Genomic DNA, 110,152 nt, shown 5'->3' with positions numbered 1-110,152 from the left:
CAGTAAGTACCGTGAATGGCAGATTACTTTAAAAATTATAAAATGGCAAATTTGTTTTTATAGTTAGAAACCTGCTGTTTAAAAACAAAAACTAGCCAAGCAGGTATGTGCCTATAATCCCAGCTACTCTGGGGGCTGAGGCAGGAGGGCTGCTTGAGCCCACAAGTTTGGGTCAGTTTGGGCAACTTGGTGAAACCTCATCTCTAAACAAACTAAAAACCAAAAATTAAAGCTACTTAAAGGAAACCACACGATTCTGTAACATACACTGATAAATCTAACACTAATCAATCTTTTTTTAGTTGATAATAGGTTAATAGGAAAACTTTTAGGAAGACCTACTTCAAAATAACCTAGATGCTCGACTATACCAGGAGACTAGCAGACTCAATCAGACATAGTGGCTAAAAAATGCCAGAGCACCCTCTTAATTAAAAGTGATCCCATCATCTAGCAGGGCCTTTGTTGCATTAATCTATATTCCTTTTTTTGCTTTTAAGGGGGACATAGTTTTTATACTTTATATCTTGGCCACTGGGAAAGAAGAATACTTTCTCAGCTTTCTAACTTGCTTCAGGCTCTCTTCTTGGTTGTTTGCCAAATGTCCATGCTCATTCCCTCTTCCTCTTTGCTTTTTCTTTTGATTCCTTGTTTCTTGCCTTGCCTATTTCCTACCATTCCTTTGCCTTTTTTCATTTAAAGCATTCAGTAATTACCAGCCAGAAACAATGTTTTCATTCTCAACAAAGTAACTAAATCAGTAACAGGTATACTCTTCATCTCTCCATAATTCAAGTTTCTATTGTACAGGCTACTTAAAAAAAACACACACACATTTTTAAAAAGATTTTTGGGTTCTGAAATTTCAGGATGCCTAATGGCTATTCTTGAATAACACAAGTATTACCACTCTTGGAAAGGAAAGCCAGGAGAGCTCATTAGCTGCAAAGAGGGGCAACAGGAACACCCTTAGCAAGTTCAGTCAGGTTAGCTGCTGTAAAATACTGCCAGACAAGTTTCACTATCATGTTTTTATGAAAGATATCAAATCAGAGTTAAGATACGCAGCCGGGCGCGGTGGCTCAAGCCTGTAATCCCAGCACTTTGGGAGGCCGAGACGGGCAGATCACAAGGTCAGGAGATCGAGACCATCCTGGCTAACACGGTGAAACCCCGTCTCTACTAAAAAATACAAGAAACTAGCCGGGCAAGGTGGCGGGTGCCTGTAGTCCCAGCTGCTCGGGAGGCTGAGGCAGGAGAATGGCGTAAACCCGGGAAGTGGAGCTTGCAGTGAGCTGAGATCCGGCCACTGCACTCCAGCCTGGGCGACACAGTGAGACTCCCGTCTCAAAAAAAAAAAACAAAAAAAAAACAAAAACATATTTGAAGCTGAGAACCTTTTTAACCACAGACCAAATATAAAACTGTCACTCGTCTTAGGCTAAGCCATCAAAGCCAATTTACATCACAGAGTGGGTCATTTTGCTAAGAGTATTGCCTGCTACAGAGGACAAAAAGGAAGGCCCAAAAGGCCTAGACAGCTGCCATCGCAAACATCAGAGCGGAGACAGGACAAGTGGGAAAGGAAGGGGAGGGCCTCTGGCAGCAGGCACTTGGAAGCACAGGGGGATGTAGTCAGATTTTCAAAGCCAGAGGATACTTAACAGGCACTCATTTGAAAATGTTTCATGGGTTAAACTGAATATGAAGTAAACAAAAAGGAGTACACCACATTTAAACCTAGACCTAAATTTTAATCTATATACATTTCTATCTGCCTCCTTTTTGAATAATGTCACCAGCAAACATAATGTATAATCTTTTAAAAGTGCCAAAAGTAACAGGTAAAGGATTTTTTTTTTACACATCTGTATTCTTAGATATATAATTTGTGATGTCATGACACACAAAAATCACAATTTTCATGTAATTTAGTTTCTATCTTAGAAGTCCTCCTAAAAATCTCTTCTAAATGTATTTTACCAAAATCTCATACAAGTGTTTAATTAACCCCTTGATTTGAAACTTCTTTTGGATAACGTTTTGGAACTACTCAAATGTTAAAGAGCATACACCTTCTTCGGTTCTTAACATGGACAGAGAGCTACTGTTTCTCATCTCCAGCAGTGCATTTTTTTTTTTTTTGGTCAAGAAATTTATTAACCTTTACAAACACTATTTTCACTCAATCATTCATAAAAAATGATTTGTGATTAAATCTGTAATAAAACCATATAATGTTCATCAATGCATTCAGTAAGACCAGTTTCTTCCATGGAACATAATAAACCACTTTAAAACAGCAGTTTTCATTCACGTCATATAAGGCTGTCAAACTAAAAGTATTCCTTATAATGAGTTATCCAAGAAATCCATCTCACTTCCCGTGATGTGGAGCCTGGTGATGTGCCCTCGAAGAGTGGGGTCTGAAAGAAGACTCTGCCCCTTTGTGGCCACCTTCCCAGTCTCTCTCAAACAAGTTTCACAACAGGAAAATATTTATGAGCAGAGAAATCAAATTCAGGAGGAACCTGTTAAAGAAAACCCAGAAAGTCAATTAATGTATCTACAAATATTCAGATGGTACACAAAACAAAGACTATTTTTTAGAGTTTCTTGTGTTCTTAGAAACAAGGCAGCACAAAATAGATTTTAAAAACTAGGTTAATGACAAAAAAGATAGGATATGGAAGAAAAACCAATTAATTTGTTTTTGAGTTTTATGAAGATCGTAAGAAAACAGGCTGACCAGCTGTTTTCTATCTTTGGAAAACAGTTAAAAAAGATAAACAGTCAAAAATTATAGAAAAGGCATTCAGTTAGATCAGGGGTCAGCATACTTTTTAGTTCCAGGGTAACTGACAGAACTAAGCAATGAGATGAGAGAGTCAGTCAGTAGGAAACCAGGGCAGGAGCGGAGGAAGGCAGATCACAAGAAACACTGGAAGAAAACAAGGTGCACAACACACACAGGCAAATGCCTCCACGGCTGGCCTCTCCACAGCGCAGAATCTGTGCTCTGAAATACTGACGTGGCATGGATGATACAACATTACCAAAAAAAAGCTTATAGACTCCTCTTCTGAGCCATTACAAAGAAGTCTTTCATTATTAAAGCACTCACTTTCCCAAAGGCAGATGACATTTAAATACCTCGTACTTCTCCCATAAAATTTTCTTTACATAAATTTTCTTTTTTTACCCCAAGTTATTCAGTAATTTACACAGCAAGGAGATGGAAAACATATGGGCAGATTTTAGAAATTTTAACGCAACAAAATATACATCTCAAAGCAAAATGGCAAGCTCTAATTTTTTGCTGCTGAACTAAACTTTTTAGAATGATTTTTGTTCAGTGGTTTAATTTTTCCTGTAATATTTACACATCTCATTGGAAAAAATTATGAAACTTCACAATAATTTAAGACCACTTCTTTTTCCCACAAAGTACTCACTTTAGATTCCTTTTTGTGTCCTCCTGCCAATAACTTCATAACCACAAAGTTGGGTTTGGCAACCTTTAAAATTCTATTAACCTGAAACATGAACATAAAACTATTGAAACATTAACTTCATAGTCAAAATTTCTCTTTTTCTTTTTTGAGACAGAGTCCTGCTGTCAACCCAGGCTGGAGTACAGTGGTGAGAACACGGCTCACTGAAGCCTCCACCTCCTGGCTCAGGCAATCCTCCCACTTCAGCCTCCCAAATGGCTGTGCACCATCACACCCAGCTCATTTTTAAATTTTTGCAGAGACAGGAACTCACTATGTTGCCCAGGCTGGTCTTGAACTCCTGGGTTCAAGCAGTTCTCCCACCTTGGCGTCCCAAAGTGTTGGGATTATCAGCGTGAGCCACTGTGGCCAGCCAAAATTTCTTAATTATAGATACTAACAGGAACTTTGTATAATGGAATTGTTGATGTTTTATTAAATAAAGGCAATTTAAAATTCTAAATATATTTCTTTTAATAATACAGAACTTCATTTCGATTAACTCTGAATTGAAATGGCTACCTTATCTCGCTTTCCTGAATAACAAATAAATTAGGCTGCAAAGTCCTGAAAAGGCAGCATAGCATACATAGTATTAGGAGCACAGACTCATCTTTGAATAAATGAATGAAGTTTCACTAAATTAAATATGTCATCTATCATAGGTAGCTCCTCAAATTTTTAGACTCCCCCTATATATTTTCTTAGATGGTACATATAATTTTTAAAACGTGTCTCCCCATCCCTCTTCCAAGCACTCTGCTTCCCTCCAAGGAAGGAAACAAAACTACCAATTCTGACACTATCTTTCTAAAGATATTTTATACTCGCACATATACATATAGGCTTCCCTTGTCCCCTTTGATGGAAACTGCACCATACTATGCATATTAAAGTGCGCCTTTCTTTTTAGATTTCTTAAATCATACGGAGCATTCCATCACAGTATGTAAAGAGCTTCCTCATCCTCCTTAAGGCTGCGTAGTATTCCACTGTATGAATGTATCATCATGTATCAGTCCCCTGTTGATGGATACTACTGTTTCTTCCTGCTTTTTGCTATTAGAAATCCTGCTGCAATGAATACTTTTATGTTCATCACTCTCACTTCCTGTATGTGTTCATGTATCTATATAAATCCCAAAAAGCAGAATTGCTGGATCTAAGCATTAATGATCTTTGACAAATAGATCTACCCCTCTATGGAAGTGGTCCCAAGATATACTTCCCAAAACAGTATGTACACATTACAGGTAACTTTTAGAAAATAAATGTATTTCAATAAAATTAGGGATATGGTAAATTATTAAAATACCAAAAGCCTGAAACAATTTTTTTTCCCCAAGTTTATTTTGATATCTCAGAGTCTTCAAAAGCAATAGCCTTTATTTTAAATGGTCAAGTGGAATAAGGTTGTTTCTGTGACAACTGGCCTGGTCATTTTTCATATTTATGTAAAACTTAGTTACGTTTTAATAATTTTTTTTTTTTTTTTTTTTTGAGATGGAGTTTCGCTTGTCACCCAGGATTGGAGTGCAATGGCGCAATCTTGGCTCACTGCAACCTCCACCTCAGGGTTCAAATGATTCTCTTGCCTCAGCCTCCCAAGTAGCTGGGATTACAGACAGGCATGCACCACCACGCCTGGCTGATTTTTTGTACTGTTAGTAGAAACGAGGTTTCACCATGTTGGCCAGGCTGGTCTCAAACTCCCGACCTCAGGTGATCCACCCACCTGGGCCTCCCAAACTGCTGAGATTACAGGTGTGAGCCACCATGCCCAGCCCCCTTAACAAACTGATTAAACCAGAAATGTTTCAATGCTAACATTTTGAGCTATGAATCAGATCAGTCTGGATCTTATGCTTATCTTTCTTACTTCATGATTGTGAGTCATAATTTGTCTTTGCATTGACTTCTAAATTTACACAAAGCAGGTATTTACATCACCTCATTCTTAAAATTAACTTGAAGTCTGACAAGGTTAGTTTGACAAAACTATCCGAAATCTTTCACAGAAACATGACAAGTTATATTCACTAACACTATTAAAGTTCACTTTCATAATTAACTTTCATCCAGCAGTAAGAGATGTATTTCCTGCCACGCTTTTCCCCTAAAATTACTGTCTCACCTCATGGTCCGGGTTAGGAATATTTTCCAATATCATTTTTGCCTGCTGAAAGTGCTTACTAGCTGCCACATACAATTCAGGAGACTGAGGAGGAGGGCTATATTTATTGAGGTCAGACATTTCCTAAAAAGAAGGGGAAATATAATTCAAAACATGTTTAATATGAACAATTCTAAACTTCCATTTCTAATTATTAAAGAATTCTACATTTTCTATCCACTCATATACAGACACTGGGGCAAACATTTGGCACATCTCCCTCTTTTTTCCTAGGTAATATGTAATTCTCAACCCTCATATGCTACCTCATATTATTCTTATAATTTAAGTAACTGTAAATGTAACAAGATGGCTAGGTACAAACAGCATCTCTCTACGAAGGTCTAAGACTGAAGATTTCCGAACAATTTCCTTGAGCAGGTTCACCTTGAACTGTAAGTAGTGCACGGGCGGCGGGGTCATCACACTGTTGAACGGAGCAAACCTGTGCTCATACCGAACTTGTTCACTATCAAGCTCAAACTTCGGTTTACGTACTTTGCCATCCATGTCAAATGCAACCATGGTCTAAATGAAAAAGGGAACAAGAAAAAAGATGAAATCAATATGAAAAAAGCAAACACTCTCATCAATACGGAATAGAAGACAAGAAACAGCTATTTAAAACCTTCAAGTAAACACTTCTGAAAAAATGAGGACATATAATTGTCATAAGCACACGTCCTATTTTCAAACAAAGTCCATGTTCTGCTTTATGCATTTTCATGTAAGTTGCCTCAAATGATTTCTTGGACTGCCAAGTACAACTTAAGAGTTAGTACCCACTGCCTCTTGAAAAAGCCTGCTTTTGCTTAAGCCATTGGTTGTGGAGCTCACCCTCTTCCAAATACACTCCTAAAAAACCTAAATTCCATCTCTTCCAGGAAGCCTTGCCTGATCATCAATCAGAAGTACTCTCTTCCTTTTCTTACTACCTGTCACAGACACATCAACTGGTCTGTTGCTACAGATTTGAAACAAGGACCATATAGAATTGGTATCTCCTGCAATGTACTCAGTACAAAGTATCTCACACACAGCAAGGATTCAAATGGTTAACAAATTAATGACAATAAAGGTAATCCTCAAGCAGACACAGTAAAACAAAGGTGAAATTATAATCTAGAAAGAACCACAGAAAAGAGTTTAAATAAACTATATAATAGGAATACAGCTAAAAGGTAAAAAGAACTTCACTTTCAACAACTTACTTTAAACATTCCAGCACACATGTTCTGATACGCTTGGCTCATTGTGATCTCTCGGCTCAAAGGGCGAACTGTAATTAGAAAGAAAAACATAATCTTCCACAATCTCTTCCTCCTTCCTCTTGCATTATTGCAAAAGAAAGTCTAATTTAAAAAAATCTTCCAGCTTATATACTAAATTAAAACTTCAGTTTGTTTCTACAGGTTAAATTTTATTTATGGTCAAAATCTACAAATAATAAAATATAATAATCATGTCCCCAAATAGCTAATACTATAAAATTCCAGTATAAAGTAATTATAACTTTTCTGAATTCACCAGAGATTTAACCTTTTAAAGGAAACCCACGAATACAGTGATTTAACGACCCATCCAAACTGCTTTAAGTCCTAAGGAAATATGAAGCAGTATTTTACAATAATTGCAGCAATATCTATAGCCTTCCCTAAGTGATCAATAGGGCAGTCCCTTTGAAACAGTTCTCTGTTCTCATGGTTCTTGGGTGATGCCCAAGGCACCTTTCGGTGCCCACTACCACAGCACAGCTCCAGAACTACTGCCCTCCTGAGCTATCAGGCTCTGTCAAAAGGTCAATGGCCTCCTGCTGTCGTGTCCCCTAACCTGTATCTTGCTTGCACACGCCACGTGGCTACTTCTTGGTCAAAGATTCTCTGATAGACAGAACAGCAAAGAAATGAAAGCAAGGAAAGGAACCAAAAAGCTTATGTCATTAATACTGGGACTCAGTCTCTACCTTATAGTTTCTGAAAAGAGGAGGAACAAGAGCTAAAATATAATGAGTAACTCACAAGTAGTTCCATCTATTTATCTGTAGAAATTAAAGTACACTCTGTTGCTAAGTTTAAAAATAATCCACAGCACCTTTCTTTTTTTTCTTTGTTTTTTTACTACTACGGCCTTTCTGCTGCTCTTCCATTATCCTTTCCTCTGCCATTTGAGAGCCGTCTGCACGACTCAGTGTTGACATCAACCATGCATAAAGGAATTCAGAGAGATACCTTAAAGGATACAAAATGTTAGTTAATGGTAGATGTCTAAATGAGACAGCTTTATCAACACATATATTAACAACAACAGATACTTCAAATAATGCTTCAGGTCTTTAAAAACAGATCATTCGATTATAGATCTTACAGGAAATGAACACAAGGATTAATTTTCCCTTTCAACATTTTACAACTTTCCAGATTTCCTGATAATTATACATGTACATATGCAAATCAAATGAATGCCATTAAGTTTTCATTATATCAGAACACAGTTCAGTTCAGTCTATAAATATTTTAATCACAAATAAAATCAGAAAAAGATAAATTATTGGCATTATAAAAAATCATTCTTAAAAAGAACATTCACATTTACAATTTACTTGAGTTTAATAAACAAAATATAAAACAAAACATTCTACCAGACACTAATTTTTCAGAACTTTAACACTGCTAAGCCACAAAAGTCTTCAAATCTAGGAGACTATATATATATATACATATATATATATATATATATATACACTTCATAACATAATCAATAATAATAAGACCTATAATTGCATATGGAGAGTAAATAATTCCTGGCCCTGAATTCAAGAAAAACATTTACTATAGTACCCTTTTACAGTATATAACTGAATTTTGTTTCCCTGCCACCCTACAAAATGTGAGAGTCCATAACAACTCATATACCTTAATTCAAGTGAAGGATTTCTATAGGGAACTGACGGTGCCGTCTACCTTCTGTTTATCTAACCTAAGGACACATGAGTGAAGGGGACAACTAAGATGCAGCCTTTTCCTCTCAAATATCAGGTACCTCAATGATCTATTAAGTGCTTTATCAAAATTAATATACATTTATGTCTAAGAGAGTGCTGATACTCTATACCAATGGTTCTCAGATTGTCATCTCTGGGCCAGCAGCAGTTAACCTGAGAACCAGTTAGAAATGCAAATTATTCGGTCTCACCCTAGACCTAACAGGTCAGGAATTAGCCCAGAAATTTGTGTATTAACGCACTTTCCAAGTGATTACGATGCATGTTAAAGTTTAAGGATCACTGTTTTTGCTGATGATTTAAAAAGAGTCCACATGCTTCAGGGATCATATGCATGAAAAACAACTAAAGGTTATCTCAGGGAAATGCAGGAGCCCAATCTGTCATTTTGAAATTAAAAAGCAGTTCAAAAACAATTATGAAAAGACCACAAGGGTATTTATGGGCAGAACTAAAGTTCTTTTAATAAGAAAAGAAACAAATCTTATGAATATAGACAAATGTGTAATGGAGTATTTATGAGTATCATTTATTTGCTGAATTAAGATCCCAATTCTCTGTGCAAAAAAGCATATAAAAATTAACAAAACCAGTATTGTCTACTATGAATAACAAAATGTACTATCCAAAGTAGCTATATAAATACCTGTTATTAAGGATTATTTGGTATTATCTATATAAATGTTGAAGAACATATAGCAAGGAAAATTATTCTCATATTGCTATAGTTGATGCTCAAACTCACTTTTCATAAGCAAGAGTTATCTGTCAAGAGCCTTCACTGCTCGTAACAAAATCTACATCAACAGCATGGAAGAGAATTACTTTCCCTCCCACAGCAGTGACTTCAGAGAATATAGAATATCTTAATTACTAAGTTCAGTAAGTTTAAATAAGTTTAAAAGGTGAACTCTATTAAAGTCTAACATACTAAACCTGAGTGTTTGTGATGAGTAACACAGGTCATTAGTTTAAAATTATGTGCCAGATTGAGAAAAAGATTCAAAATAACTGAATTCATTAATGCTCAATTTTATTTTCTTTCTATGACAGCTTTTACATGCCTAAAATATGTTCAAGCATCCTCTTACTAGGTTTCTTTATTTTGTCCTCAAGTGAAAGGGAAGAACTACTCTGTTGAAGATCATCTTTTATCAACTCCAAAGCTCCTGAAGTGCATCCTCAGCACCACGGTTTGAAACAGTTATGCTCCCAGTAATCAGCTTGGTCATGATTTCTTCTAAGCAGACAGTCCTGATTCCAATTTGATGTTTAACTCTGTCAAGTACATCCACAGCTAGTGCCACCAAATTCAGGGCAAAACGTGTTAATTTTTCTCCATACAAACAAATAAATGATCTTCAATCAATCCATTTACTTTGGAGTCATTTTTTTGTTAATTTTTACATATTTGGAAAAATACACTCATGCAATATTATAGTACTTAAAGATATTCAAGATGATCCAGCTCTAATTTTCTAATTTTTCCAAATGTCCCACAACTAAAGGTAAAATATACTAAATGAAAAAGTACCCTGAAATTAACTCTAAATTCTCTCAGATCTTATCCATTCCACCTACCACCAATTTTAACTCAAACTGTGCTCTTACCAATATATGTAATAGTACTCGTGCATACTGTAGAGTTCCAATTCAAAGCCACTTAGAAGATACTGTATCATAATGCGAAGGTTATGGTAAAGGACCCAGGTACCTAAACAGGCCAAATGTTGCCTTTGGGGTTCCTGTTTCAACAGCATGGTGTGAAGCGCTGCATCAACCTTTTCTGCCTATTAAAATAAAATGTCATAAACTGTGTTCGTTTTGTTTTCTTAAGGTAATGAGAGAACTTTAAAAAAAAATACAGCTAAAAAGAATATAAGCAGAAAATTTAAATCTGACCACCCAAAGAAATATTTTTAAATGCATTTTTAGTTAGGTTTACATTCGAAGTTCTCATTTCAAAATGGTTAACATTTACCTAAACATGCCTTAAACTAAAAAGACATCAATTTTAAAGGACAAAAATACAAATAATACACTTCAGGTCTTTACTTATCAATATTGCTGCTGTACATATATTAACTTTAAAATTAATATATTAATATTTTTATATGTAACCTTGTTATAAAACTATCATTTTATACATATTTCATAATTTATTCCTATTATCAAAGAAATATTTAAGATGTCTATCAGTTTGGATTACTGTTCTGCTTCATTTTGTAAACGCTGGTGTAAGAAACTTATATTTTAAGTGAAAAGTGGATCATGTTGAAAAATTAAACAGTCAAAATATTGTTCGGAAGAATTGTTTTTAAAAATCTGGACAAAGTGTGTGAGTCATTTAATTTTAGAAAAGAGGGGAACCTGGCTCTTACCTCATCCTGCAAGGTAGCAAATTCCTCAAGAATATGACCAAGCTTATCTCTCTGTCGAGCCCTGTTATGTCCATGGATCTGAATAAGACTACAGAATGGCTGCAATACACATATAATTTGTCAACCGTAAATATGAAATTTCCTGGTACCAAAGAAACTTAACATTCCAAGTTCACAATCTGGTTTAAGGGAAAAAAAATGCTGTGTATATGAGAACTATGTCTATGTATACTTTTAATTTTACATAGGTGTTTAAGGAACTCAACACCAGAATTTATCAATAACTGGAAAAAACATAGCTTCATGTGAAACTTCCCTTCATATGGTAAAAATATCTTCTTTCGATCTTTAGATATCTTCTTGCAATTTCATGAGGACAATTTCTTTCCTGCTTATTTTGAGTCAAAAGCCAATGTTCAAGGCTGACATTCCTGTGCCGCTATAAATATACCAGAATGCCTAATAATTATATAGCTTAAGAAGAGCTAATAGCCACAAACCTTGACTATTGTTCTTTATTCCTGCTTTCTCCATACAGCGTTCTCATCTAAAATACTATGCAACATTCCACTAACCACGCAAGAGACATGGATTGGTAAGACGCTTTAAGTGTGAATTAGAAGATTCTCGAAGTATAATACTGTTTTATATTTGCATTCTTTGACAGATATTATCTCATTTGATCAATAACTACCCTGTAAGAGGTCAGAGAAGATGTAAGCATTTTACTCTTTAAAGAGTGGAAAGTCGGGTCGGGCATGGTAGCTCACCCCTGTAATCCCAGTGCTCTGGGAGGCCGAGGCGGGTGGATCATGAGGTCAGGAGTTTAAGAACAGCCTGGCCAAGATGGTGAAACCCCATCTCTAACAAAAATACAAAAATTAGCTGGGCGTGGTGGCAGGCACCTGTAATCCCAGCTACACGGGAGGCTGAGGCAGAGAACTGCTTGAACCCAGGAGGCAGGGGTTGCAGTGAGCCAAGACTGTGCCACTGCACTCCGGCCTGGGTGACAGAGTGAGACTTTGTCTCCAAAAAAAAGGAAAGTTTATAAAAAAAGTAATGTGCCTGATAAAATATTAACGATAAAAAAGAAATGAAATCTGGTCTTCTGTTTTTCTTTTCCCCATACCATGCTGCTTTTTTTTTTCTCTCTCTCTCTACATATACATAGATAAACTTTTAGTAACTGGAAGTAGACCCAAAAAAGTCGCCTGTTGGAGTTCTCTAAGAGAAATACTTACATCTAATTAAATAAAAATGAAGCCGGGTGCAGGGGCTCATGCCTGTAATCCCAGCACTTTGGGAGGCCAAGGCAGGTGGATCACTGGACCAGCCTGGCCAACAGGGTGAACCCGTCTCCACAAAAACCACACAAAATAGCCAGGTGGGGTGCCGTGAGTCTGTAGTCTCAGCTATTCCGAATGCTGAGGTGAGAGGATCACTTTAGCCCTGGGGGTAGAGCTTGCAGAGAGCCAAGATCACACCACTGCACTCCAGCCTGGGCAACAGAGGGAGACCGTCTTAATAAATAATTTTTTAAAATTAAATAAAAATGAATAATTCAACTCACTACAAGATTTGCATTTTTTCCTAATTACTTGAGATGAAAAAGTTTGTGATCTCATTTAAATTAATAATTTTTTTTTTTTTTTTTTTTTGACAGAGAGTTTTGCTCTTGTTGCCCAGGCTGGAGTGCAATGGTGTGATCTCTACTCACCACAACCTCTGCCTTCCGGGTTCAAGTGATTCTCCTACCTCAGCCTCCCGAGTAGCTGGGATTACAGGCATGTGCCACCATGCCCAGCTAATTTTGTATTTTTAGTAGAGACAGGATTTTTCCATGTTGGTCAGGCTGCTCGAACTCCCAACCTCAGGTGATCCGCCTGCCTCGGCCTCCTAAAGTGCTAGGATTACAGGCGTGAGCCACCATGCTCAGCCAATAATTTTAATTTTATTATAACTCAGTTCATTAATATAATACAAAGATAAGTGTATAAGGATGTTAAAAATATTCTTTGTTAAGGTTTAAAAAAAAAAAAGTTTTTATGTCCATTCACAAAAAATTTCAAGGAAGCAACTGCTGTTTTCCCAGTTGAGTCATAACATTCCCTATCTGCGGTCCTCGCAGGCTGCAGGGAGAGGTCATCCAAGGCTGCCTCTGTAGCTAATAACCTATCAGAAGACCTTAGGTTATAAAACCATCCACTCAAGTGTTAGGAGTTTTTATCTATTCACTGAAAGTAAGTAAGAAATGTTAGATGAAAAAAAGCATTAATTAAAGACATTGAAGGAATTACAGTCCAGCAATTTATTATTCTTATTTTTTGAGACAAAGTCTCACTCTGTCGCCCAGGCTGCAGTGCAGTGGCATGATCTTGGCTCACTGAAGCCTCCTGGGTTCAAGTGATTCTCCTGCCTCAGGCTCTTGAGTAGCTGGGACTACAGGCGTGTGCCACCACGTCTAGCTGATTTTTGTATTTTTAGTAGTCAGGGTTTCACTATGTTGGCCAGACTGGTCTCAAACTCCTGACCTCAGGGGATCCACTTGCCTCAGCCTCCCAAAGCGCTGGGATTACAGGCGTGAGCCACCGCGCCCGGCCACAGCCCATGATTTTTAAAGTACCCATTACGACAATCCAAATTGTAGCTCTTACCCGAACACAGTGAGTAACAAAGGAGTCAATACAGTCCTTAGCCTGGTGATTATTATATAGGTAGCACCTGCAAGATAATAGTCACATCATTAAAATCTATTCGGCCCAAACGAAAGCAGCAGCAATTACTGCAGATGCTACAAATGACAGAGAAGGTGAATTAAAGAGAAAATGGAACCAATTCCTAAGTTAAAGAATGCTAGTATTAGATTATGAAACATTTTACAATTATTATGTAGTTCACACAATACATCTGTGATATTTCCAATTCCTATAGATCTATATTTGCACAATCAGAGTTGGATCCAGTAAGATCAAATTAGCAAGGAGAAAAGGAAAAGTCCAAAGCCCTACTTTTTCATGACCCTACTTCAGTGTCATATATATTTTCCTACAACTGATTTCCTCATGGACTGTGCTCATAATAGTCATTACAAAGAAAACACTATACAGGATCCTAATTTTTTCTGTATCCCCACTCCTCACCATTGGTTATAAATCACTGAAACATCCCTTTGGCACCTCATCTCTTCTCACAAAGTGGTTTCCTTTACGGTGTTCCTTATCTGATAAACAGAGCCAAGGTCACACAATGGAAAAGACAGTGCAACCAGCACCCAGGAGAAAGAAAAAGGTGAACACAGGCATTTGGTGAAATGGGAAGTGCTGAAGGTTCATTACATCTTTAACCCTAGAGCAAGAAAATTACCTGAGATTAAAATAAAGCACTTTAAAAAGGCTCTCTCAATCTAAAGATGATTATTTTCAAATTTTAAAATTCAGTAGAAAAAATATGTTCATTAGTAGCCTTCAAGATCAAGAGGAAGAACTTTCTCACAACAAAGCAAAAATAACCAGGAGACGAATGTCATGAGGCATAGGTAAGGGAGCTCTAGAAGACTCAGTATGCTAGGAGCTCTAAAAAAGGAAAAAACAAAACAGATGAAAGTGAAGCAATAAATAAGTAATAACAGGGACAAATGATCTGACTGAAAACTTGAGTCTTTAATGACTGAATTCCAGATAGGACTAGCTGAAAATCACACATGAATATTCTGGTAAAACTTCTGAACTCCTAAAATAAAGAGAAACTCATCAACACTCCAGAAGAAGTTTCAAATCACTTACAAAGGAAAAGATAATTCTCATCTACAGTACTGAAATTTTTAAAACAGAGGAACAACTGGAACACCACACAATAAACTTTTCCATATATATAGTTACTTAGCATTATCTGTGGTAGCTACGTTCCATAAAGTTTCTGAAGATACTAAATTAGACTATTAAATCATTGCTAACAGGGGAAATAAAGGGTTAGATTCCTATGAGCCTCTGGTCACATTTCCATGCACTGATCAATGCATAACCTTGTTTTATTTGTATTTCTGTTTAAGACATCTTATTTAATGGATTAATAGACTGTTGATTTATTAACATCAAACTCAGACCCAATAGCATATACCAAATGTGAACAGGCTGAATTCTGCTTTCAAAAGATTTGAGCTAACAAAAATTACACCACCATGTAAAAGAAACATATTAGGCCGGTGCAGTGGCTCAAGCCTATAATCCCAGCACTTTGGGAGGCCAAGGTGGGCAGATCACTTGAGGTCAGGAGTTTGAGACCAGCCTGGCCAAGACAGGGAAAGCCCATCTCTACTAAAAATACAAAAATTAGCTGGGCACGGTGACATGCACCTGTGATCTCAGCTACTCGGGAGGTTGATGTGGGAGAATCGCTTGAACCTGGGAGGCGGAGGTTGTAGTGAGCTGAGATGATGCAACCGCACTCCAGCCTGAGCAATATTATGTACATGCAAATATTTCAAAATCCAAAAACATCAGAAATCTAAAATACTTCTGGTCCAAAGCATTTTGGATAAGAGATACTCAACATTTATTATGAAATATTTGGAGGTCATTACATAGAATTAGTTAGATCTACCATGAAGTAATTGGTGATAGAAAGCCATCGTGTATCTTTCAGTGGAAAAAGATACACTTTGTTAAGCGTATATATTTTTTTAACAAAGTGTAAGTGCTTTGTTAAGAAATAATGACTCCTTTCTTTCCTTCCCCATTGGAAAAGCCTGGTATTTCTCAGAATGCCAAATCAAATGATGATTCTTTCTGCATGCAATCCTTTTCAGCCTCTGATGGCAGCATGTTTTCGGGGCAGTGTCTCTACTAGAGCAAAGCTGAAGGACTTACACTGGAGACAAAAAACTCAGAGGAGTTATCAGAAATTTTGTCAACCTCATAAAAACCTTAGTTTTAACCTAAACAATGTGGCAGAGATCAGTTAATTTTAACACGATTAAGTTACTTTTACATGGAGATTTGATCCCAAACAATTTTGATAAAGGAGTACAGAGAAGTTGGGCTTTTAAAGGAGCACATACAACTCTAAAATGTCTTACAATACTTACTTGGGGGAAAGCACCGGAGGACTGACAAAAGACCGAAGTGCATCTTTCACCATGTCTTGCATGAGATGAGTTCCAAAGACCTTTTTGTTATCCACCAGGAAAGTGGTCTTAAAACAAATGTTACATATTAGTTATGGTGTCACACACAGAGTTGTCATTACTATGAAATGAGTATACTGATAAATACCACAGACTACACAAGTTATTAAAATATAAAAAGTTCGTGAAAATTTTTTATAAATTGCTGTCTCCACAATGAGTGTGACTTATTAATCCTTATTGAAGGTGAATTCTGATGTAGAATAAAAAATGTACAGAAACAAAAATCTCCCAAGAGTAGTAATATTAAAATAGTCAAAATAAACTGACTAATCAGATTATGTCAAATAGCTAATGTATTAAAAAATGCTTCATAAACTATGAAATAGTAAATGGCTATAAATGTTACCTGATAATCCTATGTTTACCTCTAAGGAATGTTTTGTAACATATACAAATATTTAAATATTTCAATAACATATACAAATATTTGAACATGAAAAAATTTAAAATAATTTGCATTTAATGTTTTAATTTCCTTCCCTTAACAATCCACTATAATTTAATATTTAATATACCATACCTTGATTTCTTAACACTGTTTTTAAATTTTATTTTAAATTCACATATAGTAAAATTTATGTTTGTTGTACAGTTACAAGTCTAACAAAAGCATAGTTTTTCAAATCAGTCTCACAATCAAGATACAGAACAACCTGTATCACCCTAAAAACATTCCCTCATGGGATCCCTTTGTGGTCAAACGCTCCTACCGCCCCAAACCCCTGGCAACCACTGATCTGCTCTCCAACTCTATCGTTCTGCCATTTCCAGAATGTCATTAAAATGAAATCATATAGCCTTTTGAGTCCGGCTTCTTTCACCCAGCAGTTGAGATTCGTTGGCATTGGTAAGTGTATCATACTTCATTTTATTTCTGAGTAGTATTCCTCTGTGCAGGTACCACAGTATGTACCACACTGACCAGCTCAAGAACACTGGGTTGTCTGTTTTTGATGATCATGAACAAACAGCTCTACACATTTGCAGAGGTTTCCAGAAGAATGTCAAATTTCACTTCTCTTAGGCAATCAACTAGGAGTGTGAGCTACATGTTTAATTTATAAGAATGTGCCAAGCTATTTTCCCAAGTAGCCAAACCACATTACATTCCTATCACCAAATACATCCTCGCCAGCACTTGGTATTATCAGATTTTTTTTTTTTTTTTGAGATGGGGTCTCACTCTGTTGCCCAGGCTGGAGTGCAGTGGTGTGATCTTGGCTCACTGCAACCTCTGCCTCCTAGGTTCAAGCAATTCTCTGCCTCAGCCTCCCAAGTAGCTGGGATTACAGGCGCCTGACACCATGCTGGACTAAGTTTTGTATTTTTAGTACAGATGGGGTTTCACTATCTTGGCCAGGCTGATGTTGAACTTCTGACCTTGTGATCCACCCACTTCCACCTCCCAAAGTGCTAGGATTACAGGCATGAGCCACTGTGCCTGGCCAGATTTTTTTTTTTTAAGATATTCTAAAAGGTGGATAGTATTTCTGTGGTTTAATTTGCATTTCCCTAATATTTACCATGCTGGATTTGAATATTTAATATACTGAATACTGCTGAATATTAACCATATGAGATTTGCACCTAAGTATTTCATTTTTTGTTATTGTAAATAGTTCAGTTTTTAAATTTTGATCTCCCATTGTTCATTTCAATTATATAGAATTACAACTGCTTTTTGTATAATGACTTCATATCCTATCATCTCATTAAATTCACTAATCAGTTCTAGGAACTTCCTTGTAAATTCCATGGGCATTCTACATGGAAAATCATGTCATCTCCAAGTAGACAGTATTTTTTCTTCCTTTCCAATCTGTATGCCATTTATTTCTTTTTCTTGCTTTATTGTGCTGGCTAAGATTTCCAATGCTGAATAAGAGCGAAGTGGCATCTTTGTCTTCTTCCGATTCTTGGAGAAAACCATTTAGTCTTTCATCATTAAGTATGATGTTAGCTGTAGGGTATTTTTGTGTATGTCCTTTATCAGGTTTAGGAAGTTCTCTTCTGTATCTAGCTTTGCTAAGAGTTTCAAATCACGAATGGATATTGAATTTTGTCAAATGATTTCTGTGAATATACTAAGATTTTAGATAATACGGTATATTATGCTGACCAATTTTCAAATGGTGAACCAGGCGTGATTCTTAGGATAAATCTCACTTGGTCATGGTGTACTATCTCTTTTTATATATTGTTGAATTTGATTCATTAATAATTTATTGAAAATTTTTACATTTGTATTCGTGGAATAAGATTTTCACATCTGTGTTCATGAGGAAACTATGGTCTATAGTTTTCCATGTTTGTAATTTTGGTTTGGTTTTGATAGAGTAAATTCTGGCTCATATGAGTGTTCTTGCCTCTTTTATTTTCTGGAAGACACTGCACAGAGCTGGCCTGGAGTTTGCATTGTTAGGTTTTTAACTATAAGTTCAATTTATTTAACAGATAAGAAATTATTCAAATTATCTGTTTCTTCTTGAGTGAGTTTTGGTAGTTTGTATCTACATTTAAAGGAATAGGTCCATTTTATCTGCTTCTGCATTTATGGACAGAGTTGTATATCCCATTACTATCCTTTTAATGTTTATAGAGTCTGTAATGATACCCTTTCTTTCATTCTTGATATTAGTCATTTCTATTTTTCTCTTCTTATGTCTCATTAGAGGTTCACTGACTTCATGAATATTTTCAAAGAATAAGCTTTGGGTTGCACTGATTTTCTCCACTGTTTTTCTGTTCCATATTTTACTAATTTCTGCTCTTCATTATTTCCTTCCTTCTGTTTACTTTAATTTGCTCTTCTTTTTCTGGTCTCATACAGTGGTAGCTTAAATTACTAACTGTAGACTTTTTTTTTTTTTTTTTGAGACAGGGTCTGACTCTGTTGCCCAAGGTGGAATGCAGTGGTGGGATCACAGATCACTGCAGCCTGGACTTCCCAGTTCAAGCGATCCTCCAACCTCAGACTCCTGAGTAGCTGGAACCACAGGCATGCACCACCACACCCAGCTCATTTTTTGTAGACTGGGTTTTGCCATATTGCCTAGGCTGGTCTTGATCTCCTGGACTCAAGTCATCCACCCACCTTAGCCTCCCAAAGTGCTGGGATTATAGGTGTGAGCTACCGTGCCTGGCCACATTGAATGTTTATATGAAAGGAAAGTATGCCTGGCATGGTGGCTCACACCTGTAATCCCAGCACTTTGGGAGGCCGAGACAGGTGGATCACCTGAGGTCGGGCATTTGAGACCAGCCTGGCCAACATGGTGAAACCCCATCTCTACTAAAAATACAAAAATTAGCTAGGGATGGTGGTGTGCGCCTGTAATCCCAGCTACTCAGGAGGCTGAGGCACAAAAATCACTTGAACCCGGGAAGCGGAGATTGCAGTGAGCCAAGAGCATGCCACTGCACTCCAGCCTGGGCAACAGAGTGAGACTATCTCAAAACAAAAACAAAACAAAAAAAAACATTCAATGCTACAAATTTCCCTCTAAGCACTGCTTTAGTTGTAGCTCACAGATTTTGGTATGTTATATTTTGATTTTCATTCAGTTCAAAATATTTTTGAACTCCCCTCAAGACTTCTGTCTTTGACCCATGTGTTACTTACAAGTTGTTTAATTTCAAAATATTTGGAGATTTTCCTGGATATCTTTCTCTTGTTGGTTACTAGTTTAATTCTAAAATAAGAAAGATACTTTGTGTGATTTTGATTGTTTTTGAATTACTGAGGTTTGTTTTATGACCTAGGATATGACCTTGATGAATGTCTAATGCTTAAAGTTAATACTTCAATTAAAAAATACACAGCACTAACTGGAAAATCCTTTAAAAGCATCTACCTTTTGTTCAATCAACCAATAAAACAATGTCAATACACATATAATGTTTAAAGAAATATTGTGAAACTAAGTGGAACTTACCTGTAACAGAGATCTTGAAAGAACACATGGTGACTGTTCACTAAATTCACAGAAAAAATCCTAATAGATACATAAAGAAAAAGCAGTGTCATTAACAGATTAAACAAAAGCTAAAAATACTTCATCATATAGAGTATAATTTTTACTAGACCTTCTGGAAATGACATAGTACCAGAGTTAAAATATGACAAATAAAGGTTATTTCTATAGAAATTGTTTAATTGTATAAAAGGGACAATGGATAATTCTAGACTCTAAAAACTTTTCTTAAAAAAACTGACCAATCATGGAATTATGTGGATACCAATATTAAATTTGTATACCATAAAAATAATACCAACAATAATTTACTAAGTCATGGCAGAACTTTAGTTCCTATTTCACAGAAATAAATTCCAAGTAACCAAGTTAACTGGATGCACATTACTGACTGTTGCTGACTACAGGAAAAGACCAAAAGATACGGGTTTCTGAGCAAGATTCTACCAAGTGATCAAATAAGCCTAGGCGTCACCTGCTGGATCACACGCCAAAGCTTCAACAACAAAAGTACCTCACTAACACACCCGACTCTGAAACCGGAGACAAGAAGTCAGCTTCAAATAAAGACCCTACAGAAAGCCTCGGCCCAGTGAAAACATCCAGAAAAGAAGTCTATTGACTTTACTCAATCTACAATGCAGTTAAAGGAACACCCACACACAGAGATGAGAAAGAACCAATGCAAGAACTATGGTAACTCAAAAGGCCAGAGTGTCATACGTCCTCCAAATGACTGCACCAGTTCTCCAACATGAGTTCTTAACCAGGCTGAACTGGCTGGAATGACAGAAATAGAATTCAGAATACGGACAGGACCAAAGATCATAGAGATTCAGGAGGATGGCAAAACCCAATCCAAGAAAAATAAGAATCATAATAAAGTGATACAGGAGCCGAAGGATAAAATAGCTGGCATAAAAAAGAACCTAAAAGGTCTGACAGAGCTGAAAAATACAAGATTTTCACTATGCAATCACAAGTATTAACAGCAAAATAAACCGAGGTGAGGAAAGAATCTCAGAACTTGAAGACTGGTTCTCTGAAATAAGACAGTCAGACAAAAATAAAGAAAAAAGAATAAAAAGGAATGAAAAAAACCTCTGAGAAGTATGGGATTATGGAAAGAGGCCAACTCTGAATCACTGGCATCCCTGAAAGGGAGGGGGAGAAAGCAAACATCTTGGAAAATGTATTTCTGAGTACTGTCCGTGAAAACTTCCCCAATCTTGCTAAAGAAGCCAACATTCAAATTCAGGAAATACAGAAAAGTCCTGCAAGATTCTACACAAGCAGATCATCCCCAAAGCATACAATCCTCAGGTTTTCCAAAGCCGAAATGAAACAAATGTTAAAGGCAGCTACAAAGGAAGGGCAGGTAACCTAAAAAGGGATCCCCATCAGGCTAAAAGGAGACCTCTCAGCTGATACCCTACAAGAAGAGATTGGGGGCCTATATATTCAACATTCTTCTAAAAATCTTCAACCAAGAATTTCATATTCCACCAAACTAAGCTTCCTAAGTGAAGGAGAAACAAGATCCTTTTCAGATAAGCAAAGGTTGAGGGACTTCATTACCACCAGTCCTACCTCACAAGAGGATCTTGAAAGGAGCACTAAATACAGAAAGGCAAGACTACTACCAGCAAATACAAAAACACACTTAAACACACAGACTAGAGTCACTATAATGCAATCACAAAAACAAGCCAACATAATAACCAGCTAACACCATAATGACAGGATCAAGTCTACACATATCATACTAACCTGAATGTAAACGGGCTAAATGGCCCACTTGAAAAACAGAGTGACAGCTGGATAAAAAAGCAAGACCTACTGAGGTGCTGTCTTCAAGAGAGTCATCTCACACATAATGACACTCATAGGCTGAAGGGTTCAATTCAACAAGAAAACCTAACTATCCTAAATATATATGCATTCAGATTCCTAAAGCAAGTTCTTAAAGACCTACAGAGAGACACAACTCCCACACAATAACAGTGGGAGACTTCAACACTCCAATGACAGTATTAGATGGATCATCTAGACAAAAAATTAACAAAGATATTGAGGACCTAAACTCAGCACTGGACCAAACGGATTTGACAGACCTTTACAGAAGTCTCCACCCAAAACAACAGAATATACATCCTTCACATCACCACAGGGCACATATTCTAAAATTGACCACACAATTGGACATAAAACAATACTCAACAAATGTAAAAGAACTGAAGTCATACCAAACATACTCTTGGACCACAGCGTAATAAAAATAGAAGTCAACACAATGAAAATCACTCAAAACCATGCAATTACATGTCAATTAAACAACATGCTCCTGAATGCCTTTTGGGTAAATAATGAAATCAAGGCAGAAATCAAGAATCTCTAGGACACAGCTAAGGCAGTGTTAAGAAGGAAATTCATAGCATGTATTGTCCACATCAATAAGTTAGAAAGATCTCAAACAACCTAACTTCACAACTGAAAGAATCAGAGAAACCAAGAACAAAAAATCCCCAAGCTAGTAGAAGACAAGGACTAACAAAAATCAGAGCTGAAATGAGGGAAATCAAGACACAAAAATCCATTCAAAAGATCAACAAATCCTGCAATTAGTTTTTTGAAAAAAATTAATAAAATAGGCTACTAGCTAGACTAATTAAGAAGAAATGGGAGAAGATCCAAATAAACATAATTAGAAATGATGAAAGGAATATTACCACTGACCCTAAAGAAATAAAAACCACCATCAGAAACTACTATGAACATCTCCACACACACAAACTAGAAAACCTAGAAGAGATGGATAAATTCCTGGACACAAACACTCTCCCAAGACTGAGCCAGGAAGAAATTGATTCCCTGAACAGACCAGTAATAAGCTTCAAAACGGAATGAGTAATAAATAACCTACCAACCAAAAAAAAAGGCCAGGACCTGACGGATTCACAGGTGAATTCTACCAGATGTACAAAGAAGAGCTGGTACCGTTCCTACAGAAACTATTGCAAAAAACTGAGGAGGGACTTCTCCCCAACTCCTTCTATGAGGCTAGCATCATCTTGACACCAAAACCTGGCAGAGACCCGACAAAAAAAGAAGACTTTAGGCCAGTATCTTTGATGAACATTGATGCAAAAATCCTCAACAAAGTACTTGCAAATTGAATCCAGCAGCACATCAAAAAACTAATTGACCACGATCAAGTAGGCTTCATCCTTGGGATGCAAGGTTGATTCAACATACAAAAAATCAGTAAATGTGATTCATCACATAAACAGAACTAAAGACAAAAATCACATGATTATCTCAATAGATGCAGAAAAGCCTTTTGATAAAATTTAATACCCCTTCATGTTACACTCTCAATAAACTAGGTATTGAAGAACCACACCTCAAAACAGTAAGAACCATCTATGCCAAACCCACAATCAACATTATATGGAATGGGCAAAAGCTGGAAGCATTCTCCTTGAAAATCGGCACAAGAATGCCTTCTCTCACCAATTCTATTCAACGTATTAATAATATTAGAAGTCCTAGACAGAGCAATCAGGCAAGAGTAAGAAATAAAGGGCATCAAAACAGGAAGAGAGGAAGTCAAACTATCTCTATCTGCAGATAACATGATTCTTTATCTAAATACCCCACAGTCTTGGCCTCAAAGTTCCTTCAGCTGATGAATAACCAGCAAAGTTGAGGGATACAAAATTAATGTACAAAATTCCCTAGCATTCTGATACACAACCAACAACCAAACTGAGAGCCAAATCAGAAAGACAATCCCATTCACAACTGCCACCAAAAAAAAAAAAAAAACCACCTAGGAATACAGCAAACCAGGGAGGTAAAAAATCTCTACAATGAGAATTACAAAACACTGCTCAAAGAAATCAGAGGAGACACAAACAAATGGAAAAACATCCCACACTCATGGATAGGAAGAATCAATATAATTAAAATGGCTATATCGCCCAAAGCAATTTACAGATTCAATGTTATTCCTATCAAACTACCAATGACATTCTTCATAGAACTAGAAAAAATTATTTTAAAATTTATATGGAACCAAAAAAAGAGCCTGAATAGCCAAGGCATTCATAAGCAAAAGGAACAAAGCTGGAAGAATCACATTACCTGACTTCAAACTATACTGTAAGGTTACAATGACCAAAACAGCATGGTACTGCTGGTACAAAAACAGACACATAGACCAATGGAACAGAATAGAAAGCCCAGAAATAAGGCCACTAATCTACAAACATCTGATCTTTGACAAGGTTGACAAAAACAAGCAATAGGGAAAAAACTCCCTACTCAATAAATGGTGCTAGAATAACTGAGCCATAATGCAGAAGACTGAAGCTGGACCCCTTACATCATATACAAAAATCAACTCAAGTTTTTTTTTAATTATTATTTTTTACATTAAATACTTAAATGCAAAACCCAACACTATAAAAATCCTGGAAGAAAACTTAGGCAATATCATCCCGGTCTGAGGAACAGGCAAAGATTTCACCAAAAGCAACCACAACAACAGTAAAAATTGACAAATGGGTTCCAATTAAACTTAAGAGCTTCTGCAAACGAAACTGTAAACAGACAACCTACAGAATGGGAGAAAATATCTGCAAACTATGCATCTGACAAAGGTCTAATATCCAGCATCTATATGGAACTTAAATTTACAAGAGAAAAACAACCTCATTAAAAAGTGGGCAAAGGACATGAATAGATACTTCTCAAAAGAAGACACACGTACAGCCAACATGCATATGAAAAAAGTTCAATATCACTCAACATTAGAGAAATGCAAATCAAAACCACGAGATACCATCTCACAGCAGTCAGAATGGCAATTGAAAAGTCAAAAAGTAACAGATGCTGGTGAGGTTGGAAAGAAAAGGGAACTCTTATACACTGTTGGTAGGAGTATAAATTAGTCCAGCCATTGTGGAAAGCAGTATGGCAATTCCTCAAAGAGCTAAAAGCAGAACCGCCATTTGACCCAGTGGTCCCATTACTAGGTATGTACCCACAGGAATACAAAGCATTCTACCACAAAGACACATGCACACGAATGTTTACTGCAGCACTCTTCACAATAGCAAAGACATGGAATCAACCTAAATGCCCATCAGTGACAGACTGGATAAAAAAATTGTGGTACGGCCAGAAGCAGTGGCTCTCACCTATAATCCCAGCACTTTGGGAGTCCGAAGCAGGCCAATCACCTGAGGTCAGGAGTTCGAGACCAACCTGGCCAACATGATGAAACCCCATCTCTACTAAAAACACAAAAATTAGCCAGGCGTGGTGGCGCACACCTGTAATCCCAGCTAAATCCCAGCTACTTGGGAGGCTGAGGCAGGAGAATCGCTTGAACCCAGGAGGCAGAGGTTACAGTGAGCCGAGATCACGCCATTCCACTCCAGCCTCAGCAACAAGAGCGAAACTCTGTCTCAAAAAAAAAAAAAAAAAAGAAAAGAAAGAAAGAAATTGTGTTACATATACACCATGGAATATTATGCAGCCATAAAAAAGAACGAGATCGTGTCTTCTGTGGGAACATGGATAGAGCTGAAGGCTATCATCCTTAGCAGACTAACGGAGGAAGAGAAAACAAATCCTGCATGTTCTCACTTACAAGTAAGAGCTAAATGGTAAGAACTTATGAACACAAAAAAGGAAACAACAGACACTGGGATCTACTTGAGTGGGGAGGGTAGGAGGAGGGAGAAGAACAGAAAAGATAAGTATTGGGTACTGAGCTTAATACCTGGGTGATGTAATAATATATACAACAAACCCCTGAGATGCGTGTTTATTTATGCAACAAACCTTCACATGTACCCCCAAATGTAAAATTGTTTTTAAAGAAATTCATCTAAAAATGAAAAGATACAGGTTTATATGTAGATGTAAAACCAGATGACAAAATACACTGAAACGCTAACATCTATAAAGGGTGGGACAGCAGTTATTTATCATCTTTGCAGTTCTCTGCATCTTCCAAATTTTATAGTTAAATAATAATGTATGTATTTTAATACTTGGATTTGTTAATGATAACTATTTGGGCTTGGGATAGCAGCTCTTCAGAAACCGAAACCAGAATAAATGCCTATTCAGGCATCTATGTGATCAAGCTCTTTATTAAGAAATCCTGCAGCTTGCTGAGAAAAGTCTAAAGGATCACTGACAATGCCTCAGCTACCTACCCTTGGTTAGAACCAATGTGGGTCCCCCTAAGGTAACTGCAACGGGCCATGGTTTCCTCAGAGGGCTCGGTGAAATTGACCGACAATAATGGCAGACAACTTAGCCTTCAATATCAGAAGCCTGTCACAACGCAAGTCAGCCCTGTTGCTTACTAAAAAAAAATATTTTAAAGTCCGTTTGCCTACCGATACAACTGGTAAAACAACCATATACATTAAAAACATATTACCTTATGGTTGATGTGGGTTTATAGGTTGATTTTACCTAAAGACCTTGCAATTAATCTAGTGAACACAAATGCATATCCACATAACAATTACGATAAAAAAAAAGTCAATCTGGCAGAAAAGAGTAAGAAAATATATATTCTCATTCCACATATGCTATTATAGTCATCTAATTTGGTTACTTTAGAACCTCTGAACCTTAGTTTGTTTAGATGTAAAACTGTCTGTGATCTTTTTCCTAGGAACTTTTAAAATTCTGATTCTTATAACACAGTATAAGAAAGCAAATGCAACATAAGGTATTAAAGGCATAATGAGTGAAAGTTTAGTAAAAGAATGAAGACTTAAGCTGGGTTTTAATGACAAAAAATTAATAGAAGGAAAAATAAAGAACATAAACAAAAGCACAAATCTTTACTATCAACTACTTCCCAGAGACTGCTGCTGGGATCTCAAGGAACACAGGTACAGTGGCAACCAGCAACCAAAGGGGAAGATTTCACAGAGGAAATCACATGGGGCTGGCAATTCCATACCTCAGCGTGTAAGGTGACACTCAAATGCCTAGCTATGCCATAGATGTTACTGTACTTACGTCCTAAGAACAACAGTACTGTCTTGCACATTTTCTACCCTTCCAACTAACCTTACATGTGCTACTATAACCTTACCAATTAAAAAGCTTTTCTGCTGTCAGCGGGTACAGGAGAAAAAAACAAAAAACAAAAAAAAAAGCTCCATCCCTGAATGTTCTTTTTTTTTTTTTTTTTTTGAGACAGAGTCTCACTCTGTCGCCAGGGCTGGAGTGCAGTGGCCGGATCTCAGCTCACTGCAAGCTCCGCCTCCCGGGTTCACACCATTCTCCTGCCTCAGCCTCCCGAGTAGCTGGGACTACAGGTGCCCGCCACCTCGCCCGGCTAGTTTTTTTGTATTTTTTAGTAGAGACGGGGTTTCACAGTGTTAGCCAGGATGGTCTCGATCTCCTGACCTCGTGATCCGCCCGTCTCGGCCTCCCAAAGTGCTGGGATTACAGGCTTGAGCCACCACGCCCGGCCTCTGAATGTTCTTAAAATAAGCCTTGTTTTGCTATATTTTAACCCATAAAAAATATTAATCCAAAATATGATAGTTAAAAATGTACCTAGCAGCTTTGTTTTTTAGGAATTTATCTTAAGGGGGAAGGAAGCATATAATAAAAAGATTTACCTATACATATGTTCATCTTAGTATTGTTTGTAACACTGAAAATTACCTAAATGTAATTTAAATGAATGAAATGAAAAAACCTGTAATATATGCTTTTTAAAATAATGTAGAATTTGTCATGTATTTGTTGACATGAAAAGGAAGATGTCCATGATACAGAGACAAGCACTTTTAAAAAGCAGGTTACCAAACATCATGATCCTATTTTTATATGTAAAAGTATATATATATACACTTAAGGCCTGGCACGGTGGCTCATGCCTGTAATCCCAGCACTTTGGGAGTCCAAGGCGGGCGGATCACGAGGTCAGCAGATCGAGACCATCCTGCCTAACACGGTGAAACCCCGTCTCTACTAAAAATACAAAAAATCAGCTGGGTGTGGTGGCAGGCGCCTGTAGTCCCAGCTACTCAGGATGCTGAGGCAGGAGTATGGCGTGAACCTGGGAGGTGGAGCTTGCAGTGAGCCGAGATCGTGCCACTGCACTCCACCCTGGGTAACAGAGCAAGACTCCGTCTCAAAAAAAAAAAAAAAATATATATATATATATATAAATTATACATATATATACATACATATATTTATAAACACACACACACACTTAAATACGTATGTTTATGTATACCAGCATACATATACACATTTATATGTTTTGAAGACAGAATCCAGAGTTCAATCCCCACTCTTAAAACTAAGGTGAGGCCAAGTGCACTGGCCCATGCCTATAATTCTGGCACTTTGGGAGGCCAAGATGGAAGGACTGCTTGAGTTCAAGAGTTCGAGACCAGCCTGGGCCACATGGTGAGACCTTGTCTCCACAATAAATAAAAATTTAAAAATTGACTGGGTGCAGTGACTCACACCTGTAATCCTAGCACTTTGGGAGGCTGAAGCAGGTGGATCGCTTGAGCTCAGGAGTCAGAGACCAGCCTGGGCAAAATGGTGAAACCCTATCTCTACCAAAAATACAAAAAATCAGCCATGCATGGTGGCAGGGGCTTGCAGTCCCAGCTACTTGGGAGGCTGACGTAGAATGACAGCTTGAGTCTGGGAGGTGGAGGCTGCAGGGAGCCGAGATCACACAACTGCATTCCAGCCTGGGCAACAGAGGGAAACCCCATCTCAAAAAATAATAATAATAAAATAAAATTTAGCCAGGTCTAGTGGCATGTGTCTCTCCCAGCTACTTGGGAGGTTGAAGTGGGAGGATCACCTGACCTTAAGAGTTCAAGGCTGGTAGAGCACGGTAGCTCTCACCTGCATACCCAGCATTTTGGGAGGCAGAAGTGGGAGGACTGCTTAAACTCAGGAGTTCAAGACCAGCCTGGGTAACATAATGAGACCCCATCTCTACAAAAATAATGATTAAACTAAAATACTGTTGGGCGTGGTGGCACACGCCTGTGGTCTCAGCTTCTTGGGAGGCTGAGAAGCAGAAGGATCGCTTGAGCCAAGAAGGTCAAGGCTGTAGTGAGCTGAGATGGTGCCACTGCACTGTCACCTAGGTGACAGATCAAGGCCTCCATCTCCACAAAAAAAAAAAAAAAAAAAAAAAGAGTTCAAGTTTGCTTTGAGCCAAGATCACACCACTGCCCTCCAGCCTAGACAAGAGAGTGAGACCCTGTCTCAAAAGAAATCTTGGATGAATTATCTAACCTTTCAATGTCAGCTTCTTAATCTCTAAAATAGTGTAAAAGCTTTTGAGGATTAAATAGAATGTATGTATGTATAATATTTGTGAACCACTTAATCCTCTAGCTATCACAGAAAATAGACAGAGTAGTATTTATCCTTGGTCAGTTGTCTATAAAGTGATCACCTATTCTGTTGTTAAACCAAAGATACCACATAAATATGTACAATTATTATGTATCACTTTTTTTAAATGGAAGTTATATTCTGGAACAGAGATTTGTACTTACCAGGATACAATGTAAATTTGTTAAATTCACAACCTCACAGACAGTTTTTATTCTATCTATTAATCTTGCAAAATAGTTGACCATTTCTTCTCTTTTAATTATTTTTGCATATCGAGGGAAGGTAGGTGGAAGTAGCCTCTGGTTCACAAGGGGTTCAAAACCCATCATAATTGGATGATCTAAAAAGAAAAAATGAAAGTAAAATTTTTCAAGGTTTCTCTGAATTTTAAACTGCAAATGTTATTAAATATAAAAATGCCAGTTTAAAAAGCTTTTTCAAACAAATTTTAACCACAAAATCCTCTAAACAGATTTTATAGTTTAGAATACATCTATATATATACATTTTTAAAAAACTAAATAAGTAGATTTAATAACCTAAAACTGTACTTCCTACCTACATGGTGGTGATAGTGGTGAGGGAGGTGAGTTTCCATGTCAAAATGAACTCGAAGAAAAAACTCTGAGGAAAAAATAGGGTCAGTATATTCTTTCAAAACAGAGGAAATGATACATTAACCATGAAATTGTGAAGAAAGGTAAAATGGGAACACAAATAATGTAGGCTTCTCTTCCCCTCAATTACTAAACAGTAGAATCCATTCAAACTTAGCTATACAATAATCCTAAATAGCAGAGCAAAGCAGCATAGCCCTCAGCCCTCAATGAGTCCGAAATGCATTTGGTACGAGATGTAATTACAGAAATCCACAATGCTTTAAAGACAGTATTGTAAGACACCTAAGGGTGAGTTCCTCTTTCTTCTCTGTCCACTGGTGATCTCACTTTTCACACTAGTGCATAGCTTCAAACTAAGTCTTTCTCAACTTGACATCTAAAATGAGGGAGTATATCGCTAAAATGACACATGAATAAGAATTTTTTATTCAAAGCTCTCCTGCTGGTCTACAAACAGACCACAACCTAAGAAAACATATGGTTTCACATGCCAATGAAAGATAAAATTAAAGCTGAAAAGCTGTTGTTATTAAGAATTAAAAGCAAGACTGACAACCATATTATAATGCCCCTGAGATATACACCATAATTGTTCTTTAGGACCATGCAAATAAAGATGTTCCCAGGGTTCTTGGTCTTTTTCCTCTTCTCTGTATTTTCTCCCTAGGTAATTGGTTGATGTTACTTATTCTAATATAAATTCCGATTTAAATGATGATTCCAGACTGAAATCTTTAGCCCACAATCCTTCTTAGTTCCAAACCTATGGCTTATAACTGCACAAGGAACATTTCCACCTTGGTATGCCATATCATCTCAAAAGGCAAATGTCCAAAAACTATCTTTGCTTTTCCCCTAACACTGCTTTTCCTCTTACGGGCCCCCTTCTCAGTAAAATGACCCACTATCCTTACAATTGCTTAAGCCAGAAGCCTTGTCTCTTCTCATTGCCTCACCTATGCCTAGTAAGTTTTACAGATTCTAATTCCTAATGTACACTCGATCTGTCCCTCCTTTTCCCTCTTACTGCTACTGTAACAGCCTAACTGCACTGATTGCTCCTTCATTCAGTTAATCCTATATGCTGCCACCTCAACTGTTTCATCTAAAACACAGTCTCATTTCATTCTCCAAATCCAAAAACTTTGTTGACTCCCTATTATATACAGTACAGATTCTTTGGTAGAACATTGGAAGGTGCTTTCCAATTTCCTGCTCTCCCTATAGAAAAAAAAAAAAAAAAAAACTGCACTCCAATGGAAAACTACACACTGTCAGATTGATTCCATGGGAGCTATTCCATAAATCTATAAATTGTAGGCAAGTGACAAACATGCAATTTCTATCCTATCTGGCAGAAATTCATTGACTTCTTTCCCCTTCTATGGAAAAAAAAAAACTTTGCTACCATTTACAACTTATTTCTTTTTTCTTTTCTTTTTTTTTTTTTTTTTTTTTTTTTTTTTGAGACGGAGTCTCGCTCTGCCGCCCAGGCTGGAGTGCAGTGGCCGGATCTCAGCTCACTGCAAGCTCCGCCTCCCGGGTTCACGCCATTCTCCTGCCTCAGCCTCCCGAGTAGCTGGGACTACAGGCGCCCGCCTCGTCGCCCGGCTAGTTTTTTGTATTTTTTAGTAGAGACGGGGTTTCACCGTGTTAGCCAGGATGGTCTCGATCTCCTGACCTCATGATCCGCCCGTCTCGGCCTCCCAAAGTGCTGGGATTACAGGCTTGAGCCACCGCGCCCGGCCTACAACTTATTTCAACATTCCATTACTTCATATAAATGTGTGTTGTTTAAAAGTTTACATTTGAACTGCTATAACGTGTTTGAATGATTTTAGCATTCTTTTTTTGTTTTTCCCCCCTGAAATGGAGTCTCGTTCTATTGCCCAAGCTGGAGTGTAGTGGCAAGACCAAGCAATTCTCCTGCCTCAGCCTCCCAAGTAGCTGGGATTACAGGTGTCCACCACCACGCCCAGCTAAATTTTGTATTTTTAGTAGAGATGGGGTTTCAACATATTGGCCAGGTTGGTCTTGAACTCCTGACCTCAAGTAATCGGCCTGCCTCAGCCTCCCAAAGTGCTGGGATTACAGGTGTGAGCCACCACCCCTGGCCACATTCATTTTTATTTGTTTTATATCTGTATGAGAGTCATGGTTTTAACCTTTTTCTGAAAATGATCTCTGAACACTCCCTTCTCCTTAAGCACTGTAAACTATAAGCATGCACAGTGACTCACAAATTTCATGCTCTTTTATGCCTCTTTACTTTTTACGCAAACTATTTTCTCTACCTGTAAAACCCTATCCCCTATGATTAGGCTGGTAGTTTTGAAACAGCTTGAATGTCTTCTCTTCCTCAACTCTCCCCAGAACTTTCTATATATACTACTGCACTGTCTATATGGAGTTATGTCATTTTCCCCTCTCTCTGAGCTGTTCTGAAAGCAGGAACTGGCTTAACTTCTCAAATACCTAAATACCCAGCTCATATGTTTGCTCAGAAACAAGATATTCAGCATGCTCAAAATAAAATGAAAGGCTGTTTCTACTATAATACAATAGTTTGAAAACTTCATAGAGAACTAAAGTAAAAGTAGTAATACCAATGCTATAAAAAGTTTCTTCACCATACCAACACAAATATATTTTGGGTTTTAATAAATGCATGGAATTCAGATACTTCAATAGTATATCACCCTTATTTTCCCTGAAAGCATTCTAACATGCATCTAAAATTATTATTCAGGAATATTCTTTTATTCCTAATCCACACATTTTTAGAGGCCTATGTCACAAGTAGAAAATTAAGTGGATAATAGCCACTCATGAAAATCTGTATTACCATGGAAAGTAAACAATAATGGGAAATGGACAACCAATACTATATTGTGTACTACATTCACTTCTATACAAACTAAAAAGTACAAAATAAAACAATATTAACTCCTGAAACTAACTCAGCTATCCTGCATACTACAATAGGGTGTTTGAGCAGCATACCTAATCTCTTCATACGAGATGCCAGTAGCACTCGCTTTACTGTGAAAACCAAATATGCATCCAGACATTGCCAAATGTCCCCGGGAGGCCCCAGTTGAGAAACACTGGTCTACACAAATACAACAAGCAATCATAATTCAGTGTGGATACACCCAGGATTTAATAATCCATTGAAAAATCAGAGGAACGATTTCCTAGAAAAGTTTTGAGTTATTCAAAGGACAAAGTATTAGTCAGGACAAGGTCTTCCAAGCATGTAAAAGGTCTACAGTGGGGGTCCCCACCCCAGGTCTAGTAGCGGTTTGTAGCCTATTGGAAACCAGGCTGCATAGCAGGAGGTGAGCAGCGGGCAAGCAAGCAAAGCTGTATCTGTACTTACAGCCGCTCCCCATCACTCCCATTACTGCCTGAGCTCCACTTCCTGTCAGATCAGCGGCGGCATTAGATTCTCATAGGAGCGCAAATTCTATTGTGAGGTACGAAAATGAGGGATCTTGGTTGCACAATTCTTATGAGAACCCAATGTTTGATGATCTGTCACTGTCTCCCATCACCACCAAAGGGGACCGTCTACTTGCAGGAAAACAAGCTCAGGGCTCCCATTGTGTCTACATTATGGTGAGCTGTGTATTTCATTATATATTACAATGTAATAATAGAAATAAAGTGCACAATAAATGTAATGCACTTGAATCAACCAGAAACCATCCTCCTCCCACCCCTGTTGATGGAAAAATTGTCTTCCACAAAACCAGTCCCTGGTGACAAAAAGGTTGGGTGGGGGCCACTGGCCTACAGGACACAGAATATGGCTTTTCTTTTTTCCTTAAGGAGTTGCAATTTTCCAACTCCTAACTTCTCTAAACTCAGGAAGTAAAAATAGAAGCCTATAAATAGACTGGAAACAAAGCTTCTACGATAAATTTAGAAGTTAACTACATACTCCTCTCCATTCTCCACATATATTTAAACTTTTTCTCCTCTACACTTTTGGTCCATGTTAACGATTAAAGGAGTTGCTAATGGCTATTTTTAAGTGTCAGCTGTTGTTGAATCTCTTGCATAAGAATTTAGTAACCATCCTATACCAGACAGCATAAGTTGCTTGACTACAAAAGAGGGTAAGAACTGAGTTACAATAAAAGATCAAACCAGTTATTCAGGATGTAGACTACAGCTGAGCAGGAGAGGGGCTAAAAGGTCGCCAGGAGACTGCATTTGGTTTCAAGGCAGTAGAAATTATAAAAAGTTAAAAGAAGCTTTATCAAACTCAGTATCTTCCCAGAATAAACTGTTTTAACATTTTCCCACTGTACTTCATACCTCTACCACACTATTTCAGGTTGTCTTATATGGAAATAACCTGAACAGGCTCTAATGCCCCTTACTAAATGAGCTCAGAAAGAAACATAATTCATGGCACTTCCTGCCTAGCATATGCTCACTAGTTTTCCTGAACTGAACTGGATACAAATTAGACAACATAATTTTCAGAGCTTCCTTCTTATTTCACAAGTCTATAGACATATAAAAATTATCTTGGTTTTCCTGTTAAAACACTTCATAAATAAAATGCTAAGCCAGGCACAGTGGCTCATGCCCGTAATCCTAGCCCACTGGGATGCTGAGACAGGAGGATTGCTTGAGGCCATGAGTTCAAGACCAACCTGGCCAAAACAGCCAGACCCCATCTCAAAAAATTAAAAAATTAAAAATAAGTAAAATGCTAAAAGTCACTCAGTACAAGAGGGCCAAATAAGATTATCTTCCCTTCAACTTGCGCTCTCTTAAAATAATAAAGTATAACTGATATTTTCAAAACATTATGATACACAGGTTTAAACTGTGAAGGTACTAAAATTCCTGTTAGGTCACTGGTCTTATTAATAACAGAAAAGTACTACCAACAGCACACGGTCATTACATAATAATTTTTTCTTTTTTAAATGCTGATGTATAACAGTTGTACGTATTTTTGTGGTATATGTGGTATTTTGATACATGTACACAATGTATAATAATAAAATCAGGGTAATTAGGATATCTGTCACTTCAAACACTTCTCTCTTCTTTGTACTGGTAACATTCCAATTCTCTGCTAGCTGTTCTGAAATATACAACAAAATAATAACTATAGTCTCCCTTCTACACTATCAAAAAGTAGAACATATTCCATCTATCTAACTGTACTTTTGTACCCATTAACCAACTTCTCTTCACCTTCCCCTTCCCCCTTGATAAAAGATTTATGGTAACAAGTACTTTGGTTTTACTGAGCAAATTAAGTTATTCTAAAAGTAAATTAGATGTCAAAATTAAAGATCTGGAAATGTATTAGAATTATATAATTTATTCGACCTATCTTTCATGAGTTACATAGGCAATTTATAGTCAGGTTTATTAAAATAATGAGTTTTGGCTGCCCTTAAGTTAGAAGGAATTCTGGAAAACAAAATAAAAGCTGCTGAGCTGGCCGGGCGCGGTGGCTCAAGCCTGTAATCCCAGCACTTTGGGAGGCCGAGACGGGCGGATCACAAGGTCAGGAGATCGAGACCATCCTGGCTAACACAGTGAAACCCCGTCTCTACTAAAAAATACAAAAAAAAAAAAAACTAGCACCCCGTCTCTACTAAAAAATACAAAAAAAAAAAAACTAGCCGGGTGAGGTGGCGGGCACCTGTAGTCCCAGCTACTTGGGAGGCTGAGGCAGGAGAATGGCGTAAACCCGGGAGGCGGAGCTTGTAGTGAGCTGAGATCCGGCCACTGCACTCCAGCCTGGGCCACAGAGCGAGACTCCGTCTCAAAAAAAAAAAACAAAAAAACAACAAAAAAAAGCTGCTGAGCTTCGGTCATGTTATTCTGCACTTCTTGGCTACTTTATTTCCTTCTACAAAAAGTTGTAAAATTGTACTAAGCCAGACACACACAAGTATTGTATAATATCACTTGTATGAGGGACCTAGAACAGTCAAATTCAGAGAGAGAAGTATAATAATGGCCATGAGGGTTTGTGGGGAAGAGGGAACTGGGAGTTCATGTTGAAAGGGTAGAGTTCCAGTTTGGGAACATAAAAAAGTTCTGGAGATAGTGGTGATAGTTGCACAGCAATGTGGATGCACTTAATGTTAGTGATACTTAAAATGGTTAAAATGGTAAGCTTTATGTTGTATTTAACCAAAATGTTACAAAATAGTATTAAATCACAACTGTTAAACTCAAGGCATGGCCTCAATAAATATCATACCCTAGTCATTGGTGAGAGTAACCTAGGGTGTAACATCATACAAATCTACATATCTGACACTTTTTAGTGTATATTTTTGAACAGGTAATAGATGCAAAGGGTTTTCTGAAAATCTAATTCTTACCACTGAGTTTAAGGGAAAAAAAGCTGCCCACTTGTGATCCCCAGTTTATCTCTTGAGAAATAATCACTACTACAAGTTTCTTCCATGTGTGGAAGAAACTTCCTTTTTCTAATTTTATTGAGGCATAATTCACATACAATACAAACATCAAATGTACAGTTCAATGGTCTGAAAAATATGTACAACCATGTAACTACCACAATCAACAAAAAGAATGTTTTTACCACCCCAAAAGGTTTTTTTGTGCAATTTCCCAGTCTATCACTCCAATGCTCAGCAACCAAGGTACTTCTTCCTGTCCCTACAGATTAGCCTTTCCTAGCCGGATGCTGTGGCTCACACCTGTAATCACAGCAGTTTGGGAGGCCAAGGTGGGTGGATCACTTGAGGTCTGGAGTTCAAGACCAGCCTGGACAACAGGGTGAAGCCCCATCTCTACTAAAAACACAAAAATTAGCCAGGCGTGGTGGTGTACACCTGTAATCCCAGCTACCCAGGAGGCTGAGGTGGGAGAATCATTTGAACCTGGCAGGCAAAGGCTGCAGTAAGCTTAGATTGTGCCACTGCACCCCAGCCTGGGTGACAAGAGTGAGACTCGGTCTCAAAAAAAGATTAGCCCTTTCCTACTTTTAAACAAACAAAACAATCAGACAGTTTGTACTCATTTATATCTGACTTCTTTGGCTCAACATAGTGTTTCCAAGACTTACCCATTATGTTGCATGTATCAGTATTTCATTCCATTATATTTCATTGTGTAGATATATCATAATTGTCCATTCACATATCAAAAGCACCAACATATTATTGATCTATTTTGCTTTGAGGTGAACTTTTTTTCTTTTGAAACAATCTCAAAAGTTCCAAGCACAGTTAATAGTAAACCACCCTCAGGTATGTTCAGTGTTATTCCTACAAAGGCATACTCTTACATAACCACAATACAGCCATCAGAATTAGAAAACTAACACTGGGCTGGGCATGGCGGCTCACACCTGTAATCCCAGTAATTTGGGAGGCTGAGGCGGGCGGATCATGAGGTCAGGAGAGCGAGACCATCCTGACTAACATGGTGAAACCCTGCCTCTACTAAAAAAATACAAAAAATTAGCCAGGTGTGGTGGCGGGCGTCTGTAGTCCCAGCTACTCTGGAGGCTGAGGTGGGAGAATGGTGTGAACCCGGGAGGCAGAGCTTGCAGTGAGCCAAGATTGCACCACTGCACTCCAGCCTGGGCAACACAGCGAGACTCCATCTCAAAAAAAAAAAAAAAAAAAAAAAGAAAACTAACACTGAGCAACTACTATCACCCAATCCTCATACCTCATTCAAGTTTCACAAACTTCTTCACAACCATGTCAGTTGCACTTAATTTCACTGCCTCTTAATCTCCTTCAGTCTGACACCGTTCTTCAGTCTTTTCTTGACTTCCATGACACTGACATCTTTGAAGACTAACAGACCAATAATTCTGTATACTGCCTTCCAATGTGGATCTGTCTTGTTTCCTCATGATCAGATTCATACTATGAATCTTTGGAACATTACAGAATTAATGTTATATCTTCATTGCACGCTATCAGCAACATGAGGATCTTACTACTGGTGATGTGAACGTTAATCACTTGATTAAGGTGGTATCCAACAGGCCTCTTCATTGTAGTTACTCCCTTTCCTTTTGAAATTAATAAATATTTGGGGGTTGGATGGACACTCATATAAATATTCTCATCAAACTGTCCATTTCATTTCTTTACATCAGGGTAGAATAATGGCTTTATCTTTTTTTCATAAGTTATGATCTGTCAGAATTATTTACTTTGATGCTTAAGTCTTTGCTAATTTTGACCACGTGAGATCCCCTTCGAGTTGTTTTCTGTGTCCAACTGATACGTTCCTATTATTTTTATTTTTTATTTATTTATTTTTTTGTGACAGAGTCTCACTCTGTCGCCCAGGCTGGAGTACAGTGGCGCAATCTCGGCTCACTGCAAGCTCCGCCTCCCAGGTTCACGCCATTCTCCTGCCTCAGCCTCCTGAGTAGCTGGGACTACAGGCGCCCGCCACCACGTCCGGCTAATTTTTTGTAGTTTTAGTAGAGACGGGATTTCACAGGGTTAGCCAGGATGGTCTCGATCTCCTGACCACGTGATCCGTCCGCCTCGGCCTCCCAAAGTGCTGGGATCACAGCTGTGAGCCACTGTGACGGGCCCATCCACCTCTTTTAGAAGGACACTTACGGTATTTGGGTACAGCCAGAAAATCCATGATCACCCCCTTATCACAAGACCCTTAACAATCACATTTATAAAGATCTCTTTCCCAAATAAATATTTACAGGTTCTGAGAAGTAGAAATAGGACCTTGATAGCTTTGGGACCATCATTCAGTCCACTACAATCTCCTATCACTGACATGTTAGGCCACCATAACCTCCACTCCATTTGGCACTCCTCTAGAGATGCTCTCCTCACCTCATCTGAGCTCTGATACCCCAAAACAGGCCACCTTTCTGCACATAAGCTTTTCATCAATCTGCTTAGGCTGCAATTTCCCACATGGGGCCACCTTTCTACTCTTCTCTTCCTGCTTAGGCTTTGACATCTCATGCCATCCTGTCCTCCTGGACAGCCTCTTCTCCCCACTTATGATCTGACACCTATACCTGGGCAACCTTCCACAAGGACACCCTTTTCAACATGCTTAGGCTCTGAAACCCTGCACCTGGTCACCCCCATGCACAGATCCCCTCATTACCTGGCTTGGTCACTGATAGCCCTGCACACAACCACCTCCATGAATTTACCTCAGGTTTCACCACCCTACTCCGCCAGGCCTCATTAACATGAGCCTACCCTGCCTGGACTCCCATACCCCATGCCTCTCTCTACTCCCTGACTTTACACTCCAAAACCCTGTACTAGGCTGCCTTCCCATAGACACACCCTCCTCATCCTGCTTAGGCTCCTGACATACAGTGCCAGGTTGTTCCCACATGGTCCCCTTCTCGATCCTGCTTAGGCTCAGGCACCCGAAGCTCAGCTACACTCCCGTGGAGATATCCTTCTATAAGAAGCAGTGATTCCAGTTAGGCTACCCATTCAACCCATTCATGGTGATGCTCTCAAGGTACCTTGAACTGTCCCAAACTCCTGCTCTAGGTCTCTCTCTTTGCAGATGCCCTCCCCATTCCACTACCATTCTGCATGGACACTTCCTTACTCCTCACAGACTTTGATGGCCCATGCTAGGCCTCGCCCTGCTAAAAGGACTCTCCACCTACCCACATGGTTACAACAACTTATGTCAGGCTACTCCTCTCTCCCATGTGGACACCATCCTCATCCCTAAGGCAGGCTCCAAAGTCTTGCTCTAGTGCACATGCCCATTGTGCTCAGGCCCACCTCATGGCATTAGGAGTGAATTTTTTCAAGAAGAGAAGGAAAGAAGAGCAACAATCAGAACTTAGTTTTGTTATCACTAAATTGGAAATACATGGTTCCCTTTATCTTTCATTAAGATCATTCATTCTTTGCTGTATTTTCTGATAACTGAGAAGTCTTTTATTAATTTTGTATCTACAACTTTATTAATATATCTAAAGCTCTATTCCTTCAGAAAGGTATCTGTTAATCTTACCAATAATAAACAATGATAATGCTAAAGACCTCCCTTTACCTTCCTTTGGCCATTGCTATGGTTTGGATGTGTTTTCGTCCCCACCAAAATTCATGAAGTTTAACTGCCAGTACAACAGTGTTGGGAGATGGGGCCTAACAGGAGATGTCTGAGTAAAGTGGGCAGATATCTCCTAAACAGATTAATGCCTTTCACTCTCGTGAGACTGGATTAGTTCTCACAGGTACGGATTGGTTCCTACGATAGTGTATTGTTAAAAGGAGGTTCTTTCTGTTTGGTTCCTCTTTCCACGTGTCTGCTTTAAACTTCTTTGCCATGTTTTGACCCAGTGCATGGTCTCATCAGAAGCTGAGCGTGTACCATGAATCTTGAACTTCCCAGGCTGCAGAATCATGAGCTAAGTAAACCTCTTTCAAAATAAATCACCCAGTCTCAGGTACTCTGTTACAGCAACACAAAATGAACTACAACAAGCATCAAACTATAGTCTTATCTCTATCACCATTTGTTACTTCTACATGTTGAAATATACCTATCTTTATATTACAGATGATTTCTCAGCTTTAACCAGTCTCTCTGGATCCCTGCATATAAAAGAAAGTTAGTCTTCCCCATTACTTCCTGACTTTGGTTAATTACTTTTATATCGTCAAGATTCTTGACACTTCTGTTACATTACATTTAGTAAAATCAATTTCCACCGTTTTAACCACAGTTATACAATGAAACAATCAATGCTCAATGTCTGTCGTACCACAGCTTTTCCATTTATGTCTCAGTAGGCTGAATTTCGTTCCTGATTTCAGTCTTTCTCCTCCAGGGAAAAGGTTTTTAGAAAAATATTCCAAGTTCTTGCTAGTTTAAAAATATTTGTACGAGTGTCAGTTGAAGACCTTTGGAATGGGTGTAAAAGTTTTATATCACAGTTCTTTTTTTTTTTTTTTTTTTAAGAGTCGCACTCTGTTGCCCAGGCTGAAGTACAATGCTGCGATCTCAGCTCATCACAACCTCTGCCTCCCGGGTTCAAGTGGTACTCCTGCCTCAGCCTCCCGAGCAGCTGGGACTTTAGGCGCCCACCTGGGCCCAGCTAATTTTTCTACTTTTATTAGAGACAGGATTTCACCATGTTGGTCAGCCTGGTCTCAAACTCCTGACCTTGTGATCCGCCCGCCTTGGCCTCCCAAAGTGCTGGGATTACAGGTGCGAGCCACTGCACCCAGCAGGTCACAGTTCTTTACTTGAGGACTTTGAAGATATTGTTATGCTACTTTCTGTGTTGATGTTGATGTGAAGAACCATGAAGCCAATATAAGTTGCTTTAGAGCTTATGTAATTTACTAGGCTCTATTTTACTATTAATAATTCTTTATCAATTTATCCTGGAACACATTATACTCTTTCAATGCACACTCACGGATTTAATTCTAGTTTCTTCTAGAAATGTCTAACATTTTTTTCTGTTCCATTATATGGTTCACATCTTAAGGGACACCAATTATATGTATACTGAGTCTTCTTTTGCTATTACTTTCTCATCATACTTCAAATCTCCTTTGCTCACTTTTGTTTCACTTAGTTTTTTCCTCAATCCTGACCTCTACGTCCTTTTTTTTTTTTTGAGACCGAGTTTCACTCTTGCTGCCCAGCCTGGAGTGCAATGGCATGATCTCGGCTCACTGCAACCTCCGCCTCCCAGGTTCAAGTGATTCTCCTGACTCAGCCTCCCAAGTAGCTGGGACTACAGGCATGCACCACCACAGCTAATTTTGCATTTTTAGTAGAGACGGGGGTTTCTCCATGTTGGTCAGGCTGGTCTTGAACTCCCGACCTCAGGTGATCTGCCTGCCTCGGCCTCCCAAACTGCTGGGATTACAGGCCTGAGCCATAGTGCCTGGCCCTCCAAGTCCTTCATGGCTTTTCAGCAATATCTAGAATGCTTTTGCTATTTTCAATGAGATCTCTCAGGATTTTTCTCTTCTACTGCTTTCCTGAACTCTGCCTGGTCACTTTTACTACCTTTCTGTTATTCATTATTTCTTCCTTTAGTCTTAGTATTTTTGCTTTCTGCTCTTGTTCTACAGAGGTCATTTTAAAATAAATTCTTTCAATTTTTGTACAAAAGTGTTTCTGAGCAGTGTTTTTCATCTGCTTTCTTGATTTGTGCTATTTTCTTGGGATATTTGTGTATAAATACTATGCAGTTTCTTTTTTGATTATGATATCACTGAAGGAGTGCTTCTTGAACCAGTTTTTTGAGTAAGGTGTTAGAATAGCACTCTAGACTAGCAGGAGGCCTGACTTTCCTTAAGCCACATGTTATGTGCGTATGTGCATGTGTTTCTTTTACTGACACAAAGATTACCAGTTAACCAGACTACTAAAACATCAACAGCATCTCCTCTGTCTTGCAGCAGAAACAAAGACATTTTCTGGCACAGCCCCACCTCCTTTGCCTCTCCCAAGGTATTATTCACATAGTTTAACACAGTCAGCTTGTGTACTCCACACCTGTGATTATTCCAAGAGAATCCCTAGTTTTGTCCCTTCAAGTTATGTCAACTTCTTCTGAGAACACTGTCCTTTGCAGGTCTACTTATGTTTACACCATGAAAATCTAAGCATCCATTCTCAATGTTCTCCCTCTCCTGGGTCCCATTCTATTTTGATTCTGGTTATAAGTGTTTCCTATTTTTTAAGACACTGGAAAGATTCTATTTCCCATATTCCTTGTAGATTTTGGCTGGTTTTAGAGAGTAGAAACATCAGAGCCATCTTCACAGTACCATCCCCAAACCAGAAATCCTCTAGATTAGACACACACAAGCACACATCTGTGGGTATGCATGGACTTGTTAAAAACAGAAAAAATTCTGAACTAAAAGAATAAACATCTCAGGCTCCTGGCACTAGCACATCATGGCTTAGTACTCTCTAATGGCTTGTAATTTTAAAATGAAGTCAGCTCCACCTCTGTTGCACAACACATTGCCACCGTGGGCAAGTTAAGCAGACTGGGTTGTAACAGCATAGTTTTGTCTTCAGCGGCAAGGTCAGTCCTCAGGAAGTTAAATGAGCCCTATCACAGGTAATGTATCATCATATTCTACATATTTTAATCTATTTTTAATATGCACAAAATTTTTAACTTTTTTCCAGTCACATATGCATGTGGCTCAAGAATCAGTTGAACAAGGCTTTTATTAAAACCAATAATCAATCATCTAACCATGTTCTCCACCCAGCATCACCATTTCTCTCTCCCCAGAGGCTATCTCTTCCATTTCCTCTTAGTTATCGCTTGTATTTTTTTGGTATTATCTACCTCAAATCTGTCCAACTTGCAGCCCACAATGACTGTGAATGCAGTCCAACACTAGTTTGTAAACTTTATTAAAACATTATGAGATTTGTTTTGGTTATTTTTTCTTTTTTTGGCTCATCAGCTCTCATTAGCACATTTTATGTGTGATGCAAGACAATTCTTCTTCCAGTGTGGCCTTGGGAAGCCAAAAGACTGGACACCCCTGGCCAGGCGCGGTGGCTCACACCCGTAAACCCAGCACTTTGGAAGGCCAAGGCGGGTGGATCACTTGAGGTCAGGAGTTCGAGACCAGCATGGCCATCATGGTGAAACTCCGTCTCCACTAAAAAAAGAATATAAAATAGCCAGGCGTGGTGACGGGCGCCTGTAATTCCAGCTACTCAGGAGGCTGAGCAAGGAGAATCACTTGAACCCGGGAGGCAGAGGTTGCACTGAGTCGAGATTGCGCCATTGCACTCCAGTCTGGGCAACAATAGCAAAACTCCGTCTCAAAAAAAAAAAAGATTGGACACCCCTGATCTACATATTGCCAAAAAACAGGCTTAGAGTACTCCTTAATTTCATTTTAGTTTTACACAGTATCTCTGACTTCCTCCTCCATCTCCAGAAGATGTCAGAGACCTGAAAAGGAGGAAGTCAGAGATAATGTGTAAAACAAAAAACAAGTAGCACTGTAACCATGTACAAATTATATGCCTGCACACACTTCTGTCCCCTAACCTATAATATCGTTACATCACAATTTTGGTTATAATCAATATTCAGCGTTTGCACCACTATGATCAAGTAAATAAGTCAGCATTAACACCACTATGATTTGTTATCCATTGCCCAGATGTGAAAATTTTAATTTTCATATGCATTCTGAAGTTTAATAATTGTCTCATAAGGCTTAATTCAACCCCAAACCATTTGCCAGTTCTCTCAATCTCTTCTGAACACATCAAACACAACAGCAGTCTTGTATCTTCAAGACATTTTCCCTAAAGCCTTGGGGCTTCCTCCAATCTGGACTTGTCCGTACGTGGTGCTCAGCTATTATGTTGTATTTTTCTCCCTTCACCACCATCCTGGGGATTTCCTTCATTATTTTATGATGGATTCTCATTTTCCCTAAACCTCATGCTTTCCCTCTTTCTTTACTCCCATGTTTTAATGGAGCACATCTTCCAAAACTTTTGTGAGATAAATTCTGAGACTGTAAGTGCCTGAAATTATCTTTCCTCAAAATTAAATGATAGTTTGTGTCTAGAATTCAACATTAAAAACCATTATCCCCCAAAGTCTGAAATCATTTCTCCGGTGATTTTCTTTTACTCACAATTCTAATGAGATATAATTAGCATACCACATAACTCACCTATTTAAAGTACACAATTCAATGGTTTTTTATACATTCACAGACTTGTGACACTATCAGAATCTAATTTAGGACATTTTCATCACCCCACGAAGAAACTCTATACCCATTAGTAATCACTCTCACTCTCTTACTTGCCTGTAATTTTTTCCCCAATCCTAGGAAACCACAAATCTACTTTGTCTCTATGGATTTGCCAACTTTGGACATTTTATATAAATGGAAATCATATAATACGTGGTCTTTTCTGATTTGATTCTTCCATGTAAAACAATGTTTTAAAGGTCCTTCATACTTCATTTTTCATTGACAAATAACACACCACTACATGGATATACCATTTTATGTATCCATTCATCCACTGATGGACATTTGGGCTGTTTTTCCCTTTTGGCTATTATGAATAATGCTGCTATGAGCATTAGTGTATAACTCTTTGTATGGATGTTTTCATTTCCCTTGGATAATTCTATGTTTAACATTTGAGACACTACCAGACTATCTCCAAGAGAGCTGTATCATTTTACATTCCAATCAGTACTGTATTAGGGCTCCAGTTTCTTCACATCCTTGCCAACACTTTTTATTATCTTTTTTATTAAAGCAATCAAGTGGGTGGGCTGCAGTAACTTTTCATTTTGATTTGCATTTCCCTGAAGATTATTATTGTTGCACATCTTTTCATGTACTTTTTGTCCATTTGCATATCTTATTTGGAGAAATGTCTGTTCAAACCTCTTGCCCATTTTTTCATTCAGGTTTCTTTTTTTTTTTAATCTGGATGTAAGATTAATGCCTGTGTTTTAAGAGTTCTATAGCTTTAGTTCTTACATTCAAGTCACTGATCCATTCGGAGTTGACTTTTGTATATGACCAGCAGGGGCGATAGGGAGTAACCAACTTTATCCTCCAGCATGTGGATATCCAGTTGTCTTAGCAGCTCTGATGACATTTCTTTCCTCATTGAATTGTCTTGACACCCTTGTCAAACAGCAACTGAGAATATGAGTGTTCATTTCTGGGCTCTCAATTCTATTATATTCCACTGATCTGTATCTATCCAGAACTACACTGTCTTCATTGCTATTGCTCTGAGGAAGTTTTGCATTAGGATCTTTGTTTTTGCTTCATTGACTTCTAATTTCCACTGCTGCTGCACATGTGACATTCTGTCTTGATTCTGTGTATGTAACTCGGTTTTGCCTCTTTTCTCTTAGGATCTTCTATTTGTTGCCACTTTTCTAAAGTTTCATAATGATATGCCACATCAATACAAGTCAGTTTTCATTCTGGTTGTGCTGGGTGGCTCTTTATTGGCTCTTTTCAAACTGAGCATTCATATCATCTGTCTCCAGGAAATATTCTTACGTTTGTTTGTTTGTCTGTTTTAAAAAGACAGGGTCTCTCTCTGTCATCCAGGCTGGAGTGCAGTGCTACAATCATAGCTCACTGTAGCCTCGACCTCCTGGGCTCAGGCAATCCTCCCACTTCAGTCTCCCAAGTAGAAAGGACTACAAGGCATGTGCCACCACACCTGGCTAATTTTTTAATTTTTTGTAGAGATGGGGTCTCACTATGTTGTACAGGCTGGTTTCGAATTCCTGGCCTCATGCAATCTTCCTGCCTTGGCTTCCCAAAGTGCACTAGGATTACAGGCACGGACTACCACATCCAGTGATTGATTGATTGATTTATTGCTTCTATTTTCTGATCTATATTTCTGGAACAACTTTTATTAGTTTATCCTTTGTTTTATTTACTTACCTTTATTAGACAGTAGACCTTTCGTGACTAAGCCTAGTATAATCTTTATCTTTCCTATTTTCAACCTTTTCATTTTTGACTCTTAAGATTTCTGCAACTTTGTTCTAAACTTCCTACTTATTTTTGTCATTTCTGCTCTTCTATTTTAAGTTCTGGGATACATGTGCAAAACATGCAGGTCTGTTACATACATATACATGTGCATAGTGGTTTGCTGCACCCATCAACCCATCGTCTACATTAGGTATTTCTCTGAATGCTATCCTTCCCCTTGCCCCCCACCCACCGCACTCTTCTATTTTCAATATCAAATAACATATTCCCCTTTTTTCCTTTCATATAGCATCCTATTTTTGTTTTACATACGTATTGATTTTTCTCATTTTTCTTAAGGTATTTCGTTTGTTTGCCTGTTTTATTCTCTTTCTTTCAGGCTAGAGATTTCCACCCTTAACTCTACACTCAGATTTGAAACTAGAGCACACACCAAAAAAACATTAACAGCACGGTGAATATAGGTCAAGCTTTCAACCAAGCCATTTTATCAAGGGAACTGCTGAAATTATCATAGATTTTGCTGTTGTTTTTCTTCACCTCTTGGACTTGTCAGATTTCCCTAAGAAGAAACCTCTAAACTCTTAAGTGGAGAGCATGTGCCTGGCTACACTGTTCTGAAAGCAGAGTGGAGCAAAGAGAGGAGAGATGGGGAAAGAAAGTAGGTTACAATAATAACTACTTAACTTTCACTTAACTGTCTCATAATGTGTACCCTTCAACTGGGCCTCATATACCCTCAAGTACAGAATCCCTCTGTCCCCTTCCTCCAGAGAATAAACTTTCAGTATTGTGAGGTTCAGGAATGTCACTCAGCAAAAAGGGGGAAGAAATTTCTGCTTCTGAACAGATTATCAACCAGTTCTCATGTTTTCCGCTAAATTTCTCATACCCATTTCCAGAAGTATCTGGCAAACTAATAATGCAGCCTTCAGGAGATCCACAGTTTAAACTGGGCTGCCTTTGACATCCTCTATCAGTGGCTAAAAATACAGTTATTTGTAGATAGGTAAGTCAATCTCCTTCTGTTTTCCAGTTTCTAAAATAACTTTGTTGCTATTTTCTCCTTTCCCTGTCTTTCCCATCTTTATCAATGATGCCCTGAAAGAAAAAAAATCACTTCTTCATTGCTTCTTTGGGATTTCAGAAAGCAAATACATGTGTTCAACCCACCAAGTTTATTCAGGTATCTTTTAATTTATTTTTTAAAGATGACAAGTCCTCTTGAAACTGTATGTCAGATTTGAAAATACAATCCCCAAGAGTATCTACTAATTTCACGCAACATAAATTTAAATATATTTTTCCATTGGCAACTGTTAAAGATGCTCATAATCTAAAGGGTAAACTAGACCCAATTCACAGATAACTATGAGCGAACAGGGAAAGAAAAAAAATAGTTTGACAAACAGAACCAGGAAAGTTTCACTGGAGGAGGTGATGTGAACATCATTTTAAAGGATGAGCTAAACTTCCACAGACATATAAAAAAGAACTATAAAATTCAAGACAGCATAAGCAAAAACAAAGACAAACATCCGTTTCACTGGATTTTTTTGCTCCTTTCTTCCTTCAACAACGATATAACCCAAGGTCACATCTTTGAATCCAGCAAGTCCCAAGTAAACATCTACTCCCTCAATAAGCACTGAAAATGACTCCTAAATCTGTTTTTCTACCCATTTTCCAGGGCCAAATACTTACTTTACTACAGTGCTCCATGTAACCACATCAAAAAATCCCATTATCAGTAAGCTGCCCTCCTTATCCACCTCCAAAACCGCTTTTGTATTCTGCATCTGCATAAAGATATACTATGCATTGAGTAAATGCACCAGCAAGTAATTCCCAGATCAAGTTTGATTATTCCTACTTTCTCCCTTAATGCCAGTTTACAATTCATACTGAATATATACCTTTCAATGAGAAGCTAAAATGAATGCTCAGTGATTTCAGGATTTACACAGCCATTTTGTCACCAGTTGGAGTCGTAATATAATCGGAAGGCAAAATGAGTAGAGACCAAAACTAATCTATTATTTTCTCATCATTCTTCTACTAGAAGAGACATTAAGAAGGCATTAACTTTTTTATTATAGAATTGTATGGCTTATGATTAAGGGATAATTACAAAGTTAAATTACGCCAGCTAAAAGGTATTACACATACAAGCACAGGGTGAGTACTTCTTAAATTTAAAATTTCACTTGCTTAGACATAAGATTACATTTTTTAAAGGTTTATTCAAGCCAATTTTATGTAAACAATTTTCCTGAAGCCTGTCGGCATACTATAAAACCAAAGTAATAGAGGTGATCATATGCACAAGCTATTTTTAGCACTGGTCTGAAATATAGGAAAGTCACAAGCTGTATCTACTAATGATCCCATGGAAATTATCATGTCAAGAGTTTGCTTGATTACAAATACAGAGCAGAATAGACCAGGAGTAGTCAGACATGGCAAAAAGAAATATCCAGATTCCAATCATCTGGAAGATTCTTGCTTTGCATGATCTTGTTGATACACAAACCAACAAATTACTTTGAAGTCATTTATTATACAGCGGTTTTCATAAAAGTATTACTGCTGTAGATTTCAAAGCATTTAAGAGTTGTGGACATTTTATCCCTCTCTGTAAACATGTACTACTACATTGCTAAGCATAACCACCTCCTTATGTCCCATGGTACAGAATGCCACCTAGTCATTCATCCTATAAACACATTCCCTCTTTTGGAAAAAGTGAAAATGATGATAAATAAATACAAATTTAGCAGCAACTAGTAGAAACATAAAAATTATGACAATATTCATTTCCTAACCCAAATTCCCTTCTGGGTTGCTCTATTACCTAACATTTTAGTAAGGAAAGAAAAATGTATGGGAAGGGGAACACAATGCCTGTCTCTAAATGGAGGATAGGTGTGGAAAAGGAATGAGGTATGAATCAGTAAAAATTTGCTTTTCTGGTTACAAGACCGACAATTGGGTAACACTAATTTGAAGCATATAAATTTCTCTTCATCTCTACTGGAATGGCCAAGTCGTTGAGGGGGAAAAAAGGATATAAATATCATTCCATTGTAATGAGTGTTAAGGACAATCAAAATTCTTACATATTATCTAAAATATTAACCCATTGTAAACTTTACAACAGAGGTACACTATTCTTTTTAAGGCATAGTTCATAAATAAAATCTGAGTGCCAATAACACGCCAAGCATGGCAATACACAAGAAGAAAGTGCCTGGGCTAAAAGTGCTCAAAATCTCATGGAAAGACAAACGGGTAAAAAACTAAAATACAATGTACTAAAAAAAATATAACAGAGGACTGTATGAATGCAGTGAGAACACAGAGGGTGTGACATTATGAAATATATATTCGGTCTTTCTTCTTGCTTCCTAAGGTAACTCCTAAAATCCTTAGACTCTCCAAGTGCTGTCTTTTGGTATGAGAATGACTGATAGCTTCAGGGTAGGGCAGATAACCAAAAAGACAGAGGCACGATTACAGGGTTGGGACTTTCAGCCCCACCCCACAACTTCCAGGGATGGGAGAGACTGAAGGTCAAGTTGATCACCAACTGCCAAAGGTTTAATCAATCATGACTATGTAAGGAAGCGTCTATAAAAACTCAAGAGGACACAGTTCAGACAGCTTCCAGATACCTGAACATGTCGAAGTGCCTAGGAGATAGGACACCCAGGGAGGGCCTACAAGCGCCAAGACCCTTACCCATACCTCACCCTATGCATCTCTTCATCTGTATCCTTCGTATCCCATAGCCCTCCACAATAAACACAGTAAGTGTTTCCCAGAGTTCTGTAAGTCACTCCAGCCAATCAGCTGAAACCAAAAAGAGAGTCATGGGAATCCCAACTTAAAGCCAGTAGATCAGAAGTTCTGGAAACCCAGACTTGGAACTGGTGTTTGGGGAGCAAGAGCAGTCTTGGGGACTGAGCCCTCAACCTGTGGGATCTGGCATTACCTCCAGGTAGATAGCAGAGGCTGGAGTTTGTTTTCCACACACACTACCACAAACACTCCTTCAATGGCAGTTTAATTAGAGGGCACCCAGCTGGTGTGTGTGGAAAAAGAGAAGCTGTTCACTCAAGTCTTCTGTGCTGATGACTGTTGTGGTGGTGTGAGAACACGGGAAAAATACAGATTGAAAGTTTTTTCAAAACAGGGAGAATATCTAAGGCCTGCCTGGTGTTCAGAGTAGACTGTGTGTAAAAAGTAAAGTAGAGGTTCCTCTTCAAAGACTTTCCTTCCCATCTAATTAGGAATAAATAATAACTTCTATTTAGAAGCAAAATTTATTCAAAGACCTGTGCTAACATTCTTAAATATCTGCTAGCCGTAACAAAGAAACAAATGTACTTTATGTTCTTAGCTCCCATAATTTAGCCTAAATATTTGCCCTGGCATGCTTATACTGGTCCAAGGAAGCAATAGGTCATAGACTGTTCTTCTTCCTTATTTGAAGGTGTTTTTACCTTTCTCAGCATTCCACAAGTTACTTCCTCCTTTCTTTGTTCTCCTCTGCCTTTGCCTCTTTTAAAAAGTTCTAAGTTGCTAGGCAATTGGGACAAATACAGAATGTGAGGTCCCGTTCCAGTCAAAAGAAACCGGACACGGCAGTAGGGTGGACGCGTCAGGTTATAAATGACCCTGTCTCCTTTGTTGGGTGTACTCTCACGGCAGAACTGCTGGCGAGTGTACCCTTTCTGCAGAAAGTAAAAACGGCCTTGCTGAGGAAATAAAATTTATGTTCAAGTGCTATTTCTTTACAGCACCAGGGAACAAGCATTTCTAACATGTGTAATGGAAGTGATGATCTCTGACAAAAGAGTAAAGGGGAGAGGTGATGAAAAAGGTGATTCACTGTTAACACTGAAATAGCCTTTGTAAAAATTATGAGAGAAACCTGACATAGCTGACTCTGTCTTGCTTCTAACCTCACAAGCTGTCTTTGCTCATTCCTGGTGTAGGCCAAGCAACTATGGGAGAAATCTAGTTTACAGTTTAAAATAAAGATGGTAACTGTCCCTTCCTGAAACAAACCTCTCCTTGCTCACCCACTGCCTGCCAAACTATTCTTCAAAAACTCTAGTCCCTGAATTCTCAGGGAGGAAGATCGGAGAAACAGCTCTCATCCTTCCACTCAGCTGACCTCATGATAATTAAACTCCTCCTCTGCTGTTCTCACTGCGTTGGCTTTTCTGGGCAGCAAGAAGAACCTGCCAGGCTGTAACATCACAGCTCGGATGTAAGACAGGATACATATTCTGAGTCTAAATAGTAATATACAGGAAATGGCCAAGTTCTACAGTGTTGTTTTTTACTGTAATATATATTTATAGAGGAGAGCCTAAACACTGTAAGTCTCCGGAGTAAAACATTCCAAGGTACAAGACTGACTTGAAAAAAACTTTAGTACAAGCTAAGCACTAAATACGTTGGATGGAAAAGAAGAAAACAAAGAGTAAAAGCAAACTGAACAATTACCTCCTTTTGTAGTATCATTCTGGGCCTGGATGCCATGATGCAATGAATTATGAATGGCAGAAAGAAGATCTGCTGCTTGAACCATCAATTTTTGAGCTTCTGCAACAGCACTGGTCTAGCAAATAAATCACCAAAAACATTCTTACATATTCTTTCACTGAAAGATATACATTAAATAGGAAAATCCTATAAACAATAATGAAATTAAATGCTTGCTGTAATGACATTGGTTTTCATAAACTATGTACTTAATACAGGATGTCCAGATCCTGTTAGGATAGAAAATTTTTTTTTTTTTTTTTTTTTTGAGACGGAGTCTCACTCTGTCACCCGGGCTGGAGTGCTGTGGCCAGATCTCAGCTCACTGCAAGCTCCGCCTCCCGGGTTCACGCCATTCTCCTGCCTCAGCCTCCCAAGTAGCTGGGACTACAGGCGCCGCTACCTCACCCGGCTAGTTTTTTGTAGTTTTTAGTAGAGACGGGATTTCACCGTGTTAGCCAGGATGGTCTCGATCTCCTGACCTCGTGATCTGCCCGTCTCGGCCTCCCAAAGTGCTGGGATTACAGGCTTGAGCCACCGCGCCCGGCCAGAAAATGTTTTTTTACTCACATCTATAAAACTTGTAGGATCAATTATAACAATAGAAAATATTTTTGATTTACTTTTTTTAATAATAAAAACCAAAGATGCAATCAACTAGAAAATGAGAAAATTTTCAACAATTCTATGTCATTCATCAAGGTTGGGGGGAAAAAAAAAAACGGGAAGAAATAGAATTACAGAAGTTAAATTAATGGTAAAAATTGGATCCCTACTCACCACTTATAAACTATTCACAAATTAATCTGTAATTGGCTTGAATTAGTGCAAAAATACAAAAAAGAAAAAATATTCACCATCTAAGGCTTGCTTTTGGTTCTATACAAATCTAACAATTAATTATGTAACTGAAGGTAATAGGCCTAAAATTTTTACTTTCTCCTTTTCAATTCACAAAATATGACAACCTACAAGCAATTTCAGCTTCTAATGTATTAGTTACAAATAAGTAAAAAAATATACTTCTTGAGAAAGTCTTCAGGGTTACTCTGGTATAAATACACCAAATGCTGAGTTCTCTATATCTGAGATCAGGAGCACTTCAAGGGAAAAGTTTCAGAACTGCATCACTTAGGCATTCCATCCAAAATCACTAAAACAAACAGACATATGATATTGAATGCCCTTACCTCTTTCTTAGTAAAGGCTATAAGCACTGTCAGTAACACACGAGTAAATTTCACTCTGCTGAATACTGCTAAACATTGTTGGTGCTAAAAAAACAAGAGAGGACTAGAAGTTAAAAGATGCAAAGTCCATGAAAGGAATTTCATTTAAAATATATTAACTCCTAAGTCTCAATGTTAATAACGTACTACATTACAGACACCTTCGCTTATAGGCTTTTAAAAGCCTGAAAAATGAGCTGCAGAAAACAAAACAAAGCCTATTCTTTTGAAATAGGAATGTGAAGCTTCTATACCAACAGGATTGATCTTGTCCTAAGTCAAAAGCTACACTATTACCTCAAAAAGCTGATTTTATCCGCATTTTAAAAAGACTGATTAAAATGTGCTTTAAGCAGAGTCAGAAAATTTAGAATCTCGACAAAGGTTCAGCAACTTTTGATACTGTGTAGCTCTGACGCATTATCTGTGAAAGATCATATTTTTCTTCCTACCTCACAGGAATACTGAAGAGTTTTGAAATCATCTATTTGAAAGAGCTGTACTATCATTCTATCAAAATAAATACAAGGGAAATAAAATCCCTTGCAATGTCCAATTTTTAAAGAAATACCTTAAAAAGGGCTTCCATAAATTATAACGCAGTTCATAAAACTACAACATTAACAGGTAGACTTCTCTGATATTATCTACCAGAAAATAAGTTCAATTACTTCTAGTTCAACTTCTGGATCTCTTTCTTCTCCTTGTCGACTTCGAGTACTCTAAAATTTTAAAAAAGGTGAATTAAACACAAACCTGAAAAAATATTACATTACAAATATATAAGGTAAAACACTAATTTTTTGAGTATACACAACAGTCTGTTTTTGGGAAAAATTATTGGAGAAAAAAGCTGTGTCTAGTATTTATGTTCCTATTAATCCTATATAAAGGTCATTTTGACATAAATTATAAAGATCATGCAAAAGAATTAAGTATTGAAACAGCAAAAGCAAAACAACGAAATAACATAAGCAGAAGTATATGGCACACAGTACATTTTCCTTTAAAAGGAGCTATTAATTGAAATTCCTGATGCTCTCAAAACTAACCCTGTTAGAAAAAAACTGTAACCTTTACAAAAATCACATCATGAAAAAATAAAGTTCAATGGTCAATACTGATTTGTTTTACACTAAACTACAAAATATCTTAATACAAATGTTATAGTGGACAATTTTATTTGACCAAACACCAGGGCGGTACTACAGGAAGATCTACTAGAAGTTGTGGGTTCTAGCCCTAAAGTTGCCATTTACATGCCCTTTAGTAAAGCTAAGACACAGGTTACTTAATTCCTTTGATCTGTATTTTCCTCATCTAAAAGTGGAGCACTATGTGTGTTAAATTGCCCAATTCACTGAATCGCAAAAATCAAAAAAAGAGAATATGAAGTTTGACAACCATACTGTTATACTAGTGTTAAAAAGAAAAGTAGGAATACAACTTTTCCCCCTTTTTAATCTCTATGAAAAGCAGCAAATCATCAAGGTCATCTAGAAGGTTTTCACCAGATTTGACATATCACCATTTACTGAGCTCACCTACTGTGTTCCAGACACTGTTCCAGCTATTAAAGATACAAAGGTGAACAAGACAGTCCTTACCTTTGAGGAACTCAAAACAGTAGTGGGAGAAAAATACTATTCTTAAAATAGCATAGTAAAACTCTAAAACACCGGCAAAAAGTTGAAAGAATCGAGTGGGTTAAATTTTAATATTGGATTCAACCAACCACTGATTGAAAGTATCAGAAAAAAATTTTAAAATAGCATTTAAAAATACAAATTTTAAAAGTACAACCATTTACATAGCATTTACATCATATTAAATATTATAAGTAATCTAGTGATGACTTAAAGTATACAGAAGGACATAAACAGGTTATATGCAAATATCACACCATTTTATATAAGAGACTTGAGCATCCTTGAGTTTTGGCATCCACAGGGGTCCTGGAACCAATGCCCTGAGAATACTGAGGGATGGCTATACTAAAAATGACATTCATTTATCAGAAACTCCTCTAGCAGTGTTCAAATTCATTACAAAAAAAAATACAAAGCACATACAGGAGAAAGGTGGTTCTACACATTTGTAATTAGGTAAAGATAACCTGACATTTAGACGTGTACCAAAACCCTACGTCAAAGAGAAAACATACATACCTTTACTCTTCTTTGCATGTCATCCTCCACATCTTTTAGCATGCCTAGAAAAAGAAACAATAAGTTTTAAAAGGAAACATATGAAAATGTAAAACTTGTGAATTATCTTTAAAAATAATTTTACCTGTAACTCGAAGATCTGTCACACTGTTAGCCATTTTAAATCCATAAGTCATAGACTGAAAATCTTCCTATACAAAAAGGGAATAATCAGGCTCATGAATAGCAACAAAACCTTAAATTGTGGCAAAATATAAAACTTTTCTTTATATTTCTCTACAAAATCACTATTTATTAAAAGAAACAGAAATGGGAGGTCATCCTGCTTGTCTAAATATTGCTAGGACACACCTAAGCTTTTCTTGAAGGCATACACATAAAACACCATATTCTAATGTTGTCTCTGTCCTTACTTTCAATTGCTTGTCCTTAGGCAATTTAATACGTTCATTTGCCATGTAAGTGTAATGCTTATGAAAATATCACAAAGTAATAATTCTCACAAAGTATTCTCACATTCACAGGTGAATAGTAAATATACAATAATTACTGTTTAAGGACCAGGCTGCAAGATTTAGATAAGACTACTTAAAAAATTATTAAATGACTGCTTACAGTTAAGATTTCTCAAAGAGAATTATTCAAAGTGAGAGCAAAACCATGTTCCACTATAGTCCACTGGAAGGAAAAAAACTGAGTCATTCAGACACATGACCCCCATCCCCTAAATCATTTTTTAAATGATTTCATTGCTGGGTCATTAACAAATTAAGTGATTTGCTGGACTTCCTTTGAAGAAAATATGTTTACTGTCATCTGGCTGATCTGATTAACAAGTCATAAGCCTCATTAAAACAGTGTTTCTGCCTACTATAATTCCTATAAAAACATAGATAGGGATAGGCGCAGTGGCTTGTGCCTACAATCCCAGCACTTTGGGAGGCCGAGGCAGGCAGATTTTTTTTTTTTTTTTTTTTGAGACGGAGTCTCACTCTGTCGCCCAAACTGGAGTGCAGTGGCCAGATCTCAGCTCACTGCAAGCTCCGCTTCCTGGGTTTACGCCATTCTCCTGCCTCAGCCTCCCGAGTAGCTGGGACTACAGGCGCCCGTCACCTTGCCCGGTTAGTTTTTTGCATTTTTTAGTAGAGACGGGGGTTTCACCGGGTTAGCCAGGATGGTCTCGATCTCCTGACCTTGTGATCCGCCCGTCTCGGCCTCCCAAAGTGCTGGGACTACAGGCTTGAGCCACCGCGCCCGGCCCCGAGGCAGGCAGATTACCTGAGGTCAGGAGTTCAAGACCAGCCTGGCCAACATAGTGAAACCCCGTCTACACTAAAAATACAAAAAAATTAGCTGAGCATGGTGGCGTGTGCCTGTAATCCCAGCTATTTGGGAGGCTGAGGCAGGAGAATCGCTCGAACCCGGGAGGTGGAGGCTGCAGTGGGCAGAGATTGCGTCATTGCAATCCAGCCTGGGCGACAGAGTGAGACTCTGCCTCAAAAAAAAAATGCAGATAGAATCTTAAAATAACAGAATAATGGTTCAAAAGGGGATGGTGCCACAGCACAATTTCTGGATTCTTAAAAAAAAAAAAAACAGTGAGCATCAAATTCAAGTGAGGTACTATATCCCACAAACAGTAAGAAAACAAACCCTACGTCCTTGGTCTCAAAGAACTCAGGGATATTTTATGACTTACATGATCGAGTCCTTAAAAAAAAAAAAAAGACTCATTATATTACAAAGCTATATAAGCTTATCCTCTAGATGAAGTTTATAGTCTGTCTCTACTTGGACATCAAACAGGATTCTCAAATTTTACATCTCCAAAAAGGAGCTTGATGCCCACTTTCCTAGCGTTTACCATACCACTAAATGGCACTACTATCTATCTAGAGTTGCTCAGGCTGAAAACCTGGCCTCGACTCCTCTTGTTTTTCTGCATCCTGTATCAAATCCATCAGAAAACACTGTAGGCTCTATCTTCAAATTCTAGTCGAACTACTTCTCACCCTTTCACAGCTATCTTTAGTTTAAGTCACCACTATTGCTCACTCTTGTAACCACCTCCAGACAACTCCTCCACCTACCACACTAGTCCCTGCTATAATTTATACACCACCAGAAGGCAGAAGGATTGTTTGAAAATAAGTCAGATCATGTCACTTCCTATTCAAAACCTTTCAATAGTTTTCTACCTCACAGCAAAATCCCAAAGCCCACCACGGCCTCTACGGCCCTACATCACATGACCCGGTTTCCCTCGCCAATTTCCTACCATTTCACATTCACTGCACTGCAGTCTGACGGGTCTTTCTTGTCATTCAAACATAATAAACACATTCTCCTCTCACGGCTCCCACACCAAAATGATTTTCTTCAAAATATTTACAAGGCTTCATCCCTTACTATATTCCAGCCTCTGTTCTAATGTCAAATCCTCAAATAGAGGTTTTCCCTATGCATTCTAAGACAGCACCATCCACCATTTTATATCCCCTTATCCTGCTTTACTCTTCTTCATGGCAGTTATCACCACGTGACATTATACATGTATTTAATTACATATGCATTGACTATCTGTCCCAAGACAGGTATAATCCATGAGTTCACGGCTTTATTTACTATTTTACCTCCAGGACTTAGAATAGTGCTAAATAGACTTCTATTTAATAAATACGTGTTCAACGAACGACTTATTCCAGGGCAAGGGTCATGAACTCAAAAGGCAGGTTATCTTCCTGAATACATCTGGCTGACTACAACATACACTAGGGAATGGTAGAGACCGGGAAATTGGAAAATATATGCTTCATTTAGAAGGGGTCAGCCACTACTTATCCTGATGTGGCTATGAATGAATACAGGGCCAGTGTGGTCAGGTCTCCTAATTTTTTAGAAAAAAATCTAGGTTTTTCTTTTTCAATGTAAAATCTCCCCCCACCTCTCTCTTTTTTTTTTTTTTTTTTTGAGACAGGGTCTCACTGTCATCCAGGCTTGAGTGCAGTGACGCAAACTCAGCTCACTATAACCTCCACCCCACTCTGGGCTCAAGCAATCCTCCCACCTCAGCCTCCTAGGTAGCTGGGAATACAGGCATGTACCACCACACTAGGCTGAATTTTTTTTTATTTTATTTTTAGTAGAGATGGGGTCTTGCCATGTTGTCCAGGCTGGTCTCTAACTCCTAACTTCAAGCAAATCCACCCATCTCAGCCTCCCAAAGTGCAAGGATTACAGGCATGAGCCACCACATCCAGCCTCATCTTCCTATTTTTAGAAAACCAGACCAACACTGTGTAGAAAAAACAACAAAACAAAAATATCCATAAACCTTATCTGTAAGTTTGCCAAGAAGAGTCTTAGGAAAACTATCTTTCTGGAAGAACACCACAGGCCCTGGGTATATAAACCTCAGTAATAAGAATTTAATCTAAGTTACTGAATAAGTGAGAGCAAGAGAGTCATGTAAACAGACTGCTACCATTAAAGATCACTCTTGAAGATTTGTATACTTGAGGACAGAAGTTAAGAGTGAAACTAGGGAGACCAGACATTGGACTCTAACCAACAGTCCAAGCAAGGGCTGATGATGACTTGGATTGGGATTGCAACAGTGGGGAGAGTAAGAAGTTGGTCAAAAAAAAAAAAAAAATCAGGATATATTTCAAAGGTAGCACTAACATGATATGCTGATGAACTGAATGTGTATATGAGGTAAACTATACAATCAAGCCTCATTTTTAGTGTTTTGTTCTAAGCAGGTGATGGTACCATTTCCTGGGATAAGGCAGTATTTGAGAGGAGCAGGAGTAAGGGCAGAAATGAAGTACAATTTTGGTTATATCAAGTTTGTAATCTCTTTGGTCATCCAAGTGGAGATTTCAGATTTCACTTGCTTGAGACTAGAAGTCAGGGAAGGACTCAAGGCTAGAGGCATAAATTTGGACTTCATCAGTGTATAGTTATTTGATATTGAATGCCACATAAGTAGAGGAAATCAACCTAGGGAGCGGTTATGGAGGAGGGAGGGAGTCCACGAGTACCCTAGCAATTAGAGATGCAAGCACAGGAACTAGACTTACCAGTGAGGCAGAAAGAAATCCAAAAGATTGGTATTAAGAAGACAAAGAGAAAAAAGTATTTCACAGTGTGTCAACTGGGTCTAATGATGCTCACAGGCTGGAGAGGGAGGGGTGAAAACACTGAATTTAGCAAGATGGGTAAAGACCAGTTCTCTGTAGTGGTGGTAAAGAACGACCATTTGGAGTACATAAAGAGAAAATGAAAGAAAAAGCAGAATAAGCAAATCATTAAAGAAGTTTTTCCTGGAGAGTAGCTAGGAAATGGGATTGTAGATACAAGGAGCCATGGGATCAACGAAACTGTGATGCTTTCAAATGAATGTAAAGCATGTTTACATGCCAATTAGAGTAAGCGAGTAGTGAAGGAGAACCTAGTAACGCAACACAAGTGGAGGAGCTGAGCTTAGATTGTAACAGGAATACTTTCACCTTAACAAGAGAGAAGACAGAGTTTGTGAGTATTAACAAATAGGTTAGCACTTGTGATAGTGACAAAATGAAACCTTTGAGATTAAGTTGCAGACCATGATGCCCCTTTACTTCTAAATACTTCAGTATGATTTCCTAAAAACAAAATCTTCCTCTTACATAACCACAGTACAATTACCAAATAAAGAAATTCATGTCTCTAACCTCCTTTGATCTGGAGCATTTCCTCTGTCCTTAACTTTCGTATCTGACATTTAGAAGTATCTTTTCAAACAGTACTTCAAAATAGTATATTTTGAATAATACTTTGTAATATACATTTTGTAGCACATCCCTCAGTAATGAGTGTGCCTGATGTTTCTTCAAGATTAAACTTAAGTTATATCATATTTGATAGGAATACCACAGAAGTGATATGTCCTTCCTAGAACACTGTATAAGTAGGCACATGTCAATCTGTCCAATTACTGATAATTCTGGCCACTTGACTAACATGATATCTGCCAAGTTTCTCCATGACAAAGCTATCATTTTTCCCTTTGTAATTAATAAGTATCTGGTATTTTTTGAGACTACGTACATATTCTGTGTCTCATTATACTTTTGCCCAGTAATTGCAGCATCCTTTGTCAGAAATAAGTATTCAAAAACTGTACTCTTCACACAATACTATGCAGCCAAAACACTAATATTTTAGATATATTGAGTTAAATAAAATATAGCATTCAAATTATTTTCACCTATGGCCACTAGAACACTAAATCAAACTATACATGTGGCTTACATTTCCACTGTCTAGTTCTGGTTTACAGAAAGAGATGACAGACAAGAACCACCAGTGAGGTAGCAAACCAGGGAAGAAAAGCATCTTAAAAGCCAAGCAAAGAATGTATTTTGAGGATGGAGTGATGACTACATCAAAATCTGCTGGTAATTCAAGTTTAAGACCAAATCTAACCACTGAATTTAACACTGAGGTCTTTGATGACTGTGACACGGTAGTTTTAGTGAAAGGTATAAAGCCTGACTGGAGCAGACAGAAAAAGAAGAAAACCAGAGACAGTGACTATGAATACAACCTTTTTTTTTTTTTTTTTAAGAGTCAGGGTCATTTGACTGCCCAGACTGGAGTGGAGTGCAATTGTAGCTCACCATAGCCTCGAACTCCTGGGCTCAAGTGATCTTCCTGCCTCAGCCTCAAGCAGCTGGGACTACAGAGGTGTACCACATCACCATGCCTGGCTAATTTTTTTTATTTTTTTGTAGATGGGGTCTTGCGATGTTGTCCAGGCTGTAAGCACCCCTTTTAAAAACAATCTGGCTGAAAAGAATTAAGGTATGTGCAGAAGATGAAGGACAATTTTATGTTAAGAAATGATAGACTTAACGAGAGGAATATAAAGCACGTTTGCATGCTGATGTAAATTATCTAGCAGAGGGGTAAATTCATTACGCAAAGAACACAGGGAAGAATTGCTAGAGCAGTATCTTTGAATATAGAATATAGGATCAATGCACAAGCAGAAGTTATCATCCTTAGGAATACAGAAGGTCCATCTACATAACAGGAAAGCAACGGAATATAGCGCACATGTAGGCAGGTAGGAAGACTACTTCTATTTATATGGTAAATAGCAACTTACCAAATAAGTGTGAGGGTAGGGGAGACTTTTTTTTTTTTTAAAGACATACCAGGTCTCAAAATCTACCTTCTTGTCTCCCTGAAGAACTGGAAATATTCCATCAAACAAAATAATAAACTAAGAATAATAAAGGCATGTGGGCCAGATAACAAGAGACCTAACAAAACAGAGGGGGAAATGAAATTCCCGGAGAAAAGAGAACAAAAAACTAGAATGACACACCTGTGTTGTGGGCACAGAACACAAGTGATGCAGCCTGAAGCTGGAGAACAAGACTTCAAGAGGAGCATTTTCAAAAGAAAATACACAACTGACAGATTATCTGATAGGTTTCACAACAGTGGGCGAAAGCAATGGGGAGAAGTACACAGAAAACTAAGCAAATCAAAAAGAGAGATAATTATCACATATAAGAAAAACAAAATTTTGTATGAGAAAGGAAATATAAGCATATACCACTTTGGCTCACCTCTCATTAATGTTTACACAATCACGATAACATCAATGCTCCACAATGATTTAACCAGCTTTTAGATTACTATTTGGGGCAAGGGCAGGGGTAATATGAGATATATTGTGATCTAATCTAACATATCAAAGCTAAAGTTAGTAAATCCTTAAATCCAGAAGTTAGATTAGATTATCTAGATATATGGAAATAATATGGAACAGTAAAAAAAAAAAAAAAAAAAAAAAGCAGAGAACTATTTTTCCTCATAAATGGGCTATTTAACTTTTTAAATTACATACAAGTATTAGTACTTTTATTAAGATGTACACACACGCACATCCCACTTAAATTTTCACATACCAAATATGAGGATACCTATTTTTAGGAAGACAACTGGTGGTCATATGGAGAATGAACTAGAAAGAAAATACTGGAGAAGAGTTCAGAAACTCCAAGGAAGCCAAACCTAAAGTTGAAGAACTAAAGCAGAAATGATGAGAGAAAAAACAGTGCCCTAATTCAAGGCATCTGCAAGCCAAAGCAAAATAATCTGGATGTAAGGAGTAAGAGGAAAGAGGTAATCAAAAACAACACTGGCAGTACGATATTGCAAGATACAGAATGGAAAAGGAAAAGTGGTTTGATAGGGTTCCCATTTTGGGCATGTGAGCAAGATGTTAAGAAACAAGTCAGAAAATGTCTCCAGATCAGGAGACACGCCTGAGAACAAAATACACCAGCAGTTAGGAACTCCAGAAACACCCAATTTAAATAAATAATTTGCTCATTATAAATCTTTGTTTTGTTTTGAGATGGAGTCTCTCTCTGTCGCCCAGGCTGCAGTGCAGTGGCGCCATCTCGACTCACTGCAAGCTCCGCCTCCCAGGTTCATGCCATTCTCCTGCCTCAGCCTCCCAAGTAGCTGGGACTACGGGTGCCCCCCACCACGCCTGGCTAATTTTTTATATTTTTAGTAGAGATGGGGTTTCACCGTGTTAGCCAGGATGGTCTCGATCTGACCTCGTGATCCGCCCGCCTCAGGCCTCCCAAGTGCTGGGATTATCAGGCATGAGCCACCATACCCAGCCAAATCATTCTTATTTATCACTAGGTCTCTTGAAGACTTTTTACTATATTAGTATTTTTTTCTAATTATAAGACTAAGACAAACTTACCTGGAAAATCTGAAAATTTTAGCAAAAAAAAGAAAATACAATCTTTTGGCCCAGGAGCAAACTTCTGGTTTTCTCTCTTTCCAGTTTTATTTTTACACAGTTGGCTACAATGCTGCTTTTTTAACCTTTTGACATATACATTTCTCCATGTTATTAAGCACTCTTTCATCATGTTAATAACTACATACTCAATATACATAACAAATTATGTGTAATCAATTATCCATAATTTATTTCAACCATAACTCTAATGGTGGCATGCTGGTTGGTGTCAATTGTTCACTAATGAAAACTCTGGTTAATGCATTTGGGCATAAAGTGCCCACATTTCTAATTACTTCCTTTTTTGTTATTGTTGTTGAGATGGAGTCTCACTCTGTCATCCAGGCTGGAGTGCAGTGGTGCAATCTCAGCTCACTGCAAGCTCCGCCTCCCAGGTCCAAGCGATTCTCCTGCCTCAGCCTCCCAAGTAGGCATGACTACAGGCATGTGCCACTATGCCTAGCTAATTTTTGTATTTTCAGTAGAGATGGGGTTTCACCATGTTGGCAGGCTAGTCTCGAACTCCTGACCTCAGATGATCGTGGCCTCCCAAAGTGCTGGGATTACAGGTGTGAGCCACAGCACCCGGCCTAATTATTTCTTTAAGGCTGAGTTATAAGAAATAACTAGTTTAAATATCAGTATTTTTAAGATTCTTGATATACACATTATTAAACTGTTGCCAAAACAGCTGTGCTAATGTACACTAGTAAAAACAGAAGTGTCAACTTACTGCATTCCTTCCAACATTGAACATTTTCATTTTTAAAATTACATTCATGAAAATCAATCAGTTCTAGGAGCCAGGAAATCTGAGATCAAGAGGTGGGTGAGGTTAAAAAAAAAAAAAAGAAAGAAAAAAATCAAACTACTCATTTTCATTTGTATTTCCTGGATTATAGTGAAGCTACATTTTAAAAGTGTTATAGCCATTTGATAACCTTCCTTCATAAAATAAGCAACTTATTTTATTGCCCATTTATTCATTTGGGCCTGAGTGTTATACTTTACTTGAATGTGACCATAATTCATAAAAATTATCTTATGTTTGTACCTTTATTTTTCCTAAAAGTTTTTCTATCACTCTTGTCCTATTAGTCTCTTCCTTTAACATTTCTCCCATTTCCTAGTAAGACCTTCATCCAGAATATAAATGGATCTTCAATTACTGGCCAGGTGTGGTGGCTCACGGCTGTAATTCCAGCACTTTGGGAGGCTGGGGTGGGAAGATGACTTGAGTCCCAGGGTTTGAGACCAGCGTGGCCAACAAAGCAAATCCCAGTCTTTACAAAAAATTTAAAAATTAGCCACGTGTGGAAGAACACATCTGTAGTCTTAGCTACTCAGGAGGCTGAGGCAAAGTATCGCTGGAGCATAGGAATGAGGCTACCTGCAAGCTATGATCATGCCACTGCACTCCAGCCTGGGTAACAAAGTAGAATCCTCTAGAAATAAAATTCAATTATAATTTCTTGTTACTAAAAAACTTACCTTAGTTTATTTAAAAACAAAATAATGCAGACGCACCATAAAAATCCCAACAGTGCAAACAAGTGTATACTCCAGCCCTCAAGACCTATTATCCTCTTGTGTATGAAGATTTAGCTACCCATCTCCCTTTTTAAAACAGAAAAAAGTGGTAGCAAGCTATGCACATGCTTTACTACACCTGACTTTTCTCACTTTAGAAATCTAATCTTATCTCTACACAAAAATCAATCTCCTTTTTTTAACTGACCTCCTCCATTTTAAAATCAGTAAAATACCCTTTTTTTTTTTTTTTTTTTGGAGACAAGGTCTCACTCTGCACACAAACTGGAGTGCAATGGCACAATCACAGCTCACTGCAGCCTCGACCTCCCCAGGCTCAGGTGATCCTCCAACCTCAGCCTCTCCAGTAGCTGAGACTACAGGCACACACCACCACACCCAGCTAATTTTTGTATTTTCTGTAGTGACACGGTCTCGATATGTTGCTTAGGCTGTCCTTGAACTCCCGGGCTCAAGTCATCTGCCTACCTTGTCCTTTCAAAGTGCTGGAATTACAGGCATGAGCCACCACAGCGGCCAGCAGCAAAACACTTGATTGTATGAATGTAACATCTTTTCATTAGTCTCCTACTGATGGATACTGAGGTGGTTTCCAAACTAGTTACTACAAACAATTCTGTAAGTAATATCCTTGTACACAGGTCTTTGTGTACAAACACAAATATATTTGTAGGATGGAGTGCTAGAAGTGAAACTGCTGAGTCAAGACATGCATATTAGATTATGATAGATATCACCACATTGCTCTTTTTTAAAGTTGTAAGAATTTACACTCCCACCAAAAAAGTATGAGTCTTGCTTAGAGCAGGATGTCAAGTACTGACTGATCAATGTGGAAAATGTACTGGAATCAAAAAATACAAATTTTGCAACCATCACAGTAAACAGTCCAGGCAAGCACCGTCGATGGATGTTCAATCTAAGGGGAAAGATTTCAGTCAGCAGGATATTTTTATGGTCTTAAAGTGTATCCCAAGATTGCTTAAATACAAAGGGAAAAAACAGTAACCATATGGAAATAAGACAAAAGCTTTATGAACTGACCAAAATAATATCACCACTGAAGGGCAGACAGACTGTATACCTCCAGATGTGACACCCTCAAAAACACACATCACTTATGTTACATTCCACCCAAGACTGCACAATCTAAATTTAATCATTAGGAAAGAACAGATAAACCCAAGTGAGGCATAGCCTATTAAGAAATGAAAAGCAGGACAAGGTTGTGTTCACAAAAATATCAATGTCACCGGAAACAAAGAAAAGCTGAGGATCTCATGTAGCTTAAAGACTACTACAGAAATACGCAATTAAATGCAGGTCATAATTCTAGACTGGATCAGGGGAAAAAACACTAAGAAGGATTGGGTCAATTAACAAAAATGGAATCTGAATAGTGTACTGTTATTACAGATTTGTTGAAGTTGATAATTGTGTTGTGGTTCTGCAGGACAGTGCCCTTTTTCTTTGGAGAAACACACTAAAGTGTCACGGGGAAGGCGGCTGTAATGGGCACAACTTATCTAACAGGTCAGGAAAAGACATACATACATACATACATGAGAGAGAGAGCAGGAGCACACGCATAAGTGAAAAAAGCAAATGGGACAGTATGTTAACAGTAGCTGAATCTGCATACGAATTATATGTTCTTTGTGCTGGTTCCCATAATTGCTGTTAATCTGAAATTATTCCCCAATAAAAAGTTCTAAAAAAAGACTAACAAGTGGGAAATAATGACGGCTCATATTCACTGACACACACACATACATACACACAGATTATATGAGTGCCTGTTTTCCCATCTTCATCAATCTTACTGTAAACAATTTCTAATATTTGCCAACAATGGGTAAAAACATGGTATTTCAGTTTTAATTTGCATTAAAGTGAGATTAAGCATCTTACATTTAAAGGTCATTTTATTTTCTGTAAACTATCTTCTTTTAATTTTTTATACTGAACACATTTCACATCTCTGCCCACTGATTCTGATGTCCTTTTAGTTGTACTTTGAAAACACTAGTATTTAAAATAATCTGCATTTCTCTAACTTAAACTAATCTTTTTAAAATTCTATCCAAATGAGTAAGATTTTCCATAATGATACTCATATCAATACAATATGCAAATAACCAATGACTATATAAAAAGTAGACACTATTTCAAACAACTCACAAAGCCATGCGGCCAGGAACGGTGGTTCACGCCTGTAATTTCAGAACTTTGGGAGGCTGAGGCAGGTGGATCACCTGAGCTTAGGAGCTCGAGATCAGCCTGGCCAACAGAGTGAAACCGGGTCTCTACTAATATACAAAATTAGCCAGGCATGGTGGTGCATGCCTGTGATCCCAGCTACTCGGGAGGCTGAGGCACAAGAATAGCTTGAACCCAGGAGATGCAGGTTGTAGTGAGCTGAGAATGCCCCATTGTACTCCAGCCTGGGCAACAGGACTGAAACCCCATCCCCTCCCCCCCCAAAAAAAGCCACATCTTCAAATATTGACAAACATATTGAGTATACATTTAATTATTCTCACATACATAGTATAAATTTAGAAAAGTTTTACATACTATACACTGAACCATTGTTGGATCCTAAGAAATTTATTCTGGACCAGTAACAGCACTAAAAAGAAACATCGGTTTCAACAGAAGAATTGAACAAAAATAGTTAGTTATCAATAATTTCAAATGCTATCACATTTTCCCTTATACAATTCTTTGTTTTGTAGTCATAGGTTGAGATGCAATTCCCTGAAAATTATCAGCATCCGAAAGCTTATTTTTTACACTAAAGGGGAAAAAATCTTTCTATCTCTAAAACTTAGACAAACCAAAGGAAAATGTCTATACCCTAGAATATTCGTATCTTTGTTCTCCTTAGCTCCCTTTTTGTATTATAATTTCTGACAGACTTCAGGACAAGGGCTGTCTCTTTCATTTTTCTCTGGGAATCCCCACAACCTCCAAAAACAGTAGTCTGCACATATGGATACTCAATGAACGGTACTGACAGAAAGAACATATGCTAAGATGAAAGCCCTTTCTTGGAGAGAACTGAATTACTTTACCCAATATATCTGTAAATGGCAACAGCATTACTTTTAAAAACTGTTTTTAAATATACATGTAGACGAAAGTATGTATCACAAAATCATTTAAATACATCACAGTGAATAAGGTAGTCAATGAACTTCAGAAATTCTTTTTTTTTTTTTTTTTTTTTGAGACAGTCTCGTTCTGTTGCCCAGGCTGGAGTGCAGTGGCACAATCTCAGCTCACTGCAACCTCTGCTTCCTGGGTTCAACCAACTCTCATGCCTCCTAAGTAGCTGGGATTACAGGTGCACGCCACCACACCTGGCTATTTTGTGTATTAGTAGAAACAGGGTTTCACCATGTTGGCCAGGCTGGTCTCAAACTCCTGACCTCAGGTGACCTGCCCACCTTGGCCTCCCAAACTGCTGGGATTACAGGCATGAGCCACCACACCTGGCCAAGGAATTCTTATATTACAAAATCTTACCTCTTCAAAAACAGCAGCTTTGTTTACTTTTTCCCTTGCAATGTCACAGATTTTCAAGATTCCCAGAGCAAAAGCCTTCATAGCAGGATCTTCTATAAAGTCTGGATTATGAATGTAAAGGCACGTAAATACTGTCTGTGCCAACGAATGGCCTTCTAACCATGTTATCTATAAAGAAACAAAAGTGTATATATTTAAGGTAATAAAATTGAGTCTGCAAAGTCTAAACTGATCCTAGAGTCAAAGGCCAGAGCACCATAGACCCAAATAAGATTAATCACAAGACTTAAAAAAAAGACAAGTTAGAATTCACTTTCATTGACTAACATTTTTCAAGTGTCTATGGGAATCACTGTCGTATGTAAATCAGTTTGCAACGTATTAGAGATTAATGAAATTAAGACTGCCTCTTTATGTAGCATCCAAAAGAAATCAAGTCCACAATGTAGTCAATAAAAAAATCCATAAACTGGAAAATTCACAATTGTAGAACTAACCAGATCCTTAGACACTCATCGAACTTTATAATCCTTACCACCACAACCCAGCCAACACCATATCTCACCTAGATTATCGGAAGAAACTAGATAGGTTTTCCTGCCTCCCATCTCTAATTTAATACCCCCAAGTAGAGATCTTTCTAAAACACTAAGAGAATCGTTTTATACTATTTTACTGAGTGACCACTATATGTCTGGCACCATGTACTAGAGGTTGGGAATACCAACAACAGGCAAAACTGGGTAAGTACTGTGTCCCAAATATTATGCCAGGTTATTTTCAAATATCTCTCATTTTTTCCCAGCACGTTGAGAAAGGTGGTATTTTTCTCCTTTTACATGTAAAGAAACAGAGTAAGAGTTTAAATCATTTGCCCAAGTTTATAGTTATTTTTTCACTAAAGCCCAAGAATTCTGCAACAGAGTAAGACATATGCTACTGCATTGCAAAATGACAAATGTTTGTGAAAAACTTATGATTAAGGTGTGTATTTGGTATTAACTACTGTGCAGAAGAGAGACTTTCCAGACTAAAAACCATCTGCCTTTTAAAGTCCAAATTTTTAAACACAGTCCCAAGAGTCTCACAGAATAGTTCCTCAACTTTGGCAAAAACCCTCCCTCTGTTTACCTTTCCCTCCTTCTCCACCACTCTCCACTTATCCCACACTCCTCCTACTTGGCTCCCTGACAGACTTCAGCCTTAAGCAGCTATCTATGATTTTCCAAAATGAACATTTCCACATTGCCATGCTCATGCAATATACCTCTTTGCCTACTAAACCATGAATTTTCCTGTCATACGCCTACCATTCTTTAGTACCTCACACCAACATTACTTCCTTTCTACAGCCTTTCTTACTCTCCCAGACATAATTAACTCCTCCTCTCTGTTCCCATAGCACCATTATAAAATCATTTTCATGTTGTCAGAATTGTTTATTCACATGTCTGTTCCCAGCAATCCTTTGACTCTTTTCTTTACTCTCTTTTCTTTACTCCACCCACTAGGACTGTAAACTGCTAAAAGGTAATAAAGAAATCTTTGAGGGGGTAAAGAGACAGCTTTGGAAGACGAAGGATCAGGATTAAGATTCTGGCAAGGGCCCTCCCAAGCAACACAACCATAGACAGTAAGATAGTACAGATATCTAATAAAGCTCATGTAAAACGTAAGTGAAAACTGTACATATAAAACACCTAATACAACTACACACACTGGCAATCAATCAATAAACGTTGAATGAACAAATGAATAAATTTTACGTATTTCTAAGGACAATGATTTAATGTCAATTTAAAAGAAAGGGACGGTCAGAGAGCAGGGGGGAGAGGAAAGCAGTACAAATGAGAATTTCTCCACAAACAATACTTTCCAGGGAAAACATAATTCAGCATATACAAATCACTAAAAAATTTTCTTCTCAGAAGATGGCCAATTTACCACAATTTATCCTAGATTAGAAAAAATCTCTCCAAAGCCATTGTATAGCTCTCTTTTGTTTCAATTCCATGTTTATTTATGAAACCTTCCAATTACAGACTTATTGCTTGAGTAACTTGAGAACGAAAAGGGTATTATGAACAATGGCTACAATATTATCTTCACTGAAAAGAAAATATCCCTTCTCCCAGAAAATTAGAATGTAAAATCAAGTAGATGACCAGATGAAATGCTATTACCAGGCCTGCCAATCTTATACACAGCTTTACTAGGCCAAGTATTACATTTATTTCATACTCAACATTAGTGTATAGGCTTTTAAATCACAAGATTCAGGTAAATCAGTTTTTAAATTAACCAATAGTCTTAATTCCATTCTTACCAAACAGCAAAAACATGTATCCATAATCCCTATCAGTTCAGGCAAGGTGAGATCTTTAATTTTAATAGTGCCATCCTAAAAAGGAGGAAGAATGTGACATATAAGCAGAATTTTTTTTAAACATGGTTACTATGTATAGTAGCATTCTGGATTTCTAACATTCAATATTTAAAAACAGCAATTCTAAGAAAATGCTATCTATCATCTGATAAAACTATCACACCAAATTAACTCTGTATTCTTAAAAACTATATCGTCTTATAAATTTTATTTTTAATTGACAATAATTGTAAAAACAATATATCTTAGGTCTTCAATAAGAAAAATCTAAACAATAAAGGCCTTTATATAAAATGAAAAGCCAAATCAACAAGTATTTTAAAAGCAGTTCAAACCAGCTTTAAGTATTAATATAAATCATTTTAATGACCCAAAACTACTTAGAAAGAAAACTAAAGATTTTTTAAAACACTTCTCTTAAGTTAGTTAACTATATTACTTGCAAATTTTGTTTACAATATTCATTTGCTCAGCAAACCTTTCTTTATAAAATATGTAAAATCAAACTCTATTGCAAGTATAAATGAATTTCTAAAGCAACTTTAAATTCACTACAAGTATTTCACTTGTGTAAATTTACTTTTATGTATTAACATATTAATACACAAAATTTAACCCCAAGCCAATTTTCCTATTTGAATATATAGTCAAATGCTTTCAAAAGTTAATTTTAAAAGTACACAAATGCACAAATTTAGAGCAAGATTTTAATGAAGACTTTAATTTTCAGATTTTAACATATAAAAGTTGTAACTAATTCTTGTTTATATACTTGAGCTGCTTTGAAGGAAATAGACTTTAAGTTAATACAACGTTTCATGTCATTATTAAGTACAATGTTTTAACATAAAATAACAAAAGATAAAAAGAAACACAAAAAGTACAATGGTGACTACCTTGATAGCTTGTTCAAAATTGAGAACTTTTCGATTAACTTGGTTTCCAATCATGCCAGCATCCATCTTGGGATCCATCATTTCAATAGCAGACATGGCTTCAAAAAGACCAAATCTGCAAATAAAAAAATTGAGCATAGATTGTTTTTGAGCCAGTAAGCTTATTCATGTTTTCACAACCGTATAAAATTATACTTTTAATAACTAAAGTATTCTATGTATTCAGTCTTCTCAACTTGCTAAACACTTCACTTCAATTAACTATTGATTGATACAAAAATTATTTCATGTACTTGCCACTCAAATGATTTTACATGCACTGTGAGGAAGAAAAAGATTTCTGCCGGGCGTGGTGGCTCACGCCTGTAATCCCAACACTTTGGGAGGCCGAGGCGGGTGGATCACCTGAGGTCAGGAGTTCAAACCAGCCTGACCAACATGGAGAAACCCTGTCTCCACTAAAAATACAAAATCAGCTGGGCATGGTGGCGCATGCCTGTAATCGCAGCTACTTGGAAGGCTGAGGCAGGAGAATCGCTTGAATCCGGGAGGCAGAGGTTGCGGTGGGCTGAGATCGCACCGCTGCACTCCAGCCTGGGCAACAAGAGCAAAACTCCATCTCAAAACAAAACAAAACAACAACAAAAAAAGAAATATTTAAGATTTCTGTGGTCTCACACTAGACCTAATAAAGAATTCTCGGGGCGGGGCCCAGCAATCTATGCTTTAGTAAGCCCTCCAGATGATTCTGTCGCACGCTCAAATCTGAGAAGAACTGAATTTCAGATTCTACTTCCCCTTCCCCACAACCACAATGTCCAATCTTGTCTACTTACTAATTAAAAGTTTCGTATTCCTAACCTTGGAAATTGAGCCTGGTCATGGCAGTATAGGAACTGGGGCTACATATAGGCATATAAACATGAACAAGTGTTTCCACTTATTTTGTTTTTCCAAGGTGCTATGGTTTGAATGTGGTTTGCCTCCACCAAAATTCATGTTAAAACTTGATCCCCAATGTGGCAGTGTTGAGGCCTAGTGGGAAGTGTCTGGGGCATGGGGGAGAATCCCCATGAATAGATTAAAGCCCTCCCAGGGAGGTGAGTTCTTGCTCTCCCAGGAATGAATTACAGTTTACCCTTTCACAACATGTGTTTGGACTGCATGAGTCCACTTAGACAAAGGTTTTCTTGCACCTGCGCCACCAGAGACTGCAAGACTAACCTCCTCTTCCTTCCTCAGTCTACTCAACATGAATATGACAAACATGAAAACCTTTATGATGATCCACTTAACGAACAGTAAGTATATTTTCTCTTCCTTATAATTTTCTTCATAACATTTTCTTTTCCCTAGTTTATTGTAAGAATACAGTATATGGCACATATGACACACAAAATATGTGTTAATCAACTGTTTATCAGTAAGACTTCCAGTCAATGACAGGCTACCAGTAGTTAAGATTTTGGGGGAGTCAAAGGTTTTATGTGGAATTTTTACTGTAATGGGGTGGGTTGGCACCCCAATCCCCAAGTTATTCAAGGGTCAACAATACCATCCAAGAGGGTGGGTTGTTTTAAAGACTCTGACTTCCTCAGTTTCTCTTTCTTGCATCATCCCCTGCCATGTGATCTCCTCGCACCACACGCCATTCCCCGCTGCTCCCCTTCTGCTTTCCAACATGAGTTGAAGCAGTCTAAAGCTCTCACTAGATGCAGTTGCCCAATCTTGAACCTTCCAGTCATCAAATAAATCCTCTTTATAAACTCCCCAGTCTCAGGGATTCAGCTACAGCAACACTAAACTGACTAAGACACAGGGACTGTGTTAAATAAACCTCTTTATAAACTCCCCAGTTTCAGGTATTCAGCTATAGCAACACTAAACTGACTAAGACACAGGGATTCTCATTTACTTTTATCTAGGCACTTAGTCACCCAATTTCTGGTTATCAACCAACCTATCACATATGACATACAATTGATACCTTTTCTTCAAGAAATTCCACGTTCATTACATCTGCTCTCCAGGAAAGGACCATAAGTTAGTTTCCCCAGGTATAACCGTTTCACATCACAACTAGGGTCAGCTGCCCCAAAACAGCTCATCAAAGTTAAAAATATATTTATAATTAGTTTTGTTTTCACAATTTTGAAATGCAAATTTACTCAAACTTCAGGGAATATCACTCCACATGAGAAAAAAAAAGACTGAAATATTACACTACACTATTTTCAAAGAATACTTACAGCTTATCATGAAGTAGTTCTCCCAACTTTAATTCTAAAAAAAAAGAAAGAAAAATCCTTTTAATTCTAAGAAAAAAAAGACATTAGCACCTGAAAAAATGTGCTTGTATTACTTTAAAATTCATTTTCTAAGAAATACTTACTTCTACTCCATTACTAATATAATGCATTCTATGTTGCGGGAAGTCAGGGACCCTGAACGGAGGGACCAGCTGAAGCCATGGCAGAAGAACATAAATTGTCAAGATTTCATGCACATTCATTAAGTTCCCCAAATTAATACTTTTATAATTTCTTATGCCTGTTTTTACTGCAATCTCTGAACATAAACTGTGAAGATTTCATGGACATTTACCACTTCCCCAACAATACTCTTGTGATTTCCTATGCCTGTCTTTACTTTAGTCTCTTAATCCTGTCATCTTCGTAAGCTGAGGATGAACGTCGCCTCAGGACTCTGTGATGATTGTGTTAACTGCACAATTGTTTAAACAATATGAAATCTGGGCACCCTGAAAAAAGAACAGGATAACAGCGATGCTGAGGGAACAAGGGAGATAACCATTAGGTCTGGCTGCCTGCGAGCCGGGCGGAACAGAGCCATATTTCTCTTCTTTCAAAAGCAAACAGGAGAAATATCGCTGAATTCTTTTTCTCAGCAAGGAACAGCCCTGAGAAAGAGAATGTGTGCCTAGGGGGTGGTCTCTAAAATGGCGGCTCTAGGGACATCTGTCTTTTACAGTTGTAGATAAGGGATGAAGTAAGTCCCAGTCTCCCATAGTGCTCCCAGGCTGATTAGGACGAGGAAATTCCCACCTAATAAATTTTGATCAGACCGGTTGTCTGCTCTCAAATGCTGTCTCCTGATAAGATATTATCAACGACAATGCCTGCCAAAACTTCATTAGCAATTTTAATTTCGCCCCGGTCCTGTGATCTCGCCCTGCCTCCATATTTGCCTTATGATATTTTATTGCCTTGTGAAACATGTGATTTCTGTGACCCACACCCTATTTGTACACTCTCTCCCCTTTTGCAAATCACTAATAAAAACTTGCTGGTTTTGCGGCCTGGGGGGCACCACAGAACCTGCCGACATGTGATGTCTCCCCCGGACACCCAGCTTTAAAATTTCTCTCTTTTGTACTCTTTCCCTTTATTTCTCAGACTGGCAAACACTTAGGGAAAATAGAAAAGGACTCACATCAAATTATTAGGGGCAGGTTCCCCCAATAATTCTGTACAGTAAGTACTTATGTAAATACAAAAGAATACTATAAATCAAGTGGTTTAAGAAAAAAAAAATAATACTTTTGAGAATAAGTGACCCATCACAGGCCATAATATTCCAATCAGAATTATCAACCCCATTTTTAAAAATCACTAGTATATTTCCCCAAGTAAACTTTTACATAGAACTGACTGTTACTTCTCAAGTTTTTAAACCATGTTACCATAATCTAATTTCTTCTGTTCCAGTAACAATGTCAAAACCATTTTTTTAAATCCTATTGTATTTAAATTATATAGAAAACACTTGAGTAAATAGGTAATCAAAACAGTGTTCAATCACTATAAAGCAGTGGTCCTCAACCTCGGCTGCATATTAGAGTCAACTGAGAAACTTTTGAAATCCCAAAGTCCAAGCAGCAGCCCAAACCAATGAAATCTAGAGCTGGGAACTATACAGTGGTTTTAGAGCACTCCAGATTATTTTAATACGCAAGTAAGTCAGAAATCACTGCTAATAGCATGTTAAGTAAATTAAATATTGATGGCGGCCAGGCACAGTGGCTCACACCTGTAATCGCAGCACTTTGGGAGGCCAAGGTGGGTGGCTCATGAAGTCAGGAGATCGAGATCATCCTGACTAACACGGTGAAACCCTGTCTCTACTAAAAATACAAAAAAACTAGCCCGGCATGGTGGCGGGCGCCTGTAGTCCCAGCTACTCAGGAGGCTGAGGCAGAAGAATGGCGTGAACCCGGGAGGCAGAGTTGCAGTGAGCCGAGATCGCACTACTACTGCACTCCAGCCTGCGCAGCAGAGCGAGACTCCATATGGGGAAAAAAAAATTTATGGCTAAATCCTGTGGAAGGTGTAAGCAGTTTTCTGAACTGTAGCCAATCTTCCTTAGCCAACCGTAAGTTAAATAACATTAATTTTTAACAGTTCCAGATACTGAAACATTAGAATCATGTATAAAAATACAACAATAATCCCAGCACTTTGGGAGGCCGAGACGGGTGGATCACGAGGTCAGGAGATCGAGACCATCCTGGCTAACACTGTGAAACCCCGTCTCTACTAAAAAATACAAAAAACTAGCCGGGCGAGGTGGCGGGCACCTGTAGTCCCAGCTACTCAGGAGGCTGAGGCAGGAGAATGGCGTGAACCCGGGAGGCAGAGCTTGCAGTGAGCTGAGATCCGGCCACTGCACTCCAGCCTGGGTGACAGAGTGAGACTCCGTCTCAAAAAAAAAAAAAAAAAAAAAAAACAATAAGGCTGAGGCTGGTGGATTACCTGAAGTCAGGAGTTTGAGACCAGCATGGCCAACATGGTGAAACCCCATCTCTACTAAAAATACAAAAATAGCCAGGTGTGGTGGTGGGTGCCTGTAATCCCAGCTACTTGGGAGGCTGAGACAGGAGAATCACTTAAACCCAGGAGGCGGAGGTTGCAGTGAGCCGAGATTGTGCCACTGCACTCCAACGTGGGTGACAAGAGGAAGACTCCATCTCAAACAAAACAAAACAAAACCAAACAACAAAACATAGAACACATACTAGTAATCCAGCAATTCTCAAAGAGTGATCTGGGAACCCAGGAGCCTGCAATGTTAAAATTACTTTGATAATCATCCCAAAACATTCATTGTCTTTTTTTATTGTGTTGACACCTGTATTAATGATGCAAAAACAATGACAGGAAGGCAAAAAGACACGGAGGGCAAAACTGCTGCAGCTTCAGCACAAATCAAGACAGTGGCCCCAAGCTAAACTAATCATGTACTCTGCACTTCCATGCACTTATGGCTAAAAAAAGGCAAAAATTTTCTTCAATCTAAGAATGCCCTTGATGATCACTATTCATTAGGAAAGTGCAAATTAAAATTACAATGACACCACCTTACACACATTAGGATGGCTACTACAAAAAAAAAAAACCCTGCAGAAAATAAGTGTTATAAGGATGTGTAGAAACTGAAACCCTTGTGCACTGCTGGCAGGTTTGTAAAATGGTTGAGACACTGTGGAAAACAGTATAGCAGTTCCTTAAAAAATTAAAAACAGGACAGATGCAGTGGCTCACACCTGTAATCCCAGCACTGTGGGAGGCCAAGGCGGGAGGACTGCCTAAGCCCGCGAGTTCAAGACCAGCCTGATCAACACAGTGAGACCCTATATCTACAAAATATCTTCTAAAATTAGCCAGGCATGGTGGTGCACACCTGTAGTCCTAGCTACTGGGTAGGCTGAGGTGGGAGGATTGCTTGAACCCTGTAGTTTGAGGTAATAGAAAGCCACAAAAGAACCACTGAACTCCAGCCTGGGTGACAGAGCAAGACCCTGTCTCTGAAAAAAAAAAAAAAAGAAAGAAAAAAAAATTATACAGAATTACCATATGATCCAGCCAGTTCAAATTCTGAGCATATACCCAGAAAGACTGAAAACAGAGTCTCAAAGAGGTCCTTGTATGCTCCCGCTCACAGTAGCTTTATTCACAAGCACTGAAACACGGGAAGCAACCAAGGGCCCACTGACAGATAAATGATAAGCCATGGCATACACATACAATGGAATATTACTCAGTCTTAAAAAGGAAGGAACTTCTGACATGCTACAACACAGACTAACCTCGAGGACATTATGCTAAGTGAAAAAAGCCAGGCACAAAAAGACAAATACTGTATGAGTTCACTTAAATGAAATACTTAAAGTAGTCAAAAATAATACTGTAGGGCCAGGCGTGCTAGCTCATGCCTGTAATCCCAACATTTTGGAAGGCCAAGGGAGGCAGATCACCTGAGGTCAGGAGTTTGAGACCAGCCTGCCCAACGTACTGAAACCCCATCTCTACCAAAAAAAATACAAAAATTAGTCAGGCATGGTGGTGGGTGCCTGTAGTCCCAGTTACTTGGGAGGCTGAGGTGGAAGAATCACTCGAACCAGGAAGCAGAGGTTGCAGTGAGCTGAGATTGCGCCATTGCACTCCACCCTGGGCAACAGGGTGAAATTCTGTCTCAAAAAAAGAAACAAAAGTCATAGTGTAGACTGCTGGTTGCCAGAGAATGGGGAGAGGAATGATGAAGAGTTACCATTTGTTTAATGGATAGAGAATTTTAGCTTCACAAGATAAGAGTCCTGGATATGAATGGTGGTGATGTTAGCAAGACATTACAAATGTATTAAATACCAGTGAACTGTACGTTTAAAAACGGTTAAGCTGGTTAAAAAAAAATTTCTCGAGACAGGTCTCACTCTGTTGCCCAGGCTGGAGAGCAGTGGTGCTACCACAGCTCATTGCAGCCTTGACCTCCCAGGCTCAGGTGATCCTCCCACCTCAGCCTCCTGGGTAACTGGGACTACAGGTGCAAACCACCATGACCGATTAATTTTTTGTATTTTCTTACAGAGATGGGGTTTCGTCATGTTGCTCGGGTTGGTCTCAAACTTCTGAGCTCTAGTGATCTGCCGCCTTGGCCTCCCAAAGTGCTGGGATCACGGGCATGAGCCATCATGCCTGGCCTAAGATTGTAAATATTATGTTAAGTTTATTTTAACACAATAAAAAAGCTGGGGAAAATAAAAGAACAACCTTGATAAAGCAGTAAACATTACTCTCAGGGCCAGGGTGCAGTAACTGAGGTACCTACAGAGCAAAATGTATTCACTTTTAGTTCTTGCTTTCTTAAATTTTGCACCGTAAGGTACCTCACTCACTTCACCCTAGCACCAGCCCTGATTAATCTTACTCAGTTTCAACCTTGTATAAGTTGTTAAATATTCTACTTGAAAAAATGGGAAGCAGACAAACACTTCTGCTGCACATCAAAGAAAGACAGTTGTCTTGGGGAAAAACATTTGCACAGCGAGGCGCAGTGGCTCACCCCTATAATCCCAGCACTTTGGGAGGCCGAGGCAGGTGGATTACTGGAGGTCAGGAGTTCAAGACCAGCCTGGCCAACATGGTGAAACTCTGTCTCAACCAAAAATACAAAATTAGCTTGGCATGGTGGCATGCGCCTGTAATCCCAGCTACTCTCAGGAGGCTGAGGCAGCAGAATTGTTTGAACCCAGGAGGTGGAAGTTGCGGTGAGCTGAGATCGCGCCATTGCACTCCAGTCTGGGCATAAAGAGCAAAACTCCATATCAAAAAACAAAAACAAAACAAAAACCAAAACAAAAACACTTGCACAATTATTACAGAACACTACTTTTACCTGAAAAAACAAAAACAATCAACAGACTATGTTATTCAGACTTGAGAATGTAGCATTTTTTTTAAAAAAAAATGAGTCTGTCACTTCAAGAAAAACTGACGATATCTGTTGCCAATAATAAAATTTGAGCTTTCAAGCAAAAACTAAAATTTTGGAAAATATGTATCTGCCACTGCAAGTCTAACAATTTCCCAAAACTTAGAAGAGCTTTAATATTGTATAATGAAACATGTTAACAATTGGAAGATCTAGCCAGGCGCGGTGGCTCACGCCTGCAATCCCAGCACTTGGGGAGGCCGAGGCAGACGAATCACTAGAGGTCAGGAGTTCCAGACCAGCCTGGCCAACATGGTGAAACCCCGTCTCTAGTAAAAATACAAAAATTAGCCAGGCGTGGTGGTGAACACCTGTAATCCCAGCTACTCTATTCAGGAGGCTGAGATAGGAGAATCCCTTGAACCCGGAGGCAGAGGTGACATTCAGCAGAGATTGCGCCACTGGACTCCAGACTGGGTGACAGAGCAAGACTATGCCTCAAAAACAAAAAATCTGGAAGATCTGCATAACTTACTGAAACAATATTTTCCAAATGGCAATGCACGTTACAAAATCAGGCATGGATTAAAAAGCCACTCAAAGTTCAAGAAAGAGCAATGAATTTTAATGTAACAGAGCATAAAGAGTCCATTGATAGGGTTTCAGATTCCAGACTGCAACTAACCTTTAAGAAATGACCACCTGTCAAGTTTCTGGAGTATCAAAGAGGAATATCCAAAATTATCTGAAGATTCCTCCATTTTTCAACTACATATTTGGTGAGGCCAGATTTATGTAAGATACTTCAACCAAAACAACATGTGGCAACAGACTGAATTATAGAAGCAAATACGAGAATTCAGCTGCCCTCTGTTATGCCAGACATTAAAGTGATTTGCAAAAATGTCAAACTCTACTTTTCCATATTATTTTTTGTTTTGGAAAATACAATTATTTCTCAATAAAAAAATACTATTATTTATGTTAACATGCAATGGGTTGTTTTTTTGTTTTTTTGTTTTGAGATGGCGTCTCACTCTGTTGCCCCAGCTGGAGTGCAGTGGCGTGATCTCAGTTCACTGCAACCTCCATCTCCCGGGTTCAAGCAATTTTCCTGCATCAGCCTCCCGAGTAGCTGGTACTATAGGTGCACACTGCCACACCCGGCTAATATTTTTGTATTTCAGTAGAGGTGGGGTTTCACTGTGTTGGCCAGACTGGTCTTGAAGCTGACCTCCAGTAATCCACCCGCCTCGGCCTCCCAAAGTGCTAGGATTACAGGCGTGAGCCACCATGCCTAGCCCATCATCGTTTTTAAATGGATATTTTTTAAATGCCTCAGTTTTAAATTCTAATAATCATCTATATATATAAAATACACATATAGACTGTAATTTTTAAAACTATAATGGGGTCCTAAGACTGAAAAGTTTGGAAACTGCTATAATAATCTATCATGTATTTAGGGTAAATGTGGGTACCAAATAGCTTCATCAAACTTAAAAACACCCCACAGATCTAGAAGCAAGTCAATCACTCTTCGCCTTGGTTTCCTCATCTGTAAAATGAAAGGTTAGACCAGATGACTTGTAAGATTCCTCAGAACTTCAGCAATGAGGGGTGCAGTGGCTTACACCTGTAATTCCAGCACTTAGGGAGGCCAAGGCGGGTGGATCACCTGAGGTCAGGAGTTCGAGAACAGCCTGGCCAAAATGGTGAAACCCTGTCTCTACTAAAAATACAAAATGAGCCGGGTACAGTGGCACATGCTTGTAATCCCAACTACTTGGGAGGCTGAGGCATGAGAATTGCCTGGACCCAGGAGGCGGAGGTTACAGTGAGCTGAGATTGCACCACTGCTCTCCAGCCTGAGCAAAAGGAGCAAAACTCCATCTCTAAAAAGAACTTCAGTAATCGTATCTCTCACTATTAAACTTTATAGACAGTAAACTTAAGAATTTACTCATGAAGCACAGTACAAGCACCCCCCTGCATGATCAATGACTGAACACAGAATCATGATCTTGTATAGCACTATAGAATTGAGTAAACTGGGCCTTATCCAACCAAGCAGCATTCCTCAAAAAATTTAATGAGAAGGATAATGTTTCAAATTATCATTAGCCATCAGAGCAATGACATCATCACACATCATTTAGCCTCTGAAAAACTCCACCGTACACTAATAAGAGAGTAACAGTCAAAAAGGCAAGTACCTTTTTAGTATTACCACCAAACTGTTTCAACTCTGCATATCCTGCAAAACAGTCTTGGGGATCCTAGCAATTCTAGATGACACCAAACTACTAAAGTGAGGGTAACATGATAAACTGTTTTTTTTTTTTTTAAAGTTACTTCTACTTTTAAGTTAAAGCCTTAAGAAGGCTCAATAGTATACAGCTTACCCCACTCAGAGCAAAGGGAAAATCTGATATGAGGAAAACTGGACTCAAGCCATAGATGTAATGATTCAAAATTAAAAACATCGCAGGAGAAAAGAAAAGTGCAATGAAAGATCTAGAAGATGAAGTTGAGGAAAAAGACATTAAAAAATAGGGAAAAAAGGGGTCAGGCACAGTGGCTCACACCTGTAATTCCAGCACTTTGGGAGACTGAGGTGGGTGGATCACAAGGTCAAGAGTTTGAGACCAGCCTAGCCAACACTGAAACCCCGTCTCTACCAAAAATACAAAAATCAGCCAGGCATGGTGGTGGGCGCCTTTAGTCCCAGCTACTCGGGAGGCCAAGGCAGGAGAATTGCTTGAACCCGGGAGGTGGAGGTTACAGTGAGCAGAGATTATGCCATTGCACTCCAGCCTGGGCAACAAGAGTGAAACTTTATCTCAAAAAAAAAAAAAAAAAAAGAAAAACAGGGAAGAAAGGATAAGAAAAAAATAGACGGAACAAGTTTAGGAGATTCAATATCCAAATAAAAGACATTCCATAAGGAGAGTATAGGAAAAACAAATAGAATAATTCAAGGATGCTTCCTAGAACTGAAGCATTCAAGTGAAAAGGCTCCAGACCACTGTGAAAGTTCTGGACAAGGATGACAAACAGAAGATCCTAAAAACTTATGTATGAAAAAGGTATCAAGGCCAGGCATGGTGGCTACCACCTGTAATCCCAGCACTTTGGGAGGTTGAGGTGGGTGGATCACCTGACGTCATGAGTTCAAGAGCTGGCTGGCCAACAGGGCGAAATCCTGTCTCTACTAAAAATACAAAAATTAGCTGAGCATGTGGCAGGCGCCTGTAATTCCAGCTACTCGGGAGGCTGAGGCAGGAGAATCGCCTGAACCCGGGAGATGGAGGTTGCAGTGAGCTGAGATCGTGCCATTGCACTCCAGCCCAGGCAGCAAGCGCGAAACTCCATCTCAAAAAAAAGAATAAAGGTATCAACATATAACCTTCACGTGTATCATAATGTCATCAGATTTCTTAATAGCAAAAGATCAATGGACAATGCCTTCAAAATTCTCAAAGGCACCCAGACATAGTATCAGTCAAGTGGGAGGACAAAATAAAGACATTTTCAGATATTAAGAGCCTCAAAACATTTTATCTCCCATGCACTTTACTCAAGAAGATAATAATGATGTCCAGTTAAAACAAGAAAGAAAAGACACCCCAGACTGATGAAGAAAGGAAGATCTCAGAATGAAGTTACATACTAGGTACAAAAGGCAATAAGCCTAGATTGCAGTTAAGAGGATCAAGAAGAAAGTTCTGTAAGGAGATGACATCAATAGGCTATCCAATGAGTCTGTATGTCTTATGGAGATTTAGACAACTGGTAAAGAGTCTGAAGTAGAATTAATGATAAGTACACCAATTTTTGGGTAAAAATTTTTGTGTAAAACAGAAGTAGTATGCAGGAAAGAAAAAGTAGTAATAGTTTTACTGCTTGGCTCAGCTATGAATAATATTTGCATATCCACAGTGTAGCTACCTATAACTATAGGGGGTTAAGTCCATAGATACAGGCGAAACTGGGAATCAAGGGAATCAAAAAGTAGTATAAAAGCATGCTACCCAAAACCAGCAAGATAAATATCGAAAGAATCAGCTAAAAGGTGGAACATGGTATCTTCTAGGGACTCCTTTTTTATTAACTAAAGCTCCTAAGATGAAGCAAGATACACTACGGGTGATGAAGGGAAAATCTGGTAAGAGCCCTCAAACTGCATCAAAGGGCCCACTCACACTGCCTGCTCTATGTCAATGCTAGTTGCTAAGGATGTTAAGTCCAGTATCCATATGTTCCTTTCCTGAAGAATTCAGGGTTTGAGAAGTTAAGTGACAGCTGAACCTTCTTGAAAGTAATCTAAGCCGGGCGCGGTGGCTCAAGCCTGTAATCCCAGCACTTTGGGAGGCTGAGACGGGCGGATCACGAGGTCAGGAGATCGAGACCATCCTGGCTAACACGGTGAAACCCCGTCTCTACTAAAAATACAAAAAACTAGCCGGGCGAGGTGGCGGGCACCTGTAGTCCCAGCTACTCCGGAGGCTGAGGCAGGAGAATGGCGTAAACCCGGGAGGCGGAGCTTGCAGTGAGCTGAGATCCGGCCACTGCACTCCAGCCTGGGAGACAGAGCCAGACTCCGTCTCAAAAAAAAAAAAAAAAAAAAAAAAGTAATCTAAATGCAGTGAACTTGATATCTAAATGCAGTGAACTTGCAGCATTATTGATATTTTGAGGAGGGTAATTATTTGTTTGTGGGGGCTGCCCTGTGTGTTGAATTGAATGAACAGTACACCTGGCATGTACTTGTTAGATGCCAGTAGCACCACCTCATATACACCGTGACAATCAAAAATGTCTCAAGACATTAAAGTCCCGAGATGAAAAATCACCCCCAGTTGAGAACCACTAATCTAAAGTGTTCCAAAAATGCCAGTGCTGGCCATCTTGCCCATGCCCCACCTCTGATAACATTCTGGATGGCACAGAACAAGGAAAACAATTTTACAGGTTGCCTAGATCTTTTGCCAGGACAATTTCCACCCATCCATCCTTTTCCTCTTAGAATCAAGTGCTAACAAACAGTAAATTCCTAGAACAATGACTCTCACCCCACATGTATGGGAGTGTGGGGGGCAAAAAAGATGTCACTGAAAGTTTCACAAAGAATTTGTATTTTTTTCCAAAATGTTTAAAAGCGATGTAATCAGTTCAATGATAATCTTAAAAAAAAATCACAGAATATTCCAGATCACCTAGATAATAACATTATAATCAAGTATCAACATAATCTCAGTGTCCATGCTTGTGGTTCATGATCATGCTGGTTACAGGCAATTCCCCAAAATGACAGCATTTTATGCACTGCAGTGGTTCTCAAACTTCTCTAGTCCCAGACCCAAATATTCTCCAGTATGAAGAAACAAGGCCTTACAATATTCATTTATTCTTCAAACAAATATATGTATTGAGCACCTACAAATGTTCTTGGTGAGAGAAGACAAAAAAGAAAGGAAGAGCAACAAGAAGCTTAAGCATCCCAGGTTTTACAAGAGGCAAGAGAAAGTGTAAAAGGAATTTTCCTAAAGTACTAAACAAGAACTGCAGAAGATGAATGGATACGGAAGGCCTTAACCAATGGTGCTGGTAATAAAAACTGACTACAGAGGAATGAACAAAGCCAGGAATGCCAATCTTGTGGCTTCCGTGGGCCACACTGAAAGAATAATTGTCTTAGGCCACACATAAAATACACTAACGACAGGTGATGAGCTTTAAAAAAAAAAAAAAAAAATTGCAAAAAAAATCTCGTAACGTTTTAAGAAAGTTTACAAATTTGTGTTGGGCCACATTCAAAGTCATCCTGGGCCACATGCAGCCCTTGAGCAGTCGGTTGGACAAGCTTAAACTAAGCCGTCAAAGAGAGAAAATGGAAGGAGAGATTGGGCCCATATCCTCCTAGATTAAAACATAAAAAGAATGGAAGTCAGCACAGCAGATTTTGGATTACTTCTGGACTCCAGATACCACTGGCGCCATCATCCTAGGAGAGAATGTTGCTATCCATAGTGTGGGAGAAGGGAATCTGGTGGGCAGCAGCAGGAGGAGTTTATGTCATATGATCATTTATGTGTAAGTGAAATTCCCAAGTTGTGGGTTTATAATTGAGAAAGCATCTAAATATGAAAACCCAAATGGAATAGGTAGAAAAATGAGATAGTTTAAATTAGGCAAGGTTTCCTAGAGAAGGAAAGCCTAGAAGCTGGGCACAGTGATTCACACTTATAATGCCCACACTTTGGGAAGCTGCGGCGAGAGGATCCCTTAAGGCCAGGAGTTTGGGACCAGCCTACGTAACATAATGTCTCTACAAAAAAACAAAATAAGCCAGGCATAGAACATGCCTGTAGTCTCAGCTACTCAGAAGGCTGAGATGATAGGATTGCTTGAACCCAGCCTATAGTCAAGGCTATAGTGAGGAATGATCATGGCATTCTATGCACTTCAGCCTGGGTGACAGAGCAAAACCCTAACTCTAAAAAGAAAAAAATTTTTAATTTATAATTTTTTTTTTTAAAAAAGCCTAGAAGTGTTACTTAAAATAATCACATATTTCCTATCAGGCAAAACAACAGTCATGACTAAATTACAAATAATTTAGAAAAGAAAAAAATAAGAGCCTCAAGAGTAGTTATAGGGAACGTGTGCCACCTGCCTAGTAGGAAATAAAATAAATCATAAAAGTTAAAAGTTTGTATTTGATTCAGGACTTTAAAGAGCCACTAAAAGAATAAGTACAAATGTGCATTAAAAACAACTTCGTCATCAGTATGCAGACTATTTTGTGGTACTAAAAAAATCACCAGAGTCTAGCCAAATGCCATTACATTGTCACCAAAGGGGAGAGATCACTGCAAGTTAAAAGAAAGAATGTAATCATATCTGTTTTAAATTTAGTTTTTAGAAAGTCACTAGAACAGAAGCCTAAACCATAATCAAGACTACGAATCTGATTATTCCAAGAAGGGAAAATAAATACCACAGGCTCAAGAACTGCCAACAGTCTTTAGTTCTAAATCTATATATGAAGATTAATTCTACATCAATTTTTTTTAGTTCCAAGAAGGATACCTCACATTTGTGCCACTCAACACAGTGCAAGAGCTAATTATGGAAGAGTTAATAGGATGGCATGATGTTGTCCACAAAATGGCATGCCACCCCCTCTCTATCCACAGTGAAGCATGGATTAAACTTTATCTCCCACTCAAGGTTCCTTCACAAAGAAATAAGGCTAATTTATGATATAACTAAAAGGCAAGCCAAAACATCTCTCCCACCAGTATTCTAAACTGCTTTCTTGGGTTCAATTTTTCTTACAATCAAAAACAAGTAGAGATGTATATACGAAAGCAAGCTGCAAGACTAAAATTAAGAGGACCTCTATAGTTGTATTTCATTGAGACTAAATTCTGCAGACCTGTGATTTTCAAACTGTGGTATGCAACAACCCTGGTGAACATCATGTCCCACAGGATTCAAAGACACAGGATAAAAATTTGCACAGCTGCCTAATAGCAAATTAATGTGATGATGTAGGAAGCAAAAGACCGTTAACATAAATGAAATGTAAGTGTTCACCTCAAACAACAAACATGTTGTAAAATGCAAACTTTTCCATGAATTTCTAAGATAAAACAGGATTATTATAAAGATATCTTGTATCTACGAATTAAGATACTTTGAACTCTACCCATAAGATCTGAGAAGGAGAGGTTGAGAAGCAGTGTACATGCTCACTCTCCTCTGCAGTCACCAAAAGTTTTAAGGAACACATCATCTCTCATGTTTCTTTCACCTCTCTAGCAACATGAACTTATTCATTCTCATGTTACCCTTCTCCATTCTGTCAAGGCCTAGTCCAAGGCCTCAACGCCCTAATCTGGGCTGAGTGCAAAACCTTGTCTAAGGTTATAGATTCTTTTCATCCTAATCCATCATAAATTATGCTAGTAAACTTCTTTATATGCTTTCAACTCTAAATTAAATACTTTGAGTAACAACAGTTACCATCATTGAATGCTACTACAGATCCAGTACTTTATATCCACTGTCTCATTTAATCCCCAAAATTCTCTAAAGAAGAAGTTCTGTTTTCCAGAGTAGAAAACTAAGATTCAGATTAATTAAACTCCAAGGAAACTGAACTAGTAAGTGACAGAGTTAGGACTCCAGCCCATATCTGACAATAAAGCTTACTACATTACTTACTGAGAAACTACTCCGTCCAAGCCACTGTACTGATCAAGGGGAATAAACTTTCAATCTTATGCTCAAATCCATTAAAAAACTCCTACTGTCTATAAAACTAGCTCAAACTAAAAAAACAAAAACAAACAGAAAATATCAATGGCACTAAAGACCCTCTATAATTTCCAGCATTGAAAACTGTTTTGTGGCCAAGCAAAATTACTTCTTGTTCCCCTAACATAAAATCCTCACCGAACTCTGACTCATATAGTTCATCTCAGTCTAGAATAACTCTGTCACCTCCCCTCATAAAAACTCTCTCTCCTTAAGGCCCAACCCAAGCCATATATCCTTCAAAAACCTTCCCTATTTAGGTTAATAATTACAGCCCCTAATAGAGATTACTTAAAAATCAGTGCAAGATGACAGATATAATCCACTTAATAGTCTAAGATCTCTGAGCACAAAAACTACACTGTAACTTGACACTGCTTTGTCTCTTCCTTAGATAGACATATATGGGCAGTCACCCAACCCCCAGTCTTATGTTCTTTCCACTGTCTCACTGAGGCTATAAAAAGTGATCTCAAAACAAAGGATGGCACATGATTTACCATTTTGCTTATACATAGCTGGCTCCCTCTCCACCTGCAGCTGCCCCAACTCTTTACTCCTCCTCTTCAGAGCACTATTCAAACACACCCCAACTATCATCAAAAGACCTAAGCTGCCTGAGACAATAGGAGCCATCAGGTGTGAATTCCTTCATCGGTCCTCCTCTGTCACTCAGAAACATACTTTTATCTTCATCCTAACTTCAGTCCTTCCTGTCTCAGTGTATCCCTATGCTTTTCCCCAATTTCTCTACCATCTCCTTGATCTCATCCTCTCTTTAACGTTCAAGCTCTCACTCCAGTATTTGTTCCTTTCTCTTCAGTCTCTCCCTAGACTCTTCCTCCTCAACCAACAAGCATGTTCATTTCCCCATTTATTCCTGTTTATTGAATTTACTATGTGCCAGGAACTGTTCTGTGTACTAGGGTTACAGAGTTTATATTCCAGTGAGTGAGACTGAAAATAAACAAGAAATAATTGAAAATTATGGCTTCTGAAAAAGATAAGCTGTATGAAGAAAATAAAAAGCGATTCAACTGAGGTGGAATTGCAGAGGAGAGAATGAGGGGTTGTTTTGAGGTCCTCACCAGGGAGGTAACACTTAAGAAGAGCTGTGTGAAAGTGAGGGGCAAAGCAATTTAAAAGAGAGAAAACAAAAAATGCAAACACCTGGGAGAACCACTTTGGTGTGCATCACGAAGAGATAAAAAAGACCTGTGACTGCAATGTAATAAGTCTGGCAGGGGCGGTGGCACATAAATGAAACCTGAGTGGCAGACAGGGACCAGATTTTATAGACCCATAGGGAAGGAGTTTGGATTTTATTCTACCTGCAACAGGAAGCCACTGGATGATCTTAAGCAAGGAATGATGTGATTTCATCATTCTGAAACCTCAAACATACAAAAATACCACCATCTTTTAGATTAACAAAGTGTTTTCCACAGTTAGAAATTACTGCTCTAACCTGTTAAAGAAAAATTCAATGTTAAAAAACTTTGTTAACATCTGTATTTAATGCTATATCAAATATATGCTTGCTTTAAAGTTAAAATTAGAGGATACAGAGTAAGTATGGCTAACAAACTCAACAAACCACACTCACCTGTTGATTTCATCGAATGAGGTAAGTTTAGAAAGCACAATAGTCATTCTACCCCTCTCAGATGTTGAACTTCTAATCCAAAAATCAGACTCACCTCGACAAGCTTCTTCAAAATCTTGGGTAATGTCCACCCAGTTTGTATTGCTTTTTTCCATTTTTTCTGGCATACTGAGCTCCCATCCTGAATCATCATCATCTACAGAAGCTTTCATAACCATTATGCCTGTAAAATTAATACTGATGTAAGAGAGAGGATGTAGCTTTCAGGGCAAGAGTATTTGCAGAAATGTGTGTTTAAGTATGGGATGAAGTCTTACTAAACTCTTTAAAGCAGAACTCTTCTGAGTCTAAGGACAGTACTGCAAAGAATAATCTTAATGCAATCAAATCTCACGTCAATTAACAATCCTGCTGCTTATTTACTATTAGCCCACCACCTACCAGGACCCATAAATACTTTGCCCTCCTACCGTTTAAGAAGAAAAATTACAAACCATCTCACCACTGGCCCGAAAAGAACTCCAGAGCTTCCAACTTTCAATAATAGCCACAAATGACCAAAGCACTATTCAGGGTCCCCTCTCGCAGCCCAGGACCCCATGCGGCAACTACCGAAGTCAATCAAGGCAGCCCTTCACCTGGCCAGAGCTCGCTGGGACCTTTCCCGGGCCAGGGCCGGCCCGGACCCAGGCAGAACCCCGCCGGGAGGAATGAGGAGCCGGCAGGCACCGCAGGGTCCCAACGGCCGGGCTTAGGGCCACGGCACACCTGAGGCGGGCACCCGCTTCCCTTCCGCCCCGCCCGGGTCAGCCCGGCCCAGCTCCGGTCCCACTCGGCGCGTAAGCAAGGACAGAGCTGTCGCCGCGCTGGAGGGCGGGCACGTCCGGCGCCGGACCGTCGCCTCGGCAACACCGGGCAAGGCCGGGGCCTCGGCGGACAGCGGGCACTGGAAAGCCCGCGGCTCCTACCTGACGCGCAGCGGGAGGGCCGGGACAGCAGGGTGACCTAAGGTCCCCAGGGCCCGCCACACGCGCGGGGGGCTGCGGCTCTTGGACACAAGAGCGACAGGGTTTCAATGGCTACGCAGGGGCGGTCCCTACCTACTTCTCCCGTGGTCACCCGCGCCGCCACGCACTGTCCGGACCACGGAAATAACGACACCGACTCCGCCGCCGCCGCCTCCTCCCCTCTCAGCCCAGCACGACCGGCGGCGTGCACGCATGCGTACGCCAGGGGCGCGCGACCCCGCCCCCTCTCCCTTACTCCCGGGACTTCGCGCTCCCCAGCCACACCCCCTCCCTCGCCACCGCCTCCGTTCGGCCGACGGCGGCCGCCTTCTCTTCTCGCGAGATTAGAGACGATCGCGAGACCGGAAGTTATCTTCTTTTTCCACCCTCTGTGGGCGCCCTGGGTAGTGGGCGGTTCCCGGAAAGAGGCGGAGCGCGGAGCCCCAGAGCCCGGCCCGTCTGCGCTGCCCTCTGGGAATTTCTTAGAAAGGTGACGCGATGGCGGGAGGAAAGCGTGGAGGTTTGCGTAGACCTTTGTGGTTGCGAGCACCAAGGAGCAGCCAAGCTCCGAGAGCAATAACGTGCTACTGCTGCCTGACAACGGATTTATGCTTCCTATACAGCGCCTGGGAGTTTCGTGAGGGAACATAGAATCAAAATATCTGCAAAGTCAAGCCAGACATTTAAGATTCTTAAATATTTCAGATTTTTAAAAATTTATTAATAAAATGATCAGTTTTTAAATGGGGTTGCATAAATAGACGGGCACAAGTAAGAAGCACATCTTTATCACCACCTATTCTTTAGGATGGCCCAAAATTAAAAGATAATACCAAATGTTGGCAAGAATGCAGAGCAACCGGACCTCTGATATGTTGGTGGTGGTAATGCAAAATGGTACAACCACTTTGGAAAACTTACAATCTTTTCTTGTAATCTTACACTTTATCATATGATCCAGTAATCTCTTACGAATTTACCTAGGTACAAAAGCATATATTCATACAGAGGCTTGTATGTTAATGTTCATATCAGCTTCGTTTTGCTTTGTTTTTGTTTGAGACAGAATATCGCTCTTGTCGCCCATGCTAGAGTGCAGTGACCTGATCTCAGCTCATTGCAACCTCCGCCTTTCAGGTTCAAGCGATTCTCGTGCCTCAGCCTCCCGAGTATCTGGGATTACAGACACCTGCCACCACGCCAGGCTGTTTTCTGTATTTTTAGTAGAGACGGGGTTTCACCATGTTGGTCAGGATGGTCTCAAATTCCAGACCTCATGATCCGCCCACCTTGGCCACCCAAAGTGCTGGGATTACAGGTGTGAGCCACTGTGCCTGGCCCAACTTTGTTTTTAATAATCAAAAACTGCAAACAACCCAAATGTCCATCAACTGTTGAATAAAAACAACTTGTGGCATATCCATACAATGTAATGAATGTAATTATCAATAAACAGGGATCAACTACTTGATGTACAACATGAATGAATTTCAAAAATATACTGAGTAAAAGAAATCAGGCTGAGCATGGTGGCTCATGCGTATAATCCCAACGCTTTGGGAGGCCGGCAGGTGGAGAGGTCGGGTTGGAGACTAGCCTGACCAACCTGGTGAAATCCTGTCTCTACTAAAAATACCAAAAAATTAGCCGGGCATGGTGGTGTGCGCCTGTAATCCCAGCTATTTGGGAAGCTGAGGACAGGGGAATCGCTTGAACTCAGGAGGCAGAGGTTGCTATGAGCCGAGATAGCGCCATTGCACTCCAACCTGGGTGACAGAGTAAGACTCTGTCTCAAAAAAAAAAAAAGAAAAGAAGAAGGAAGAAGCAGAAGAAGAGGAAAAAGAAGAAGGAAGGAAAGGAAAGGGAAGGAAGGAAGGGAGGGAGGGAGGGAGGGATGGAAAGGAAGGAAGGAAGGAAGGAAAGGAAGGAAGGAAGGAAGGAGAAAGAAATCAAATGTGAGACCCCAAGCTCTTAAAAGACATCTATAGTGACAGAAAACATATTAGCAGCTGCTCAGGGCTCAAGAATAGACTAACTTGGATAGAGCTTGATTTGAAGTGATGTAAATATTCTGTTTTTGATTAAGGTAGTGCCTGTGTGGGTGAATACATTTGTAAAATTTCATTGAAGTATGTACTTACAGTGTGTACATTTTATTGTTTGTAGATCGAACTTCACAAAAGTTGGTTTAAAAAAATTAAAAATGGCCAGGCACAGTGGCTCATGCCTGTAATCCCAGCCCTTTGGGAGGCTGAGACAGGCGGATCACATGAGGTCAGGAGTTCAAGACCAGACTGGTCAACATGGTGAAACCCCATCTCTACTAAAAACACAAAAATTACCCGGGCGTGGCAGCATGCGCCTGTACTCCCAGCTACTCAGGAGGCTGAGGCAGGAGAATTGCTTGAACCTAGGAGGCATAGGTTGCAGTGAGCCGAAATCTTGCCACGGCACTCCAGCCTGGGCAACAGCAAGACTCTGCCTCAAAAAATCAAAAAAATTAAAAATGCCTATCTCTCTTACAGAATAATTTCCCAAGGGCAGAAGTTTTGCCTGTTTTGATCTAAGCTGTGTCCCCAGCACTTAGGGCAGTGGTTGGCCTATAGTAGGTACTCACTAAATACATTTGAGGATGAGAATGTAGAAAAGGGTTACAATAAAGTAGAAACATACGTGCTAGTTTTCCAAAACTGTTTAATGATCTTTGCAGGACCATGAGATACCTGGAAAAGGATGAGTTGACTGCATCTGAGTTGTTCAGGATCATGTATGGGTTGTGACAAAAACTGATAGAGGAAAGAACACTCTTTTTTTGTAAACAAGACTGCTTCAGCACTTATATATATTTCAAATATACATATATATCTGAAACACAAATATACACACACATATATATTTTAAATACACAAATATATACACATATATATTTCAAATACACATAACCAGAACAGGGCAGCCAAATGAAATCATTTTAATTTATTTACTAAAACTGTAATTTATTTGATATCCATATTTGATTTCTGCTAACCTCTCTGATTTAAAAACCATTTTCCCTGAGAAATGTTTAACTTCTGATGACATCCAATGTTCTTCCTAATGTTGAAAAAGCAATGGGCAGTTTAGACATAGACTATGTGATGAATGGATGCAAAGGAACTGATTGACAAATAATGATCTACCCAAACAACATACAGAGCAGATGGGCATTTTTGGAGAGATAGAAGTTAATTCCAACAAGTCTAAATCTTGTTGCTAGCAGATAAAATCCTAACTATTCCATGATTAAACACTTGTGTTGAGATGAAATGTAGCTTAATGTCATCGTATTGTACTGACACAGGAACCCAGTGTTACATGAGTTTGATAAGAGCAGAGCTGCAAGTCAAAGTGGATTTTTACATCAGTTTTACCATTAAATAAATTAAGGAGGATCTAAAGGCTGCAGGCAGCTCAGAGAAATATTTTCAGAAAAGGAAACAGAGTGAACATATCCTACTGTATCATGGGGCAGAAAGAAACATGGCACTGTTTTTGTGAGTTTTTAAATATGGATAATATCAAAATATCAGTTTAGTTCATCCTACTATATTTATTTATTTTTGAGACAGAGTCTCCCTCTCTCACCCAGGCTGGAGTGCAGTGGCACAGTCTCAGCTCACTGCAGGCTTGACCCTGGGCTCAAGTGATCCTCCCACCTCAGCCTTCAAAGTACCTAGGACTACAGGTGCATGCCACCACTCCTGGCTAATTTTTTGCATTTTTGGTAGAGATGGGGTTTTGCCATGTTGCCCAGGCTAGTCTCAAACTCCTGAGCTCAGGCAATCCACCCGTCTCCGCCTCCCAAAGTGCTGGAATTACAGGCATGAGCCACCATGTCCGGCCTATGTTCTCCTTCTTAAAAGTCTGACATTTAACGTATCTTAAGAATACACACTAAGCCTGGTGTGGTGGCATGTGCCAACAGTCCCAGCTACCCAGAAGGCTGAGACAGGAGGAGCACTTGACTCCAGGAGTTTGGGGCCAGCCCAGGCAACTGATGAGACCCCCTGTCTCTTGAAAAAATAATATATAGTCATTCAATAAAATTACTAAAAAGTTAAACTGCTGTAGTAGGGGAAAATATGTAATCATCCTCCGTATAATGTTTATAATATATCAACATTTTAAATACATTGTTATATTTTCCCACAGTATTTTTAAAACTAAGATACTAGTGTCGCAGTTTCGCCAACAACCTTAATGTAGCAGGTTCTCATTGTCTGAACTAGTACCTCCGGGACTTTGTCCTACATCCAAGAAAAGTAAGGAGCTTGGACACAAAGCTGTGTTGGAGTGAAAGTTTAAGAAGTCAAAGAAGAAAGCTCTCTGCAGCAGAGAGGGGAGTCCAAGTGGCTTGCTGGGTTATAGCTGAATTCAAAAGTTTTATAAGAAACTCCTTTTGGTTGGGTGCGGTGGCTCAAGCCTGTAATCCCAGCACTTTGGGAGGCTGAGGCGGGCAGATCACGAAGTCAGGAGATTGAGACCGTCCTGGCTAACAAAGTGAAACCCCGTCTCTACTAAAAAATACAAAAAAATTTAGCCGGACATCGTGGCCGGCACCTGTAGTCCCAGCTACTCAGGAAGCTGAGGCAGGAGAATGGCGTGAACCCTGGAGGCAGAGCTTGCAGTGAGCCGAGATCGCGCCAGTGCACTCCTGCTTGGACGACAGAGCAAGACCCGGTCTCAGGGTAGGGGAGGTGGGGCGGGGGTGGGGGGGCACCGGGGCGGGGAAAGAAACTACTCTCATCTCTGTAACAGTTTGAGTGACTTACCAGTAAAGCTATCTGTGCAACTCCCCTTATCTTAGGCAGCTGTGGGTATGTCTCTAGACAAGCACAAAGCACTACTTCTCTTGCTTGTATAACTGTGGGTAAGCCCCCTCCTTCCTGTGCAAGCTCCCAACGTGTATATGCTTGAAAACGGGAGGGAACTTTTTCCTGGGAGCTTGCTATTTATGCAGAGGACAAAGGGCTTCTGTGCTGGACCCTATCTGCTTATCTGTCTGCAGGTGCAGCCTGAGTTTTTTTTCCTAGGGTGGTTTTATTTTTGCCTGTTGCTATGACTTTTCAGGCAGGCCGCTTCTGCAGTCTGAATTTTCCCCAAATGGGTCTTCCTTTCTTTCTCCTTCATTAGTACTATTAATTACTACTAATTGCCACTGTTCACTAGTCTTATTGTTTAATAACATTTATGTAACAGAGAAATAATGCAGAATATATAATTTCAAATAAAAGTCTATTAAAATAATACAACGTATGTCAGAATCACCTATACAGGCTTTAAGAAATCTTCTTCTTCTTCTTTTTTTTTTTTTTTCTGAAACGGAGTCTTGCTCTGTGGCCCAGGCTGGAGTGCAGTGGCGCCATCTCGGCTCACTCCAAGCTCAGGCCTCCCAGGTTCCCCTGCCTCAGCCTCCAAAGTAGCTGGGACTACAGGCGCCCGCCACCACGCCCGGCTAATTTTTTTGTATTTTTTAGTAGAGACGGGGTTTCACCGTGTTAGCCAGAATGGTCTCCATCTCCCGACCTTGTGATCCGCCCGCCTCGGCCTCCCAAAGTGCTGGGATTACAGGCTTGAGCCACCGCGCCCGGCCAAATCTTGAAGTCCGAGACTTTCACCCTTGGAGAAGGCTGCAAAGCGGGTCAGGACCCCAGTAGTTCTAAAAAGCTCTTCAGGTAGTTCTTTACTTTGGGTTTTGGGGGTCGTTTGGGGGGGGCTATGGGAAACTTTTGTCACAGATTCACGAAGGGTAGCAAAAAAATTGGCCTCTGGCTTTTTTGTACCTGTCTCCGACTTTTTCCCCCAGCCAAGGATTTTTTTTCCTTCACTGACTCATTGATTTTTGGCTTCTTCCCTGGGTCTTTCCATGGGGTCTCAGACTCTGCAGCCTTTGGGGTATCAGAAGCTGGCAATGCCTTTCTCTTCTTCCCACCAGGTGTGTGGGGATCAGGACTCTTTTCTGGAGACTTCCTTCTATAGCACGTTTTTCTCTTGTTTTGTTTTGTTTTTGTTTTTGAGACGGAGGCCTGCTCTTGTTGCCCGGGCTGGAGTGCAATGGCGCGATCTCCACTCACCGCAACCTCCGCCTCCCCCGGGTTCAAGCAATTCTCCTGCCTCAGCCTCCCGAGTAGCTGGGATTACAGGCATGCGCCACTACACCTGGCTAATTTTGTATTTTCAGTAGAGATGGGGTTTCTCCATGTTGGTCAGGCTGGTCTCAAACTCCCGACCTCAGGGGATCCGCCCATCTCGGCCTATAGCACGTTTTTCAATCTGTATATTTTCATTAGCTGGAGTTTTTCCTATGGTTACCGGTTGTAAAACTTCATCTTTTGATTCATTTGTCACTTTATCTCGGGCTTTTCGTCTGCCGCATTTTTTATTCTCATGCTCTGGAGTCTGTTCTTTGGTTATGGTTTCTTCACTGCAGTGCCACCATTTTTAGGTGCCACCTCATCTTTACTTAGGACTGATGCAGGCTTCCTAGCCTGTTGCCTTATCTTTTTGTTTTTGTTCCTCTCCTTTTGTTTTTCAACATTTTTTTCTCTTCGTTTTCTCCTCGCTGCTTTTTTCTACTTATTAAACATAAATTTTCTGGTGGCTTCATCCCAATTGTTGACAAACAAGGAAAAAATAGGAAGGGCAACCGATTTCTCAGTTTTCACAAACAGGAGTTTCACGCTCTCCCACTTCTCTGGCAATTTTTCTGAAAGTCCTTTTGTGACAGCAACAATGTTTCCAATGATGTGCTCAATCTGCATCCCAGTGTGACCGATGTGTATAGCACTGCAAGAACCACTTTTAGAAATACTTAGACGGTTCCACCTATACATTCATTGATCTCTCTTGATAAAATTCCTGGACAGAAGGTTTACAGATACTGAAACTACTGGAACTTGCTTTTTTTTTTTTTTTTTTTTTTTTGAGACAGAGTCAAACTTTTGGAATTTTGCCAAGCTGTTAAGTGATAAAAAATGTTCAGTATTGATGATGATGATGATGGTGATGATGATGATTTGGAGACAGAGTTTCACTCTTGTAGTCCAGGCTGGAGTTCAGTGGTGGGATCTTGGCTCACTGCAACCTCTTCCTCTCAGGTTCAAGGGAGTCTCCTGCCTCAGCTGCCCAAGTAGCTGGGATTACAGACACGCGCCACCATGCCTGGCTACTTTTTTGTATTTTTAATAGAAATGGGGTTTCACCATGTTAGCCAAGCTGGTCTCGAACTCCTGACCTCAGGTGATCTGCCCACCTCGGCCTCCCAAAGTGCTGGGATTTCAGGTGTGAGCCACCACGCCTGGCCAATTATTTTCTTTTCTGTTTTTAAGAAGCTCTATATATTAACTCTTGATTGAAGCTGCAATTTTTGTAAGCCAGTGTGTCATTTGTCCTTTTTACTTTGTCTTTGAATTTGCTATGTGAAACTATTTTTGGTCAATTTTGCCAAAAAAGACATCATTTACAACTAGGGGTATTACTGTGATCTCATAAAAAAATGACGCAAAAGAAGTGAGCTTCAAATGGCCTACTGAGCAACCCCAACACTTAGAGGTCAGGTAGAGGAAGAGGACCTAATAAAGGATTCAGAGTAAACAGCAGAAGAAAAACCAGAAGAGTGTGCTTCACTGAATCTGAGAGAGACATTAACTCCCAATTATTACCCTAATAACAATATACATACATAACATAATATTTAATATGTTTTCCTTTTAAAATTCTTTCTCAAATCACTTTTACATTAATAATTAATTTTCAAGCAGTTTCCTGGGGTCTATCAGTATGTGAATTTTTTACTAAAAAAATTAACTACGTTTGTAGATTTCTTACATTTCATCAATGAATTGTCTAATGCATAGATATTGAAACTCTTAAGTTTCTGTCAAAAGGGAAGTAAACATAAGACATATCAACCAATTGCAGATATAAAATTAATAAACTTAGGCTGGGCGCGGTTGGCTCATGCCTGTAAGCCCAGCACTTTGGAAGGCTGAGGCAGGGAGGAGCGCTTGAGCCCAGGAGTTCGAGACCAGCCTGGGCAACATGGGAAAACACTGTCTCTACAAAAAGCAAGCAAGCAAACAAAAAAACTCCACAAAAATAATTGTCCAGGCATGGTGGCACATGCCTGTAGTCCCCGCTACTTGGGAGGCTGAGGCCAGAGGATCACCTGAGCACAGGAGGTCAAGGCTGCAGTGAGCTGAGATTGCACCAGTGCACTCCAGCTTAGGCAACAGTGAAACCCTGTCTCAAAAATAAATAAATAAATAAAAATAAAAATAAATTTAAAAGTAGAAATAATAAATATTGAAAGGACTTATGAATTAGATAAACTTTAGGTCCTATTTAAAATAAACTGTAAACAATTTGAAGCCATTGAATACATGTGAACACTAACCAGATATTTGATGTTATTAAGAAATTAAAATTGGCCAGGCACTGTGGCTCACGCCTGTAATCCCAGCACTTTGGGAGGCCGAGGCGGGTGGATCACAAGGTCAGGAGTTCAAGACCAGCCTGGCCAAGATGGTGAAACCCCATCTCTACTAAAAATACAAAAAAAATTAGCCAGGCGTGGTGGCAGGTGACTGTAATCCCAGCTACTCGGGAGGCTGAGGCAGCAGAATAGCTTGAACTTGGAGGGCAGAGGTTGCAGTGAGCCGAGATCATGCCACTGCACTCCAGGCTGGGCAACAGAGTGAGACTCTGTCTCTAAATAAATAAATGAATAAATAAAATAAAAAAGAAATTAAAATTTTCAGGTGGGATAATGACATTATAGTAACCTTTTTAAAAAATGTGTGTCTTTTGGAGAGCCATACTGAAATACTTATGAATGAAAATATATGATGCTTGATATTTGCCTCAAAATCATTCAGTGGGGCTGGGGATGAATGGAGAGAGGGAATAAGATTTGTTGATAATTGTGGAAGATGGTGATGAATATAAGAGTTCATTTTACTATTCTCTCTACTTTTGTACATATTTAATGTTTTCATAATAAGAGTTTTCTGAACTGGGCACACCTATAATCCCAGCACTTTGGGAGGGTGAGGTAGGGGGATTGACTGAGACCAGGAATTCAAGACCAGACTGAGCAACATAGTGAGATCCGGTCTCTATGAATTTTAAAAGTTAGCTGGGCATGGTGGTGTGGCCTATAGTCCCAGCTACTCAGGAGACTGAGGCGAGAGGATCCCTTGAGCCCAGGAATTCTAGGCAGCAGTGAGCTATGATCACACCCCAGCCTGGGCAACAAAGCAAGACCCTGTCTCAAAGAAAGAAAAAAGTTTTCTCAAAGAGAAAATAATAATCAAATTTCAGTTTCTATTGGCTTTATCTCACTGAAGGAGAAAATAATCATTACTCTGCTGTATTACCATTGTCCCAGCAATATGAGTAACATGAAACATTGCAACAGGTATGTTGCTGCAAAATAAAACATGTTGGCATGGAAAGTGCAAAGTAAATCGTGGAATTTAAAGTAATCTTGCCTTAAATGTTACATCAAACAGTTACTGTTCAGTGACTTAAATTCTCTTTTAGTGCTTATTATAATTTTATTATATATAATATATTAATATAAATATATATTTTTATTTTATTTATTTTTATTTTCTCTTCATATTTGCCAGTCGTCTACAGACATTGAGGAGGGGCAGTCATAAGCCATATGGAATCAGGGAGACGTCAGGTCCTGGTGCTTCTTAAATACACTCTCTTGTTTCAACTTCACCCTACACTCTGCCTCTAGAGGTACCTGGCTCCATCAGTTCCTGAGTCTTCTGGGCAGTTCTGTGGTACAAAAGAGGTGGTTGCCCAGATTTCCCACCAATGGTTCATGAGTCAACCTTCCTGAATGGCTAAGTCATTGTCCCCCTCCATCTGTCTCATACTTCCAAAGGTTTGGTTTTTCTTCACCCATTCATTCTGTCCTTGTGTCTTTTATAGAGACTAATACCTTTGTTCAGTTCTCCATATTTAACTGGCTAAGGATCTTGAGCAAGTGTCCTGAACATGATAAATCCCAGTGTCCTCATTTGTGAAACAGACTGTGTTGCGTAAAGTTCGAGAATCAGAGACTTTCATGAACCTATATAAAATTACATAATGTAATAATTTTCAATTTTCTGATATCTCAGTTATTCAGTTCCACTTGACCACATTATCTACAGGCTATTTATCTTGGCACTGAAAGTTAAGTTCAAGTACTTTACTTTTGTCACATTCATGGCTGCTGATACCATTTTTAATTTTTTTATTTTTAAATTTAATTTTTTTTTAGAGACAGGGTCTCACTCTGTCACCTGAGCTGGAGTACAGTGGCTATTCACAGGTGTGGTCATAGCTCACTCCAGTCTTGAACTCCTGAGCTCAAGCCATCCTCCTGCCTCGGCTTCTGCAGTAGCTAGGACCATAGGCTCATGCTACCACGCCAAACTTGATACCTTTTTTTTTTTTTTTTTGAGACGGAGTCTCACTCTGTCACCCAGGCTGGATGGAGTGCAGTGGCACGATCTCGGCTTACTGCAAGCTCCGCCTCCCGGGTTCACACCATTCTCCTGCCTCAGCCTCACTGAGTAGCTGCCTGTCTAATTTTTTTTCTTTCTTCCTTCCTTCCTTCCTTCCTTCCTTCCTTCCTTCCTTCCTTCCTTCCTTCCTTCCTTCCTTCCTTTCTTCCTTCCTTCCTTCCTTCCTTCTTCTTTCTTTCTTTCTTTCTTTCCTTCTTTCTTTCTTTCTTTTTTTTTTTTTTTTGTATTTTTAGTAGAGACAGGGTTTCACCGTGTTAGCCAGGATGGTCTCAATCTCCTGACCTCATGATCCACCTGCCACAGCCTCCCAAAGTGCTGGGATTACAGGCGTGAGCCACCGCACCTGGACCCCCCCTTTTTTTTTTCTTGTGGAGATGGAGTTTCACTCTTGTTGCCCAGGCTGGGGTGTAGTGGTGTGATCTCGGCTCACCGCAACCTCCACCTCCTGGGTTCAAACGATTCTCCTGCCTCAGCCTCCAAAATAGCTGAGATTACAGACATGCACTATCACACCTGGCTAATTTTGTATTTTCAGTAGAGACAGGGTTTCTCCATGTTGCTCAGGCTGGTCTTGAACTCCCGACCTCAGATTATCCACCCGCCTCGGCCTCCCAAAGTGCTGGGATTACAAGCATGAGCCAGCGCACCCAGCCTGATCCCATTTTTAAACATCTTTGAGAAGACCTACTACCATCTCTTTGAAAATGCATTCCAGAGGATTCCTTGAGCCCAGGAGTTTGAGGTTACAGTGAGCTATGATTTTGCCATTGCACTCCAGCCTGGGTTACACGGCAAGACCAAGAAGGAACGAAGGAAGGGAGGGAGGGACAGAGGGAGGGAGGGAAGGAAAGAGAAAGAAAGGAGGAAAGGAAGGAAGGGAGGGAGGGTGGGAGGGAGGAGGGATGGGATGGCAGGGAGGAGGGATGGGAGGGGAGGGGGGAGGGAGGGAGGAAGGAGGCAGGAAGAGGGGGGAGGGAAAGAGAAAGAAAGGTGGGAAGGGAGGGAGGGAGGAAAGAAGGAGAAAGAGAGGGAGGGAGGGGAGGGGAGAGGAGGAGAGGAGAGAGAGAAAGAAAGGCAGGAAGAAAGGAGAGAGAGAGAAAGAAAGAGAGAAAAGAAAAAATGCATTCTATTGGTTGAGTTTATAAAACTATTAAGGCGCTCCTGCTTCAGAGTGCGTACTTTACAAGTACTCGAAGAAAAAATTATTTCAGGTTGCCTGAAAAGCAGCCTTTCAGATACTTAAAGATTTATATTGTGTCTGATGATTGTCAGCCCTGAGATAAAATGTAAAACCACTTTTATTCTAAAATAAGTGGAAACAAAAGTATAAATGCTTGTATGAGACATAATCTTTTAAATTTCTGTCTTTATCCTTTAGACGTGCTTTTTTAGAAGCTATAAAAATCATGTTTACCTTTTCGAAAGGAAATATGAAATGCCACCTTAATCTATGCAATCTCTATTCATCTTAAGTCTCTGGAGAACTTTGTCAACGTTAAAAAAAAGTAGAAATTTATGAAGATAATTTTGTTATTTATAGAATGGTATATTTCCATCCTTCTGTGCCAGTTATCCTTAAAATAAAATATATTTGAAAACAAATGAGATTTATATTCATTGGTATTATTAAGTGGGAATATATCATGTGAAATTAAGACTAAGAGTATGACTCATTCAAAACTGGAAGGAGTAGCTATATAAGGATCCAAAATGAAACATACTGTAACAATCTTTCCTATCAAAGGATTGCCAAAATAATTTGAAAAAAATCCAGATAAAATATTTTGGGAAGTGGTAAGGGAGCAAAAAGATCCTCCGTTACAAACTATGATTAATAACATTTCCGGCGCTTCTCAGCCTTTTCCTCCTTAGGGATGTTCGAGAAGTAGGATTGCAGCAGATATGCCAATACATGAAATTCAGAATTAACGGAAATTATAATGGCAGCACATGAGTATTGGAATATCTGGAGTTATACTAAAGAATTCCAAGAAACATCATAACTTCTAGATTCCACTAGAATCTAAGTTAATCAAGACATACCCTTCCATGCACATATTACAATGAAAACAGAGACAACTTAGAGACATCTGCCAAACATTTGCAGCACAACCTTTCTGGAAATTAAAGATTGGAGAAGACATTGAATGCCTATTTCTTAGGATTTTGGTCTGGAACTTTTACTTCTGCATATTATCTTTGTTCTGCTGATGGCCAACTACATTTATGTTTCAAAAACTTTCTCCACAGCATAGACCTCAAAAAATGATTCCTCGAATCTTTACATGGTGCTGGGCTTTCCTCCACATGAGAAAAATAGATGACAATATTACCTCTTTTACTCTGAAGTCCATAACTGCATTCCAAACTCTACTTATTTTTCCATTCTGATGCTTTTTTTATTGATCACTTATCTAACTCAACAAATACTTATTAAACCCCTTTTTTGCACCAAGAACTCTTCTATGCAGTGGTGATGTCTCTGTACAGAGGACAAACAAGACCCCTGATCTTGTAGAAATTAAACATAGGCAGAGAAATTGTCCTGGATTTTACTATTAAAATAAATCTAAGCAAATTGGAGGTAATTCAGAAAAAAGAAAAGCAGAAAAAAGTAATTCCACATGAATAAATTATCGTTAGGATTTTGGTTTCTTTGTTTCTAGTTATTTTTTTTCCTCTGCCAGGACTTTTGTTTTTATTTTGTTGCTTTCCTTTGTTGAGTGTGTATGTTGAGGGGGTTCTGTTTAACATATGAGATTCTACGTTCTTCTGCTTATAAACAGGTGCCTTTGTAACAGCATAATCTTCATGGCCATCATTTTGATATGGCATAATATTCAAACATTCACTTTTCTTTGAGATTGGTATTTGGGTAGGACCCCTGACTTAAATTCACACATCCCATCCCTAGGAATAACTGGTCTCCACTAGGATTTGTTAGGGATGCTCCTTATATTCCCAAATCCTCTTTTTAACTTCAGGCTTGCTGACCAGAGGTCACTGGGTCTACAACACACGTACCCAGAGAGGAGACACATGTTTATGCAGCTGCTTGATGCCCTAACACACTTCCCCGTGGAGATCACACGATGAGTTATGCTTCCATTCCCAGGCCAGACCAGATCATGAAGGGCTCCTTTGGCCTATGATGTACAGCTTACAGCAAACTTCTTCAGAAATGCAGTTGACTTTGAGTCCCGGAATCATAAACTGAGCCATTGTTACCACATTCGTACTAGGTGAAAATATGTTCAGCACTACAAATAACAGCCATACAGGTGAATTTTCGGAATACAGCTTATTTATAAAATGGTAACTCACATAGCAACGCTATTTTTTTCTTGGTAAAGGGAACAATTGTTAATGGATAGAATCAATTATGTTCGCCCATTTATTTTATCCAGATACAAGGCAGCTGGGTTGTCTTGATGTGGAAAACAAAATCTCTGGCTTTAGAAACATTCGAAATAGTTCATACAATAGGATCTGGCATGCAGGCCTCAAATTCCAAATGCACTATTCATGTGCAGAAAGCAATCTAGGTTTCTGGTGGTCTACAAAAACAAAGGTATGCACCTCAATTAGCTTCTGATTTCAAAGAAGAGTGGTACGTGTTAACAACTCACTATAATATGAGCCAGCATGAAGCAGAGTATCACAAGAGTGGCAGAAGCTTTTAAGAAAGTCCAAAGACAACCCAAGGAATGGAAGATAATTTTGCAATTCATATATCTGATACAAGGCTTGTATATAGGACATATAAAGAACTATTACAACTCAATAATAAATAAACAAGTAATCCAATCTAAAAATAAGCAAAGGATCTGAAGAGGCTATTCTCCAAATAAGAACTACAAATGGCCAGTATACACATGAAAAGATACTCGACATTAGCCATCAGGAAAATACAAATGAGATACCACTTCACACCCTAAAAGAGATCCATAATAACAATTCCTGGTAAGGATGTGAAGAAATTGGAACCCGCATACGTTGCTGATAGCAGTGTAAAATAGCACAGCTGCTTTGAAAAGAGTAGCAGTTCCTCAGAAGGCTAAAACAGGTCAGACACACTGGCTCACACCTGTAATCCCACCATCTTGGAAGGCCAAGGCAAGTGGATCACTTGAAGCCAGGAGTTCGAGACCATTCAGAGCAACAAAGTGAGACCCAGTCTCTACAAAAACATTTTAAAAAATTAGCCAGGCATGGTGGTGCACGTCTGTAGTCCTAACTATTAAGGAGGCTGAGGCCATAAGATCGCTTGAATCCAGGAGTTCAAGGCTACAAGGCTATGATCCCACCACTGTACTCCAGCCTGGGCAACAAAGTGAGACCCTGTCTCAAGATAAAAAAAAGAAAAGAATAGAAAACTAAACATATGCTACCCCTATAACCCAGCTATTCTACTCCTAGGTATATACTTGAGAGAAATAAAAACTTATTTCCACACAATGTGTACATGAATGTCCTGTTACAAGAAACACTTTAGACAAACTTAGAGTTTAATTGAGCAAAGAACAATTAACAAATCAGGCTCTGGGGCTGCCACATGGTCACATGACATTTATGGACAGAAAAAAGAAATGGCATACAGAAAACAGAAGTGAGGTCAGAAAATAGGTGGATTGGTTACAGCTCTGCATTTGCCTTATTGGAACGGGGTTTAAACAGTCGGCTGCCTGTGATTGGCTGAAACTCAGCTTCTGTGATTGGCTCTCCGCTACTTGTTACAACAGTAGGTTACAGTCCCTTTATTCCTAAGAGCCAAAAAGTGAACACAACCCAAATGTCCATCAATTGATGAATGGATAAATAAAATGTGATATATTCATACAATGGAATACTACTCAGCAATAAAAATGAAGTATTGATACATGCTATAACATGGGTGATGAACCTTGAAACTATCATGTTCAAAGGAGAAGCCAGTCACAAAGACCACATCATTATATGATTGCATTGATGTCAAATATCTAGAGAAGGCGAACCTCTAGAGACAAAAAGGAGATCAGTGGTTGCCTAGGGCTAGGGGAGATAGAAGGTTGGGAGTGATGGCTAAGGGGTACAGGGTTTCTTTTTTAGGTAATGAAAATGCTCTAAAATAGATTGTGGTGATGGGCCCACAACTCTGAAAATACTACCAGCCCTTGAATTGTACACCTTCAATAGGTGATTGGTATGGTATGTGAGTTATATCTCAATACAGCTCTTTAAAAAAAGAATTTGACCAGGTGTGATGGCTCATGCCTATAGTCCCAGCACTTTGGGAAGCTGAGTGAGAAGGATTGCTTAAGCCAAAAAGGTTGAGGCAGCAGTGAGCCATGATCATGCCACTGAACTCCAACCTGGGCAACAGAGAAAGATCCTGTCTCAAAAAAAAAAAAATAGAATTTGAAAAAAAAAATAGAATTTGAGCATGGTCGGAGTGGGAATGAGGAGTGACTGTAAGGGGTCATGAGGCATCTTTCTGGAGTGGTGATAGCTTTACAACTTTGTAAATTTACTAAAAATAATTTAACTGTAGCTATGGTATATGCTTTATACAGCAATACATTTTTTTTTTTTAATTAAGCTCTTAGAGGGCTTGGGATTCCAATTCAGAGAGGCAAGAAACATTTTTAGTTAGAACCCAAACTCCTGGAATAGTCCCAGAAGCAGAAGGTCTGGAGGGGCAGCATATTTTATGGCCAACCTGGTACCATTGGAGGGATTTGTGGCCATCCACAAGGACCAAAGAGCTGCTAGCAATAGTATCTCGTAAGTTGCAGTTAACCAGTCATATATTGATTTCAAAGTGGGTAAGTGGCAAAGAATGGGCAACTTGGGAAGATCCACATTTCTCCTGGCTCCACCTGAATCTCCAGAGCACGGGGTAATGAAAGTTGGTGGAAACCCTCCAGGTGATTCTAATGTGAAGCCAAAGTTGAGAATCACTTCTCTAGAGAAAGCTGGCTGATATGGTTTGGAGGTTTGTTCCCTCAAAATTTCATGTTGAACTGTAATCCCCAGTGTTAGAGGTGGAGCCTGGTGGGAGGTGTCTGGGTCATGGAGGCAAGTCCCTCATGAGATGGCTTGGTGCCATCTTCATGGTAATGAGTGAGTTCGATAGACAGACAGACAGATAGATAGATAGATAGATAGATAGATAGATAGATAGATAGATAGATAGATAGATGGATGATAGATAGATACAGAGAGGTAGATGCTCTTATCTGTCTCTCTAGGCTGACACACATTCACTGAAACTGATGCTCCCTTCTCTTTCAAGTCATTAGATGGAAGAAACAAGTTCCTATCCTGATCAGTGTGGGTCGGGTGTGACTCGATGTGTCACACAAGTAAGCAAATGTCACTTGACTTCTACCTTGATTTCTGAACAGCACACAAATGAAAAAGGAAGGGATGAAGCAGCTTAGGGCAGGAGAAGATGAGAAAGACATCACAGTTTTAAGGTGAACTCATACCTGTTTCATTTTAGTAAGGAAGCATTACTTATTACTATGGATTTTAGCAGATTAAATAGTGAATATTTGTTTATAAATGAATTTTTCCATGAGTCTACTAGACTAGGAGCCATGAAAGCAGAGCTTTTCAAACCCGAGAGTGCATCAGAATCATCTTGTTAGAATACAAGATGTTAGAATACATACATCAGAATAGCTTGTTAACATGTCCTGCTCCTTCTTTCCCAGATCCTGATTCAGCAGGTCCAGGGTGAGGCCCAGGACTTTGTACTTCTCACAAGCTCCTAAGCAATGGCTTGCTTCAGACCACACCTCACCCCTGTGCTAGAAGGCAGAATCCACCTATGTCTCAACGAGTTACACATTTTATCAGTGCACAACATATTCAAGACCCTCCACTAGCTACTTGGTAAGAAGGAACACTATTGGTTTTTAACAGGTTCGTAGTCTTGTAGAAGCAAAAACGTAAAGAATTTCTGTCGTTTGTCAACTTTAAATGTATTAAAAAACTCAAATAGGATAAAGATGAGTTATAAAATCAATAGAATTTTGACACCAAGAAGACATTCGCATCCAAACCCAAGACATTTTTAATAAATGTGCTCCCTGCTTACATCAGCAAGGGTCAGTTTCTGTCGTTTATAACCAGGAACCATGGAGTCTCTTTCCTTATTTTGAGGTGTGATTGAAATGGAAAGAATTTCAGTTTCTTCCATTTAGGGAAAGGTAATATTATCGGGAAGATAATAATAGCACCCATTCTTTTTTAGCATAATTGGAAAGATTAAATAAGATCATATATAGAAAGCTTGAAATATAAAGAATTTATTTTTAACAATGTCTGGTACATAATAGATGCCTAAATCTTAGCACTTGGAGCTGATTGTATGGGAAAGAGGAAGCAAGAGATTATAGCTGCTGGTGGAATTCTAAAGAATCACTTGGCCAGGTGCAGTGGCTCATGCCTGTAATCCTAGAACATTGGGAGGCCAGGGTGGGCAGATCACTTGAGGTCAGAAGTTCGAGATTAGCCTGGCTAACATGGCAAAACCCCATCTCTACTAAAAATACAGAAATTAGCCAGGCGTGGTGGCGTGTGCCTGTAATCCCAGTTACTTGGGAGGCTGAGCCATGAGAATTGCTTGAACCTGGGAGGTGGAGGTTGCAGTGACTCGAGATTGTGCCACTGCATTCCAATCTAGGCAACAGAGTGAGACCCTGTCTCAAAAAACAATAATAATAATATAAATAAATAGCCACCTACCTGAGGCTGTGGATGTACTCACTGATGTCCACAACGGCACGTGGATAAGGGGACAAAATGCACTGTGTCAGACAGGGGTATAAAGAGTTCCTCAAAGAAAGAGGTGGAAAGCACAACTCGAAAATTCAGCCACAAAACTTAGACAAAAGAAAACAGAAAAACACAAAACAAAAGCAAAATATGTATTCTGGACAACTCCTGGAAACACTGCTAACTGCAGCCTATTCCTGTGCACCAAATGCAAATTGGAATGGCACTGGGTTGCCTGCTTTTAAAAGCCATGCACCAAATCAGGCAAGGTGGCTCACACCTGTAATCCCAGCACTTTGGGAGGTTGAGGCAGACAGATTGCTTGAGCACAGGAGTTTGAGACCAGCTTGGGCAACATGGCAAAACCCTGTCTCTACAAAAAATACAAAAATTAGTTGGGGCATGGTGGCACAAGCCTGTAGTCCCGGCTACTTGTGAAGCTGAGATGGGTGCATTGCTTGAGCCCAGGAGGTTGAGGTTGCAGTGAGCCATGATGCACCCTGGCACTCCAGCCTGGGTGACAGAGCAAGACTCGATATTGTCAAAAAAGAAAAAAGGAAAAAAAAGGTATACACCACATGAACTGAATAGATCCATAATCGAGAGGGGGAACTGGCGGAAATTATGTTTTTTGCTTTTTTTTGTTTTTGTTTTTTGAGATAGTCTCGCTCTGTTGCCCAGGTTGGAGTACAGTGGCACGATCTCGGCTCACTGCAACCTCCACCTCCCGGGTTCAAGTGATTCTCCTGACTCAGCCTCCTGAGTAGCTAGGACTACAGGCACATGCCACCACGCCTGGCTAATTTTTTGTATTTTTAGTAGAGAAAGGGTTTCACCGTGTTAGCCAGGATGGTCTCCATCTCCTGACCTTGTGATCCGCCCGCTTCAGCCTCCCAAAGTGCTGGGACTACAGGCTTGAGCAACCGCACCCAGCCTGGAGATTATGTTTAATCACCCAATGTAATTGTTTTCCCTTTCAAAGCCTTTGTTTCTATATAAGCAGTGGTTCTCAACCTTGATTGTAGATTGGAATCACCTAGACAGCCCACCTCCAGAGACTCTGATTTAACTGGTCAGGGTTCAGGCAAGGCATAAGCTCCTCCAGTGATTCTCATATCCAGCCAGAGTTGAGAACCAACCGTCAAAGTCTTTATAAATATCCCATGCTCAGTTTCTATGAAGAAAAAAAAAAAAAAGATTTTATTTCAAAGAATTCATTATTCCACTATTCAAAAATTTCTAAG

At 39.1% G+C, this 110,152-nt stretch overlaps 1 protein-coding gene and 1 pseudogene across 6 annotated transcripts; both read right to left on the bottom strand.

Annotated features, from left to right (window-relative positions):
- Nucleotides 1-1,733: 1,733 nt before the first annotated feature.
- Nucleotides 1,734-90,794, bottom strand: NAA35 (N(alpha)-acetyltransferase 35, NatC auxiliary subunit). Of its 5 annotated transcripts, none has more exons than XM_030919292.1 (23): nucleotides 90,674-90,794; nucleotides 89,664-89,792; nucleotides 74,157-74,190; nucleotides 71,908-72,022; nucleotides 70,952-71,026; nucleotides 68,626-68,793; nucleotides 55,843-55,909; nucleotides 55,719-55,762; nucleotides 54,222-54,272; nucleotides 53,512-53,595; nucleotides 52,283-52,397; nucleotides 29,799-29,977; nucleotides 20,170-20,229; nucleotides 16,133-16,239; nucleotides 13,704-13,770; nucleotides 11,050-11,148; nucleotides 10,280-10,458; nucleotides 7,759-7,895; nucleotides 6,879-6,946; nucleotides 6,055-6,195; nucleotides 5,629-5,751; nucleotides 3,456-3,536; nucleotides 1,734-2,531 (listed from the first exon to the last, which is right to left on the bottom strand). In XM_030919292.1, exons 1-23 carry the CDS (start codon nucleotides 90,789-90,791, stop codon nucleotides 2,472-2,474), a joined length of 2,301 nt encoding a protein of 766 aa, XP_030775152.1. In that variant the 5' UTR covers nucleotides 90,792-90,794; the 3' UTR covers nucleotides 1,734-2,471. The 5 variants fall into 5 exon arrangements, with proteins under 5 accessions (XP_030775152.1, XP_010376371.1, XP_010376374.1 ...); XM_010378069.2 differs by having other exon boundaries at nucleotides 2,147-2,531; nucleotides 90,670-90,794; XM_010378072.2 differs by having other exon boundaries at nucleotides 2,472-2,531; nucleotides 90,538-90,674.
- Nucleotides 90,795-96,180: 5,386 nt separating this feature from the next.
- LOC104673904 lies at nucleotides 96,181-97,497 on the bottom strand (annotated as a pseudogene). The gene is made up of 2 exons (XR_004053907.1): nucleotides 96,860-97,497; nucleotides 96,181-96,585 (listed from the first exon to the last, which is right to left on the bottom strand). The product of XR_004053907.1 is annotated as a ribosomal L1 domain-containing protein 1 pseudogene (transcript).
- Nucleotides 97,498-110,152: the final 12,655 nt, after the last annotated feature.

This window comes from Rhinopithecus roxellana, chromosome 16, assembly GCF_007565055.1.
Source record: "Rhinopithecus roxellana isolate Shanxi Qingling chromosome 16, ASM756505v1, whole genome shotgun sequence".
NCBI classification, from domain to species: Eukaryota; Metazoa; Chordata; class Mammalia; order Primates; family Cercopithecidae; genus Rhinopithecus; species Rhinopithecus roxellana.
Note: the sequence above shows the minus strand (reverse complement) of the source record. Positions and strands in the feature narration are given on the sequence as shown.

Excerpts from the sequence above, each read along its gene's own strand:
- NAA35 (XM_030919292.1), bottom strand. The coding sequence starts at position 90,791 with ATGCGTGCACGCCGCCGGTCGTGCTGGGCTGAGAGGGGAGGAGGCGGC. Across the intron at positions 68,794-70,951 it reads ATACATGTTTTTGCTGTTTG|ATAACATGGTTAGAAGGCCA; the intron begins GTAAGAATGGAA and ends GTTTCTTTATAG. Across the intron at positions 10,459-11,049 it reads TTGCTACCTTGCAGGATGAG|GCAGAAAAGGTTGATGCAGC; the intron begins GTAAGAGCCAGG and ends TTATTTTAATAG.